Below are 137,790 nucleotides of genomic sequence, written 5' to 3'. Positions count from 1 at the left end.
GAATATGTGCTCAAAGTGCTACACAGAGTATCTGAAAGAACAGCTTCTTGCTAAGCCTACTGCAGCGCCGGCCGTGGTGGCTTCAGTGAAAAAAACCCTAGACGTCACTGTTTCTGCTAGCGAGTCGTTGTCAACTGCTACAACTACTGATCAGCCATGTGGTGCGACAAAGAATAAGTGCCAGAACGAGAGCTGCAAGAAGAAACTTAACCTGGTGGAAATGATGACGTTAAAATGCCGCTGTGGTGGGGTGTTTTGTACGAAGCATAAGTATCCTTACCACTCATGTAGTGTGAATTACAAGAAACCTGGACGAGAGCTTTTGGCCGAGCAAAACCCAATTTGCCAGGCTGACAAGTTAAAGTATAGGGTTTAGAATGAACCTTAGATAATCAAACCTGTTATAGAAAATCGATGCATGGTATTGACAAATTACGAGAGAGGATAATATGATATTGGTAACTTTAGTTATAGTGTTTGCAATCTTTTCTTCAATTGAATTTCTTCTTTCTGCAGTTGTTAATTTGCTGACGATGTGTTGATTTCTGTATTTTATCATTTGAATGTCTTTTATTCCTTATTTCAGCAAGATGAATGTCTGTAAAAAATTTCTGGCACACACTTTCCCAGATTAGATACACACATGTTTATAGACATTATAACTCAAGGAATAAGATTAGTAGAGACTAGAGACAGAGCAATTAGCAGGGGATTTAGTTCTTCGCCTTTCTGTTTTTTGATGTGTTATATTCAAAGCTGCAAAAGATCGTGGTCATTGGATTGAAGAAAACCTTCACAGATTCTCTTCAGAGGGAAATTAGGAACTCTATTTTCTGGCCATTAACAAGCAAAGATATCGATGAATACAGGGTATAATGACTGCATGGTATAAAGACTCCAGCACAATAGTGGTTCATAACCTTGTTTTTTTTTTTTTTTTTTTTTTTTTGAGAAGATCATAACCTTGTTTTCTAATACAAAAGAGTTTGAATTATTTAGCTTATAACTGTCATACGCGTTAATTAATGGCGCCAATCAACCCAAATTATATTTGAATCAAAATTATGGTATGTTCATCTAGTTAAACCAGAATTTAATTGAATCAAAATTACTACATTAACAACAAATTTACTAAATCGTCTTATAATATTTATGTGTAATTCAACCAAGTTACAACATTGAGATCTTCTTGTCCTATATCTTGGAATAACATTGACTAGTTCAATTTTATGATTTAAAATTAAAATGTATTTTATTTATTTCATTATTTATTTTGGGAGTTATTTTCATTTTGTGTTTATTACTCTATTTATGGTTTAACGGTTTTATGTTTCAAATATATGATTATTATTTGACCGTTATATGGTTAATGAGGCTATTGATGGTATGGTTAGTGTGGCCTATATAAGGGTACATGGCTAGAGTTGGAAGGCATGGTTGGAAGGCATGTGTGGTTGGACATATTGTCAGATATGAAATGTCGAGATGGTCGGATACATATGAGGGATATCATGAGAAGAAAAGACACTCCACCATCATGCAACCACTCTAGCACAACACCCTATCCACCTAAATTCCTCTTCCATATTATACATATATCTATTTTAAATATACACCGTTTTGAATGCACGGGTGATTAAGGTTCAATGGGGCTTCTTAGCTGCACGACGAAGCTCGAAGAGTTGTTGTATCTTGGGGGAAGTTCGTCATTCAACCCTGTGCAGTAGGGGACGAATCTTCTCTTAGGACAGTGCGCTTGCACGCCTCGACTTGATAAGTTTTTCCTATATAAAACCTATATATTATATTATTTTCTTACTTTATTTCATTTCCTTATCTATATATTTTTTTATTTCTCAAGATATTACCATATTATTTTGTTTTAATTTTACAGAAATTCCGTCTCATTTTTTACAACACAACAGAGGAAAAAGAAAACAGAAACCTTCTTTAGCAGATTGAGTGTCTTTCACGGTCGAAGCATATGAACCATTTCAAAACATCGTTTAAAACAATGAAGATTTTGTATCAAGAGTCATAATTTAGGGTTCCAAAAGATGAAAATTTAGTGGTAAACCCTTTTTACCGTAAGTTGTCTAGGAAGAAGTATTTATTTTACTCGTCGAAATTTCTAGGTCCGCCCTTTCTGCGGTACAATCTTATGCATGTCAAAGAAGAAGCAATAGAGTTGACAAAAAAGAAAAAGAAAAAAGAAGAAGCAATAGACGCGGGGCTTCACTATCTATATGACTATATCATATGCAAGATGCCATTAAGTTCATTACAAGCTGCATAACCTGCATTAGTTAGTCACTTAAATGCCATATGGTTCAACCTGCCATTGCCTTTTGTTTAATTTCCCTAATGCAGCAATGCTTGCATGCATTTGGAATATGTTGTTCACTTAACTAGATAGATTACACGCATTGTATGTGCAATGTGATTGCAGTTATAAATATAATTAAATAATTAAAAGCAGATAACGTGTAACTACTCATCGCTCTTGTATTACTCTTAAAAAGTACATATGCCGCGCTGTTTGAACTATAATGATGATCAATAGAAATAGTTCTCTTATTAATATAAACAAATTATGTACTGTAAAAATTCAAAACTCCCTTTTTGCATATAATCAACTGAATTTGTTTAGAGTTTTTCTATTGGAACCTCCAAATTTACTCACTTGACCTCATTACTTTTTACACCTCTTATTAAATTTTCAAATACTAAATTTACTCACTAAACCTCACTCAAGTTCCTGAAATAACCTCACTCATATAATTTGCAAACAAACTATTAATTACATACTCATTCCTTAACTAGATTACATAAATCTCTTATCCAATAAAAAAGAAAAACACAAGGTATTGGGCTTTAAAAATTAATTTTTAATAAAAAAGAATTGTTTTTTTTTTTTAACTTTTTTTTTCTCTTGTAGATGTGCAAAAAAAAATGAAGAGTAATTTTTCTTAATGTTTAATTATTTTCTCTATTTTCTGTACCTCATGATTAATTATTTAATAGTTTTTTAGATTTTCTTTTTACGGCTAGCTCTTTCTTTCTTTTTTTTTTCTTTTTTTTCAAATATAATAGATAGACTAGGATTTAGGTCATAATATGATTTCTTTTGTTATCCCTCACCAATATGCGTTCAACCTATATGATGATAGGAACTTTGATGTCACATGATCTTGATTATAGTTTTAATTCTTATTAAATATATATAAATGTGTTAATGAGTATGTAGTGAAATTGGAAAATAAAAATAGATAAGGAAAATAATAAAGAATGTAATATAATATTATTGAATTGGAAAGTATAGAGAAATTAAATATAATTTTTTTTGGTATAATTATTGTCCTTAATAGTCATTTTATAAGAGGTTATATATGTCATTTAATAATTCATAATAGAGTGAGGTCAACTGAGCAGATTTGGAGGTCCCAATAGAAACACTCATTTGTTTATGTATTCTAAAAAAAAAAACTGAAATTGTTTATGAGCTTTATAGCTCAAGTAACACAAAGTTAAGGGGTAATGTAGTATCCGCAATTTTGACCTTTTGCAAATTCCAGCTTTTGAAAAGTTTACGCAAAAAAGGAAAAGATAATTGCTCTTTCAATTTCATACTAGCATTTCTTCACACATGCAAAGCATGTGCAACTTTTTTTTTTTTTTTTCTTCAGAAAATAAAAAAGAAAAGAGTTAGTTATTGCAAAGAAAAAATAATGGGGAGAGAGAAGTGGGTTGTAGATGTTCAAGTAAATCCAGAATATGTGTCTGGCCCAAACTCTAGGTTACTTGACCTAGTTGTAATAGGGTTTTGAATTAGAGATATTATCGGAGATATTCATAGATATCCGATTAATTGTACGATTATCTTTCCTTGTACAACTCTGATTTTATGTCTTGTAATCCTCTATATAAATAGGCCACTATTATCAATGAAAGTACGACTCAATTTTCTCCCAATTTTAGTTTTTCTTAAACACGTTATCAGTACGAAGCCCTAACCCTAAAACCTAATAGCCAAAACACTAAATCCGAATACAAAACCTTGAAACCCTTTCGGCCCCCGCCACCCACCTTGAAGCTCTCGATCCCAGGAGCCCAGAACCGGCGGTGGAACCACCGGAACCGGTGGGAAAGCTACCGAATTAGTCCTAGGAATCAGAAAACAATCCCTTCCCGATTCTCCGCCTTAATGATCATCATCTACCACCAAATTTGGCCTGAAGTAGCGCCTAGATTCCATAAATCCGGAATCGGAAACAGAAGCCCAAGAACTGGGAAGAAAGATGCTGAACCGGCCGTCGGAAGCCCCTGAACCGGTTAGGTTAGCCTTGCTCCAACCCTGCGCAGCCCCCGCGCAACCTTCGCTCACCCTCTGCACATCCTGACAGCAGATCTCGCTAGCTAGCCTCGCTAGCCCTCGACAGCTTGCGCGCGGGCCTCGCAACAGGCCCTTGCCAACATCTGCTGACAGCCCCCGCAAGCACCTAGCAGGCCCTTACCGACATCTGCCGACAGCCCCCGCACAAGCCCTGCAAGCGCTGCGAGCTGCCCCACAGCAGCCCTGCAGCAGCTCCGGCCAGCGATCACCGCTGGCCAATCTCTGGCTACCAAATTCCAGCGACTTTTCCAGCACATTTCCGGCAAATTTTTGACACTTTTTGAGGTATGTTTTCAAGGCTCTTTTAGTTCCCGTTTTTGAAGTTTTTTATTGTTATTCTCTTCTTTTCTTGGGGACTTGCAAACTCCCTTCTTCTACCCCCCTTTCTTCATCATAGGGGAGACCTAATTAAGCCTAACTGTGGGGGTTCGTGCTCACTCCAAGCTTGGAACTTGTTGAGATCTCCAAACTTAGAGTTTGTAGAGAATTTATGATCGACCACTTACGTCATTGTTTCGATCTAATCCAATACCTCTTGGAATTGAATTTCTTGGAAGCGATTACGCTCAGAAATCCCTAATTTCTTGGAAGCAACTACTCTCAGAAATTCTATTGTTTTCGTGGTAGCCTTTTTCACTCCGAAACTAACCCTAATTTCTTGTTCTTTTTCAGGATGAGTAACCTGAACAAACTGGACTTTGCTCTATTGGGAACAACTGGCTCTGGATATCACAAGTGGGTTCGTGATATTCACCAGCATCTCAAGACTGATAGAATCATGGATACGATTCTCGAGCCTAACCAAGACGTGCTAACTGTTAAGCAAGCTCAAGCTTTGGAAGCAAATAAAGCAGCCTTAGAGGCAAATAAGGCAAAAGCCATCATCCTAATGACTCGTCATATGGATGATTCGCTCCAGTACGAGTATATGAATGAAGAAGACCCTAGACGGTTGTGGGTCTCACTCGAAGAAAGATTTGGCAACGTCCATGACTCCCTGCTAACTGACCTAGAAGTGAGATGGCATAGCCTCCACTTATGTGATTTCAAGACAGCTCTTGACTACAACTCATAAGCACTTCGCATTAAATCCTTGATGAAATTCTATGGAAAAGATATCACAGATGCGATGTTGATTGAGAGGACTCTCTCTACCTTCCTCGTCTCTGCTTTGATGGTTGCAAAGACCTATTAAATCGATGTTACTGCAGGACGGATCACAAGGTTTCATGAGTTCATTAGAGCTATGAATGTCGCTGAAAAGCATGACAAAATCCTTGTGAAGAATTATAATTCGAGACCCATGGGAACAGAGCATATTACGGAGTCCAATTATAGTCGCGCCCTTGAGGGAGAGAGCCAAGAGCAAAACCCTAAGTCTAGGGACAATTCTAGACGTTCTGGTCCATATTCTCACTCTAATGCGGAAGTTAACCGCCAAAATAGGCCGACACGGAACCAAAGAGGTCAATGTGGAAAGAGAAAGGGAGGCAACGCCTATGGCCATGTTGGTGGCGCCACCAACACTAAGAGCCATCCAAATGACGCTTTCAAAGTGCCTCAATCAATGGACTCTAAGCACATATATGTTTGTTCTCGATGTGGATTGTTCGGTCATTGGGCACACATTTGTAGAGCTCGTGAAAATATTGTCACCGCCTACAAAGTATATTGTGAAGCAAGAGAAGCTCACTATGTGGAACAAGAAGATCAAGAAGATGATCTAGAGTGAAGGGTTGAAGACTTCAAATCTGTTTAAGTCTTTATTTTTCCAAGAGATGTAATAGGCAATTGCCATGTATTTTGTAGTAAATGTCATTGGTTTGGTTTTTCTTCACATAGGCTCATCCAAAATGAGTATGATGTCTAGGAAGGTTTTGAGATAAGTGGTACTTAAGCGAGCTTTGCTCCACCGACATCTCTCTACTCACTTGGTCATATTTATTTTTGGAGTTACCGAAAGAAGTCAAACTACTACCTTTGTTTTGCATTAGCTAGCATTTGGATTAGATTCTCCTAATGGTTAAGAGACAATGATGTACTTCATTGGCTTATGAATAAAATTTCGAGTTCTTTTCATTATGACTCAATTTTGATTCTGAACATATTACTTTGTGACTACGTTGGTTGGGCCATCAGTATTAATTCAAGGACATGGAATAACCCAAGTTCCCCTTGCCAAATGGCACCTTGATTACTGTCACAAAAACTCTCTACGCTCCTAGGGCAAATCGCACCTATGAATAGCCAACAGATTCTATGCAAACGCGCATGTAGAGAACAGAAATGATTTCCTTTGCAATACATCTAACGATTGCGAACAAAGGCGCATCTTATAGAAGTTTATGTGTCTCTCTAGTGGACTCTATGTCACTATTCAATCTATTAAATCCAACAAAGTTATGAGAGAAGATCTCTTGGATTTAGACACATATTGGCTTTGTCACAACAGGATAGGTCATCCTAGTCATAACATGATGATCCGTCTACTAAAGACTTCACACGGACATCCATTCTCTCGAGAGAAATGAAGCATGAATCAAAAGTTGATTTCTGGACTAAGTGTGACGTCCGCCGCTGCCTCTGGCGTCAGCTCTGTCCACCATCAGCCTAGGGCTGGCACAGTCCATATCCATGATGTCATGGATGGTGTCCATCATGGTGATGGCGCCCTAGGTGATGCTGCAATCACCAACTTTGCTTCAAATAGCGTTTCAGACACTCATGTCCAACAAAAATCCTCATTGGTTGCTTCTAAAGCCTCTCGCTCGTTTTACAAAGCCTGTTCCTTAGGGAAGTTAGGACTGAGACTGTCTTATGCAAAGGATATGAAAATACTCATTCTGTTCTTACATAGAATCTATGGGGATTCTGTGGACTAGTTCAACCAACTTGCGGACGTTTAAATATCTCATAATGTTGGCTGACAAGCAAACACGCTGGTCACGTGTTGTGCCATTGTCTACTTGTAATGTAGTTTATGCTATACTCCTAGCACATATCATATGACAACGGGCTCACTCCCCGGATCATCATATTCAGTCAATTGGATTTGACGATGCTAGAGAGTTTACATCGAAGACTTTCGATGGTTATTGCAATGAGACTGATGTTGGACATCATATTCCCATGAACACACCCAAATGGTCTCTCGAAAACGACTACGATGATAGCTCGAAAATTGGTAATGCGCGCCAATCTCCTTATATCTGCTTGGGGTTATGCAATATCGCATGCAGCTATGCTAATTCGTCTACGACCCACCGCCACTCAATGTATCTCTGCGTTACAGCTAGTGACTGGGTACAAGTATTTCGTGCTTACGCACATTTGAATGAGTCATTTATGTGCCAGTTGCGCCGCCACAGCGTACTATGATGGGTCCTTACAGACGAATGAGCAACTACATTAGATTTGAGATTCCAACAATCATTTACCACTTAATGCCCTTGCTAGGCGATCTCTTTACCGCATGTCTTGTGGATTGTCACTTTGATGAAACAATCTTGCCGTCGTTAGGGGGAGATAAGAACATGAATTTTCAACAGAAAGGACAGGAATTGTCGTGGTCTGTCCCCACTATGTCTCATCTCGATCCTTGTTAAAGTGACGAGATCACACATCTGCTGCAAATATGCCTGCAAGGAAGGACGTCTCTACAAGAGGACGTAGCGCCACCCTACACGGAGGTAGGCATGGCGCCAACGCCAAAGAGAGTGGCACTCTGTCCTTATAGGCCATGGCCCCAGCTAGGATGCGTGGGAGGCCCATGGGTTCGAAGAATACTTTGGCACATTCCAATCCTTTGATCATCAAGACTCAAAATCCGTCACATGAGAATCTTCCGGATTATGGTTATCGTTGGAGGACGCCTCAACGTCAGAACCTATTCTTGAGAATATAGAGCTCTTTGAAAATTACACTAGTGTACATGAGACGTGGGATAGAAACTCCATCATAATTGATGATGTAGTTGCGCATTTCGTTGCGCATGAGTTTGTTGAGTCCAATGATATCAAACCACACTCCGTTGATGAATAAGTGCCAACGTAGAGAAATTTGGCCTAAATGGAAAGATGCGATCCAGGTTAAGTTGGATTCTCTAACGAAGATGAAGGTTTTTGAGCCAGTGATGCCAACACCTCCTGACATAAAACCTGTTGACTAATGGGTCTTTGTTAGAAAGCGTGATGAGACATATTCTCTCGCAATGGATGTCATTGCACTCCACTACCCTGTCAGTTTGGTAGTTTCCGAATAACTGACATGCAGCTTACGAATGTGATCACTACGTATCTCTATGGGATCTAGATACGGAATATACATGAAGGTTCATGGTGAACTTCATTTACCCAAGTCAAGTGGCTCTAGACCACAGAGTGCGTTTTACAAAGAGGTTGAAACGCTCACTAAAATGACTAAACGCATGGGAAGGAATATGCCCATGCGTTTCCATAACAAGTTTCGGATTCTATCGCGGTTCATGTTGGACATGATCTTCATTGGAAGCCCTTAAAGAGTTAAGGGAAACCGCTGAACATTTGAAATCCGATTTTGAGATGAAGGATTTTGGGAGAACATGATTATGTCTCGGTTTGGAACTTGAGCATCGTGTTGATAGATGCTTAGGCATTTTGACAATGTCAAGCCTTCAAGCACCCCCATGATCGTCCGTAGTCTTGATCCTGAAAAGAATCCTCTTCGTTCAAAGGATGATGACGAAGACATGCTAAAGGCAAAAGTGTCATGCTTAAGTACAATAGGCGCATTATTGTACTTAGCTCAATGTGCAAGATCGGACATCTCATTTGCAATGAACTTGTTAGCTAGATATAGTTTTGCGCCAACGCGACGCCATTGGATTGGTGTAAAAGATATCTTTCGGTACTTAAGATGTAAGATTGATATGGGCTTGTTCTATCCCTACAGAGAGATGATGGATCTCGACCCATCACACACCAGGAATGCCGCCAACATTGACCTGCGTCCATTATCCCCATCCCAAAACGACATGCATGTGTTTTGGAAGGTTTTGCTGATATTGGGTATCTCTCTGATCCACACAAAGGTCATTCCCAAATTGGTTAAGTGTTCACCATGGGTAAAGACCTTAATATCTTGGAGGTCTACAGAATAGACCCTAGTCGCTATATCTTCGAACAATGCAGAGATTATTTCTCTTCATGAAGTGGTTCGTGAATGTATATGGATTGGATCCATAGTTACACATGTTCGAACAATTGTGGTTTGAAGTCTACCACAGATGAACCTATGAGCATTTAGGATATTGCTGCTTGTTTTGAACAAATGAAGCAAGGCTACATCAAAAGCGACAACACCAAGCATAATCAGCAACAACAGACTCTCCTCAAGATCAAAGTGAACTAGGTTCGATCTGAGGACAGTGTAGCAGACTTGCTCACTAAGTCATTGCCTAAATTCCACTTTCAAGAAACATGTTGATAGCATCGTTTGCGGAAGTTATCTGAACTCCCATGACCGTGGTCATCAGGGGGAGATGCAGACATCAAAGGGAGATGTCTACATGTATGGTCTCGAAACGTAAAGGGTGTGTTGTGTTCTTTTTCCCATTCGACCGATGTTATTTTTGTCCCACTGAGTTTTTGTTACTCGGCAAGATTTTTAATGAGGCGATGAGAGGAGCACCACGTTTGGGCGACACAAGGAGGAGTGTTCAAGTAAATCCAGAATATGTGTCTGCCCCAAACTCTAGGTTATTTGACATAGTTGTAATAAGGTTTTGAATTAGAGATATTCTTGGAAATATTCATAGATATCCGATTAATTGTACGATTATCGTTCCTTGTACAACTCTGATTCCATATTTTGTAATCCTTTATATATAGAGGCCCATATTATTAATGAAAGTACGACTCAATTCTCTCCCAATTTCAGTTTTTTTTTTTAACAGCATATACTTTATTTATTTATTTTTTTAATAAAAATATATTTTGTAAATGTCTTAATTATCCTTATGATTTAATTAATTCTCAAAGTTGATTAATCTTCTAGGGTCTTTTCTGTCAAAATTCTAGATCTTGGGTATGAAAATTTAGAAACTCTCTTTTCTTAATAATAATATAGAATAGAAATGGAAATCGTTCACGGTAATGTTAAAAATTTTCATCTTAACTTAGACATGGTAAAACGGCAACTTTGGTGTCGCCGGGTGAAACACTAGCCTTCAATTATTGTAGGTAAATTGCATTTACTCGCGGTTTATGTTGTGTGGTGTTCGTTTCAGTGACTTCTAGGAAAGTGCAAAGCTACTTTTGGCCAGAGGAGCTGCTGGTGTCCATTCATACTTTGGTCTATGGTCTATCACACTGCACTGTTTGCATTCATTTACAGAAAGCGCTTCTTGAATTTGGATTCAGTTAATCAGTGATCCGTATAAACTTCCATGTAAGTGCTTCTTGGATCCAATACTTTTCATTCTGTTTCAGTTTTTATCTCTCTATGCATGATCATGAACTAAAACTAGATCAACTAATTATATTTGTGCACTATACTAGCTTGCTTGTTTCAATTTTGGATTTGTTGGGATTGAAGCGGAATCGGAACAAGGCAGGTCTGTCTGTATTGTGATCTGAGAGACTTGACGTTACAATATCGATGAACTAAGATCTCAAGTGCATTTCATAGTGACCTCTGAGAAGACTCGACTTTCATGTAACTTATGAAACGATGGTAATCAGAGTAGAGAGTGAAGCCACGCGCCTCCGCATCTCGGCATAGCTCTCTTCCTATTTGTATGAACGCCCAAAATACAATTGGGCCCAAGATTAACGTTAAAAAGTAGTGTTTTTAGTCTAGTACTACTAACCTATTCGGTAATTTCTAACCCATCTCACCACCTAAGCTAAATTCAAAGAATTTGTGTTGCACCCCTTTCAAAAAAAAAAAAAAAATCAAAGAATTTAACACTCGTTTAGCTGTATCATGATGGAACCCAAATTTTAATTTTCATGTGTTCGCTTGTTGTATTTAATTATATTTTAGCTCTAATCAGTTCTACCGTAGAGATCACACAAACGATAAATGGTAATGTGATAACAAATTCAGAGAGAAAAAGCTGTTGAAACTATAAAATAAACAACTGGCCGGAATACTATACTGGACAGGAACAAAAGACTTGTTATCTGTTTATAATCCTCACGATACTCTTGTTGTCTATCTGTTTGGTTTTTAGTACTGGCATGGCTATACAGGCCTGCCGAAAGGCAAGGGACTCAGGCTGATCAGCTTCTCACATGTTCACATGCGAGTGGTTAGTTTATATATACTCAGGTGATCATGAAGGACCTTCTGGATTTACATGATTGATCAATTGCATCAACCTATTCTATGGTATTTGCTGGGCCCAAAACACATAAAAGAAATTTTTTTTTTTTTTTTTGAAGGCGAGATAAAATAAATTTTAGATAGTTGAAATTGTTATTAAAAATAATGACGAATACATAAAAATGTCACAATAAAGCTAAGATTAAGGGCTAGATTAATCTGATGTTTCTTTTTTTGGCAATAGATTAATCTGGTGTTTGAGTGGGAATCTAAATGATGGTTAAGTTGATTCCCATTACCTAATTAGTTCAAGTGTCCCATTGGCATTGGCATTTGCAGGAGCTAGCCAAGATATGTACGTAAGATTAATAGTCAGAAGTTAGTGAAAGGATAAGCTAGTACGTATGCCCCTATTTTTTTCGAAAGATAAGGAATATAACAAATAACTCAAAGCCGACTGTGCTATCCTAGCTACTGCTCGGAGGATAACTCTGAGGTTAGTCGGATTTTAGATGATTGTAAGGATTAATTACATGTTTTTGATTGGATTAGAATTCGACATGTTTATTGTGAAGCAAATAGTGTAGCGAATAGGTTGGCACACTTTGCTAGTTTAGATCATGTTGTGGATCTTTGTTTAGATGAGGTTCTTGCTTTTATACATGATGTTCTCTATGAGGATAATTGTAACGCTACTATGCTTGCTCGGGGTTCAGGTATTACGTCCTCCCCCCGGCGGTGTAGCAAAATTTGTTCAATAATATAAATAATAGGCGTGGGGCTGAGCCAAACCCCAATTCAAAAAAAAAAATATATATATATATATATATATATATACACACACCATTTTTTTAAGAAAAAATAGAACCTAACGCTCTGCTAGGGTTGAGAGCGGCCTTCCTCGCGGTCTGCTTCTGAAACTTCCTCCATGAATATGGAGGATTTGGGTGACTCCGGTGGCGTGGTGGGGATCTGGCATAGCGGCGAATTGAAGGTTGTTTGCCCCGTTTCTTTTCCTTGCGGCGGAGTTACTACTGTGATTCTCGAAGCCATTGGAGGATCGGATGGTGGAATAGCTTTCCGATTCTGGTGGTGGATAGGGGTAGTACGGTGGACGCGGTGGTGAGCAGGTCGAGCGGTTGTCAGCCAGCAATGGAGGCAGGGAACCTCATCCCTGGTCGTGGTCATGTACGGCGGACCTGGATTTGCGTCTGGAAGGCTGATATGGGCGACATCTGGAGGCGTGCGGAAGGCGACAGATCGCCGGATGTTAAGCCGCTGGTCGGAAGCTTTTCTGGGCTGAAGACGCTGCGCGACGGCATGGTGCAGATTGGTCCAAAGATCCGGATTTGGGATCCGGGTCGGATCCAGTTTTGGAGCTGGTGCTGGGTCTGGATCTGGATCAAGGGTCGGGTCTGGATTTGGACTTGGTACTGGGCCTGGATGTGGGCTTTGAGGTTGATTTTCATTTGGATTTCATCTTTTTGTTTCATAGGTCACTTTGGTGGAAGATTGATCTCTGTTTGGTGTACTTTTTACGTGGAAGATGTTTGGATGGTCACATCATCAGGTACATTGTTAGAAGATTGCCCTTTAGTGGTCGGTCACACTATCGATAACTTAGGTGGAAGATTGTTCTCTTTTCGATGTAAGATGTACGAGGAATCTGCTTGGTCGGTCATATCACCGGTTACTTTGATAGAAGATTGCCCTTTTATGGTCGGTCATACTATTAGTAACTTTTCACATAGCACGGTTTACACCCGATGCGTCCTCAGATGCATTTTTGCATCCAATCGTATCTTTGCTAGGTTTTATGTTCATTGTTTTATTTTCGTACTTTTCATTTATGATGTAGTTTCTACATCTGTCTTTTGTAATCTTTCTTTTTATTAATGGAGTTGACATTTATTCAGTTTTTAGGTACTAATGTATAGATCATCTCTGCAAAATTTCAGCCAAATTGATGATCTTTAAGGTATCTAACTCGCTTAAACCAATGGACGAACTGAATATGTCCAACCTGAACCGTACTAGCTTTAAGGCAGTTATCAATGCCTTAACGACTATCAATTTGGCTGAAATTTTACAGAGATGATCTATACATTAGTACATAAAAACTGAACGGTCGAGATGTGGATATGCGACCGAAAAGTGACCCTAAACCTAGGGGTGGGCACTTTGTACCGAAAATGCGGTTACCGACCCGAACCGCACCGAAAAAGCGGTTCGGTAACCGCACCGAAAAAGCGGTTCGGTAACCGCACCGAACTAAAACGGTGTCGTTACATGGTCACACCGCACCGAACCGCATAAAAGCGGTTCGGTTGCGGTTTCGGGTCATAAACCGCCCGATTTAAACCGACCCGCACCGAATTTGTTTTAATTACATTTTATTTATTTATTATTGATTTATTTCTCTGTTGATGGAAATGTTGGTTTTTAATTTATAAGAAATCCATTTTTATTTAGGTTTTCAGTTTGTAATAAGTTGCTATGTTTGCTTGATTATTGATATAAATATATATATATATATATATATATATATATATATATATATATATATATATATCAATATATGGGTTTGTTAAGTGTTCAAATATGGTCTTTCTGCAAGTTGCTTGATATTTAGGTGACATTTGCAGATTTGTGTGGACTCTAAATGCATTCAAAATTTATTTATGCCTTATTGAAACTGTTAGGTAAATATAAGCATGGTTTTGACCCTCTCTTTCTAGTTGAAATTAATAAATCGGTCCAAACCGAAACCGACCCGCACCGCACCGAAAAATGGTGTAACCGAAATAATCGGTTCATCCCTTTTGTAATGCGGTTGCGGTTTGATATATAGGCCAACCGAAAAAAGCGGTTTGGTTGCGGTTTGGGCCTTAAACCGATCCGAACCGCACCGCGCCCACCCCTACCTAAACCCTAACCTCGCTCTGAAATTTCAAAGCGAGGCATCGCTCTGGATATGATCTATATATATATATATATATATAGCAAAGAACATAGAGCAAATATGGTAGATCCATATTTGTAAATCGGCTTATGGTAGATCCATCATTCTAGTTTATTCACAAATTATGAACAATTAATAACTTTTGTAAATCGGCTTATGATCTATGATAAACTAATACCAATCATAATGATCAGATATAGACCGATTAGAGCATTATATTTTTATGTGTCTTCTATTATACTAACCAGATCATTCTATATTAATGTGCATATGCTGGTTATAATACCCACCTTATTATAATAAACTGATTAGAAATTTAATTGAAAAAGAACCTACACTCTTACCCCATAATAATGATAGAACTATATAATAGTGTCCAAGATTCTCATATAACTGCTTGTAACCAAACAAACAAATGCTACAAGGCAAACAACTAATTATCTAAAAAGATTTGGACTAATTCTTTATGGGTAGAAGATCATGCATGAATTATAATAGAAGTCCCTGCTTGTTTTTCTTGGCAAATTTCTGAGGAAGCAAATCATTTACATTTATATCTATTTATTTATGATTTACAGAAAAGGGTTAGATACAAAACAAACCCTCTCAATGATCTGAAACGCAGTTCAAATTGAAAATCAACGATATGATAAAATTTCAGAAATCGAAACTGAAATCCAAAATGTGAAACGCTCCAAAAAAGAAAAATGTTTGTCTTCCTAATTGTCTAGCTAGAACTCTGCAAATTAAGCAACCCATTAATGGAATTGTTGCACTCAAACAATGCCTTAGCGGTCATCTCCCTCTCAAACCTGCAAATATAGTTCAATCCCACTAGCAGCTCAGTTATGGCAGCTTCCGTCTTGTCCTTGTTTGCAAAAAACAAAGTCTGCAAAAGCATCACATTTGTTTTGGGCACCATATTTTGTTGCTCAAAGCTCCTCTCACTTTGCCACTTTATCATATTATGCGCCAGCGGTGACAACCACCCTAGGATCCTCCCCAACGCCTCCCTCCACTCTCCGGCAAGCACCGGATCACTCGCCGAGAACCCCACCCCTCTCAACCGAGCTCGTAACGCCGACCGTACACTACTCGGCAACATTGTATATAGATCATCCCTAGCATCAACCCCAACCATTTGTGGAAACTTGATCATCTTCTCCATGACTATGATCAAATTAGCATAGTGAAGCGCCAAAGCCGCTGCGCCTAGAGTACTGGGCGGCGGCTTTAGTAACTTCGAGTTGGACTCGAAGAATCCGTTACCCGAAGAATAATCATCTTTAACAATAGTACTCTCTTCATCAAAATCTTCTAGTGGTTTTGCGCCCCGTACCAATGGGCCAGAAACGAAACGACACGCCGTACCTTGATCAGAAGGGTGGACAGTGGCCGAAGCTGAGAGGCTGCGAGGCAAAGAAGAAGGTTGTCCTATGCCGAACACCAGCTTTGTCCTTGCGAGAATAGTGAAAATGGACCTGGCCAGAATCCAAGTCACAGTCTCGAAACTTCGATTCCAGAGAGACCTGTCTTTCAGATACTTTATCTCCTGTCTCTGCCACACTATCTTCTGCTGCAGATCCAACACCTTTTGCTCTTTGCTCAGCGACGCGTCGTACTCTTCGCTTCTGAAGGCCTTCCTCAATGAACTTTCCAGTGCGGAGAGCTCGTCCATTTCTCTGTACAGCTGCGCCGTGAGGTTGACGTACCTGTCAAGCTTCTTGTTGTTCTTTGATTCCATATCTTTCGAGTTGATGACCCAGTTGTAAGGGTCCCGGCCCGAGTTGGCGAAATCGTTGAACAAGCGGTCAAAGCTTCTTAGATTGGCGTCGTTGCATTTGTGGCTGATTCTGGCGACGGACTTGGCCAGAAACCTAAGATTCTCGACGAGCTCGGAGCAGGCGAGGCTGAGGAGGAAAGCGTCGTCGTTTGAGACGATTTTGCGGACTCCTTCGAGATTTATGGACTCGTTGTGGAGGCGGATCATGTTCTTGTCGGATAACGACTGCCAGAGATGGAGGAGCTTCGACATAAGGCCGGCGATCTCGAATGCCAAAACGCCGACGTTTGTTGATTTACGTGACGGCTTTGCGGTGTTGTGGTGCGGCGTTGAGGAGGTGTGACGTACTGCATCGAAGCTGTGGGAGATGGCGGTCTTAACCCTGAGGAGCAGAGTTTCGAGTGCCATGTGAAGGAAGATTCAAGATGTTGAAGAGAGCAGTGATGAGTGAGTGGAATGATAGTTGCTAGAGAGAAGAGAGAGATATAATTGAAGTGTAGTGAGTTGCAGAGAGACAGAGGATAGAGGAATAATGGAGGGAGAAGGTGAAGATGGAGATGTGAATATGTAATTAAGCTCGTGGGGTGTTGTGAGCTTTACATATAGGTCTAATAAGAAACTAAAGAAAGAGAGTCAGACTCGAAGAGAGTGTTTTGGAGTGGAAATGTCTGACCCAGATACAGCAGCGGCGCGTGAGGATTTTCGAAAGTTATTTGGTGGTTTGTCTTTTCTGGTTGGAGACTCAAACGCTGAGTTTGATAGGATCTGAAACTGTTTGTGGTCTGTTTGGATGCTAAAAACACTTTTTTCTTACATGCTAGCTGTTTGTTTTTGAAAAAAAAATGGATGAGGGGGCCGGAGGGCCACCCAATTGTTTTGGTCTTTCGGTTTGATTGTTTAGGGGAGGAGAATTGAATTTTTCTCGTAAGGTGATTTGTTTGTTTGGGTTCAAAGTACTTTCGCCAGAGGAGGAAAGGTACGCGACAAGAGTAAAAGCTCCGATTCAAACGAAGGAAACATAAAAGGGAAACCTAAGTCATAGTTGCAATATTGTATGTCTCTTCTTAATTTCCACCTTCATATAATACAAATCGTAGTAATATTTCACATATAACAAAATTCTACTAACTTACCTTCAATGTTATAAATTGAGAGTCAATTATATGATGTAGAACTACTAGAATGTGAACTTAGAATTTAATTCTTGAATTGAGATTGACCTGAAAGGCTGAAACATGTGTGTCAACGTATCCGGATGATATATTTATTAACATATCAATACAAGACTTATTCCAAAATGCTAAACCCTACTTTCATCATGCTAGTGATACTCTTCCTCCTAATCATGTATAGTCTCCAATATATCGTCCATTATAACGTACGATTAGCTAGCTTGGCATGCGTAACTTAAAATAGTTCTTCGATTCATGACTCGACCATAAACCTAGTGATATATTCCATCATACCAAGAGCTAGGGTTGACTTGGAAGTTGGAGCTAGAGGTATTTATGTGGTGGAGATGCTGCAGTTGCATCATGAGCGCTAGCTAATCCAATAATGGGTATATAGTAGCTAGAAAGATATATTAATTCAATCAAGTTTTTGGGTGGAGGTGGGAGATGGACAATCCCTAATGGGAATATTAGCTAGAAAAGTCCCCCCACTGAGTTACTCGTTCCACATCACATGGTTAGAGGGAAGTGTGGTACTCCCTAATGGTTGCCTAGCTTATTGGGTTGGTGGATTTGACTGGATTCAATATTGAAAAAAAATTACGAGAGCGAGAGGAGGAAGAAGGGTTTTGCATACATGATGATAATATTCATATTCATTTGCATAGTGTTCAAAGGTTTGAAGGAAAGGTTGGTCACTTTTTTACTAGCTTTTGGCAAATCGGGTTAAGCTTTTGCCTAGCAATGGAAGAACAAAGACGATTTCTTGTGTTTACTTGTCGGAAAATGAATAGGCAACTCTCACCCTATCTTACATCCCCATGTCTTGATTAAAGCGCATGCCTCCCCCTCCCCTCCCTTTCTCTCCCAACACATTCAATTAAGTATCACTGCATGCACTGCTAGCTAGCTAGCTTTATTAATTATTTACTTCTTGTTCCTGTCATATATATAGAAGATTAAAAGGGCAGCAACCTAAGTCTGCCAAGTTGTGCTAGCTATTTAATTCATTCTCCTTTTTAATTGGATTCAATTACTGTATTTCAGAAATGTAGAATGAAAGAGTTGACATGCAAACTCTCCTTCTTCTTTTTTCTTCTTTTCTTTTTATCAAAATAAAATCGTAAAGACTAAATCTTCAAGTTTATGTTGTTACTAAGACGAGCTGAGGAGACATAAAGCCAATATTTCGGGGTATTACAATTACAGAAAAAATTATATGTAATATTCATGATTGAGTTAATTCAACCATTTTCTCTAGCCAAAGAAAAATATCTCTACAACTCTATTGGATAATGAGCTGAGCTATTACTTTTCTCATGCGTACTAGATCACAGCAAGATATCTAAACGCAATCTCCGTTCAAACTTGTTATTCTTTTGTTTGCGGTTTAGGGTTTTAAGATGATCAAATTGACATTGGAGTTTGGAGAACGTGTGTATACTGGTTAATTTTGAGTGATTACGTATATGCCATATATATGCACTATTATTTAAGCGTAATTCTTTTGTCGTTTGTCTAAAATCCACAAACGGGATTTGCAGCGATGAATGTTGAGATCAGCAATTGGTATCTAGCTAGCTTTTCAAGAATTGTTGGAAAAGGAAGCCTCCCACCTCCAGACCAGTCTACATATTCTAGGTTATATTTGCATGGCAGCAATGGCAGGATGAACACTTGCCACTTGGCACAACGTGAATGGCCAGTTGGTGAAATTTAGATTTGGTGCACAATTGTACTATACGTACTCAAACAGCTAGCTATGGTTTGCTAAGCTCCATATATCGTAATCCTAAATTATAACACTAATTATATAAATAATTACAATATAATTTAGTCCAAGTCAAACATTTATCGAAATTGTGTGTATTCCTAAGATTATGATTGATCAGAAAGAGAATAGACTAATGTGTAAAGAGGATTGGATCCAGGTTTTGACTAACCAACTTATAGCAAATGTCTTTTTCTTACAAATGCAATGAACCAACAATATTATTGATCCAGATTCTTCAAACCTCAATGAAGATCTTAGAATCTCTACCGACTAAGCCGAAAAATATGGCAACATGAAATTTTAATACATGATCATAATGTTTTAATTATATATGCACTTTGTGGTTTTTAATTGCTCGATCCATTGACTAGAGCATTTCTATATTTTAAAGGGGATCGAAGTGCCTTTTACTTACTTATTGCTAGCTAGCTAGCTATCTAAGAATACTCAAATGTGTTGTACTTGTAGCTAGCTAGTATCTTCTTGTTTAAAATGTACTTGGACTTTTTATATGAAAGTAACCACATATATGTGAACTAGAATAGTAGAATTTTTTGGGACAGAAATAGAGACTGCTACCATTGCATGAGACAGCCTAGTTGATACAAATTACTACAAGTTGAGTCATAAATCATTAGTAATGGTACAAATGGTATGATACGAGTCTTGATTTAGTAAACTCAGTACGTCCAGAGAGATTATCGGAATTTCAATCCGATATGAAAATAGGTTTTGATGTAACCTTCTGATGTAGAAGTGTCTAGATAGCACATAGCCTCCATGACCTTCTGACGTAACATTCTTATAATTCTTTGTAGCACCAAGAGGACTTTCATTCTATTTATGACGATGTGTACAATGAGTAGAAGCTAGGTCAAGGATTGAGATCATCAAATACCATTTAGAAGATCGAGGTTGATGATGATAGCAAGTACACACTAGCTACTCACTATGGGGAGCCAAAACGAAGCTTAAACAACTAGAAACTGAAAAGTAGAGTGTATATAGAAATGGATGATCGATCATGTGTGTTGCATCATGCGGACTAATAATCTAATTCCAAGCTGCGGCTAAAGCATGGTGGCTTTTCTGGCACGTACGCTTGCCACCCAAAAAGAAATGATGGAGGGCATGGACTTAATTGGATATGGTCAGACTAACCTAAGTGGGATGGATATATGCACTAATTCAAAGTCTTATTTATAATGCCCTAATGGGATTTGATGCCATCATCCACATAGCCGAGTGATGATAGATACCACCAAAGGGTCAATAAGCGCACTTATATATGGTTGGAGATGAGTGAAAGGGTGAGGAAATGAAATGCAGGTATATAATATCTGATTGAGAGACGATATTTAGTTATATTGTAAATTTAAGTTGATATGTAAGAACCGCTTGAACAGTTATTTTATACAGTTATTATTAACCGTGTGGCTATTTTAGATGTTCGCAAAGTCTGCTCTGAAATCGATGGATGTATTTGTGTACATAATTAGCAAAACGACATGGTAAAAGAGGATCATTGAATCCTCGATTTAAACGGGGAAGGTGAAGAGAGAAGGGAAAAGGAAAAGCTAGTTTTGATGGTGATTTGTGTCTAGAACCACTTAAGCATGGGGTGGCCGAGTTTGATTGGGAGACGAGGCGCACCATGAGTAGTAATTGGACTTGGAGTCGGACCCATTTTGCAAGCAGAAATTCAAAGCTATGGTCATTGTCATAAGCACCTCCTTCTCCTTTTTTCTTCCAAGATACTTGTTGATGGGGACCTGAGTGACTCAGTGTGCATTGCTAAGATCCCACTTCCATAGTAGCTCCCATCTAGTGCATGCCCTTTTGGAAATTAATTAAGCCCCCTCCAAAGGCCAAAATCCAAAGAGAAGCCATGGTACACTTAGAGAATGAATAAAGAAACTGTATTATTGAACAAAGATAGAGGGATAAGGGAGTTAGTATTGCGCATGGGTGAGGAGCTAGGAGACACTCCATGGCCTCTCATTCATCACAATTCGAGGGCTTGTGTTACCCTTTAGCTGGACATTTCATGAACCAAATGGTCCCATAACACCACATGATCAATACTATAATACAAGAAGAGGAAGAAGAAGAAACATCCCCTTATTTCTTAAGATGCTCTTTATCTCTCTCTATCTCTCTATTCATTCCCTTTGCCCAAAAGAGAGAGATGGAATTATGTGCACGTGAGTCATCATAATTCTATGTTCATATACATGGACTACATGAAGATGATGGAGGAGCTAAGAATTTCTCAGAGATGGACACCTACTTGATAGCTCCCCCCACCATTTTTGTTGAGGAACTCTCAGTCTCGGCTCGACAAAAACTCCCGGTAACACCGTCTGTCTGCCATTCCCAAGTAAAAAGTAAAAGATCATGGAACTCAGTCTCATAGGATCCTTACTTCATATAAGATGCTAATCTTTTCCTTTGTGCGTATTAAAAAGCTACTAATCAATGGATTGTCTCAAAATGATGAGTCTAAGGAATTCATTTAACATCCCCACCCCACCCTTTTATGGGCGGCCTAGCAGCACCACTCCGTCCTCTGCATGTAATGAGGCAACATTTCATTGTTGGCATTGCATGTGGGAGGTAGGGAGGCTGGGTTGGTAGGGAAGTGGTGCTTGATTAGAGGACATAACTTGATCAATATTGAGTGAAAAATCGAGTTTTTTACAAAAGCACTAAAAGAATGTCACGAATCAAGGATAAAATGTTCATAAGTTTCTGAGTCTCGAAAGGTTTTTTTTTTTTTTTTTTTTTTTTTCAAAAGTTAAAATCATAATAATAATAAAAAATCATTCAAGATTTTTGAGTGTCATCACGTCGAACATGTATTAAAAATCATGCCTTACAAATGGTGAAATTATGGCACAGGACAATTTGAATAAAAAGTGGTACTGGCATGGTTTGACACGTTTGGACATGTCATGCCGTGTCAAACCTTGTGAACACAATTTTTTGTTTTTTTTTGTTGTTTTGAATCCTCCCATGTCATTATCTCACTAAGTACAATATGATTTTTAAGACATGTTCTAAGTGACGAACCTGAAAAAATCCCAACCAGATTCGTCTAGATTTTGAGGTCTATCAGGTGTAGAATTGCTTAAAATCATGCATTACCAATTAGGAGATTTTGATGAGGAAAAAAAACGTGTGCATCCACAGTTTTAGGTGATAATCATGATTTTGAAAGTTCACGGATTGACTCACACAAGGTTAGAAAATCACACACATCTTTCCATGTGCATGGTCTTGCTTGCTTGCATGAGCGTGGGCATCATTAGCTTTGCTTGCATAGACATAGTTATCATCGTTAACCCCACTTGCATGAGCCTAGACATCGTAACCTCATTAGTTTGCATGGATATCATTAGCCTCGCTTGCTTCCATGGCATAGATAACCTTGCTAGTGTCACTGACTTGCATGGGCGTGGACATCGTGAACCTCACTAGTTTTGTACATGCATAGACATTATTAGCCTTGCTAGCGCCTATAACGCTGCCTTACATTTCTCAGTTTTACTATCCAACAGACACTCCAGAGGCGTATCATGCAATAATAACTTCCATTAAGATGAGATCAAAATATGTAACGCCAAATAATAGTTCCATTCTAACAACTGATCCAAAACAAGGACAAAATACAAGCAATAAGTCACAAAATGGGAGATTGAGGGAGCATTGAGTAGGGAACTAATATCCTCTCTTTTCATATCATTAACAGCTTACAATGCGACAACTGTAGTATTACAAAAAGCTTCAATCTTATCATAATGCAAAACCCCCTACTTTTTTCTCCTTCCATCCTCTTACCCATTACCTGTCCTAATTACACAATTGTATATGTGATTCTCCCCTACAAATCCAAGTGCAAGTGCTTACGAGGTCTGCAGTTTGATAAACTCCCGGCAATATCATCAAGTCTTTTCAGGTGAACGTTAGCAGAGGACAGAACTCAGCCTAAGGTTAATGACTACGATAACCTGTCCTTAAAAGGAAACAACTTACTAACACTAGCTAATATTATTAGCAAGCAGATCTCAACTGCATTACCTAGAACTAGTGACCAGTGTTCAGTAACCCAACCATTAAAAATGAGTGTAATGCCAGCTGCCAGGGATTCAGTAACACAAATATAACGGGTTCCACCCTGTAAGCTCCTTCAAATTTGCTACAATCATAAGAAGCTCGTTCCCAGAGAGAGGTCGTCCAAGTTTGAAAGAATTTGAAGGCGAGTTGTCCCTATCTGTTGAGCAATCTCAAGCTGTTCCTCCAACGGAAGCATCTCATAACTGGAAGTATAGAAATTGTAGTGCAGTTGTTAGTGTTCATTATGACTACTAATAGTGTTTGCATAACAACTAACTGATATAAGCCTCTTAATTAAATGTCTTAACTCTAACCGATATAAACACGCAGAGCAAATGATATGCAACATAACTAACAAGATCTTTTGAATGTTGAAAGACATGAAAAACGACCATTTAAGTACATTAGAGAACTCAGACATCAAAACATACTGGAATAGTAGCTCGCAGTCAACAATGCTATCAGGGCCTGGCCGATGAGCTTTTCCTTTTGAACGAAACTGGCGGAATGATCTTGGATTCAAACCAGCAACATGGGGAACAGCATCAACAAGCTTATTCTGTAATGACTGCAATCTACGAAATGTCAGCTCCTCGAGAGGCGCAATACAACCAATGCTGCCATCCAGGGTACCAAATAACAAAGCAAAGCGATTTGTTTTATCAGAGCCTGGATTTTTTCCAGTTCGATCAGATAATGTAGAAAGCATCTGTAACCGCAAGAACTTAGTCACATGGGCACCGACATGGAATTCAGCCCTTGTAAGAAGCTTCTGGCCCTTCCAACTCTCAGATATCTTTGGTGCATAGTAAAAAATCTGTTTTAGCACATAAACCACATTCAAGCAAAAGTAAACCATCCACTAAAAGCATCATTTGAGTCATGACTAATGTTGCATAAAACCTCCCCCAGAATTATAAGACAAATAAAAGAAAATTAAAAAAAGGGAAACCTGATATCGATAGTTTCATTAACCTTTTGTTCTTTTTCTTCAAAAGACAAAGGATTTCAATTATCTTAATATATATCACTTGGTAGAACCCCCTGTATGCTTAAGGGGTGGGTGGTAGGGAAGACACCTAAAAGAAGACTAACATAACTGTATGCTTAACGGGTGGGCAGTAGAAGAAGACACCTAAATAACATAAAAACTGAAACTACAAGGCACTGACCTGAATGTTCTTTTGTTCATCTGCAACTGCAAGGCTCAGAGTACTACCATCAATCAAAAACTCTGTTGCAAAACAATCAAGGTTACCAAAATCCTTGGCCAATAAACTGAGTTGAGCTCCCTGCTCCTTCCAACTGAGGAAGTAAATGCTTTTGTGAATGTCACCGAGGAGAATGAAATTCTTGACCTGAAACAATGAATTTACCCATTAACAAGGATCATGCTAAATGAATTGAGCATACTATGCACACAGATGGAGACATGTGACCATGCGCACACATGGAAACTTTTGTGTGTGAATATCAATAATAAATACATTTAATTTATCTGAGAAACTTCTAATTCCTTTTCCTTCAATTCCTTCTATTTTTAAGATGAGAAGTTATCAAACAAACAACTGAGAAGGAGGATAAAACTTAACAAGCAAATGAAAAGTTTTGACACATTTCAAATTTTCAACAGACATATCCTTAACATATCAAAGTACAAGTCTTAATCACATAGTCAAGTACTGGTAAGGGAAACAGTTAAAAGAGAAAGTTGAGTAAAGGAAGTATACTCACAATATTCAAGCTCACTACGTATAAAGGTGGAACATCAAAAAATGCAACACCAGTCAGATCACTACCAGTCCACTTGTGTAAAATAATTTTAGGACCAGAAGCTATTAGTAGATGGCCTTGAAGCGAGGCCAATGCAGATATGGCACCTTTCAATTCCTTGGAGAAAACCTCTGAAACCTGAAATCAGAAATAACTGTAATTATCTCATAGAATTGAGACTTTAGAGAGAAGCATAACAGGTAAAAGGTATCTATAAAGTTTGTACAGTAATAGATGGAGTTAAGAGAGAAAAGTTGTAAATGTTCTGAAAAAGTACCAAGTTTTGAGGATTGTCAGCATTATTTTCCGCCGAAAATAAAAGAACCCGTCCTCTACCAGCAACATCCTCCCCTTGAACATAAGCTGTCCCAATTGCTAAAAGTGTTTCGTTCTCTTTTGTTGTTGTATTCTGCAATGAAGTATATGTGACTTATTCGAGAAAAGAAATCTAATAAAATAAAGATAAGGAGATTGTCTAGAAGCATAGGACACATCAGGAGCCAGCAAACTTACAAACAGTGTAACTACGCGAACAGTCAGAGCATTTTCAGAAGTTTGCATTGGAATGGTAGCCCTAGCTTGCCAAGGGCCACCAGACTTTTCTGGCTCCATAATCCGAACCTCGAATTCATCAACAGTATAAGTCCGGTGTAGTTCTTCAGGACTCAAATTATGATTCTCAACCTGATGGCCAAATTCTTGATCAACCAAAGATGATAGAACTTGATTCAGTGGCTTCTGAACCTGAAGAACATTAATTGTTGTGTATTACTCGAAAATGGCTCATAATGTGTGTGAATAAGAAGAAGAAAAATCATATGCAGAGCTAAACAAAAGTTGATAGTGCTAAGAGAGTCAAGCTAAAAGAATTTGTGTACACGGAATAACCGAATCCCAATTAAAGAAATTGATGATTTGACAAGGTTTGTGTGGATGTGTGCATTGCATACCAAACAGGCCCTGTGACATGTGGATATGTAGTGTTTGCCTGTTTGGGTGCATGCTAGGCAACAATGTGAAAATAAAATCTTAATGTAAGACAGATATTAGGATTTCAGACCCCAAAAAAAAGACAGATATTAGAATTGAGCAAGAAAAAGAGAGGGTGCAGATATACTCACAGGTACGGAAACTATAAGTGGGTATAAATTCTTCTCGGCAAAGTAAGTGACCTGGTGGGGAGTCCCTTTCAACGGAATCTAATTAAAACACGAGAATACATTAGTAATGCATAAATATAACTAATAGATGGCAGTATGTACACAAATGTAGGATTTATTATACATTATCCTAATGGAGTACCCACCTTTTGTACAGGCCAATAATTGTCATAGCTTGTAATAGATGGCAGTTGGCAAATCTTCATAATACCCTGGAAAGCAGAGATAGGATTAGCCAAAATGAGCAATCCTAGTTTAGGAACAATTCTGAGAGAATGGAAGTATACTGTGTACAAACCTGTGATGTAACATATATGAGTCCATGATTACAGTTAACATTGTGAAGCACAGTGAAGGCAACAATTGAACCATCACAAAGCTGCCAAAGAAAATAACACAGAAACTCCATTAGTAGACGATCAAAACTTCCAATTTCTTAACTCTAACAGCTCTATTGAGTATTGAGAGCCCTATCCAACATCCTCATCGAGAAACTGTTATTTCCAATATATACATGGGACTTCCATTTGAACTCTTTGTTAAACTTATTTCCAGAAAGTACCTTTAAAATTCATCCGTCCAGCATAATCATGTAATATACCAACTACAATGCATATAAAAAACATGGGCTGCCTCAATCATTTCCCTATTTCAGAAAGAGACGTGGATTTCTCACCTGTGGATGAACACGAAGCCGCTCTCTGAATACCATGAACCAAGCTGGTCTTGAACCAGAAAGGAACAAACCCTGATTACCAGCAATGTTGTTGAAAACAGTTATTCTTTGACCGGAAATTCCATTTGATGAGTCATTCCTAGCATATGTGTCCAAGGGAACACGAACGAATCTCAAATTTCTAAGCCTGGAAGCAGTAGTATTTTGTGATGAAGCTGAATCTTCAGTTTTGGTATTGTCTGGACTTTCATATAAGTACGCATGGTAACAAAATATCATCCCATCATTCAATATTCCAAAAAGAAATGGACGACTATGCTGTCCTGACCATCTTTGCATTGTCAGCTCTACAACTCTCATATTGTGTATATTTTCTTTCCTGCTCAGGCCACTCACTTCTTCAGTGCTTTGGCCGATCATCTTTTGGGAATCAATTAGTGGGTCTCGCATAAATGTGTCAACTAGGTGTGCCTTTCCAGATACAAACTTATCCACAGAGAAAACACAATTAAAATTTGGTACGTCAAATATTTCAAGGGAGCCGCTTTCATAACAAACGACACAATATATATCACCCTGGTCATGTAATACACCATCAGCACCATCAATGGCCTCGTCAATGCCTGTAGAAAGCCAAGCATCAGTACTTGTCTTCCGGAGCCATGGCTCAGGTCCTTCATCATGATACAGTGTACAGGCAGATACTATTTTCTTTGAGCTCTCAAAGGCTGCCGGGATGCTTATAGAAACAGTGCACAAAGAAGGATCTGCAAATGAAAATCAACATGAGCTGATCCATGTTTATCCATAAAAACTCCAAGCAGAATAATTCTTGGAAAATGAAAGCAATGCATCAAAAAGATCGAAACATAAGAATACAAATTAAATACTCAGGCAATCAGCTATTATATAAACATAATGATATTAGCACAGAAAAAAAAAATCGAATTCTTTACGCAGTTTCCAACATGCATATGCATGTATAGTTCCGCAGACAGAGTTTCAATTATCAGACATGCAAATGCATGTAAAATTCCTCCATTTAGATTATATAATGAGGATTTTAGCTAAAGAATATTTACTTAAGGCTCCATGTTTTTTTTAGCATATTTAATTCTTAAGGCAATAAGTGAAACAGAGAGTTCAAAATAATGTCCACATAAATAGCAAAGCCAAGAAACGACTATGAGTGACATGACTGCACTCGAAATCATTTGTGTAAAATAGCATAAGCTTGACTAAAGATACCTCCAACAAGGAGCCGAATACCACCATCAGACATTCTCAGCAACACATACGGATCAACAATAGAAACTGATAATACTGTAGCACTCTCAGAACCTGTGCCAGATTCAGAGTTTGAGGCACCAAGGCTTAAGTCCTGAGTCATATAATAGCCTTCTAGAATTCGAGCTCCCCTTTCATAGATCTGCACAACTCGACGCCTAAAAAACAAGAAGGAATTAGTATGAACATGAAGACCGCCATTGTCCTTTACAGAGTAAATAGTTGTAGATCCAAATTGAAAGTAAATATAAGTTAAATATACAAAACACAATGTATAAGCCAACTGATGAGAACAATTTATAAAAGAGTTGAAGCATGTAATTGAAATTAAACACTCACCTTCCAAACAAATTCCCTGCCGCAATTGTTCTCCCTTGCAGAAAATAGTCAACTTTATCTGTGACTTCGCTCAGATGATCAGCTGTTTCAAGTACCTAGCCAACATTTGGTAAAGGGGTGTTAAAGATTATTTCAAATGAAAGTCTGACAGAAATTGTAAATATCAAACACTACAGAGACTAAGCTCTTCCTGGTATGTACAGAACTGTGTACGCACCATATGACTCCAAATGTTTAAAGTAGCTGATTTTTGGGATATAAGCTGGGGGGCAGTCTGTGGCTGTACTTTATTAATCTGGTCATCTATACTACCCATACAACATCTACTAGAGAGCCCCCTCCAACACCCTAACCCAAAGACCCTATTTTTCTAAAATATAAATAGGATTTACAAGTGACTTATAATTATCATTTTAAAAATGTTGCACATTTGAATGATTCATTAATCATTATGCAAAGCTGAACAACAAAAATTTATCGACCTAGAAAGAACGTGTCAGGTTTAATGTATCATAAAAGAGAAGATGACTGACCATTGTACGAGCCTCCAGACTTATAATTAAAAAAGCATGATACTCATCATCGGAAGACTCAGCATTATGACCACGTGCATTCTTATGGTAAACGGTCCAAATTCCCTTGCAACCTGGTAGTGCAACCTGTTAAATCCAAAAACAGAAAGTACGGTCATTTTCATTTGATCAACTCTTACTGTAAATGGATATTAACTAAAGTAGCAAGACATACAACGAAAATAAACTACCACCGACCTCAGTAATCATTTCTGGACGAATTGACTGACGAAGAACACAGAGCGAACCATTCTTTCCATGACCCGAACAGCACACCTAAAATTTATCCCCAAAAAAAAAAAATTACAGTTATCTATTTATAAAACAATACCAACATTCATAATGTCAAATTTCCCAATTTACAAATAACAGATAAAGACAAGTAAATTCCAAAATGGCCTAAATGTTGCCTGATTAAGGAAATAAGGAAGCAGGCATTGTAATCATTTCCAGAAGGAGCCTACCGAAACCGGTTAAGATTAAGCATATAGCCCATTATTCATATCAAGGAAAACTTGTATATAACAAGGGGGGAGTAAGTTCATCAGCTACCAGTTCATAATTGCTCTGTTTAGCAATTCCAGTAGCATTTGCATCTGCATTTATCCTTAGCCCATAGGAGAAGTCCTTCAAAGGACCAACGTTAACCAAAGAATCCCTGACCGCAAATGAGAAAGACCTCTGCATGTACCCAAAAAAAAATATAATATAAGCGACGAATCATAACATAAAGACCAAATCATAACATATTTAACTGCTAAATATGTAATAAAAAGAACATGAAAGCACGTATGCATTCAATTCAAATTTAAATGCTCTTTCTGTTTACAATATCTCGTTCTGCAATGGCAGAGATCCTCTCACTGTTTTTTCATTAAAAATTCCCCGTATGGAACAAATCAAGCAGATTAAAACATAAACAGGAAATGCATTCTTCAAAAAGTGAACAACCTGAGCTGATTCTGCATTGTTTTGAGCTGACCCATATAAAGAGAGCTCCTCACCACTAATCATATCTTGCAATGCATCAGAAGATGACATTCGCAATCGCTTAGCTGATGGGGCATCACCTTCAATATCTCCTACCTGTAACATTAAAGCATCAGGAATGTTTTTTATCCATTCAAGTACAGAAATTATTGGAAAAACAACAAGGTTTGCAATCAGTAAAGATCAAAACAAAGAAAATACTTGAAGAGATTTCGCTCAACATGAAAATTATCAAAATCTTGGAAGATTCAACTACGCATAAAAACAAAGGATGCACAAAAGTTCCACTTCAAAAGATTTCTCTTTAAAGTAGGGAGAAACAGAAACATTAAGGGTATAACAGTTAAAGACACTAAAAATGAGTAAATATCAAACAAGGGAGCTAAATTCAAATTTCATTAACAAGAAGCAGAGTAGCAGACTTCAAAATGATGATTGAAAACAGCAATTATATTAACTTTTTCACAACTAAGAGCCAAACTAATGATTTCAACACAAACCTCATCCTTCAAACCAGCTGACAACATCGAGGCCCCTACTCCACTAGTAAACTGCACAAGCAAACTGTCTCCCAACCGACTGCCCAAAAAAAATAATGAATTTCCAACTGTTGCAATTCCCTACACAAGAAACAGTGGATTCACCAAAACTACAATTAATATTACATTATATAATGATACAGAATAACTTAAGACTGGGATAGATAAAAGTAAATTAGGGCCAACAAAATAATGGCACTCACCGACGTAAGTACTGAAGCTTTAGACTTTGAAATATCAAGTCTGTGTACGACCCTGCATATAAAAATAGGATCATTGCATAGCAAGCTATTTTAGAAGAACATAAGTGTGTATAAATATATATATATATATATATATCATATATTCACATATGTATTTCCTACTACCATGCAGGTGGGAAGAGAAAAAAGTCAAGCTGCTCAAGAATCATCCAAGGTATGCCACATTCCAACAACTTGTGGCATTATCCAGATCATAAATTAATAATTGGGCAAAATTACCATGTCAGCAGAAAATAGGTTTCCATTGCTTCACCATTTCCAAATTAGCGCATAGTAAAGTGAAATAAATAAACTTCAAACCCTTCTTTCTTACTCATATATATAAGAGACTCGTAGAAGATTTCCGTACTATGTAAACACAGACTATAGTCACCCAGTGGTGGCAAAGAATAAGTAAACGAGCTCTGCTTCTTCACACAAAACAAGACTACGAAAACTAAGCAAACAAAATCATATTATAAAGTAAATACGATGACTGACCTTCCATCATAAACAAGGGTGAGCAATAAGAGCTCCCCGGTTTTTGTAGACAGCAGGACAACATCATTTGACAACCAACTAGCATTGGCAGCATCAAGCTCCACAGTGAAACTAGATCTTGGCATCTCTTGACTGAATCACGCAGAAAATATTAAATATGAGAAAAAAATATGGGCCTCATATAAGCAAAAGATTTTGGAGAGAATGAAGCCAAAGAAAAGGAGGGAGAGCAGGGTGTGTGTGTGTGTGTGTGCGCGCGGATGAGAGAGAGAGAGAGAGAGAGGAGAGACCTGCTATCAACAGAAACGGCGTAACTATTTAATGCCAATGCACATGAAGCTGACTGCATGAAATAGGAAACAAGCCCTTCAAATATGCTTCAACCATTCAACTATTAACATTCCACTCGAAGAAAGTAATTTACCTGGCTATGATAATGAACAGAGTTTGCACTAATCACAAGAACACCACCAATTGGAGATGGCACAGCAAGTAGCTTATAAGCATCATGTGGGAGGTTCTGACCAAAGAAATTGAGAAAAAAATAAGAGAATATCCAATATCACTACTTCCAACCATATACATTCTCCGTTATGAAAAAGTAAGCAAGACTTTCAACTTTCAAGAAAGATATTCCTTTACACTTCTATGTTCAGCTGATAATTTGAACAATAATATTATAGATTACAAGGATCTAAATCACATACAACAGATAAGAAATTTGGAAATTTGTCAAAAGGTCAGTTCCATAATTTTCAGAAGAGTTTAATTTTTTGTGGAACTTACAATAGCTGACCATATCAGAGGATGCTGCTTCAAAGTTGTGCTGATACTAAGTGCAGAAATCATACATGTATGGTGCTTCCATGAGACACGCCCAGCCCAAGTAAGCTCCCGCTCATGAAGGATAACCAGAACGGGCTCAATGTAACCTATAAAAATCTTATTATGTGAAGCTTTGATAGATATAAGGCCGCATGAAGGCATTTAAGTAACCTATTTGTTTTCTGTCTACTCGTGAATTCAATATAAGGCTATAAGCAAATTTGAGTATTAAAAACCAATTAACTATCACATTTTTGGAAGGAAAAAAATAACTGTGCTGAAGATAACTTTGAGTATTCAAGATAATGCAATTTTCTAATGTATTTTAAAATTCACAGTATTTCAAATAATCAAATTTCTAGAATCTCATTATACAAATTTCACTTAGATACTAGGAAATCTCTTCTTTTCTTTTCTTTTCTTTTGTGAAGAAGAGATCTGGATCCACATTTAAAAGTAACAAATAAATAAAAAAGATTATTCTACAAAAGTCATATTAATCATCAGGCCTTTCAAAGATTATTGCATGACCAAACTAACCATGTACAAATGTAAAATCCTTTATATGTTTCATGTCCAGGTCTCGTAGACTAATAATGTAAGATGACTCGACACGAGCAGAAATTGCAGCACCAGATGCAAACCCATCATCATCCCCAACCAAACCATAGCCACCCTGACAACAAAGACATCAAAGTTAAGAATAGGGGAAACTGCTTTCAAATAAAAAAGTTCATCATGTATGGTAAGGACAGTTCATGATGCCATCTAGTGTTGTGCCAGAGAACCCTTTCATCAAGGCACACCTGCAATAGACGACCTTGGAACACAATAACCAAGACAGATACTTGAGCATGCTACTAGTGAAGGCATATACTGCATAAAGGCAATACATAGACTGTTGCTAAACCAATAAGGCTACCCTTTTTTTTCCATCTGAATCCTACCAGTTTTATAGCAACAATGAAAACTAACTTCTTGTATCATATTGTTTAACATCACATGCCATGAGAGCCAACATTTAAACAGCACCTTGTTAAATATGAGAGACAGACCTAATAACGACATAGCCAAGTTGAATATGCTTTTTATAACGCATACAAGTCAAAAATTACAATTATAGCTAACCCAACAATGTTTCCTTCATTTTTCATATCCTATAATTGATAGAGCAGGAAAAAGTAAGTTTTAGTATTATATATTTTTCAGGATGTCAAGTTGTCAACCATTAAAATAAAGAAGTTAAGGAGACAGAAGAGACCTGAGCAGCTTTAAGTATTATCAGTTGCAAATCAAAAACAAGAACGCCTCCACATCTGCCTTGAGGATCAACCTTTACTGATGGGCCTCTTGCAAACGATTCTCTACCTCTTCTCAAATGAAGCCACTCTGGGCCCTCGAAGCAATGCATAGAGCTGGAAGGAAAAAGAATTCAGAATTGATGAATTTTGATCATCTTGCAAAAGACAGTTGAACAAATTACAAAAAGAAAAAACAAAAGAATAAAATTATGTTTCTTATCGTTGGAAGTATCACCTTAGACCCAGAGTGTCCTTACACATTTAGAAATTGATCATTTTGAGCCAAATTCCAATCACATTAAAGGAAGGAAATAACTTAAAATCATGGCACAGATTACAGAGTTTAAGAGACTTCAGTCGCTAAATTACGCAACCAACTTACATTCAAGTCAGTTATTCAGTTACTGTATAGAAGTCTGCTACAGGAGATCAAGTATACAGTTTGCAAATTCATAAAACACACTTTAATTCTCAAGGCATTATGGTTCACTATCATCCCCCTTGTATAGAAATTCAGGTTTCGATTGGCTTCAAGCATTAAACTTAAAATACTTACGGTCCAATGTGGAATCAAACTAAGGTTTAATCAACATAACATTGACCCAAATACCGAAATAATGCAGATAAAAGTAATGTACCTAGTGCGAAGTCCATGAATCGAATCATCGAACTCTAGTACTGAAATTTTCGCATCTTCGAAGGTTAAGATAATAGCATCTCTTCTTTTAGAACCATCACCACCTCCACTAGATAACACCGCCATTGTCATCACATTGCCGTGCAATCTGTAACGCAATTACAACCAAATAGATACGAAATCGAAACCTATCAGCAACAAATCCCAGTATAAATTCCAGCAACTGTAAAGCATTTAGTTAGGGCAAAGATACCTGTAGTGGCAGACGAGTTCGAGCGAAGCTCCGGCGACACCGTCCATGAGACCGCCGCGTTTCGATCCTCCGGAAGCTCTAGAACCTCTGGCGCCGCCGTCTTGCTCCTGAACTCTGACAACGTAGACCTCGAGGAGGTTCGCGGCGGTGACGACGAGATTGGGGACGGGGCCGATTTCGCGGCGCGCGGCGGGCCAATCGGAGTCGAGGTCGTCGGTCTGGATGGGAGGGATTCGAGGGACGAAGTCGGCTCGAGAATGCGTGATGAAGCCGGAGGCGCAATTCTCGATGCCCGTCGGCCAGTGCATCATCTTGTGCGCCGCGTAGCTCATCGTCGGAGGACGACGACGACGACGGTGGCGGAAGGCCTAGGGTTTGGAACTCGAGGGCGAGGGAGGAGAGGTTGTGGGGAATTAGGGAGGGAGATTAGGGTTTTAGAGTGGTTTTGAAGAGAACGTGAGAGTGAGGTTTGGGATAAATTCTGGGTTTGGCGGGAGGCCAGACGGTCATGGACTCATCTTCATCTAACGGAGTGAATTCATTTATACGAAATCAAAATCTTCTAGTATGAACAAACACAAATATGAGCTACTAGCACCCAAGGGTTTGGTTCATTTCAAAAAAAAAAACACCGAAGGTTTGGTCTAGTGGAAACGGGTTAGGTCTGTTAGTTTGGTGAGTGTGAGCTGCATACTTAAAAAAGGTTGTTAATTTTTCTTATGTTCAAATGACTAATATAGGAGCTACGAACGCTCTAGTACACAAAAAAAACACCTCATAGGGAGAGTATGCTAGATCAACAGATTTTAATCAATTTTTTTATGTTCGAATAACTGATATAGGAGCTACGAACTCTCCAGAATACACCATGAGGCTGGAAAAATAGTCATACTGACCATAGAGACTCCAAATTCAACAATGTGTCAACTTCGTTGGTAAAGTGACATTGGCATAATAGAGTTATGGATTTAAACCCATGAAGAATGGGTATGTGCTCGAGTCAACTCCACCTCTTATTAAATATGGCTTTAAACCCGTAAATAATGAATATGTGCTTTAGTCAACTCCGCCTCCTACTAAATAAATGCACGTGATAGTTTTGGGTGAATTATGACATCACTCATCAGCGGTGACAAAACAATTTATTGCACGTTTTCTTATAGGAGGTTTTGGGCGACAAATATTTCATCCGCAAAGTATTGCACCTTCCTATTTTATCTTCATTTTTGCATAGAAAATGTGACAGAGTTTTCTTGTTGCAAGCTTTGGTGCCCTGCAGAGCTAGTGGTGTAAGCGATTACAATATGTACATCTTTTTTATTCATAGTGCCGTGGAAGCTTTTCTGTATTACGATGTTCTTCAACCTGCAGTTTAAATTCTAACATCACTACTCACTAGTCACTACCACATAAGTTTCATTATCATGAAAAGTTGTCTTCAAGGGTACTATCAAGCAGATAATATTGGCATTATTTCATCGAATGCTTTCTGATGTTTATAACAGTCTCCTGATAAACAATGCATCATTATAAGACTTATGGTGGCCGCGCCGGAAGAACTTCTCTCTAGGTCTTTTGTTTTCCATTCTTCCAAGATCATTTGAAAAACTTTTATCCTCCAAAATGACAGACAAGCTTCTTCTTGGTCTTTAGGGATGCCGGAACTCCAAATGTTGGTAGGTGCCAGCAAGCGTCTTCGAGAAAGTAATGCAGTCATCAAAGCTAATCCCTCAGTCTTGCCTTTGTGCCATCAAAAGGTACTGATTTCAATTTGTCTTTTGGATATATACTTCAATTGTATCAGGGAATTTGTTGAAAGAGTCAAACAAAGCTTCAATGAGGACTAATGAATATCTGCATCTGAGGTGACGATGACTCGTCTTCGATCAATTTCTAGTGTTCTAGTGTTGTTAAATTTTTTTGTTCACCATTTTCTGACATATACATGCATGTGTTGCATTCTATTATTGAGCCATTGCCAGTGTCTGATTTGAATTCTTTGTCATAGGAAAATAACTTCTCTGTTTTGTTTTGCAGAGAAATTACATAGAGTGAATTCACCTGCATATAGAAGTCTCCCAATACATTCTTCCTTTCTTTTCTCTTGGAGTCTTGGTACATATATATGAACATCAAGTAAAACAAGTTATATCAACTCCGTAATTTTAAAGGGCAACTATTTACTCTCGAACATCTAATTAGGTTGCTGTCTTGCACTTATAAAACGTAGCTGTTTCACTTTCAGTAAGTCATATACTTGATGCAATGAATCCCAACTCACTGCAGCTCTTATTTGGATTGTTACACTTATAATTACAGTAAACCTTCATATACATTTCTCATACAAAATCTGTTTACCTCAAAATCGTCTCGGCCAAAATTAGAGGCCAAGGGACTTGCAGTCTAGTTGTCCTTCTGGATTGCCAACTCGCGGCCTATTGGCCAAGCGAGGTTTTGATATAATTTGCGCTTAATCTAACTTCTTCAAGTGATTATGGGCCAAGGAAGGAACTGTCTCAGCCACTAGGTTCGAACGCCTTTGTTGTAAGGACTTTTGGAGTTTTCACCGATGTTGCTTCTCTTTTTGATTTTTTGATATAGGTTGCAGAAAGTAAAGGTGTGTAAAGTAAAGGAGCAAGAAGCTAAATGCGAGAATTTAAATGCATGAAATTTAAAGAGGCTAAAGAGTAAATTGCAGGAAAGTAAACTGCGGAATGTAAAGAAAGCAATAAAAAATTAAAGTAGACTAGAGCAATAATGAAAAGAATTGCAGAGAATTTGATGCATTGTAATTGAGTTATGTTGTGTTAGTCGGGGACCACTTACAATGTGCTAAATGCCTCCTATTTATACTGTTTGGCTCCAATTTTGCTGCAGTTGGTCAACAGTCTCTTTTCTTGCGCGGGCGTGCCAGCACCGTTCGGGTGCGGTCGTCGGGGGTGTCCCTTGACCTGACTTCTATCAAGCGATTGTAGACGAGGAGAGCACCAACCTCGTCGTGGGATTCTTTCTGCCTCGTGGTGAGGACTTTGCTGAAGTTTCTTCTTGTTAACACAATCGATAGTCAATGTTGTAGATCGAGCAGAGCGACATCACCGGGAAATGTTGAGATCTTGCTAAAGCGTGACTTTAGCTTGGCTGGGTTGCTAGGGCGTTACCCTTGCTTGGCTGGTTCTGTAACCGTTGTGGTCGCGGCACTACCGTCGGCTCCCGAGGAGACTAGGACCGAAGCACGTTGACAGAGGGTTTGGTGGCACTGAAAGTCGGCTTCTGAGAATACTAGGACTAGGAGTGTGATCACCGGTAAGAGAAAGAGAAGGAGAGGAGTTGCTCTTAGAGAGGTTTGCTCTAGAGAGAACTTAGATCATCTTAGAGATGTTGTTGTTGAATGTGAATGTGTGTATTGTGTTTCAATGTAACCTCTATTTATAGGCTACCATGCCAACTACTTTGGCATTAAACAAATGAAAGTGGAGCACTAATTGGAGATAAGGGAGGTGGAGGTGTAGGTAGAGCACTAATAGGAATGATGAATTTGGGAGATAAGGGAGGTGGAGATGGAGGTGGAGCACTAATAGGAATGATGAATTTGGGAGATAAGGAAGCACTTTCGGCTCCTTTATTCCTTCATGTATATCTCCATCAGAAATTCAGATTCTGGCCATGATGTCTTCATAAAAAATGTTCCACTATGAATCTAGATCATGCTGACCAAATTTCAGAGCTTTCTTCCATGTGGTTGGGCCGGAAATGCTGCTGGACCTCTTACAGGTCCAGTTTTCCAGTTTTGCTTCTGCAGAGAATTGGACGGATTGTTTGAAGGCCTTCAACTCAAAACTAGCTCTGGGACTCTTCATAAGAAATGATCCTTGGGCTGTCTAGAATGGATCTGCAGAGTTTCAGCTCATTTAGAGTTTATTTGGTCAGGCGGCCGCTCCTTCTGTTTAGCTCGGTTTCTCCTAGCCGAAGTAGGAAAATGTGCTAAAGTTAACTTTTCATGCTTCTATGCTTCCATAGTAGGCTTTATTTAGCCTCTAAATATATATTTCGAGCTTGTCGACAATATATAGCTTGAGCCACTGACATTGGCTCAATTTCTCCAACACATGCCTTGTCAGGCCAAAATGTTCATTTTGGGTCCAAACATATACTATTACAAACATAACATTTAGGAAAGAAAATACAATTAGGCGTAATAAATTCCTTAATGTGCTAAATGCGGAATGTAAAGAAAGCGATAAAAAATTAAAGTAGACTAGAGCAATAATGAAAAGAACTGCAGAGAATTGATGCATTGTAATTGAGTTGTGTTGTGTTAGTCGGGGATATAATGTGCTAAAGCCTAAATGCCTCCTATTTATACTATTACAAACATAACATTTAGGAAAGAAAATACAATTAGGCGTAATAAATTCCTTAATCGCACCATGATTGCATCCTTCTTGCGGCGCCATTATAATTGATTTGCTCTTAAATATGCATTATGCAATATTCTCTCTAATGCCTTCAAATTCAATAAAATCTCTGCATTAAGTATTCTGAAGAATAATTATCCCTGTTAAGCCTTCTCATTTCTTCTCCAAAAGTTAATATCTAATAAAATCTCATAAATATAAATATGAATTTTTTTTTTTTTTTTGAGTAAAATGATGTCAGCCCTTTATTGAAAATGAAAGATTACAACGATACGATGCAAAAATGCATCAACCATGAAAGAAAACAACACAAAAAGAAAAGATGCAAAAATTGCATCTGAAAAACAAGGAAAAAAGGAAAAACGCAAGAGTAGCAACGTCGAAACGCCAGCTAATTTTACACTACGGATTGCAGCCGTGTAGTGAATTGAGTAGTCGGTGGTTTGACTACCCATCGAACTCCAACACACAAATTGACAAAAATCAACTTGGCGTTGGAATGAAGGCACTCTCCCACCTAAAGATCGAAGCCGGCCAAGGGTGTCAGAACATGGCCATGTTGGCAGACGATCTTTCACGAACAAATACCATAGAATTGGGTCCTGGATCCAATACCAATAAAGCACAGGAGCCCCAATCCATTCTTGCAAACAAACAGCCCACAAAAAAACATGGGTCGCAGTCCAAGTCCAACGTCCACCCGGATCCCAGATCCGAATCCATTTGCAACAACCACCCGGATCCCAGATCTGGATCCGAAACTGTGGAAGCCCAAATCCGCTTGTCCACCTATGGCTGCTTTGGCCCATGTCCAAAAACTCTTGAGCCCAGAGCCCACTAGGTCTTCGCCCCATACCCAAAGCATCTGGGCAATTGACCTTACCGCCGACGATATACCCGGTATTCGTCGCTGCCATGCCTCCAATCAAAGGGTCGTCGTCTACCTCACCACGCAGATCTCGAAGATCGCCGACTGCCCAAACAAGGTCGCCTACACCAGACCACAGCCTGCTCATCGCACCGTCAGCGCCAGAATGGAACAACCTGCGAAGACCACCGTGAGAGAGAGGGAACATATTCAACCCACTACCCGGATCCCACTCCTGCCGACAACCACCGCCGCCTTCCTTCGTCAATCCAAAATTTCTTTGGCTCGCCGGCATGACCACACCAACGCCAAAACTCTCCTCACATAACACTCCACCATCGAAAACAGCAAGAGTCAACACATAGAGGCCGAAGCCTAGAAGTATCTCCATGAATGGAGCAGATTTAGGATGCGACGGCCACGAGACGCGCCGCTCCACAAACCCTAGCAGAGAGCTAGGGGCGAAGGTACTTGTATTTGTTCTCTTTGTCTTAAAATTTTTTATAAATATGAAATTTTATTAAGTATCAACAATAAAAGCACCATATTTTCCTCATCTATCGGCCAAAGATTTAAGGACCAATTTACCAAAATCAGGTACAAACAAAACCATATCCAGTTCATCCCATGCTTTAATTTTCTCTCTCTGTATCAGAGGAGCCATTGGTGGCACATATTGATATGGTTGGGGCCAAGTGGAACTCAGTCACCAATTTGCACAATCTTATCAATCATATCCATGCATAGGCTTCACAAGTAGTCAAGACCTTTGTTTTTACACAAGTATAGAGACCTCACTTGATTTTGGAAAGCAAATGACTTGGGCATCCTCAAAGGGTTCTAGTTCAAAGACTTTGCCTATCCTAAAACCCTAGTTTTCTTGAATTTTGATTTCAACTGGAGGATTGGTATTGCTCAGAATTTTGGTTTCTTGGGACTTAGAACCAAACAATACCCCAACTTCCTCGTATTCCAAATCCCCGAGCGTGGCACATGCAACAAGCATTCCTCCATTTGATTCAGGTTCCTAATCGATCGATTCAGGAATTTCGATTAATTTGGTTGATTTCTTGCTAAGCCTGACTTGTATTTGCGAATGTAGGTTGTGATGATGTACGTGATCTGTATCATGGAACATGGATTTATGATCCAACAATTAAACCAGCTTATACAACGGCATGCCCCTTCATGTCAAGTAAGCTAAAGTGCCAGGTAAATGGGAGGCCTGACAAGGAGTACGAGAACTGGCGATGGAAGCCTTCTCAGTGTGACCTCCCACCATTTGATGCCATAAAATTTCTTGAACTGATGAGAGGGAAGACAATAGCTTTCATCGGCGATTCAATCAATCGAGGCCACATGGAATCCTTACTCTGCACTCTCCAACAGGCATTTGTCTACACTTTCTAATCTACATCCTTAATCTTATATATAATCGCATTGATCTTCTTGAACGTGCTCGATTATCAAGTGATCATTTATCATGAAAAAGACATTGTATACACTCATTATACGTATTCAACTATGAGAACTATTTGAACCTGTTGGCGACATGATAAGTTAATATGAAGAAAGATGTTGTATAGGCCAATTGTAGCTAGGTACAACTTGCAAGTTGTTTTTTAATCATGGATCATCCACTGTCATTTTAAGTCTCTCTTGTGTGACACCAAATGGTGGTGTAATGTTTGCAGGTAGAAGTTCCAGAAATGGGAAGCAACCGTAGAATGCAAACCTACACTTTCAAGTCCTCATTCGTGACAATTGTTCCAATTTGATCCTCACGGCTCATCAACGAAGCACATGGAGATTTCGGCCCGGATGGTGTGTTGAAGCTCCATCTCGGTGTCTCGGACAAACATTTCATCGATCTAATCCCACAATTTGATGTGATGGTTCTTTCTTCTGGCCACTGGTTTGAGAAACCTTCCATACAATTGTTGAACAACGAAGGCGTGCACCTCAATATCACTCAAGCATATGGGATCTCTGTCGAAACAGTTCTCACTTCAATAGTAACACATCCACATTACAACGGGATTACGATGATTTTGAATTCTTATTCGCCGAAGCATTTTGAGGGTGGGAATTGGAATGAAAGTACGTGGAACATGCTCTGGAAATGTGATGCCTATTGGTGATTAGCGGAAAATAAAGACACGAAGAGTATGCATGAAAAACAAGTAATGGGGTTTAAGAGTGCGGTTAAGAAGAAGATAAACAAGTCCAAGTTAATACTAATGGATAATGATCATCATATCACTGAAGCATTTGAGTACTGCCACCACGGGCATCCGGGTCGGTATGGCGAGCCGGACCTGAAAAAAAACAAGCACGTACAACCTGGACCGGACGGAAAGCCTCAAACGGAGGATTGCTTACATTGGTGCATGCCGGGTCCAGTTGATACATGGAACCAGTTCTTTCTTGAGATCATAAGAAGCGAATGAGGGTAGACAAGGGTGGTAGAGCGATATTATTAAGGCAGGCAATCTATTTGGTTATGATGTACACTGCAATTCAACCTAAGAGTTCATCATGTGTGCTAGTTTCTCGAGTTGATGTCAAATAACTTGAGAAGTATTGACGTGTATTGTTTTGTTGAGTTACTTAAATTGTAATTTCGTCGACTATGGTGATACAATTTTCATATCCAACTACAAAGAAAATGTCACAATCAACCTTAAAGTTTGTTATTTGTCACCAACTTTTAGATCTTTCGACTTCTCTTTTGCTACGTAAATTTGCATGCGTTGTATAATCCTACAGCTATCAGCTAATTCAAAGCTAAATCAACATCATCTTGATTCAAATCATAGAATTCTCATTTTATGCCGTCTTAACATCAATTTCTTTCATCCATTTATAAGCAAGTCAGCCATAAATGGAAAGCTTCATTGATAGACATATTGAAATAGAAAGGTTTATTCACTCAATTTCCAAATAAATGAGGGAATAACTGGTGAAAAGAAGTCGGCAATTATTTGTTGAATGTGATTGACTCTTGGTAACTACGAAAACATTTTTGTTTCTTCCTTTATTCTAGTGGGCAATCAATTTTGATTGATCTTTTTGTTTGTGTTTATCCCATGATGATCTCTTCATCTTCTGTAAACATACTGATCTCAATGCATGCTCTGCTCTTGTTGCAGCGTTGTTGTATGTGTTCTTTCTTGCTTATTGTCTCAAGACCAAGGTATTTTACTCTTGATCTTTTGTTTTTGCTTGTGGACTAGTTTGTATTTTGTGTTATTGGTAATTTTTAGAGTTTTAGTTGTTACTTTCTTTTTTCACGTTCCCTTTGATCTATAATTTTACTTGTTCTTCAAATAAATCATTTCGATGCACCAAGCCACCAAGGCATTGATACATTAATTTATAATTACCAATTCTACATAAGAAAATGGTCTACAAATCATCTACCCACCATTGCTTTAAACCAACATATACTTTAAACCAACCTATAGTCCTATACAATGGCACTGTTGAACTTTCCATCTCTTTTTATTGGCTTTAGGGTTTTCCATGTCATTTTCTTCAATCCTCTTTTGCTTTCAAATTGGTACTGTAAAAATTCATCCATCTACTATGTTATTTTCATTTTAAAAAATAAAAACAATAAAAAAATTTACATATCTATATACTATTATTAAGAGAAGAGAGTTTGTCAGCCAAAACAGAAAATTTTTACTAAAATATCCCTCAAATATTAAAAAACATTTGAACTAAAATATTTGAGAAAAACAAAACAGTCAATTTACAAATAAAAGAAAAACAAAAAAAATTTAACAAAAAAAATCAAAAATCAAAAATAAAATATGTGCAGTAATTTTCTCCACATTCTGTGGAATAACTCCCCACATAATATGCACACGGAAATCGAAGATAGAAACATCATAATAGTTGGAAATCGACTCCATTGACCACAATGACTCAATTACAATGTGGGAGAGAAAGACTATTCTCACAAAAAGAATACTTAGCACTATCGTGGGTTATCATGTTACATTACAATACTTTATTATCACTAGCCGTGTCCGTCAACGACTTTGATCTTCTCCTTTCACTGGTAGTACACTTTCATTGGGCCGGCGAATTAATTATTAATTATTATATGATCTAGAGTTATCATGTGTCAACTAATCACTAAGACGTCGACACGTGCATACGGGATATTAAAATAAAAAATTTAAGGAAAACAAAACCAATCACTATCATAGCAAGACGAAAGAATTGATCATATTATTAAGAACCACAGACATGTAATAACTCAAAACTATTGAGTAATTTCTCAAGTCGACAATCCTATTACTCTCGTGCTATCCCCCACTGTCAAAAAAGTAATTCATATGTCTAAGTATGAATGTACCTTTAGTCCCTTAGTAATTCATTTGTGTTAGTGCAAGTGCACACCAATACTTTAAATCATTCTCCTCAAAATTCAATATGAAGAGTTGAAAACGGTCCAAAAAGTCAAATCGACCTTGACTCTTCTCCTCCTCCGAACGCGTGTCAACATGTCACGTCCCCAACTACCCACGCCACACTTAAAAACCATGAGGTCGTCCTTTCGTACCCACCACCGCCCAGGGATACAACCGTAATTCCACCCCTCCCATCCTCGCTCTCTCCCTCTCCAAAACTATAAACAACTCCAAGCAACACACAAAAGGCGAAGACGGAAAGTCGCTTAATCCTAAGCGCAAACCCTTCCACACATTTATATTTTACTCTAAATCTTTCACCTTTGAATCTCTCACTATTATTATTTTAACCCCAAATTCTCAGATCCCAGATCTTCACATTCCCAGAGCCTCACTCCATTCTTCGTTTTCCTCAACTTCCACGCTCAATAATAGAAACTTTTCCGGGTCGGAAACTCTCTTTTCCGGTCGCCGTTAACTCCTCCGTCTGTGGTAGCTGCCACCGTCACGGAGATTGCTCAAGTTTCCGATCTTCGGCGATCCTGGATTCGTTGAGTGTCGATCAAGGTATTCATTCCTATAGATCTTCATACTAATTTGGAAACAGTTAGATTCGTAATTTCACTAATTTGCATTGGGATTTTGGATGTGTTTGTCATTTTGTTAATTAATTTGGGATGTAAAGGATTCGAGTCTTTAATTACATTTGTTTCCAGGGTTGCTGGAGGGAGCTGGATTTGGTTCTGTCCTGAATTGGAAAGAGAGTTCAGAGTTGGGGTTTATCGGATTTTGGCCATTTGTGTGAATGCTTTTGGGGTTTTCTGGATAGTTGGGTAATCATTAGTTACTTGATTTGGAAAGATATGACTTGGGCCTCACCCAAAGGCTCGATTTCGATGAATCAATACCCGAAAACTGTTTCCTGGATTGCGGTTTCGGTGGGAGGGTTGGCTATGTTTCTGCTTTTTGCTTCCTGGGTTTTAGTTTCGTTCCCAATTGGTTCCACGGTTCGGGGGTATTTCTATGGTGTTGATAGTTTGCAGAAACTGGAGTTTTCCAGCTCTTTAGGGAATCAGAATTTGGTTGATTCGCCGCTTCCTAACAATGTAGTTATGAGTGACAAGGATGCGGTGTCCGAGTCAAGTTCTGATAAGAATGTTGGTTCCGACTCCAATTCAGAAGTTCCCACGAGTTCAAATAGTCCATTGGTTGGGTCAGAAGCTAAAGACCTGCCAGATGAGCCGGTAGTTAATGAGAGTATTGTATCAGTGAAACCGGTTGATCAACCAGTGCCTTCTGGTTCGAGTAGTTCTTCAGTTGATGAAAATGTGGAAACAACTCCTCAGACTTTGTCCAATGATACCAACTCGCAAGTGTCCTTCAGTACAACTCACAATGAGAGTGAAGATGTAGCAAAACCTGCTCTCCGATCATCCAATGTTACTGAAATTTCTGTGGGGCCGGAACAAAATGATACTACTACCTCTTCATCTGATTCCAAATCTGGAAGCAATCCAGCTTCTTCTGATCTGTCCAATGATGCAAGTACTGGTTCAGTCGATACAGGTATCTTTTTATTTTATTAAGTTTCCATGTTTGCTGAAATATGACTTGTTTTTGTAATCTTTAGACTCTTTCATTTGTGACAGGAATTCTTACATGCTTCCATCTGCTAGAAATTTCTCTAAGAACAGATTTTCTTTTAAGTCAAAGTTCTCTAGTTAGCTTCTACTTATGAAACGAGTAGCAAATGGCTTTAGCTAGTATGTTCCTTTTTCAAGTTGCATTTGTATTAATTGTCCTTTCCTCACTGCTTCTTTCTAAGCTTCTAACTTACCCTTCATTGGTATCATGTAGGCTGTGATCTGTACCATGGAAGTTGGTTTTATGATTCATCAGGACCACAGTATACGAACAATACATGCCCTGTCCTGACACAGATGCAAAATTGCCAGGGAAATGGGAGGCCTGACAAGGAGTATGAAAACTGGCGATGGAAACCCCTTCAGTGTGACCTGCCACGCTTTGATGCCCGGAAATTTCTAGAGTTGATGAGGGGGAAGACAATAGCTTTTATTGGTGATTCTGTTGCTCGAAATCACATGGAATCATTGTTGTGCATTCTCTGGCAGGCAATTACCTACCCTTTTTTTTATATTATACTTGCATATACATTCTATTTTTCACACATGGGAGAAATACATGTTTCGGTATGGATAATCATATCCACCGTCTTCTAAGAGACATATGGTTCTTTGAGTCTGTTGACCAGTAGTTTGTTGGAGCTTTTTGCTGCATTTCCCGAAGGGACAAGATTGGTGTCATTGACTGTCTTTCCTCGATTTCTTACTTATGTTACTTTGTGTTTGTTAATATCATCTATAATACTTGATGAATCAAAAACTTCCCTTTGGTTTAAGGTCTCAAGCAGCAAAGGAAAAATTTGACCCAACCTAAATTGATCTTATAGGCCTAGTTCATAATTTGTTCTTCTCTGTTACAAACATTGTTGGCTGAACTTTTGATGATGTAAGAGTGTGACTGTGTTGTATTTGGGATATCCTTTATTTAGTAACTTATCCATGTCTTGCCCTTGCTTGGGCTTAAAATTTTGGATGGATTGATTTGTTTGTAATTGATTGCTCAACCTTGCTAGTAGTACGCTTGTCTACTGTTTGATTTTTATACAAGCTATATTAGATTGCATCTCCAGCATCTTTTTGTCATAAAATTGGGGGTAAGCTCAGGCATGTGTCTACTGTAGGCATGAGCTGGACAATGTTAGGTTTACTAATATAGTGGTGCTTACGCTGTGTGGTGTTTGCAGGTAGAAGCCCCAAAAAACCGGGGCAACAAGAAAATGCAAAGATATTATTTCAAGTCTACAAATACTTTTGTAGTACGTATTTGGTCCTCGTGGCTTGTCAAGCAGACATCCGAAGCATTTGATTTTGCCCCAGAGGGTGTGGCCAAGCTCCACCTTGATGCTCCTGATGACCGCTTGATGGATGTCATTCCGCAGTTTGATGTGATTATTTTCTCCTCTGGCCATTGGTTTGCTAAGCAGTCTGTTTATATCCTAAACAATGAGATTGTGGGAGGACAGTTGTGGTGGCCAGATAAATCGAAGCAAATGAAGATTAACAATATTGAAGCATTTGGAATATCCGTTGAGACGATTCTCACTGCTCTTGCTACACATCCAAATTATACAGGAATTGCCATTGTTCGTTCCTATTCACCTGACCATTATGAAGGCGGGGCTTGGAATACAGGTGGATCATGCACTGGGAAAGTAAGGCCTCTTGCACCTGGGCAGAGAGTGGAAAATGGTTTTACAAATATAATGCATGAAAAACAGGTTATGGGTTTTAACCGTGCAATAAAGAAATTGACAAACAAGTCGAAGCTGGAGTTGATGGATATCACCGAAGCTTTTGAGTACCGTCATGATGGACATCCAGGTCCATATAGAAGCCCTGACCCGAATAAGCAAACAAAGCGTGGCCCTGATGGAAAGCCGCCACCACAGGATTGCTTACATTGGTGCATGCCAGGTCCGGTTGATACTTGGAACGAATTTGTGCTTGAGATCATAAGGAGAGAATATGAGGGCAGCAAGAACTTATCTTCATGAGAGGTGAACCTTATTGCTGGGGTCTCCAAGTGGAAGATAACTGGTAGCCATCTGTTATATTTCCAGACTTAGAGCAAGAGCAAGAGCAAAAGCTTCCACAATAACAATTTTTTATTCTTTTAAACAGCTTATAGAGAAATTATATATTGCACTAGATCAGAGGATTAGTGGCTAATTCTGTATTTGAAGAGTAATTCTAGCTTAGTCATCAAAATGATTCTGTACCCTAGTAATGTAAGCACTTTCTTTTAGGTTGTACTACTGTCATACATTTCAATCTGGATGAAGGAAAGAAACTATTTTGATTTTCACTTTTAGCTGCATTGTGTTGTACTGTTGTACTCTATTTACTCACTACTCCTTGCCAGGCAGTATTTTCTTTCTTTGGTAATGTACTTGAGAAATTTGGAAATTGTTTGTCCAAAAAGGGAACCAGAGTAAAATTTCAAAATGTTAAAAGTCATATTTTAGTGAAGCCAGTCAGCACAATAATGATACATTTCCAGGTTGAAAAGGAAAAGGATCCAAGGCTAAAATCAATAATATAAGAAACCCTTCATATCGACTTCATAAACGAAAAATTTCATTAAAACAATAAAATTATAAAGAGAAATTACATACAACTGCTTAATGCAAATTTATTTATCATCAATAACACATAAACATTCAAATTTGGAATATTGGAGCCTAGGAGGTTACTTTTCACACTGCCTGAAAAAAAAAAAAAAAAAAAAAAAAAAAGAGTAAAGAATAACTACAAAAATGGAGAGCGTTGAGATTATGAGACCCCATATGGTTTTAAAATTAAAAACACTATGATGGATCTGAAATAAATCCCATTTTCATCCTACTCTCGCCAAATGTCCTTATCCCCTCCTTTTAACAAATCAGCAAGCAGACGGAACCAAACCTTTACTTTTTTTCCGGTGACGTGGCGAAACTCCATTGGTTGTCTCTCTCAAAGCTTCAATAAACCCACAACAGCCAATCCAAACCCTCGCCTGGAGGTGAAGGATTTGAAATTCAAATGCTGTTGGTGCTTCTTCTTTCAGAGAGAGAGAGAGAGAGAGAGAGAGAAATGATTAAATAATCAAATCCATAAAACCAGGCTCTTCTGCTCTCTCTCTCTCTCTCTCCTCAACGGTCCTCTTTCTCCTTCTTCAGGTTTCAAACGGCTACTCTCTCTCTCATTCTCTCTCTAAAAATCTCAGATTTCTTCTCTGACCTCCGTTAAATTCCAAACGCCATTTCTTTCGACCAAGAAAAGGCGCCCCCGCGCACACAAATCTCCGCCGAGCAAGAAACTCACGCCGTCAGGTTCGTCGCCGGATCCTCTTCCCTGTTCCGTTACCGCCGTTTCGGCGTTTTCCTTTTCCCATTCGCCGTTTGGTTATCCGAGAAATGAGAACGGAACTAACCGTGTCTCGTAGTTTCTGGATTTTTACCTTTCCTCCTTTTGGATTTTGAAAATTTTTCCTCAGCTTTGTTGATTTTTTTTTTTTTTGTTCTGATCTGAATTTTGTTTTGAATTTGCTTTCGTTGAGCTAGTTTGCAATGGAAATCGTTATAGAAACGAGAGGTTTTGGATTTGAAGTTAGAATTTGGGGGTGATTGTGACCTAGCCGTGGTTTTCTAATTGAAATTTGGGGCAATTTGGGCTAGAATTGGGGGTTTTGTTTTTGAATCGGTGAGAAATGTGAAAATTGGAGGTTTGTGTTGGGGTTTTGAAGAATCTAGGGTTTAGTTTTCATTTAAAGCTTTTCCATTTTTTGAATTTGATGATCAGTTTAGAGTTTGGTGATCAATTTTAATTTAAGCAATGCATAAATGGAAACTGAATCTAATGTTAAAGATGCAGATGTTGATGTGTTGGACTGTAGGTGTTTGATACAGTCTGTATGAAATGGCTGTAATTAATGGTTTTATTGTGTGCATGTAATTAGGGTTTTACTGTGGAAAGTGCTTGTGGCTGGTGAAGTTTCTTCAACATGTCTAATCTCCAAAGTGAGCAGCTTCTGCAAATGGAAACAACATGCGGGTCTCTTCTATATGAGCTTCAGGTATCTATGAATCTTTAAATAGAAAATAAAGTTGTCGAAGTTGGAATGTAGTCAATGTACTAATTCATTTCCTTTCTTGTTACTTTGAAAATGCAGATAATTTGGAATGAAGTTGGAGAGACGGACACTGATAGGGACAAGATGCTGCTCGAGCTTGAGCAGGAGTGCCTTGAAGTATACAGAAGAAAGGTTGATCAGGCTAATCGGAGTAGGGCACAGCTACGTCAGGCAATTGCTGACTCCGAAGCAGAACTTGCAGCAATCTGTTCTGCAATGGGGGAGCGACCAGTTCATATTAGGCAGGTCAGGAGCCAATGTGGCATCTGGTTTTCAATATTATAGATTATTGAACAAGCTTGATTGTGCAGTCATTATAATAACGTAGACATGAAATGTTTTACTTTGAAATTGAGAAAGAAAAGTGTGAATTAAAGAACTTGAGCCAAAATGGTATATTACAACTGAATGCACAATTAAATGATTAAGAAAGATATGAACTGTGGTGGTTTTGTAGATATAATTTTTTGGTTCTTGAAGTTTAGATGTAACTTCTATCAAAGGAGAATTATATACAATTTGGTTTATGATTGCAGTCTGATCAAAATGCTGGAAGCTTGAAGGAAGAACTCAGTAAAATAATTCCACAGCTGGAGGAAATGCAGAAGAGAAAAATTGAAAGAAAAAATCAATTTCTAGAAGTTGTGGAGGAGATAGAAATTATTTCAAGTGAAATTAATGGAAGCACAAGTTGCATTTCTTCTAAAATAGTTGTGGATGAAACTGATTTGTCTTTGAGAAGGCTTGAAGAATTGCACAGACAGCTCCATGCACTCCAAACAGAGAAGGTTGGTTGAGTGCTCTGTTTTTTGTTTACACTCGGTTTGTATTTTATATATGCTTACCACTTGTTCATTTATCTATTCTTTCTTCTTTTGCAGAGTGATAGGCTGAAGCAGATACAGGCCCATCTGGGTACATTGAACTCGCTTTGCTTAGTTCTTGGTATGGATTTCAAACAGACAATCAGTGAGGTTCATCCCAGTCTAGATAATTCTGAAGGATGTAAAGATATAAGTTTGGACTTAATTGAGCGATTGGCCACTGCAATAAAGAAATTGCGTGATGTTAAATTACAGAGAATGCAGAGGGTAAAGACTGTTCTCCATAAACTTTAGTTTCTAGTTGAAGTTATATGCCTTCTAATGATCATCGTGACTTGACCTCTGACAGCTTCAAGATCTTGCAACCACCATGTTGGAGCTGTGGAACTTGATGGATACGCCAATAGAGGAGCAACAGATGTTTCAGAATATAACATGTAACATAGCTGCTTCAGAACATGAGATAACTGAGCCGGATGCGCTCTCCGTGGACTTCATCAATTATGTGAGTTTTCTGCAGTAATTCTTTGTAGTTTTAGATGTGGGTTAATACATATCTTGTATTCATTTGGGATTTTATATATTTTGCAGGTTGAGGCAGAAGTGTCTCGGTTGGAAGAGTTGAAATCAAGTAAAATGAAAGAGCTTGTTCTTAAGAAGAGGACAGAGCTAGAAGAGATCTGTAGGAAGACTCATATGGTCATAGAGGCAGATAGTGCAATTGAATATGCCATTGAAGCTATAGAATCTGGTGTGTTTAAAATACTTGATAGCACATCATATGTAAAAGAAAACATCTAAGAATGTGTTTCTGAATGTCTGCACCATTTTTGCTTGTACAGGAGTTGTAGACCCTTCTTGCGTATTGGACCAAATTGAGGTTCAGGTTGCAAAGGTTAAAGAGGAAGCTTTTAGCAGGAAGGACATACTTGAAAGAGTTGACAAATGGTTGTTTGCTTGTGATGAGGAGTGCTGGCTTGAGGAATATAACAGGGTTAGTTTTCCATCAATTTGCATGCTGATTATTTCATCATCTTCAACTCCATTTGCTTACGTATTGTTTTTATGGCTGTTTAGGATGAAAACCGATATAATGCCGGCAGAGGAGCTCATCTTACTCTCAAGCGCGCTGAGAAAGCACGTGCTTTGGTTAACAAACTTCCAGGTACAGATTGCATTGATAGAATGCCTCCCCTCTATCACAATGTTAAACTTTCCTATATGTAACTGTCACAGAATCACTTGGAGGCTCAAGAAGCTCATTTTACTACGGAACTAGTTGATATATTCTTTGCTTCTAGAAAAAGTTATTCTTTGATGCAGTCCTGATATTATTTGTACTTGATATTTCTTCTTGGGTTGCTTTAACAAGTATCCTGGTTTTTGTACAGCAATGGTGGATGCATTGGCTTCAAAAACCATCGCATGGGAGAAGGAGAGAGGAATTGAATTTACTTATGATGGTGTAAGTACTTACCTGTTATGTTTGAAGCCTCTAAGAGGTTCATGTTTGTTCATTTGTCCATGCCATAAAGTATTGTTTCTTTTTGTATTCATATATGCACATTCTGAAACAATGTCACTTGTTGTCTACTGCTATTCAGGTTCGTCTTCTTTCCATGCTGGAGGAGTATACTATATTACGGGATGAAAAGGAACAAGAACGCCGAAGGCAGCGGGTATGGTTCTCTAGTTTACCAGAACATCTCGAAATTTTTTTTTTCTCTGGAAGATGTGTGTAATACATTTTAACAATCAAATCTCTATTTCAGGACCAGAAAAAGATTCAGGGTCAGCTGATAGCTGAACAAGAAGCACTTTATGGGTCAAAACCTAGTCCTTCAAAGCCGAGTGTAAAAAAGGGTCCCAGAATGTCAACAGGAGGTGCAAGCAATAGAAGACTTTCAATCCAAGCTCCCAAAGCTGATCCAATTCACTCCGCTAGAGTGCCTGCTACTCCTCTTTCACGTCCTAGTTCAAGGAAGAGTGATCGAGGCCACCAAAATGATCATCACGATGATGGCCTTACAGCTTTGGCCACTGGTAAAGCTCTTCTCCAATTGCTCTTCATTTGTATCCTGGCTTCAAACCATTAGCAGTATCAAAATTTAATTGCAGTAATTTCATTGGAACAAAAGTCAAATCATATCTTGATCTCTTCGATGTGTTTATGCAGGAAGGAGAACATTAAGTCGGAATAGCTCTTTTGGTTCCAACTATGAACCAGAGTCACCCATGATGCGGAAACCCTTTGCGCCAATTTCTCTTCCTACTGACAACGGCACATTTGCTACTCCTATGAAGTCCACAAATGTTCCAGAGGAAGACAACACAAAAACACCCAAGGTGATGACCTTTGTGCCCACCACACCACAAACAGTGTCGGTACCAATGCAGACTGCTGTGACCCCAGCTCCTCCACCACCTCAGCCGATTCCTTATGCCACCAAAGTAGTCGAGGAGGTTACTCCTGAAGAGATTGAATACTCTTTCGAGGAAATCAGAGCGGGTTTCGTGCTCCCCGAAGCACATACCAAGTCGATACATGTCTGATAGGATTAGTTATAGTTAACTCTTTGGTGAACTTGAACAACTCTTATTTCTTGTTTTAGACACTCTCTCTTTTCCTTCTGTAAGTCAATTCTAATTGGCTTCCCTGATGTGTATATAGTCTACGACCTTTGAACGTGGACTAAGCTATCTGAACCTGTTCCTCTCTGAATCAATGTGATCATTTTTCATTTTTCATTTTGTGATATTTTTTTTTTTGGTTGAGACAATTCATTTTGTGATACTGTTGAAGTTGGTAAATCTGATTCATGAAGGGGATGTTATTTACAGTGGCAGTAATAGTAGATAGTTGGAATTAAAGGGGTGTGTTGTTGTGTTGGAATTTAAATCTTCTAGTCAAACTTTAATTTTCTGAAAAGACAAAGGAGTTGTCAGTAGTTGGAAAATTGGTATAGCTCTCTCTACCGTTAGCTTTACAGCTTTGCTGTATATTTCTTTAATAAACTTTGAATAAATAAAAGGTAATTAAATAATAAAAAAGCCCTTTTCTTTTCTTAAACTAAACTAAACTTCATTGTGTGTTTTTATTATTCAAATTTAGTATCATTGTCCATTTATTAAATCAACTTTATTAAATTTCCAAGACGGACGTGAACCATTTTCTTAACTAAAATTCATACTTTGAATTTGCAATTAAACAATTAGTTTATTACCCAAATTTCATCAATATTTTAACTATACCATCATATTTTTATTTTTATTTTTCCAATTTAAACTTATTTATTTCTCCTCCTTTTCCTGCAAAACCCTAAATTTTACATTTCTCAGAAGTATTCCTGAAGGCTGAAATCACACCAAGAATTAGTGTTTCTAATTCCTGGTAATTATTGGGAGTTGTTTCCATTTTTTTTTTTTTACTGAATTTCAGTCGCTGCTGTTCAAGCTCTGTGCTTTCTCTACAATGGTGAAGTGAAGCTTCAGAATTGCAGGCGTTACAGTACTGGGTTCTTCAGCTTTCACCAGCCAAGCAAGGGTTTTGGGTCTTGGAGTCTTGAATTTTCAGCTGAAGTTGCTGTTGCATACTACTTTTTTCTTTAGTTTTGCAGAAAAAAGAAAAAAAAAATTCTGGGTTCTTGTTTTTTCTTCCCAAAGTTGAAGACTTTGATGGGTGGGTTGTGAAATTTCAAAGGGTTCTGTAGGGTTTAAGCTTTCTAGGGTTTTGGGGTTTTTGGTGGTCTGAAAAATGGAGGAGAAAGACAGCTTGATGGTTTCTGGAGTTGCAGTGAGCAGTGACCAATCTCAAGATATTTACAGGATTGCCCCCAGAACTGAAATCCCTCCCCAATCTGTTGTGGGTCCTACAATGGCGGCAGCTACGGCGTCGCCGATGAGCTCGGCCTTGACCACCACCGCCGGCGGGACAGATTCTCTGAAGAAGAAGAGGGGCAGACCCAGAAAGTACGGAGCCGACAAGACCTCGCCGGCGTCGGCGTTGTCTCCGATGCCGATTTCGTCTTCGGTGCCGCTCACCGGAGAGTTCTCGGCTTGGAAACGAGGCCGGGGCCGGCCCGTTGACTCGGTCAAGAAGTCTTCACACAAGTATGACGTCTTTGAGAGCTCAACAGGTACTGAAAATGACACACACCCTTTATAAATTTTTCCGCGTCTTGCAAATTTTGACTTTGAGTTTACCTCTTTTTACTGTTACATATAGATCATGATCTTGTGGTTGTTTAATCTTTGCATGCCAATTATGGTGTTGGTTTTTCTGGGATTGGATTTGGGAGTTTAGAGCTAGATTTGGAAGCAAATGTTGGGTTGGATTTAGTAGTGGACCCTTTTAGATTTATCAGATTCCATGTCAGATCTGGTACTTGTGGTGAAGAAGGGATTTGCTGATGTTATATATGGAACTTATTCTGCTGGCTACAATATTAAACTGGCCTCTGCCTTTTTGTGAGGCTAAAGCTGCTTACTAGGAAACAGAATGAGAATGATTGAAGGTACTAGTACTACTACCAGCTTGTTCAATAAGGTAAGAGTCCACTAATGGGCTGACGTGCCTGGGATTAGACTTGTCTAATTAAGTGATTATCTATCTTAATTGCGCGAGATAAGACAGAAAGAGAAAATTTTAGTGGGAGAGAACTATACAACTTGCCATGTATAGTTAGTAATGATCCATCTGGGAATACCTGGTTTATATGCTTTTGGATTATAATTGTTAATACTTTCTTAGCTAGGTCTGACTTTAATCAATATGACCGTTCCACTCTTGGAACCATTGGGTTTGAGTTGGTATGTAGTTTCAAAATGGCCCCAAGGCATAAAAATATGATCTCTTATTATAAAATTAGTGTTCGTCTACTTCTTAATGTTGCCTTCTTGAGTTAGCATCAAATTGATTTGGACTTGCCTCTTACTACTGATGATGAACTAAGCAACAATTTCCAGACTTTGTTCATATACTGACCTCTTTCTAATTATCTTTTCTAATATTGAGAAAGAAAAGAGACAAATACTTTGGCTAGCATTTTGAGTCTTAATAGTATGATTACGGGTGCCTGATTATGTGAATTTGAATTATTATTTCATTCGAGGTTCTTTAATTTTCGTTTTCCTTTTTTTTTTTCTTTTTTTTTTCTGTTTGCAGGCGAGAAACTTGCATACTCTGTTGGCGCAAATTTTACACCTCATATCCTTACTGTCAATACTGGCGAGGTATGCTGGAAAAGCCATGTGAATCAATTTTTCATGTCAATTAACAATAACTTAACTGAAAGAGGCATACTAGTTCCTTGTGTTTAGGGTTTAGATTCATCATTAATTTAGTACCAACAATGATAAGATGCATAATCGTGTTAAATTACTCTGTAAAATGAGATTGATTTGTTTTTGCTCTTTCCCCTCAACATAGAAGATCTGTAAATTGGAGCCTCAATCCAATAGGCAATTGTAATCTCTATTCTCTTAGATTGCAGGTTAATACATGAACTTGATTAATAGGGTAGGGACTTAATAGTTTGCATGGGGTTTCTTCTGTGTAAATCACCAAGACAATACCCAATGGATGATGTAAGTTATCATCTTAAAGTATGAATTCTATGGGAAATCAGTTATAACAAGCAAAAAGAAAAAGAGAATAAAAGGAATAGGAAAGTTGATTTCGGTCCCATATCTCAAGATAGTTAAATATTTAGTGTCATCTATGCTGGACGTGATTTCTGATGTGTCTTTTGGTCTATGCAGGATGTTACGATGAAGATTATGACATTCTCTCAACAAGGATCTCGTGCTATTTGCATACTTTCTGCAAATGGTACCATATCAAATGTCACACTTCGACAGCCCAGTACTTCTGGAGGTACTTTAACATACGAGGTACGGCCTTCCGTCCTTTGCGAGTGTTTGTGTAATTTTAACATTTGAAGTTCCTGCATCATGTAACTTCTTAGTTGCAAAGTATTCTCATTTCTAAATACAATAGTACTGTTGTGCATATAGTATTGTTTTTCTATTTAGATGTTCTTGTATTAGTAAATGGGAGATATCAACATTACTGTGAAAAATGGATCAACTCTGGCAAGTAGAAGATAATACATTACTGCATCTCACTGTTTTAGTAAATGACTCTTGTATTTTTATCTCAACCTGATTTTAACTTTCAAGTTTTTGACTTGGCTGACATGATTTACTTGAACTGTTATTTACAGGGCCGATTTGAGATACTTTCATTGTCTGGATCATATATGCCAACTGAGAATGCAGGAACAAAGAGCAGGTCAGGTGGCATGAGCGTCTCTTTGGCAGGTCCAGATGGTAGAGTTGTTGGAGGAGGACTGGCTGGTCTATTGATAGCTGCAGGACCTGTGCAGGTAACATGGTTTCTTAGGAACAAAAAACAAAAGAAGATAGTCATTATATTATTCTAATGAATAGTTCGACACATTAATGTTAATTTTACTGATCTTTATCAAGTAATCTAATACTGTTTGTCTCTTAAATCAGGTTGTGGTGGGAAGTTTTCTACCAGGTCACCAGCAGGAACACAACAAGCCCAAGAAGCAGAGAATCGAGTCAGGATCATCACCGATTGTCCCTATCATTGTCAACTCTGTGACTGGTGAAGAAATAAAGGGCTATAGTGGATTAAAACCCATCATGATGACTACTTCCTTCCACGGAGACAATTCGAATTCTCTGAGCCACCCGATGCATCAGAACTTTAAAAATTCAACTCCTGAGAATAACTCATTGGTAGCAGAAGAAGACTCCAAAGGCTCTGGCCAATCAAACTGTGAAGTTTCTTGTTGATCATGTTTCCGCGGTCTTTTTGTGTGATTGTTGTACCCGAATGGTTTTCTTCAGACTTGGTGACATCTAGGCTCACTCAACCTTTGTCTGACGGCTATTCGTGAAGGACAAACTAGGCTTAACCTCTTCTTGTTGTTTTAACCCGGAACATTCTTAGTAGGTATTAGTTTAGTCTCTTGATCATGAGGCTTATTATGTGGCTGGTGTTGTATTCATGTATTTCTACTGTTGTACCGTGTAGCGTTTTTAGATGTATGAAACATGTTTAGTCATTTGTATCGTCCCATCGAGTTCATGGTATCTGAAAGTTGGAATTTGAGTGGATGTTGTTTTGTTATAAACTCATGAGTGATTTAGAAGTTCCCAAATCTGATTCTGTGTCTCTCTCGCAGAAATTAAGTCAATAACAGCACTTAACGGTTGAGTTGATGGTCGAATTAACGAATGACCAAGATTACTCAAATCTTTTAAGTACTAACCTCAGGGGAGAGATGGAAAGAAAAAAGAAAAAAAACGAAAGGGAACCAATTTGTTGAAAGTGAAACAAAAATAAAAAGAGAGACTTTGGGCAAGTCACCAATTTTAGCAACACACAAAGCAGTGCATTAGTTGTTTTACACTGCTGGCTTAGAATATGCATATGCATGTGGTTCTTAAAAATTCAGCTTTCCACGCTTGATTAACCTTCTGGATAAATTCTTCTACTCTTGTCCTCAGCTCCTCATCATCAGCCTCAGTTTCATCGTTGCCATTACCATATATGATTTTGCTCACTATTATATTATCAGGAACTGCATGGTTGGCCTTTGGTGGTTGACTGACTTGCATTGAGGCATTGCTCTCCAGCCTCTCCTCACTAACTTGTTTAGCACTTGTACCTTGTTCATCTTCCTCATGCTTGCTTGTTGGTAGACCTTCTGAGGTGAATTGAGCTCTCTACATGATCGTTGGAGATGGATTTTGAGCCTAAGAGGATAATGGCTATGATCAAATTGCAGAAGCAGAAGATGATGAGAGAGTTGGAAGTAGCCTGAGTGAGCAAATCTAATGTTGTATCAAGCATTGTTGTTGATATTGAAAGAACCAAACTTTGTTAACAAAATGAGAGAGAGAGAGAGAGAGAGAGAGAGAGATGTTGATTATCACAATGAGTGTCTCTATTTAAACCCCTAGTATATATGGATCAAGGAAAAGAGTGGGTGGGAAGCTTTATGTAGCAGAAGTTAAGGAGGAGATAATGTTGTGTAGTGTGAAAGCTAATGTGAAATGCTATAAAACATTTTCTTATTAGTCCTTTGTATACATTATAAATGAAAAGCTTCTTCCCAACTGCATTAGGGGCCTCATTTTCATTAATCAAATTAAAAGTTCATTGCACCGAACAAGAAGCTCACATGGATCCTTCTCAGCCTCTCCTAGACTCTTTGCTGTCTCTTTGACTGACCCCCCTAAAAATTTAGTAGCACTTTCAAGATAATAACCGACCATTAACTATAAGGTTAGGTAATAGCTGAAAGAGACTTGGAGACTTATACTAGTCCAAATTAAAGAAGACTTGAGGGTTGACTCACCAACTAACTTCAGACAATGGCATTGACATTGACTTGGTCCTCAAATTGACAGTTCTCCTAAAAATGGTGACCTAACTGAACATTGAACACTAAGCTCTATGATCATGCAGCTTACAGGAAGATGAGAAGTGACATAAAGAGTTGAAAAATGGTCCTGAAATTAAAACGAAGATGAGGAAAGCTGAACAGCTGCAGCTTACAGGAACATGCCCTTTGTAACTTTTCAAACACCTTTTCCCTTTCTATCCATGTGAGATGAGAATCAAAACATGTTTATAATACTTGGATCATCTAAAGAGGCTTTGCTTACATTCTGTTAGTCATAAGTCCTTTATATTTAAACAAAATTACCCTCCAAAACATAAGGAGAAGGGGTCAAGAACTACACAGATGAACAATTTTTGCTAAGGATTAAAATTAGAATTTCATTAGGTAAACATAGACCACATCAGAGTTACAATTTACAAAAGTTTCAGCTTGATCATCAAAACCAAGTTGCTACAAATTCAAAATGCAGGCTTTTTATGCCTTGATCAAAGGTGAGTTTCTCAGCAATTCTGCCCTCCATCCCCTGTTAACTTTGTCGATAAATTCTTCGGCTCTTCTTCTCAGCTCATCGTCATTGTCACACTCATTACTGACAGCAATCTGCTCATCAATGCCGGCTTTTTCATCGCTTGCTAGTTCTTTCTTGGCATTTGATACTTCACTACTGATAACAACTGATGAACTGGTGATACCCATCTGCTCACAATTAGCATCATGATCAACTTGTTTATCACTTGTAATAGTGTAGGTCACCTTTGAGCGAGGAAGTTCACTTTCTTGATCAAAGTAAGACCCGGGTTTGGAGCCCACGACGATCATGACTATGATCAAATTGCAGAAGCAGAAAACGTAGAGAGAATTCGAAGCAGCCTGAGTGAGCAAGTCCAGTGTAGAAACCAACATGGTTGTAGAGATGGGAGGGAAACTTGTTAATTAAGCTGCTCTTGATGAAGAACTAGAAGAAGGAGATTGGTATGATTTTGAAAAACGAAAAGGAGCTACTTAAATAGCTTGGTGTTGAGAGAAAGTGTAGGCAAGAAGCTCCTTTTAAGGAGGCCTCGCAAGGTGTGGTGTGAAAGCTATAGAGAAAACGACATGTAGACTACTAGACTATAGTATGTGTCAGTTATCAATCAATGGCAATCGGGATGAAACTTCCAACTCACTGTATAGTATAATGGGGTCTCCCTTACTTATATTTAATTAAAAGTCCACGTACCTCCTAAACAACCTCACATGGAACTTTCCCAGCACTCAATGTCATAAATGATTGACATTACATGAGTGAATCGACACTCGGATTTCCGAGTTTGTTACCTATGAAGCTTCTATTTCATTCAATTTTGGTAAATAAGATTCAAAATAAGAAAAGGGAAGAGGAATGAGAGCTGTATGTGAATGGTTTTGCATTGGTAGAGTACATAACTCTTCCAAATAGAAACAGTGCAGCTTAAAAGGCAATTTCATTCTAGCGTCTTGCACCCTAAAGACATCGAGTAAAAAACCGACTACCTGAGATGAATACAAAATCGATGATCAGAGAATAACCGAAGGAGTAAGTAACGATTCGTATTGAAAATGATTCTAAAAACTGGCGAAATACTGAAATGATTCATTCCAAGGAGAGGAGAAATCAATGACAATCGAAGCTCAACACCAAATATTTTGTTATAATCAACAAAATGATTCAGATAAACTTTGTTTGCAAAGATAGATTTTGACGGCAATTGACTTTAGCTTCATCAGAAGGACTAGACATAAAACTTTGCAGCAGCAATAATATTACTCCATACTACTTGAGAACAATTACAACGCACCGCAGACCTTAAAAGTTCACTTGTATTAGAATCAACACTTAAAATTAATAGGCTACACAGGCAAGCCCTTACCATAAAGAGAAACAAAACCACAAAATCAGAGAATTACAAATCACATCTTCCTTTTCTTATTTTTTGAGAAACCATCTTCTTTATTGAAGCCTCTCAAATCATTGGTGGTTTCAGCGACATTTTGCTTCCTGGAACCTTTCCTCCCACCAAATCCAAACTTGGAATCCTTGATTTCTCTCTTCTTTGGCTTCTTCCCCTTTCCAGCATATTTTGCCTTCCCTCCAGACCGATCTCCGGGAGCTACACCAGGCCTCTTATTACTTGACTTTTCAAATGGTTTCCCATCTTCAAAGGCCAAATCCAACTCACTTCCTTTGTCACCCCCAGCAAACCCACTTTGCTGCCTCTGCTTCCTCCACTTCTTCACAGACTCAATAGACTCCTTTTTCTGCTTAGCTCTCTCCTTCAACTTCTGGTTCTGAATCTCTTTAGACAATTTCTTGGCCTCTCTGGCCTTCCTTCTCTCATCAGCTTCCTCCATGTTCTTCTTCTCCACCAAAAGCCGGCTCTTCACTTTCTCCATGTGGGAATCCGACTTCACCATTTCCGCATAGTAGTCCTCAGGTCTCAGAAACGGAAGCCCCATTGACTGAAGCTTCTCAAAGGCCATCCTCGTTCCATTTAGAGCCTGTGTATAAAACGCAAGCTCCCTTGTCAGGTCATCATTCACATCCACCGGTTGCTCTTGCTCAATATCCAACGTAAGCCTGTCCACCCATTTAGCATTCTCCGGCCAGCTCATATCTCCAAGCTTCTCTAACAGACCATCTCTATTGTATGTAGCATTCTGGGCAGGTTCAGCCAATCTCACATCTCCTTCCTCCTCAGATTCCTCTTCCGATTCTTGTTCCAATTCTGACTCAGACACATCGTCCCCCATATCACTATCGTCTTCCAGTTCCTCCTCGTTAACTAGCATCGATTCTTTCTTAGATACAGCCATCTCTTAAATCTATCAAAAAGAAACACAATTCCATCTCCATCAGAATCATCAACCAGCACAAGAAAAAGCACTTCCCAACAGTTCATATATTCGAAAACAAAATCTAGATAACACAGATTCAGTCAAAAAAAAAAAGTTATATTCTTTAATCTCAGCAAACAAATAAGCATTACAGAATCCAAAACATTTCAATTTTTTCTAGCTTAACTCAATCAAATCAACCATATAATATCAAACTAACACAAGACAATTAAAACCCAATTGGGATAAATCCACAAACAAAAAACAGAAACTATTATGCCTAAATTTCTGGGCTGCTAAACCAGAAAAGGAAAAAAGAAAAACGAACGAGCTAGATTACTATAGAGCTAAAGTGAACCATGATGATTATATTGAACCAAGAGAGCTTTATACTGCGATGAACAATTAAGGGATTGAGAAATTGAGAATGGGTGAGTACGAAAGACTTTACCTTTGAACTACTGCGGCCTGTTCTAAAACCTTTGATAAAACCCTGGGTTCGAATTAGGTCGAGCAAGTGAAGAAGGAAGCAACTTTAGGCTTCGGGCTCAGAATGGGTGGGCTGACCCGCACCCACCCGAAGTTTTATTTTCTTTTTTCTTTTTTTGTTAAGCTTTTACTTCTTAGTTCCATTTGTTTAGTTCAATTTTTTTCAAAAATAACATAAATAGAAAGAATAGAAACATCCTAGAAAAATACATAAATAACATTCGTGGTGAAATTATGAGTCATAACTAAGAAATTATGACACTAATTTAAAAGTTTGTGTTTTGAATTATCCTTTAAGGATCATACTGAAATAGGCCAAATTGTTTAAAACATGTTTTTCTTCAAATTAACCTGTATTATAAGCTCACTGTTCGTGGAGCATGATATTTATAAAGGGTTCCAATTGAGAAGAACTGAAATCTCGAATGAATAATTTTTTATGTATTCTATTGTTTTCTAAATTTGGAAAATCGTAGAAAATATTTGAATCGAGATTTTTAAGTCACATCAGCTCGAAAAATGTTTAATAATTATTATTTGGTGGTGGAAAAATTTAAGTGAAAAAATAAGAACATGCGTTTTAGGCTAAAAATTGTGTGCTATAGTCCCATGATTTTGGATGAGACAAGCATGGTCCCTTTCAATGGGGATGAGACATGAACAAAATCGAGAGAAAGAACATCTGTCGAGTCTTGGAATTCAGCCCATAACAAATGTATTAAAAAAAAAAAGGTTTTTATCCATTTACACCATTTTTAGAGATTTTTTTCCCACTTACCCCATTAAGTTTTTTTAATTCTCTCTTACCCAATACACTCTAAGGGAGTCTTCCCTAATACCCCATTAAGATTTTTTTTTTGTTTTTAATTTTTTTTTAATACCATTTTACCCCTCACCCCTTTGTTACTTAGAGAGAGAGATAGAGAAAATGCAAGAGAGAGAAACCATAGGAGACTTCGCCGGAGCCCGGTCACCGGCCGCCGGAATCCGGTCACCGGCCGCCGGAATCCGGTCACCAGTCGCCGGAATCCGGCCAACTTTCGCCGGATTCCGGCCAACTTTCTTCGGAATCCGGCCAACTTTCGCCGGAATCCGGTCACCGGCTGCCACCCACCGGAATTTGCTGAAAATCTCACCGGAAAGTTTTTTTGCCCCCAATAGACATCTATTGCCCCCCAATAGACGACTATCAGCCTTGTATTGCCCCCCAGTAGACCTCTATTGCCCCCCAATAGACGACTATCAGCCATGTATTGCCCCTCAATATACGTCTATTGCCCCCCAATAGATGTCTATTGTCCCCTAATAGAACTTTCGGTTGCCAGAATATGAACTAATCTCCCTAAATTTAGACAAATAAAACTTTGTTTAAGAAAAAAAACGAAGAAATTATATCAATTTAAAAACGTCTATTGCCCCCCAATAGGCGCCTATTGCTCCCCAATAGAATTCTTTTTCTTCATTTTTCTTTCTTTCCGGGCCTTCTGCCTCCATTTTGCCAAATAAAAGAAGAAGAAAAGAACATATTGTATAAAGTAAACAAGACCAAATTAGATGATGAAATTTTTTTCAAAGCTCTGCATGTGTAGAAATTGTATAAAACTTTTTCTTTTTTCTTTTTTCTTTCTGCCTACACTTTACTAAAAAAAAAAAAATTATTTGGCCACCCAAAGAAATACTCTGGGCACCATATCGGAGCAAACCGAGAAATCCTCTGCACCGGTCGGACGTTGGGTGTTGCTGAGGGATCCAAGCTCGGCCTCTGTAGCACTGTTGCAGGATAATAATGGCCTGAATCAGAGACCATGGTAGAGAGAGGCTGTGAAGGTGAGACTAGGACTGAGGTTGAAGACCACCGAAAATCGTCAGATCCCCTTCTTGATTTCCCTCTCCAACGAGCTCAGCTCCGACAAGGCCCAGTCGACGCCGACATTCTGCTCCCCACTCAATTCGCCGCCTCCGACTCCTCGCAGAGGTGTACGGCGCTTGACCCCAAGCTCAATTACCGCCCAATGATCGGTATTCTCAGCCATGCCGGTGACGGCGCCTCCGGTCGGCTCAGTAAAGTCGCGCGAAGCATCTGGATTTGGAGGCTCTCGTCGTCGCCGTCGCTATCGCCGGTGAGAACGCCGTCGACGAAGACTCCGACGAAGAAGCGAGCTGCGACTGCGACTGCGCTCTGGCCGGAGGTGGATGCGTCGGAGTAGGATGAGGGGGTAGGCGAGTAGGGGAAGCGGTCAGGCTTGCTCCGAGCATCGGAGCTGGAGTTGCAGTGGCGTCCGTGCGACGGAGTTCGTCTCATTTGATTTGGGGGGGGAGAGAGAGAGAGAGAGAAAGAGAGAGAGAGAGAGAGAGAGAGATCGGAGGAGGAGAGAGATAGAGTGGCCGTGGATGTAATTAATTAATTGATTTAAGGGCAAAATGGTCATTTGGTGTTAAATTGGGTAGGTGGGAATAAAAATCTGTTGGTGGGGTAAATGGGATAATTTTTGCTCATTTTGGGGCTATGGGTCAAGGACCCAAAAAAAAAATTATGAATTTATGATATATAAATATGCCCAAACCTTCCAATAAGGTGTCAAACGCTAGAGTCCGGCCAGTTCAAAATAACAAAGATTGTTTGGGCCAGCCCGTTCAAGATACGCCCAAATCACTACTTTTTAAATTTCTTGGGCAAAAAGGCGCACTTCGGGCTCCCCGCATATTCCTTCTCATATTCCCCTCGGCGGCCCACGTGTACGAAGCAAGCAGTCCGTGATCGGCAAGAAAGCAATCACAGCCGTTGAAAAATCACCCCTGCCTTTTTCTTTACACGTGCTTCCCACCTCCCTATATAAACACACCCCCAACCCACTCCTCCTCGTCACTTCCTCAGTCCCACAGTTAGTTTCAGACTTTGATTCAGTGAAAAAATGGCGACCACGATCAAGCTTATCAAGGCCCGTCAGATCTTCGACAGCCGTGGAAATCCCACCGTTGAAGTAACTCTCCTACCTTCTCTGTCCGCCGATTTTCGTTAAATTTTTTGTTTCCCATTTTTGCGCATGTAAAACAGTAAAAAAGTAAATATTTGAATTTGTGTGTGTGTGTGAATGTTAGGTTGATGTTACTCTCTCCGATGGAACTCTGGCCAGAGCCGCCGTGCCGAGTGGAGCTTCCACAGGTAAAAAAAAGGTTAAAATCGATATAGTGAATAGTGTTCTGATTTGAAGAATCTAAATCGATCATCCTTGCTGTGTTTATGTACTGATTGTTGTTCATGTAGTGGTGGAGAACTAGGGTTTAGGAATGGTGGTTATAGGTGTTTTTCTCTGATATTAGATTGCTTCATTCTTGAAAGGTGTGTATGAAGCACTGGAGTTGAGAGATGGCGGATCGGATTACCTTGGGAAGGGTGTCCTGAAGGTATGTTGTTATTGTACACGCTGCGATTTCTGTTTCGCTTTTTATTATTGGAGGAGAGTTGATCTCTGTGATTTGATCTGGTGATGGTTTAGGCTGTGGAGAATGTGAATGGCATCATTGGACCTGCCTTGATTGGAAAGGTACTACTGTATAATTTTTTTTGTTCTTACGCGATTATATTCCTGTTCCAACGAGGCGATTGGTTGTTGATATATCTGTTTCTTTGTTTTGTGCATTGCAGGACCCAACAGAACAGACCCAAATTGACAATTATATGGTTCAACAGCTTGATGGAACTACAAATGAATGGGGTTGGTGCAAACAGAAGGTAAGATTAATATTTGTGGTCTTGGTACTTCTTTCACTTCAGTTTATTATTGAATGCTAATTCTTTTTTTTCTTTTCTTTTTTTATGTATGTAGCTCGGAGCAAATGCTATATTAGCAGTGTCTCTTGCTGTTTGTAAAGCAGGTGCCATTGTGAAAAAGATACCCCTATACAAGGTTTGTGTTGCGAAAGAGTGGGCAACTGCCATTTCATCTAGTCAATGTCATGTATGAGGTTCAGTGTCAAACTGCCAATAATAATGCCTTTACTCTTTACATTTCAGCACATAGCCAATCTTGCTGGAAACAAGACCTTGGTTCTGCCTGTTCCTGCATTTAATGTCATCAATGGAGGTTCTCATGCTGGCAATAAACTAGCCATGCAGGTAATTTTTTTTTGTTTTCGTCATAAGTGAGAAGTTGTGCCTTTCTATTGCAATCTTAAAGTTCTTCTGTAACAGGAATTTATGATTCTCCCTGTTGGAGCATCTTCTTTTAAGGAAGCCATGAAGATGGGTGTAGAAGTATATCATCATCTGAAGGTATTAAAATTACAGCTTTTTCGTAAAAGAATGAACTCCTATATGGGCCTAATCAATTGTCAACTTATTTTCTCGACCAGGCTGTAATTAAGAAGAAGTATGGACAAGATGCCACAAATGTCGGGGATGAAGGTGGCTTTGCACCCAATATTCAGGTATACATTTAGTATATTGACAAAAAAATGAATTTTAGAGGCTTTCTTCTCTTGTAGCTTAAGATGGTTACTAAGTTGCTAAAGATGACAGTTATTTTTCTTTTTTTCCCGATATTAATCAGTTTGGTTAGACAATGGGATGCTTATAGTCTTTTGATGTATGCTTTTAGGAAAACAAAGAGGGTCTTGAACTTCTGAAGACAGCTATTGCTAAAGCTGGATATACCGGAAAGGTTAGTTCTAACTTTGGAAGTTAAGAGCTGCTATAGTGCATATGGTTGGCTGAATGGTTATTTGATTCATTCCATGTTTTTGTTGGTGGAAGGTTGTTATTGGGATGGATGTTGCTGCTTCAGAATTCTATGATGATAAGGATAAGACTTATGATTTGAATTTCAAGGAAGAGGTAAACTATATACAGCATATCTGGCTGCTATGCGTTTATCATAGTTAGATGGCTGAACAACTTATTTCTGCTGCAGAAAAATGACGGATCACAAAGAATATCAGGAGACAGTCTGAAGAATGTTTACAAGTCATTTGTTACAGAGTATCCAATTGTGTCAATTGAAGATCCCTTTGATCAGGATGACTGGGAACACTATGCTAAGATGACTGGTGAAATTGGCGAGCAAGTGCAAATTGTTGGTGATGATCTCCTTGTTACAAACCCAAAGGCAAGCATATTCTATTAATACTTTTGTATGAAATTATGTTTGTGGGAACGAATAAATAACATAGTCATTTGTGGTTGCTGCAGCGAGTGGAGAAAGCAATCAAGGAGAAGAGCTGCAATGCCCTTCTTTTGAAGGTACATTTTTTTTTTTTATTCCTTATAAATACTATCTGAAATTAGACTGTTTATAGTTCTCTGGATGGTTTGTGCTTACTGCTTAGGGATGACCCTCATCTCCCTAATTTATGTTTGTTTAGGTGAATCAAATTGGTTCAGTAACCGAAAGTATTGAAGCTGTGAAAATGTCAAAACGTGCTGGATGGGGTGTCATGGCAAGTCACCGAAGGTAATCCATTCAATTTTCATATTTATCTTCACTTATCAACCTCACAGTCTTTGGCTTACTCGGTTTCTTTGTTTACTTTTAGTGGTGAAACTGAGGATACTTTCATTGCTGACCTTTCTGTGGGGCTTGCAACGGTAAGTGTTTTTTAAACTTTAAACCAAAAGCTTGTCTACCTTGTTCTATTATGGTAGTTTCTTAAGCTAATTTGGTGTGTGTTTCCGAGCGTCTGTTGAAACAGGGCCAGATTAAGACTGGAGCTCCATGCAGATCCGAGCGTCTTGCTAAGTACAACCAGGTAAAACTTCTTACGTGCGTCTGTGATTGGTGACTTGCTTCTAACAAGTTCTCTCTTTGACGGTTTGGCGCTTTTTCTTCCTGTGCAGCTTCTTAGAATTGAAGAGGAGCTTGGGCCTGCAGCAGTCTATGCTGGATCAAAATTCAGAGTACCAGTGGAGCCATACTGATTTCAATACTGGAATCCTGAAACTGTATTTCAACAAGAAGCCTGGTAGTTTTTGGTATTTTGATACTTGTAATCTGCTCAACGAAACTTCCCTAGTATTAGGAAGGTTCAGGAACATATCAATGTTTATTTCTATTTGAAAGTTCTTTTGGTAATGCATGGTTTTCCTTTTGGTTATGCGCTTTTTATTCTAATAGTCAGAATCAATTTTGAATGATGAGTGCTCTTAGTCTTTGCGGGCATCATACATTAAGTGAGGCTGCCAAAATTGAATTGGTCTAAACATAGTGATCGACTATTGGACAAGTAATGCAGCTCAAATCTAGAATTGTTAGGTGAGTTCAGAAATTAGCAGCTCAAATTTCTTGCCATAGTCTGAAAAGGATATTTACATAGAAAAAATATTTGAGAAGATAATAGTAGTTTAATACCTGAATCTTGAAACTAGTTGCATGGAATTAAAGTATTAAACTACTATTATCTTCTCAAATATTTGTTTTATGTAAATATCCTTTTCAGACTACGGCAACTTGGCAAGAAATTTGCAAATGCATTCTCTAGGTTAAAAATAAAAGCAACATACAAGTATTTATAATGTCAAATCACTAGAATTATGGTTCAGTAATATCACCAAACTGATCTTAATCTCATCAAAATGTGCATGTCTTCAAAACTGACATCAAATGATGTTCACAGAGATAAAGCGACTAGAAACAGATACACTCGTTTTTTCCAGACTGGTCTGCCCAGCAGAAAAAAGAAACTTAAAAAGTGGAGGAATGACAGCATCTGAATCAATTAACAGCAACCAACTCGACATCAAACACAAGCCATGAGTTTGGTGGTATCGCAGGGGGAGCACCTCTCTGTCCATACCTGCATCAAAGATTGATAAGTTGGATAACAAGCTCTAAACAGATTAGGGTACATGCTCCATGGAAAAGAAACAATGATAACCGTCATACCCCATTGATGGTGGAACGGTGAGTCTTCTTTTGTCCCCAACGCGCATACCTGGAGGTAGATATGTTTTAGAAGATGCAACAACTAATACTTTGTAAAATTGCAAATCAGATATAAGTGAAGTTTTCACGTTTAGAAACTTACCTTTAACCCCAACATCCCATCCTGATATAACTTGTCCTACACCTGCACGACCAATGGAAAAGCAAGATAAACCACATATAAAAGTTGAATTTGAGTACTTAATATTTGTCAGATGACATTGGTACCTAATGTGAATTTGAACGGTGGCCCTCTAACATTTGCGTCAAATTGTTTCCCATTCTTTAGCTTCCCAATGTAGCGAACACTGACCTGTAAAACAACAACTTATCTGTCATAAGTCAATTCAATAGTAAACAAGAAGCCCCAAATCCTTGATTTGGCCAGGAAAGACTTTATACAATAGTAAACAAGAAGCCCCAAATCCTTGATTTGGCCAGGAAAGACTTTATAAAGACGCTTGAGGACTTGCCTTCTTTCCCGGATCAGCTCTTTTGCCATCTGGTCGACCCATAGCAACCTCCTCGATTACCAATCCATTTGGAAAGGTTCTCACTTTAGATGACTTGCCATTGGTTTTTTCCATATTAGCAGCAGTTTGATCAGCATTAGTTTTTTCTTCAGTCTCCTGGGATTTCTTCTTGTTCTTCTTCTTCTTTTTTTTCTCCTCTGTCTGATTCTCAGTAGGAACAGAGTCCATTTTGATGTCAGGGCTCCTGTCATGTATACAAGCATAATTATTTTGTTCAATGGAAGAGCAAAAAGCAACTCTGTGCAAGCACAACAGTATTGACAATAGCAAGTTAGCAACTAGCAAATCTTAGACATTTCAGAAGATACTATCATTCCAAACTTTTCATTTCTCTAGATACTGCTAATTTGACTTGACTTCTTAGTAAAGAAAATATAGGGTAATGCAAGATATGATTTTAATGACTAATAAAAAAAAAACAGACAGAGATCAGATCTGAGCGATTTTGGATGGAAAGGAATCATACAGCCAACTTGTAATTGTTGTGAGCCTCATCATTTAAACCCGTTGATATGCAACGCTATTTAGAACCAAATCACCATACAACAAATAAAAATGTAAAACTATAAGATGCTGAAAGAAGATGCGCAAATCTCACTTCTCATTAGATAGCAGTTGTCCATGCTCATTTTTGCTCTTCAAGACCTCAGGTTGCTTTTCCTTTTCATCAGTACTTCCATCCTTAAGTTGCTGCTTTTTCTTACTCTTCTTTTGCCTGAGATCAGTTTGGAAAGAAACTTCAATAAACCCACAAAAACTGAAACTTACTGGGGCAACAGAACAGAAACACCTCCCTCTCCCAAATATATAAGTACAAATGTACACGAGTATATAAAATTACTACAAACAAACAACTAATGAGATGGATCAACTACCCACCCTTCTTGATGATCTTGGTCAATATTTTCAACCTTCCTTTTTAATCCAGTAGCATCATCACCATCTTTTGCTTTCCTCTTCTTGGTTTTCTCAGTTACTTTATCTCTGTGTCCTGTTGGTGATTCAGGCTTCTCAATATTGGTTTTGTTTTTCGTGGATATTGGAAAGCCATCGTCATCTTCACTTTCCAAAACAGGGACACCTGCACCTTTTGTATTGTTCTCAGAGCCATTTGATTGATTGAATTCAAGTAGAGGTTTAGATTGACCCTTTCCATTAGTAGGCTTGTCATCATCCTCAATCTCCTCAATTATAACTAAGAAATAAGCCAAATACAATTTTCAGTCAAGCTCTCTACTACAGAATGATAATGACCTGACATCTATCCAAAAGTCTGGGACACTAGACAATTGAGAATCCTGAACAAAGTGCAGCTGCACCATAATGGCTTAATGTATTTACCATGTAGATGAAGGCAAGATTTCAATGGCTCACACAGTTCAGTTAGATTATCCTATCAATGGTTGGGTGTACAGTAAATATTGGGGAAGTTGGGACCTACCTGAAACTTTTAACATTTCAATAAATAAAAAATCAAACTTTCAGCAAATAAGTTTTGATCGTTTAGTGCTCATTAGATGTAGCACGCAAAATCAGACACAAAATTTATATTAAAGCTATACCAAGTCATTCAAAATGTTTTAATATCTCATAAGCTTCCAACAGAAGAATATGGCAACGTTGACAAAACAAGAAAGAAGAGAGGACTGTGATCAAATGCAACTGAAATAAAAAAAATAAAATAAAAAATAAAAAAAAAGGTATCCAACATACCTCCACTTTTGGTAGGAGGTGAAGACCGGTCCATGTCAAGATCATTATCAATTAGCTCATATTGGTCATCACTACCATAATCTGATGACTCCTCCGACCCAGACTCACCAATATCCTCCTCATACGAATCTCTGCAGATATTACAAGGGAAATACTAAATGCCTGTAAAGAAATAGAGACAGAAAATGTAACTCGGAAAAGAATCAACAATGGTAAACATGTACTTACGACTCATATCCTTCTCCAACAGCTTCGCCTTCATCATAAGTCTCAAAGTAGCCAGAGAGATGGACGCTTTGTTTGCCAATGACCGAAAAGGTCACCAACTCCTCATCCTCCTCAAATTCAAGATTCAAGGGACACGATTCGTTCTTCTTAGGTACCAAAGAACACAAAAAGATAGGACTCTTATCTCCAACGGAACACTGAACTATGCTCCTCCCCTTTGAGTCGCCGAGACCTAAAGTCGCCTGATTCATCATGCAAGGTAAACAAACAAATTGACCATTATACTACACCCAATCCAACTCCACAAAGCTCCAAACAATCAAAATGCTCCAAAACAAAACACTAGGATTTGATTTTGAGCATCTGAAGTGAAAAATATACCTGAGTAATCCTAAGCCTTGCTTCCTCATCTTCTGGAAAATCAATAGGATACTGTTTCCCTGGTTTTACTTCAATTCCTATAATTCCATTTTCACAAAACAAAAAAACAAAACTTAGTGTAACCAAAAAAAAGACCCAAAACTTATTGTCAATTCAACTTTTAACCATCAATTTCTCACAAGCCAAACAGGGTTTTTAAAAGGGTATTATCAAAATTCAATCTTTCAATCTCTGATAAATCCTAGAACCTCCATTTTTAGATTCTTGACATTTCAACATGTGAAATTGAGGAAATTGATGAAGTCAATAGATAAGAAAGTGATGAGAAAACTAACCCCAAAAGCCGCCCATTGCTATCGTCAAGTTTGGCTCCCAAAGCTCTGCTTGTGGTTCGGAGCTTTCTCTCTTAAACCCTAGACAGCGCGCCTCGCTCTCGCTTTGCCTCTTAAACCCTTCCAAGTTAGGGCACTCAAGGATATTCTATGCACCTACACGTGGCGCCTTGATGTTTTATGTGGACGGTGGTGATAGGGACACGTGTCGTTAGGAACTTGACGCGCGAAATTTGAACCCACGGGTTTAACCCAAACCCGTTAACAAGAAGAAAGGCTTTTCCCTTTCTAATGTTTTAGGTTAAAAAATGGTTACATTGACCCTAAATTTTTTATGTTTGGATTTAGCAAATTTAAATCTTTCTTCCGTTTCTCGTTTTTTCAGTTTTGGGTGGTCCTTTGCATATGAAAATAGGTAATTGAGACTTGTTTCAAAGTGGGGAATTTGTTATCTTAATTCTACTATTTAAAATAACAATCACAATGATAGTCTTATGACAAATAGAGTGATGGCAAGACTTGTTGCCCTAGATATTACATTAATAATACAAATAATTGCACATACTTAATACTTTGTACCATTTGAAATGATGAAGAACACGATTTAAATACGAGTTATCTAGACCTCTAAGGTTTGGTAAATACCTAGAGTAACTTGTACGTATTATGATTATATAAAGCTGAAAATTATGGTTGGATTCCACCTGGGACATACTACACGTGTGTTCATGTATGGGTAGAAGACATTGAGTAATAATAATAATAGTGGGAAATTATGAAAAGGTGATTCAGTAATCTGAGCAAATATAATTATTAACTTTTTCTTTAATCAAAAATACTTATTAGTTTATGACTCCTTTGCTTTCCACCGAGTCATTCATGCACATGTAAGCCCTATCTCCTGTATCACGTGCATGGTACGTTTATCCTACGTAAGAATCCCTCTAAGCGAAAATTATGTATCCATTTTGATATGGACCCAAACTATGATTGTTTTGGTTTTGATAGCTTCCTTCAACTATTCTTTTTTTTTTTTTAAAGAAGAGTAACTTGCGTTTAAATAAATACAAACTATGGGAATGACAAGCAGTGATATCTCTTTTACCCATGATCTGATTCTGTCGTTGAAAATGCAATTTTTTGATGGGTCCATTTACATATGGATAGACTAATTACATCAAATTTAAATGCTTGTTCAGATTAATCCGCATCATTTTTCAGTTCCACAGATTTCCATGTCCAAAAGGAAAAATTTGAAGTAGACCTTAGATCTTAAAGTATGTAAAGGTTTAGGTTAGACAGCACTATATGGTTTAGGTGAAAATGTCATATCCTCTTACCCAAAACATCATATATATATACTTTTTGACTTCTTTCCCATTAGTGGTACATGTACCTTCTATTTTTATGTAAAATATGACCATTTCTACTGATATTATAGGTTCTTGCTCTGAATGATTATATTCATGTCCATTTATTGGATAATGGATAATGAATGTAGTAGTGATCACATATAATTAGTTTTAGCCAAATTGTTAGTGAAACATGAAAGAACTTCACATTTTATATATTGTGAAAGTCTAGGGAGGAAGGTAATAATGTACCACAAACAAGATTATGTCCAGATCCATGTACATTAGAGTAGCCTCTTTAATCTTCCCTTGGGGCCAAAATCAACTTCAAAACCATTTATCTCGAATTTTAAGGGAATGTCTAATGTATCACTCACTCTTGATCTTGTAATGCATTGCAAAATAATGGAATAGTAACATTATTTAAAAATAAAATAAAAGATAAACTAGACACATGTAGAAGTTAGTTGAAACTTACTATATATTATCGTGAAACACCATATTCATATTTCTACATGAAGCATGTGAACGTTAGTCACTTAATCCGCAAAGTAAAATTCTAGTTCATGAACTCTTATTAGAGACCATGAAACATAATGGAATTTAAATTTTAGACTGATCGATCATGTGTTAACATTTAACAATTTCATATTATTTATGTGTTAAAATAATTTATCAACAATTTTCGTGGTTTACCAAAAGATGAATTTCAATCACAAAACTAAAAGGAGTATTATGTCAGAGTCTATTCACTATGTAACTGTACAGTTGTAGTAACATGTAAGTTTCGATTGAGATTATATCTATTATGGTTAAGATAAGACTTCCCAACTGGCAACTACTTTATTCCCAATAGCTCAGTAAAACTGTGTGGTTTACTGTATACAATATCGATCGTGACACTTTATGTGACAATACTAATTAAAAAATATTAGTGTGAATTTGGGTAAGAGGATAGGACATTAACCTTCATGGTTAATGTGAATGTGTCATCACCAATCATCATTGTGTTTGTGTACAAAATATAGCAAACAGAAATTAATTTAAAAAATGATACAAGGTTGTCAAACTACCTATCTATTCAATAGATATGGAAAAATATGCAGCGGAAACTATAGAATGGAAAAGGATATTCATAATGTATGAATCGGCATTAAAATAAGCAATTGTGCAGCATATAATCTGAATTATACATTTAAAATGTTATATTCTTTGTTTTTAAAGTAACAAGATCAAATGAGCATTTATCCTAGGAAAGTTGTTGTAAAAAGAAAATATATATTATATAACATCTTGGATGATTAATTTCATAAGATTTATTTCTAATTGTCGCGCGAGACACATTATTTTTCGAGATCGAACAAGCATTTATCTTTATTCCGGACTTACGATTTGGGTAGCCCACTCCTATAAAAGTTAATATTGTTTTTTCCTGAATCAAACGGAGAATCTATCTATACATATACATATGAGTGAGTGTCAAACAATGAAATCTGATGCAAAAGAATAACCTCAAAAAAGAAAATTCTAAAGATTTGCGTCCATTTCCAGATTCTAATTTGAATACCAACGGGAAACATTCAAAGTGGTTATGCAACATGAAGACGAAAATCTGGTGGAAAAAAAAAAAAAAAAAAATCTTCACAGAATAAGAAAGTCTTTGAGGAAAAAAGAAGGTCAGAAGAATAATGTAATGGAAATAGGAAAAAAAGGTAAAAGCTTTATGTTTTGATGATGTCAAATAAAATTCTCTCTCTTCTCTTTCTCTCTCACTCTCCTGCAGAGTCTGCAGTAGTCTCTGCACTATATCTATGTCTCCAGTTCCTCCCTCATTTCTGTTCTTCCACATTCTCCTGAGCCTAACTCAGAGAATCTAATCCACCCTTCCAAAAGCTCCAATATGTTTTTTTTTTGTTCCAACTCATGGACCTCTGCTTAAACCCAAAACCCAGCTCGCCGCCGGCGACATTCTCCCCCCAAAACCCACCACCATGATAGACCAACCCAATAATACTACCAAACCCACTCCGTTGTAACAAAGACCCATCATTTTCTTCACTCAAATTCCTCCCACTCCAATGGCCTCCACAAACTCAAACCCAAACCCAAACCCAAACCCATCGGACCCACCTCTCTCGCCGGACGACCTCGCCGCCCGAGCTCTGAACAAACGCTACGAGGGTCTGGTCACCGTTCGGACCAAGGCCATAAAGGGCAAAGGGGCTTGGTACTGGACTCATTTAGAGCCCGTCATGGTTCGCAACCCAAACACCAACGTCCCCAAAGCTGTCAAGCTCAAGTGTCTTCTCTGCGACGCCGTTTTCTCGGCCTCGAACCCCTCCCGAACCGCCTCCGAGCACCTCAAGCGCGGCACGTGTCCGAATTTCACCTCCGTGTTGAGACCCAACTCGTCGGCGTCGCTGTCGCCGCAGCCCATATCGTCTCTGCCGTCGCCGTCTTCCCACAATCACAGAAAACGAAGCTCGCAAATGGGTACTCCTCTCTCTCAAGCTCCTCCCACCTCTGCTTCCATTCAAGTACATTCTTTGGCTATGATTGAGTCGTCTCCCGGCTTTTGCGGCGGAGACCTTGGTTATCATTCGCAGGGTCCGAACCCGAACCCGAACCCGAATCCGAATCCTGTCGGGTTGAGCCACCACCAGCACCACCACCATTTGGTGTTGTCGGGTGGGAAAGACGATTTGGGTGCTTTGGCAATGTTGGAAAATAGTGTCAAAAAGCTTAAAAGCCCCAAGCCTTCTTCTGCTAATGTTTCACTTACTAAGGAGCAGGTTCATTCTGCACTTGACTTGTTGTCTGAGTGGTTCTATGAGTCTTGTGGGTCTGTCTCGTTTTCGAGCCTCGAGCACCCCAAGTTCAAGGCCTTTCTCGGCCAGGTGGGCTTGCCTGCTGTGTTGCAGCGTGAGCTTTCGGGTCCTCGGCTTGATGCTAAGTTTGCTGAGGCTAAAGCCGAGTCTGAGGCTAGGATAAGGGATGCAATGTTTTTTCAAGTGGCTTCAGATGGTTGGGAATGTAATAATTTTTGCGGTGGGGAGGAGAGTATGGTTAAGTTTATGGTTAATCTTCCCAATGGGAGCAGTGTTTTTCAGAAGGCTGTGTTTACTGGAGGGTCAGTTTCGTCGAAATATGCTGAGGAGCTAATGTGGGATGCGGTTACTGGGGTGTGTGGGAATGCTGTGCACCGTTGCGTGGGGATTGTTGCTGACAAGTATAAAGCCAAGGCATTGAGGAACTTGGAGAGTCAGAATCATTGGATGGTGAATGTTTCCTGTCAGCTACAGGGGTTTGTTTCTTTGATCAAGGATTTTAACAAAGAGCATAAGTTGTTTATGGTTGTTACTGATAATTGCGTGAAGGTTGCAAATTTTGTAAATACCACCACCGAGGTTAGGCGGATTTTTCAGAAGTACAAGATGCAGGAGCTTGGCTATGCTGGGCTGCTCCAAGTTTCTTCTTCCAAATGCGATAATTCTAAAAACTATGCGCCTGTTTATGCAATGCTGGAGGATATGTTGACCTGTTCCCGCATACTCCAAATGGTTGTCTTGGATGATTGCTATAAGGTGGCATGTGTGGAGGATCCAAGTGCTAGGGAAGTTGCAGCGATGATTCAAAGTGAAGGATTCTGGAATGAACTAGAGGCAGTTTATTCACTTATGAAGCTGATAAGAGGGATGGCTCAGGAGATTGAAGCTGAGAGGCCATTAATTGGGCAATGCCTGCCTCTTTGGGAAGAGTTGCGAACAAAAGTAAAGGATTGGTGTGCCAAGTTTAACATTGATGAAGGACCTGTTGAGAAAATAGTTGAAAAACGCTTCGCAAAGAATTACCACCCAGCATGGTCGGCTGCATTCATACTTGATCCACAATACCTGATGAAGGATGCTAGTGGAAAGTACCTTCCACCATTCAAGTGCTTGACGCACGAGCAGGAGAAGGATGTAGATAAGCTCATTACCAGATTGGTATCCAGGGAAGAAGCGCATGTTGCATTAATGGAGCTCATGAAATGGAGGACAGAAGGAATGGACCCACTTTATGCTCAGGCAGTTCAGGTTAAACAGCAAGATCCTGTTACTGGAAAAATGAAAATTGCAAACCCGCAGAGCAGTAGACTTGTGTGGGAAACTTGTCTAAGCAAGTTAAACATACTGGGGAAGGTTGCAGTGAGACTTATCTTCCTCCATGCAACCTCATTTGGATTCAAGTGTAATTGGTCTTTCATGAAATGGATTTGTGTACATAGGCACTCAAGGATAGGCCTGGAAAGGGCAGAGAAGATGATATTCATTGCAGCTCATGCAAAGCTTGAAAGAAGGGATCTCTCTAACGACGAAGAAAGGGAAGCAGAGCTGTTTGCGACTGCGAGTGTTGATGAGGACATGCTGAATGAGGTCCTTTCCGATGCACCCACAGTGTAATGTTTTTCTTTTTTACTCCTCTAGGATTCTGTAATTGTAGGGCTTATTGAATTCTTTCATCTTTCTTTTTTCTACTATTTATACTTCACATCTAGTTAAAAATTTTGCGTGATTATTGCTTGGAGGAAAGGATAATGTGAAGGAATTTCAGACATTGTATTACTGGAACTTGCATATCTTCATGATTCTACTGAAATAGTCGATCCCTTGGCAAAAAATGATTGTGGATTTTCTGGGTTTTCTGAGAAGAGTCCTTTCTTCTTTATAATCATAACAGTGGTCCAGGATAGAACATACGTTAGAGCATTTTATCAAAATCCAAACCTATCTTTAATCCTCAGTTAAGAAAGATAATTGGGAAAATGTTTAGGATATGTGCTTTGTCGGACATTTTGTTGTTGTTGATGACTTGATAATGACCGATACTAGTTATATTTTTGCTCTGTTGGTTTGATAGTAAGTATGAAATGTTAATCCTGCTTATATTATTTTAGATAATTGTATTTACAGTATTAGATGAGGTTTCTGACAAAACATGTGATTGTTAATAGTCTTTGATATAAAGATTGAACTTTTCAAGTGTTCTTGACTATTTGTGCATCAATTTGCTGAGATTAATATTAGTATTAAGACAATGTTGCAAGATGCCCAACTAAATACATGAACACAACACAAACCGGAAGTGATATGCATATATGATGGTTTCTCTGATACATAAATGGAGATAAGTGTATGGAACTTAATTAGAAAATTGAAATGGCAGCACCATAGTTAAAGTGATCGCATATACTGCAGTACTAATGTGGATTGTAGTTACGATATGAATAACTTTCTGAATCAATTGAAGAGTATAGAAACCAATTTGGCCACTTGTCTCCCATTGCATCCAGCCTTTCCTGCTCCTCAAATCTCTTTTTTGAGTATGATATACATTGTTTAACTTGGCAATGGAGTGGAGAAGTGCTCACCATGGAGCTTTCATGGATACCTCTGTTAGTTTTCTGTACTTTTACGCAAATGTGAAGGCAATGTGGCACTTGTGTATGTGCTTAATGCAGTCAAATTGTCTCTTGATTGGCCTGCCTGATCGAGTAGAGTTAGATTGTGAGAAAGATAGGTCAATGATGATTTCTAAGCTAATGTGTAAAGTATCATGTTGAACAGTATCTTATGGAAACAAGATACTATCATGGAGCTTTCATGAAGTGGTCATCATGAAACTTTCATGGATACCTCTGTACTTTTACGCAAATGTGAAGGCAATGTGCCACTTCTTGTATATGTGCATACTGCATAGGGTGTTGTATATGTGCTCATTCTGCTAGAATGCAGTCAAATTCTCTCTTGATTGGCCTGCCTGATCAGTTAGAGTTAGATTGTGAGAAAGATAGGTCAATGATGGCTTCTATGGTAATGTGTTAAGTATCATGTCGAACAATTTGATATGCTGGTAGTGCCATTTCCAGTGTCCCAAGTCTCAGAATTAGACAACTTTCAAGCGTAGACACGCAACCATATAGAGATAACAAATGTTTTCGGAATAGTACTTGCATAATTGCATGGCCTCTTTCTCCATATAAGCTAATTTCTTCCTCTGTATGGTAAAACCAATTTATTTTTTTATTTTCACAATTCTAAACTTTTGTAAGTTTATTGATTAAGTTTCACAATTTGAGTTCTCAAACCTAATCCTTTTTAGCTTGTAATAGTTCAAAGCATTCTATTTGTATTTTCTCTAACCTTAATCCTGATATATATAGCTATGCTACAAAGGTTCAGGACTTTTGCTGAATATAGTTTACACCAAATCACAGAACATCTGTAATAACCGATTATGGACATTTGTAGCACATCTTTATGTTTGGAATCAAGTGGCATTCTGTATGTAGTGTAGAGCCTGCTGTGCTTACTTGAGAAAACAAATTGCTAAAGGACACAAAAGTGGCATTTTGAAATCTTTGAAACTTCCTTTCTGCTGCAGACTAGGGTTGCTTGAATCGGTTGGGTGGATGGCAAACCAGGCTTGAGAGTCATCACATGGGTCAACCTCGTAAGAATTTGAGAGCGAATCTTTGTAGCCAAAGACCCTCCGTGATTAATCAGGCATATATGTTGGCATATCAGTTTATGTAATTGAAGAACCCCACCATGAGAAGTGGGTGTCCATCTCAGTGCTTTACTTGTCATGGTCAACGAAAAAGTTGAGGTATAAGGGCCCTTGTTTCCTATCACTCTCTTCTCTCTATCTCTCTCACAGTATGTCTCTTTCTGTGTTTTTGTTTTTCTCTCTACGTGCGTTTAGTGATATGTTTTGAATTTTTAACTCAGCTCATTACCATCATCTCTGATAAATTGTCATTTAAACATTCAAAATCTTGTACTTTTAATCTCCAACTGGGCCATGTTACAGATTACATATCTAACATTGAAGATTTAAGTTTTGCGCGGTTATCAGTTAGGCCAGCCATGATTGCTAAAAAGTCTTGAGCACAATGGAAGCAAAGATGGTTGTCTCCATGAGGAGGTGCATAAGATAACAGAAAGGGATTTTGCAACGAACTTGAACTGAATTTTCAAGCTAATTTCTGCAATTAATGTTGACTTAATAAGAGGTTGGTAGTTCTACTTGTGGTGATGTTTTTACATAAGTAATCCCCAGCTCTCTTTTGACTTTGGCTCCCAACTTTTTGAAAGTTCATATATAATGTTTTACAATAGCACTTAACCTAATGCAAAATCTCTCTTTCTACGATGGCAGGCTGGGATCTGACAATGGCTGTGAGTGTATATTTCATTCCTGATTTAAATGGTGAGAAAGAGCCTGGTTTTAGTAATAACTTTATGTTGACAGAACATTAAAGTGTGTGCAACTGTGCATATTCCACCTTGTTTTGCAGAACCCTGTATATTGGATTCAGGCAAGTCTTGACACTAGCAGGTGCTACATTCGAGTTTCATTACTCATGTTTCCAAATCATGAGAAGGAATAATTGTATACGTATTCTGATACAGAAAGAGTTGAGACATAGGAGATAAGGACATATACCAAAAAGGCATTGTGAGGTCCCTGGTTGGACATAATTTTAACACCTTAAAATAGGGAACTAGTAGTCCAGGTTGCATTGCAGTTTATGATGCTGCACCAAACTGTACCTCATTTTCTCTTGCTGTAGAAACCCAATAAAGAAGTTTGGCCAAGTATCAAACTGTGAAAATTACTAACAGGGCATTGAATGAAATAAGTTTTCACTTTCTTTCTGAGTGTAATTATTTGAGTACGTTAATTTCTGTGTTCTTTACCCTCGATTTTCTTTTGCTGCTAAATTTTGGTGGAAAAATAGCGGATCCTGTCGGCAAGGCCAGGTAATACTGACTGCTCACCAACTAGAAGAGAAAGCTCTTTTTCACTTGTATAGTATGGATTCATTGTTCACTCCACTCATGTTTTTGTTAAAGGGAAAGTAGATATAATGATTAGTAGTATAGGACAACACTCTTTTCTACAAGAATCTTCACACTTTCAATGCTCCTCCATAATTAACTTTTCTTTATATCATCTCCTCTTTTTTCTTTCCACTTAATACTCCTCTTGATTGTTTTTGAATTTGAAGACCCCCCCCTCAATATCCATGTACGTGAGGTGAGATTACATATGATATTGAAATGAATAGGTACACATTTATTATTGTGGCCCTTGTTTGCCTTCTGCGTATTTAGGAGGAAACATGAAATTTTCTTTCCAGATTTCTTTATGTTCATCAATAATTGAGAAAGTTCACACAGAAAAGTGAACTGTTCATAACAATATTATAGTGATCATTGAATATAGATTCTATGCTGAAGTACATGATTTTTTTAAATCAAGTAGAGTCTTTTGGAGTATTGAAATGTTCCAAGTTTTTGCACATGGCTTGGGTAAAAGTTAAGGTTAAATTGGCTATTGATGATGGCTCGTGGAGGGATTATATATCCCAAACCGTGTTTGTGCTTTGTATTATACAGTGTCTCTCTATCCATGATTTGAATCACATGAACTTCAACAATATGTATGATGGCTTATTATTGCAATGATCGTACCCTAATCAATTTCATTCTCGATTCTAATCTAACCACTGAGCTCTTCAATCTCTCTTGCACCTAAATTTGGGGTCCTTGAGTTTTGAGTTTAATGACTGGGGCACCTACTTTCTCCAGTCTAACTAACTAACTATAGACTTAATAATGGTGATTTGCTTAAAGCTTGAAGCTTGAAGCATGAAAAGTCAGTCTTATAGTAGCCTATCTAAGATCTTGAATTTTTGAAAAATTTGATAGACACAGAGTACCACCTAGCATTTAAACACTTCCTCTAGATAGTAATTTGAAACATTACTGTTTCTGTTGTAGTTTCCTATTATAATTTGTTCATTTGGCCGTTTTCTCCATGATCAACCCTAAACCCCTATTTTCGTCCGCATCAACTGGCCTCATTATAATTCTTGTCCTGAGTAAAAATACCACAAACAAAATTAGTGGTGTGCACCCCATCAAATCTCTCATCTAATACCAATAGTCATGATTTATGATCATTACCAAAACATTACATACCTCCCCCCCCCCCTCCAATAATTAATATTCCTCCATCCATTTTATGATTACACTTTTTTGTACGGGTCATAGTTGGCCACCCAAAACGTATTATTGTACTACAGTTTTCATTTTGGGGCAAACCAAATTTCCATTTGTCCACGTTAGTGCTAGGACTTTATAAAAGAGGATGTGATGTGGCTTTGTGGTAGAGTTAGTATGTAATTATTACCGTTGGTTAGGTTTACTTTTGCTTGCTTAACGGAGCTAAAGCCCAATCGAGAGCTCTATGTTTGGGATCTTACTATACTCTTAGACTAGACATTGGTAATTCTAGAATGCAACCCATTTGTCTAACATAATTCCATCCTTCATTTTTGTGCTTCATCATATTCCATGCCAAATTAAACATTAGCAAAAGATAATTGTGCGATTCACCGACTAATCCTGGCAAACTACACATATGCCTCTGCATCAGAGGGCCATGAATACAATTTAGACCCAAGAATCCTACTTGGGCCAGTCCGATAACCACCCCTGCAATCCATTTACTATCTGAAGCAACCTAACCATGTAACCATCTATGTTGTTTTATTTCAAAAAACAAAAACCATGTAACCAAGAAATTCCGATAAAAAAAAAACAAAACCAACTTTATTTACAGCTCTATATAATGAGAATTTACTATCTGAAGCAAGCTAACCATGTAAACAAGAAATTCCGATAAAAAAAAAAAACCAACTTTATTTACAGCTCTATATAATGAGACTGCAAAGCATCATTCACATGGTGTAAGCAAGCACGCACCATGCTCATCACAGAAGAAATGCAATTGAGAACATATCCTAATCAGCATCCTTGGTCAAAACTTGATTTTAGACAAATGGACTGCCATAACATGTCCTATATGAAGACCCTAACATATCTGTGTGGCTTTGAGTCTAGCTGAAAAGGTATTTAGATGGTAACTTTACACAAAGGGCATGGCCATATTTAGTCAACATTGAGTTTGGCACTGGACGCTTCCATGAACCCACTGCGTATCTGATCACTGATATCTCTGATGTGGCCAGGACCATGAGGTATGAAGACTGTGGTGTTCTTTGACGAGTTCCCCAGGTCTTTGATTGTATCGAAGTACTGTGTGACCATGATAAGATCCATCACCTCCTTTGATGATGTGCCTTCCACCTTGCCTGAGAAGTTCAAGATGTTCTCCCTCAAGCCATCTGTGATTGCCTGCCTTTGCCTGGCGACACCAACTCCTCCAAGGTACTTAGCCTCAGCATCAGCTTCTGCCCTTTTGACCTGAAGCACCTTCTCAGCCTCCCCTTTGTATACATTAGCAAGCTGAAGCCTTTGAGCTGCAGTACAAATGTTTATTTTTTAGTGACAAAATAAAAAGACGCCTAAGCATACAGGCTAGACTCCTAGACAGTAACATATATAAATGCCACCAAACCATTGAATGAGAAATTTGACATGTGGAGCTGACCATGGAAGGCAGAGAGTTTCTATTATTCTATAATGACAAACTTTGGAACATATACTGGAATTCAATAATTAGTATAACATATTAGTATAACACCATATAAAAAATTATAAGCCAAACATGTCATCAAGAATCACTTGTCAGATGCCTAGGCATTATACACTTCTAGAGACCACACAGGAAAAAGAAAGATACATAACTGACCAAGTATAAGAAAAAGTTTAATAGCACTATCTGAGTATTGAGCCACACACATAATTGTCAGAATGACTTGGTATTATACGCTCATGGAGTCAGAGAATAGAACACATAGGGAAAAAGAAAAATACACAAACCACAGCAAATTGTTTTCCATAATAGAGAGCATAACAGCTAGTTGCTGTTCTTTGGCAGCCTCTTATGAGTCTTATCAGAAGAAAGGGAGATTGTGATTTTCATTGAAACAACTTTTTGAGTAAGTTAGGGTGATTACTTTATATCATTAGAATAAGACCTGAGAGCTCACTACATTCCATATTATAATCTTGTCTATCTAGCAAAAAGCTTGTTCGCAACTTGTGTCACATTACAAATAGAAGAAAAGATTAAGACAATTACCTGCATTGATCTCATTCATTGCCTTGCGGACAGAGGCATCTGGTATGATGTCAACCATCAACATATGCTCAATGCTGTATCCATATTCCCTCATAACCTGACCAACAAGTTCAGCATATGATGTTATAAACACTAGAGACCACATCACATTTGTAATGCTCCAATTCAAGGAAGATAACACATGGATTAATATCCTCTGAATTCTAAAACAACCAGGTAAGAAGCAGCAATGATAACCTAATTCAAACTTACTACTCATTCAGAGCATTGTGATAATAAGGTAATCTCAATCATATAACACACAATTTGTGGAGTACAGTAATGATTTCATCTCATAATATCATATATATTGCCATTCATCGCACTTAAAGCCCTAACTCACATTAAAGAAACCTAAACAAGCAAGTCAGAAACCAAAAGCATTGAATTACCTTCTCGAGTTCCTCCAACACAGATTTAGCAACCTCACCCTTCTGTTCAAAGACTTCATCCAACGTCATTCTCGGCACCAGAGCTCTAACCACTACAAAAAAAAAAAAAAAATAGCAACCAAAACCCCATTACTCCTCTTCAAAATCACAACCCGAACACGAAAACGAAAACCTAAAAACAAAAAAAAAGGCAAGAAATGTCACTACCATCAAACACATAGGCCTGAATCTGCTCTCTCGGGTTTTGCAGCTCGTAAAAAGCATCATCGGCATTCTCCTTCACCACCCGGTACTGAATGCAGCACACCAAGTGCACAAACACATTATCCTGCCAAATTTCCACAAACCCTAATTCAACAATCCACACATTCAACCACTCCAAAATCTTTCACAAAACCCTAATCTTTCACATTTCATAAACACAAAAGCTTGGTAGTAAAGAAGAAGAAGAAGAAGAGGACCTTGGTTTTGGTCTCGATTTTGACGTCGAGGGATTGGATTCTGGTGGAGAGGATTCCGGCGACCCATTGACCGGCGCAGGGGTTGAGGAGGTGGAAGCCGGGCTCGGCCAGCCGCTGGAATCGGCCCCACTTCTCGATCATGGCGATGCTGGCTTGGTCGACGCACAAGCATAAGAAGCAGCAAGAATTTCCCATATCTTGGATTCGAGGTCTGGTTAGGCTTTCGGTGTCGTCGTGTCGATTTGTGAACTGTGAGATTGAATTCAGATCGACCACGACGACGACTATTTATACGTCACGGGTTTGAGCGGTTGGGCTTTTTGGGGAATAGTCAATCTGGGCTCAGGAGGTTTTTTTTTTAGGAGGTCCAAAACCAAAAGAAGAAGATGGGTGCTTCTGTAATCCAATATTATTAGCCCAATAAAACATTAGTTGAACTAGGTAATGAGAGGCCAGGCCAAGCAGGTCCAACCATACCATCAACCCAAGGTCAAACTGAAAACCCCAAGAGTTTTTTGTCTTCTTCTGTATCAAAAATCTATTATCAAAGAGTCTAAATGAGTTTATGGCATGGAAGAATATGAATAAAAAAAGAGAATGGCATGTTTAGACATGTTGTGGGTATAGATTTTTTATGAAATTTTTTGCTTTTTGCTTTTGGCTTTTCGATTTTTTTTTTTTTTTTTTGATAAAAAAGACTGGTGCGGCTACCCTCAAGTTTTGATTAATGAAACTGTCGAATACAAAGGGGGGGACATTGAGCCTAAACCCCTTATTACAATAGACACCTAGAGAACATCCTGACATAATATCATGACTCTCTACTAAACAATCGTATTCAATTTTTTTTTTTTAGAGATTTCAATATTATTATATTAATTCAAGCACGTTATAAACATCATGTCTTAATTGGTGAGATTAATAAACACGACAATTTGAACAGAATTAGAGTTTTACATGGTATGACACCTATTTGGTACCTCCATGTTACATGATAATTTTAGTTAGAGTCTTAGAATGATATTGATAACTAAAATGTTATCATGTAACATTGTACACCGTAAAAGTTTTCCTTTTATTTAGACACCAATAATATAATCTTCTATCAAATCCTAAGATTAGCCCTTCTAGATAGTGAATACTGAAATATATATACGTTACACTAGATGTTCTATGGTTACAAGCTTTTTAATGCCCCAAACTCTTATTTTTTTTATTCTGGACTGCGAGAGTTATTTATTTGGAAAATAATTTGTGGTCTCAATGAGGCATAAGATTTGTGGTCTCAATCTTAGGTGTCATACCATGTCACCTACACACATCATCTATTTGTCAAATCATGTATTTTTATGTTTTCTTTTCATTACACTCATGCTTAGATTTAAACAACAATTTTTTTTTTTCTTCAATCAAGAATAGAAAAGATTTTTTGATTAAAAAAATAGAAAATATTTCATGTAATCCAGTCAACAGTCAATGGATTTGCACATACGTTCAATCACAATAGATTTGCATAACACATGTATGAATTCAACTTTTGTTAGGTTCTTGTAAATTTTAAAAATATAATGTGAAAAATACATATTCATATGATTATATATAGAGAAATTTTATTAACATATCTTTAATTATCGTTGTGAATAGACTCGAATGAGGATGAAAAGACGTCTGCCTTTCTCTCTCAACCCTAGCGGCGCCGTCAGGAGGCGCTGAGCATGAAGACGGCGAATTTTGTCGCCGGCGTATGGCGCGTCGAACTAGCTTCGGCGTCGTTTTTCTCCTCCTGTATTTTGTGTGGTTGGGTCAAAGCTTAGCTCCGATTTCGATCGGCCCTCTCCGATCCCTTACGGTAGATCTGACCCTAAGGGAGAAGATCTATACTGGGGAGTGCTTGGCCTCTTGGGCGGCTAAGGATGGTGGGACAGCATATGCTGTATGGATGTGGCCTCCAGGCGGTTTGGCTCGACGGTGGAAAATAGGTGTTGGTGGATTCACTCTGTCCGTTCCTGGCTTTGCTACTGACGTGCTTGGGTTGCGAACGTCGAGTTGTGGAAATAAAGACCCAGTTGGGGTGGCAGCCTGGCTTAGGAAGAGTGATGGTGGTACAGGAGAACCCTGGCTGAGGCTGATGGCTGAGATGGACAACGATGCTGGGCTGGGCATCAACGCTGACTCTAAGTTGAGACAAGATTGGGTGCATAGAGCAATTGGGCAGCCCAATATCTGCAGGAGAACCAAGGGTGCAATTTATGGTAGGGCTATTGTGAGCTCTATCATAAAGAATGTTGCTACAATGAACCAACCTAGAGGAAGTAATACTGATTCCGACGAGAAGACTACAAATAAGAGCCGAAAGAGCGACCTGATGCCGAGGTTGTTGGCTACTGAAGAGGTTGAGAAGGATGCTGGTTCCAACCCTCCGTGGAAGGAACTAACACTTTCTTAAATCTCTATGCTATTAGACATCTGGTCACAAGCCTTTTAAAGTAGGAATAATCTCTATGCGCTTTTCTAAGATGTTTCTAGTTGTTATTTGTACCATAATTGAGTGCTGGCAAGTTAGACTAGATGAATGATTTTGCCTTAGGAAGCGAGTTTTGTTCTTGCTTGGTTAGGCTTGTTTACCAGCGAGCGTCCCTCAGAATTTAATGAGTTTAGTATTAGCTTAGATAGGTTTTCTAGCTCTGTCAGACCAGTTACTTATGTAAGTTCGGTTAGACTCTGACCTGTTTTTTATGGCTTGATTACTAATGAAATCAATCCTATTCAAAAAAAAAATACACACCCCTCAAAAAAAATTTGGTCATTTTTCCTCCTTTACCCTCCATCTCTCTTTCTCCTATTTCCTCTCTCTACGGTCTCTACTCGGCCATTTTTCTCTTTCCGCCTCTCTCTTCTATCCACCTATTGATCTCTATTACCTCTCCCTCCAAAACCCTCTTCTCTTTCTTGTACGTTCTACCACACCAGCACATAACACTACAAAGATCTAGACCGATTCTAACAAGTGGATTGATGAATATATGCTACTATATCTTCAAAAGAAAATATGATATTGCGGTGACTATAACCGTTTTAAATTGTGATGGGTTATATGTGAGAAACACCTTTTTTGAAAGAAAAAAAAAATTGAAAAAGAAAATTGCTAAAAGGACAAAAGCTTTAAGATGTGATGAAGGTATTTGTTATTGGCTTGGTAGATCCAAAATAACAGTTTGGTCGTCTTTGGGAATCTTGCGGCCGAGCAGGGTTACACTACTAAAAAAACCTCAATCGCTTCGCTTTTTTACTTCGGCATCAATTGCCGTAGCAATTGAGACCCTATTACTACGGAAAATGTTCCGTCGCAATTACGCCTTATCATTTGCGACGGCAAATGTTTATCGTAATAAGTTTTTTATCAATTGCGACTCAATCTCGTCTTGCCGCAGTAAGAATTCTTTTTCCCTCGATTTTTTCTTTTAGTTTATGTGCCTTATTTCCCACTAACATCGATCTACAACCCTAATCTACAGCCCCAATTAGGAGGTTACTTTTTAATTTAATTTATAAGTTGAGAAGAGGGTTAGAAAAGTAATTTGAAATTTTACAAAATGTGGGATGTGTGTATAAAATTACTCAACAAAAAAATACCATTAAGAGCAAGTGCACCGGTGCTCTTTTGCCCAGGCAAAGTGAGGGAATGATGATGTGTTGACCAACTATTGTCAAAAACACTCCTCCACCGGTTGTGTTTTGACCAGCCAAAAGATGGCTTTTGATGACCCAGGCCAAGGAAAAGGGCAAGGCTGTGACTTTTTTCTTGCCCAAGTCATGGAGCTGCCAGCGCTGCAGGACAGGAGAACGTGGGTGACATCAGGAAGGCTGCGAAGAGACAGACGCGGCTAAATCCAAGGGTGGAAGACACGGCTAAATCCGGTGCGGCCAGACGATTTGCTCCGCCTGGGTTGCTTCGATCTCAGCCTGGGGGCAGCTTCTGGGCGGTTTGACGCCACAGAGCGGCAGGACGAGGTGAGGGGGGGGGTCCTTGGCCGGAGGACGGAGAAAAATCCGGGTCGGGTCGGACGAAACCCGCCAGGTCTGGTGCAGCTGCGAGAGAGAGAATCGGAGGAGGGGAAAAATGAAAAATGAAAAATTTTCGTCCTTTGAAACAAAATAGATTTTTTTTTTTTGCTATTTATAGAAAATTTTCAGATTTCAAAAATTCATAATAAATTCATACGAACTCCGAATATTGCGTTCCATGTATGCACGAGATCGTATCGACGATCTCTATAACTTTCATGAAGGAAGTTTTCCCAAATTATGTATGTGTAAAAAGTCGATTTTCGAGACCCCCCTAAAATTATATAATAATGAACAATGTTGACCGGGCAAGAAAAACAACGGGTGTAAACCCATGTCCAGTGGCAGTGAATAGTAACTTGACTGGTCGAATTCTTGACTTATCGACTTTGCATTTTCTTGACTACGGGTGCACTTGCTTTAAAGCTTTTCGTTTTGTGGTGTATAGTGATAAACAAGGAAGTACTTGTATATTCATGCATGCTAGTATGCATGCATGTTATAAACACGGGTACAAAACACCAATACCACTCCATACTCTATATCCAGTCTCACGTGTATAAATTCATGCATTTACCAAACAATGAACCCTCCTCATTTCTCTAGCTCGAATACACTTACGACTACAACACGACAAGAGACATGGTAGAATGAAGGTACCCAGTACTGTAACCATGTCCCTCCATGCATGCATAACATCCAACCAAGAACCTTCACTTCGACCCACTTGTTTATTCTTGCCCTCCTCGCTTCCTATCACTGTCTCAGAGCTCCCATGCTCCTCCATTGATTTAAAATGAAGCAGTCAATTTCGTCGGACCACGCAAGTCTCAAAGCCATGCATGCATCTCTGAGTAAAGTCTCTGACGACCTCGATCGATCGAGCTTTAGCTAGCAAGGGGATGCATGAGATCGACAGATAATGGGGCATCTTTTACTGCAAGTGACAGACCACGAGACAGAGAAATTGATGCATTATGTTGCTCTGTTATGAATGCATGTGTTTGTTCTGGGAAACCATTAGATCTGAGCTGGATCTCTGTTGCTCGTTCTGGGGGCAAACATGACACCTCTTGCAGTCTTGCATTATTATATATACATCTTGAAACAATATTCAGCATATGCTAATTAATAAATTTACCATCTTAAACAATATCTAATCATGTCATCGACTCAAACAATATATATCTAATAAAGTCAAGAATACTTCTTCGTATTTACATGTGAATAGGTATAATAAACTTTAATAAAAAAGAGGTATAATAAACTATATATCTACTTTAGTCTCTTTGAGGCATTTCATCAAGTAATTAGTAGCATCTAGAAAGAAACTTGCTAACATAAATCAATTAAGAAAGAGAATTGCACCCATTGTGCGCGGTACGTACAAACATGATTTAAGTTATGTAACGCTAGCTGCTAACGCACAATTCATCATTTTGCTTGCGTAGATAATATAAAGGGTTTATACATTCATATTTCATGGATCCACCTTGTAGTGGCTGTTTGAGGAATATGATGATCTTCAAAAGGTGATTTGAGTCGAGATATCTAGCTACCTAGTCTGCACGTACAGCCCGTACACAAGAGGACTGCATGTGCACATATGCTTTGCTACATTCAAATGTTAAATATAGATTTGCAAATCGATCGATGACTATAAGTTTGTTGGTTTCTGCCTCAGATAGCACTGCTCTTCTTCCTTTATATATAATCTAAATCACCTTACTTTGTCTTTACGATCGATGTTGGACATCAACAGCTAATTCGTAGGTGATTATTTGGGTCATAGTTAGAGCCAATGGTTTTGTCAGAGGCAAATAATTAAATCAACATTAAAATAACATAACTACGATCACAGATTTGGATATTTAGTACTCGTTATATATTAAACTGCTGCCTCCTGGAAGCTCATCCGGCCAATTCAGATCTTTTTTAGGTCAGCAGTACGATTATGAATCCGATCCAATGTGATCCTATCTAATTTTTGTTCGATTTCAGTCTCCCTAATAGTGCTAGCTTGAAATACTTGTCCTATTAAAGGGATGATGAAAGCAAATCGAATTCTTATCGTGAATGTAAGGCAAAATAACCACGAAATCCTTTTGCATTACAATGACTAGTTTAGCCAATAATTTGGGCAGACAAACAAGTACAATAAGGCGCGTAATTCCTAGTTGGTACTTGGCAAATTTGTTTTATATCTTTTTCAAACATGGCCAGTTGGATTGACACAGTGCCTGAGTGCCCTTGATAAGAATCCTATCCGGGGCAAGTGCTTCTATATAGATGCTTCTATGTCTATTTCTATTCCCAAGCAAGAAGCTAAAGATTGAGTTTGAAAGAAAAAAGAGAACTACCTACATTCACATAGAAGAACAAACATGGCTTGCTGGTCTGCTGAGAATGCCACAAAAGCCTACCTCAAATCCTTGAAACTGGTTTGTATTCACATCCATTGTCCGCAAATTCATTAACCCATTTCAGATTTCTTTGTATCGATTATTTGTATTTGTTTCTTATTGTGATGTTAATGTTTATGCAGGGCCAAAAAGCAAATGAGCCAGATGTGGTTGAGTTCGTTTCAGCACTAGCCGCAGGCAACAATGCACAGCTAATGGTTGTGGCGTGTTCCGGTGCAGCTGACTACACCACACTTGCCCTGGTTGAGGCAGCACAGCAAACCGGAGGGCGTGTGGTGTGCATTCTCCGTGGCAATGAAGAACTACGAATGTCTGAGAAAGTCCTTGGCATTAAAAATGTGCGTCACATTGATTTTGTGATTGGGGAGGCCCAAAGTCTTGTGTTGAACTATTACAAGGAGGCTGATTTTGTGCTGATTGATTGTAACCTTGAGAACCATGAGGGGATTCTTAGCGCGGTGCAAATGGGGAAGAAGCAAAATGGGGCAGTTGTTGTGGGGACTAATGCCGTTTGCAAAGGGTCGTGGCGGTCCGGTGGGGCGAGGACTCAGTTGTTGCCTATAGGAGGAGGATTGTTAGTGACAAGAATCGCTGCTAGTGGTGGTTGTGGTACTATTGAGAGGAGGAAGTCCCAATGGGTTGTGAAAGTTGACAAATGTACAGGTGAAGAGCATGTTTTCAGGGTCAGGTTTCCACGAGGGAAAGGGATTCAAGCATAGGCTTAGTTGATTACTTGCATCATCAGTTGATTGTGTCTTGGAGAAGACTTGATTTTGCTTTCTGATCATAAGAAATTTATAGTATTAGATATAAGTAGTTTATGGATCTTATGATTCAGATCATGGAACTTAATTGAAATGTGTATAGCAAATGAAATGTACATGTAGTAGCTAATAGATAGTACTATAAAGTCTATATTTGATTGAATTTGTTTTGGGAGCATGTGTCTGAAATTAGGATGATCCTCTTCAATTCTTTGGGGCACTTGACGAAAATGACCCCCCTAACCTCAAATTCCCCTTATGAATTAGGGTTTTCTGGAGGAAGAGAATAAATGAACTAAAATGTCGATATTGGCCTAAGCTTGGTTTTGGAGGGGAATCAGATTGTTTCATATAGTTTTACGTCACTATACAAGTATATACAGACTTGTTGTACAGTAGAGTGGAGCTTAGAGAGGAGAAAAAAAAAACTGGTTGCTGACTTGTTCTTCCTTCAAGACAGAAATTGATGAAAAAGATTTAGCGTTATTCATAATAACCAAGTTGAGGATACTACTCTTAGCATTTCATCAATAAGCAAATTAAAGAAACTAGTGCCCAGAAAATGATAGTTGAAACAATATTTACATATACACATCCCAAAACATACAACCTAAATGGTGATAGTAGACGAGTTTTATTATAAACTTTTTGTCCATCAGTCCATCTAATCCCAATTTTGGTCTAGATAGTACTGGGATGATCAAAGATGGTCTGGGGAACTCAAGGTACATAGGGTTTGGCGGTTTGCATATCTAGCTACAATGAGTTAATTTGGCCACACTGCCAAAATTCCTTGTGGATTTCACAATAGCTCTGTTTTTCGCAGATACTCTGCGATGAAATTCAGGTTGCACAATGCTCATTTTCAGGCCCAAGAAGGGCTATGAGGATATCTAGAGCAAGGTGGTTCACCTTCTTGAGAAGAGTGTACCACTACCAAAATGGGTCAAGTTCTGATCTTGGATCGATCCCTTTTAATTCTAGCACTTGGGTGATGATGGAGTTCATAGCTTTGGACCTGATAAGCGTCACGATAATTACCCTAGCTGTTTTGGAGAGGGAGAAGCGGGCTTGGCCTATAAGAATTTGAATTGTTGGGTATGATATAGGCTGTATTCTCAATATGCTGCTACTAATTGGTCGTTACAAAGTAGTTTATCTCACTCAAGGAGATGGTTTCAACCTCTCGGATATAACATAAATGTGGACTATCGATCAAAATAAATAAATAAATGTGGACTCCTTTGATAAGGATCCGACGACCATTTCTTAACTCCCTAAGCGGAGATATAAGGAAGTTAACGTACACCTTTCCTCGAAACTGATGGCAATTCAGACATTGTAATTGGAGGAAAAAACAACAAAAATAGAGATTAAAATTACTCATATACCCTTCAAAATATGCCACATGTAAGACACTGTAACGGAGTTAAGGACTCTATGTACTTATATTGGGTCTTAATTTTCCTTTCTATCTCTTTACTGATCAGAAGATTTGATGACGGGTTTGATATAAATCCGAAGTTAATACAGTTATAAGAATTAAATCATGCAGTCTTATTCTTATATTTGAAATTGATATACACGACGAAAACTTACTTGATTTTAAGAACCAACTATAGATATGAAGTTATTGTAACAATCATTTTGAAATTTTTTGGAGAACATAATGAAATAACTCTGTCCCAACCTCTAATTTAAGGACTTAGGTATAAAATTGAGTCTCGTCTACTAAAGAAAAAGCAGAGAATTTAAATAGGGCATCTATTGAATTTTCAATGCACAAGTAATGTTAGTTAGCATGAACCACGCCGGCCCAAGACCAAGGCAGCCAAGGGGGTGGCCTTGGGCTTCAGTTTGGGAAATGCCTCATCTCAAAATGCCCTATCTATAAAATAAAATAAAATAAAGTCAGAAGAAAAAAGATGTAGAACTGTAGTCTGTAGTCTGTAGTCTGTAGTCTACAGCGAATGTTTGAAACTTTCCACTCGTACTTTTCCTCCTTGCACTCAAGCATGGCTAGCTTAAAGTTGGCAGTGATTGGTTGCTATAGGTGATGGCATGATGCTGCTACTATTTTTGAGTTTTGGCACATATATCAGTGTAGAAGACGACACCAAGGCCAATGAAATCAGACCCATGACTCAGTGAGGCTTCAAAATTAATTTCCTCTTTTTCTTTTATATTGGTATGAGTAAAACACCCCAAAATTTCCCCTTTCTTCATCACTCTGGGATTAGAAAAGACAATAACCAAAAGTTTTGCTCTCATTTTCACCAATTTGGGCAAAAATGGAACGTTGACCGTTGATTTAGGAATTTCTGATTTCCCTATGCTTCTTTCAAAGATAGATGGTAATATTTCTTTCTTTTATGTCTATTTAAGTCATTGACAAACTCTCATAAACGCACACAAGCGAAGAAGCGAAGAGCTCTTTCTCAACGGTAATTTGAATTTTTGAATTCCATTCCCTGTTGTAATTTTATAATAAAAAATGTGAAACAATTGTAACAAGCTGTCAAGGCCTCGAGTTCCATAGATAGTGGTTAATAAAATTACGTTATACTGTTCTTTATTTTTTGGGAAAGGTTGAAACATTGCATCTTCTCTTTGTTTTTGGTTGGAATTTTTAGGAATAGAGAATTTTACCTTAGGCCTCACTTTGTCACGGGACAGAACCACCATAGCGCTTATCAATTCAGAATAATTGATAACTAGTTTTTTAAAACCATTACATAGTTCCTGCTTCAACACAACAAACTGCTAATGGACATTTAATATACCAAGGATTGCCTAATATTCCATTCAGTATTGCCAAGGATGCCTTGTAAGTATGGTAAAGAATTAGAGCGGTGTTCATTAGGCTTAACTGTTGACATTGTACTGGTGAGCGAGTGCCTCAAAAGGTGCCTAGCTAAATAGAAATCTACAGCTCATAGTTTTCTAAATAATAGATCTACAGACAAACCAAGATATATATTTTTTAATCAAAAATACTACCCTTCAAAACATAGGACCAATGTTGATGAAGAGCGGAGAACATCCTGCCTTCTCAAAACAAATAAAACACCAATAGATATGGAAGAAAGACTCCCATTGCCGAAACAAATTAAGAAATCATCTAAAATGAAAAATAGGAGGAGCTGGTTTTCATAGCTATAGCAATCGATCAGATTTTCTAATTCTTCACAATACAACTACATGTATTCTACTGTGAATCCTCTTTTTGGAAAAAGGTTACTGATCGATCAGAGTACCTACGAAGTTAAAAGCATGTGAAAGGTAGAAAACCAACCTAGATATTCCATGGCAGTAGACGAATACAAAAGCTAATCTTCCGAAAATATTCATACAGTAACAATGGTCATATATCATTAACAACAAAGCCTTAGTCCTGGCATGAGATACATCATAAACTCCTTTAGTTATCCACTGAAGTTAGCAGTTGGAAGCATCAAACGTGAGTATAGGTAGCTCCATTGGTCAGGCACGAAATTAGATATTTTCTACCAAACCTAAGAATTTATAGGAGATAAAACACTAGCAAATAGCTATATAGGTTAGTGGGGGAGAACCTTAAAACTCATGGAAGCAATTAGTATAGTTGTAATCGAAATGCTTCTCTATTAATCTCTAATCCCGTCGATAATCCAAAACCTTACCTAATACAAATAATTATTAGTGCTGAAGCCATGTGGTTGGGAACATCAAAGCTCGCATGACCAGAAACAGGCAAAAAAAAAAAAAACGCATCGATTACGGCTTTGATGCATGCCTAGCTCTCTTATTAAGGCTAGGGTTAGGGTTTTCAGTTGGCATTGGGTATCGGCAAATGGGACACCAGTGATTGATCTCCAGCCAACGAACAATGCAATCTTCATGATAATAGTGCAAACATGGCATGCGAGTGATCAGGATCCCATGACGTTTATGATCAGGATCAACTACCCCCTCTCCTTCTTCTGCAGAGTAATCAAGGTCCTCCATACAAATAACACAAGATGGTGTCAGTTCAATACTAGATTTGATTTCCAAGCTATCAAGCCCTACTTTCTCCAAACCTTCAATAGATGATTTAGTTGCCGGAATAAGCTTGGGAATATATGCTCTTAAGGACTCCGTTGTAATAACCGCGTCAATGTCATCCGCTATCTGCAGAGTCACTTCCGCCACATCAACAAAAATACAAAGCTCGGGGTCCGGGGCAAGCACCTGAAATACCTTTTCAATTATAGTCGACTGGTCCTCTTCTGTGACAAGTATAGAGTCGGAGAGGAGCGTAGCAATCTGATCCCGTAGATCCGCAGTCCTATTGGATGAGGGATGGACTCTAAGTACTTCAGTACTTACATAAGTCATTCGGCTAATATAAACAGTACTAAGGTCTCGCGGAGGATCAATCTCACGTTGGTATCCGTTATACTTGAAGAAGTTGAATGTGATCGGAACGGCGCAGATCGGGTAGGGTCTGTGTTGCTGCGAATTCAACATCGAATAAAGTAAGATATCTCATGGTGGTTGTGGTGGCCGGAAAAACGGATAGATAGTGATAGTCGAAAATAATAAGGGAGACGGGTACAATTAGAAAGGGTCGAGGTCAAGGTCTTTATATATGTAGCTATAGTAGCTATCCCTATTCCACGAGGTTTTTTATTCACTCTTATAAATTATAATTAGGAAAAACATGGTTATAATTAGGAAAAACATGGTTAAATTGTTACTTTCGGTGTTCACAAATGGTATTACAAAGATTTTGATAAAGTTAACACTAATGGTTTTGTGAATTGAATAACGAATTAACGATGAGGAGGCAACAAAAAGACAAAAAAAAAGTAATAAATTCAAATTTGGGTGGAGAAGATAAAGATTAATGTTATTATCTAATGAGAACTTAAGTAATCTTTGTATTTAATTAATTACTTATGTATTTATTTTTCCTCACATATTTGGATTTTAGAAAATTAGTGTACGTACTTATTAGTCATTTTGCACTTGGATAAAAGAGTATTTCAATAATTCAAATATTTGTAGGTTGAACTAAGAAAATGGTAGGGTGGCAATAGCCGCGCCCAATAAGTAATTATCTCACTTACCCTATCAACATATTTTTATTCCCAACTACTCAATTTAACATAAAAAAACAATTTTACCCTCAGTCAAATTAATAAACTAACCATATGCCATCGATCTCTCTCTCTCTCTCTCTCACAAATTTGCAGGAGTGTTGGTGCAAGCACTGAGGCATCGGAGAGCCGATTTACACTTTATCGGCGATGAGACCGGACTCGGCTTCATAGACGATGACGACGACTACCTCCTCGACGGCTCGACGCTGCTTTCCGATTCGACATCACCGCTTCATCTGAGAAACTTGAGTAGAGGACGCCCTTACAACTGTAGCCAAGGAGAGGTTTGATCCTCTGTGATTTAGAGGCGACGAAGGAGCGAGAGTGAGGCTGGGGACGTGGCAAGCGGGGATTGATCGTAGAGGGAGGTGATAAAGGGAGGGCCGAGGTGGGGCGACCTACGGTGGCGCCGACGGGAAGAAGCCGGAGCGAGCTTCGGTGGCTCGTCTTCACGACTTCACAAAAGGGAGAAGATGTGTGGGTGCCTAGAACATTTTTTGGGTGCCTAAATCCGATTTTTTTTTATTCTTTTTTGTTTTTTGTTTTTTAAGTAATGGGGCAGAAGGAAAGAAAAAAAAAGTTTTGAATGTCTATTCGTGGGCAATACATGTCTATTGGAGGTCAATAGACGTTTTGAATTGATATAATCTCTTCATTTTTTTTCTTTAATCAAAGTTTTATTTTCTAATTTTAGGAAGATTAGTTCCTATTTCAGCGACCAAAAGTTTTATTGGAGGGCAATAGACGTCTACTGAGGGGTAATAGAGGTTTATTACCTGTCTATTGGGGTCCAATAAACGTCGATCTATTCGGGGGCAATAGACGTCTATTGGAGGCAATAAACCTTTCTAGCGACCTATGAAATCTCTAATGACCTTTTAAGGGACTCTGGCGAGATTTTCAGAAAAGTCCGGTGGGCGGCGGCCGGTGACCGGAATCTGACGAAAGTTGGCTGGAATCCAGCAACCGGTGACTGGATTCCAACAAAAGTTGGCCTGAATCCGACAGCAGGTGACCGGGCTCTGACGAAGTCTCCTATGGTTTTTTTTCTCTCTCTCTCTAAGTAACAAAGGAGTGAGGGTAAAATAGTCTAAAAAAAAAAACTTAATGGGGTATTAGGGAAGACTTAGAGTGTTTCGGATAAGGAGGAATTAAAAAAACTTAATAAGGTAAGTGAGAAAAAAATCCCTAGGAATGGGGTAAATGGATAATTTTTTTTTAATGAAAAAAATAAAAGATTATCACGATTCAATGATTCATCGATGACAAAGTGCACGACCTTAAATAATATAGCTACCAGTGTTTAAAATAGCCTGCCTCAAGGCGCGCATGAGGTGTAAAGCATGCAAGGCTTCACTAAAATGCCCCGAGGCTAACCTTGAAAAGATTATTTTATTTATTTTTTGAATTTTTTTTTTAATATGAAGATCATAGCAATTTTTCATATTTGTCATAGCAAAAACTAATCTTTAGAGGATAAGTGACACATGGATGTGATTTCATGTTAAATTCAGAATTTTGGATGATATTATCTTACATATATTAATAGTTTCTAATTAACTAATGATTATTATTTCTATTTGTTACATATACTATAACTTTTATTTTAAAAGTGTTATGTGAGAAAGGCTTACGCCTCAACGCCTTGAAAGTGACTTAAGGCGCTTTGAGGTTTAAGGATTAATCAAAACGCCTCGCCTCACGCATTCGCCTTTTAAAACATTGATAGCTATCCTGTTACAAGGAGGCTGATTTCGTGCTGATTGATTCTAACCTTGAGATCTCACGGATTACCCACGGATTTTAATCTGTGGGTAATAAGACTATCTCACACTGATTTCAGTGTGTGATAGCTTTTACACACAGTGCACGCACAGATGGGTGTTACCGTGCGGTTTGGAGGGGGGGGGTAATGCTCATCTCACACGGATTATGTTGTCCGTGCGAAATACTAACGTGGGCCCCACTATAATTCCATAAATATAAATTACCAGAATGGAACGAAATCCGTGTGAACAACTCTATTTCACACGGATTTCTGTAGCAAATGTTTACCTATCTCACACGGATTTCTGTGTCAAATATGTACTTATCTCACACGGATTATTTTATCCGTGTGAATATTAGACGTGGGGCCCACCATCTTTCCATGAATATAAATTACCGTAATGAAATGCAATCCGTGTGAATAACTTCCTATCTCACACGGATTTCTGTGGCAAATTCTTTTACCCTAACTCTCACTGATTTCTGTGTGTAAAAGTGATAGCATTTATAAAAAAAAAAGGACAGCATGTAAATATAAAATTGTATGTATGAGCTGAGATACTCACAGAGGAAGCTAGATCATCTGAAGTCAACATTTTAGCAAGACCAAAATCACCTACATTTAGACATGTATTAATACTATTACACAACTACCAAAGGCTAACTAAAAGATGTGTAAACAAACTTGTAGTATCAATTAGCATGGGGGATACCCAATGAACAATAACTTACCTAGACGTATGTCTTGATCCTTTGTCAAAAATATGTTTGAACACTGAAGCAAAAAAGAACAGTCATGGAAAATTCTGGATTTTTTGTTTTTAGCAAAGCAATTCTGAAACTTTAAACAAGTAATTCAATTAATCTCTGCTTAACACTGACCTTGACATGACGATGAAGAATATGGTTGGCATGCAAATAATCAAGCGCCATTAAGAGTTGAACTAACCATTTATCATGTTTGGATTTATAAACTTCTACAACCCAATTCAATCATCAAATCAACTGAAGAGAACCAAAAGTATAAAACCCAAAGATAATAACGAAAATTATACCTGATTCAGGGAGTACTTCGATATCGAGCCCAGGAGTACTGCCTATAAACACCCAAAAGGCGAAAACCAAATCCAAAATTCAATCCATAAGACACTCAAATTCAGAAATAGATGAAATCCAAACTAGTAACACAATTACAGAAAAGAATGATTACAAAACAGAATGACTGATTTCCACATAAATGGAAGAACAAAATGAAAACCGAATATATCGATGCTCACCTCCGTTTTCCAAGTAAGACGACGTCGGTTTGAGAAAAAGCACAGGGTCCTTCACGGGTTGTTGCCGAAAGTCAAGGAGCTGGGATATGAGAGAGAGGGAGAGCAGTGGGCGGAGGAGCAGAGAGAGGGTGGGGGAGGGGGCAGTGGGTGGAGGAGATGAGAGAGAGAGAGGGAGACATGAGAGAATTCGGAGGAGGCTTTAGATTTTGGTTAAGTGTTTTCTGGTTTTAAGCAGCATTATGCACGGAAATCTGTGTGTTTATAGTATTTCACACGGAAATCCGTGTGAAATACATTTGCATTTACTACAGATATCCGTGTGAATTTACCTCGGTAACCCAATAGCTATCATCCATTGTTATTTAAATATTTACAACAGCACCCACGCAAATCCGTGTGAAATACATTCACTTTTGCTACGGATATCCGTGTGTATGTACCTCAGAATCCACGGAAATCCGTGTGTAATACTACTAGGGGAGGGAAATTGAATTTGTTCCAAAAAAGTGAGCGGGAAAAAATTTACCACGAAAATCCGTGTGAGATACATATATATTTACCACTGATTTTCGTGTGTATTTATCTCGGTAATATATAACTGTCATGTTAATTATTGTTTACACGGAATTCTGTCTCTATTCTATTTTTTTCACACGGAATTTAGTAGCTAATTTTTCTTTTCACACAGATATCCGTGTCTACATTTCACACAGATCTTCGTGTTTTGCTCATTTCACATATAATTCTGTATTAAAAACTTATTGTAACGGAATTCTGTAGCTAATAGAGTTTTTCACACGGAATTCTGTAGCTAATGGTTCTTTTCACACGGATTTCCGTGTTAACATTTCACACAGATATCCGTGTGTGTTACTCATTTCACACAGATGTCTGTACCAAAAGCCGGTCAACCCTTTAAACGCTTCTACTTCCCTAAGGGGAGCCGACCCTTGAGGAGATAAAATTTCAGAAATTTTTACATTAGTTGATATAGCTTCTACCCATGAGAGCATGAGAGTTTACAGATCAAAAAAATAAGTTACGAGCGATCGGTTATGAGCATATTAGTTTTATGTAGTATTTAAGGTTTAGGGTTGACCTACTAGATCGAAACCCAAACGACGACGAAAATAGATGAAATTTTGAACACAACCATTTATTCTTATCATGATAACATCCTACGATCGATTTTGATAAAGTCTATTTCCTATGCATTGTTGCTTATGGAATGTATACTTTTCATTATAACTAATAAACTAGTTATACCACATTAGTAGACATATAAGAATTTTGTGCAATCCAAACAATAAAAATTGAAAATTGATAAATTTGACATTACCCATATATTTATAGCGTATTAATAGGTATAGTGTAAAAAAATTAACTCAATCCGTCGTTATTTCAATATCAAATAAATTGGTTAACGTTATATACACCTATACTTCCCTAAGGGGAGTAAAAGCACGAGGAGATAAACTTTTCAAAATTTTTACATTATTTGGTATACCTCATATTCATGAGAGTATGAGAGCTGACAGATCGAAAAAATAAGTTGCGAATGAGCGGTTATGAGCATATTAGTTTTATGTGGTATTTAGTGTTTAGGGTTGATCTAGTAGATCGAGACCTAAACGATAACAAAAATAGCAGAAATTTTGACCATAACTATTTATTCTAATCATGACAACATCCAACGGTCGATTTTGATAAAATCTATTTCCTCCACATTGTTGCTCATGGAAGGTATACTTTTCTTTACTAAAAACTTATTGTAACGGAATTCTGTAGCTAATAGAGTTTTTCACACGGAATTCTGTAGCTAATAGAGTTTTTCACACGGAATTCTTTATTCTTATCTGTAGCTAATATCCGTGTGTGTTACTCATTTCACACAGATGTCTGTACCAAAATCACCAAATGTTACTGTTGTTTATTCACACGGATTTCTGTGTGTAGTCTCATTTTCACACGGAATTCTGTAGCTCATTGTTCTTTTCACACGGATATCTGTGTCAACATTTTCACACGGACATCCGTGTGTATTACTCATTTCACACAGAAATCTGTATCAAATACTTATTGTAACGGAAATATGTCCCTCCTTAATTCACATAACAAAAAAAAATTAATTATTTCGAAATAAACTAATTTCTAATACATACAGAAATCAGTGTGAATTGATCTTCACACAGATATCCGTGTAAAAATATTTTACCGTTTACACAGACATCTGTTACTTTTGTTTATTCACACGGATTTCCGTCGATATTGTTATTGTATAAATTACTGTGAGCCTAATTATGCTCTTTTCACACGGATATCTGTGTTACTCATTTCACACGGAAATCTGTGTGTATTACTCATTTCACACAGAAATCTGTATCAAATACTTATTGTAACGGAAATCCGTTCCTCCATAATTCACATAACATAAAAAATTAATGATTTCGAAATAAACTAATTTATAATACGTACAGAAATCAGTGTGAATTGATTTTCACACAGATATCCGTGCGAAAATGTTTTAGTTTTGACACAGATATCTGTGACTATTGTCTATGCACACGGATTTCCGTTGATATTGTTATTGTATAAATTATTGTGGGCCCGATTATGCTCATTTCACACGGATTTCTGTTACTATTTCTATTTCACACGGATATCTGTGGCTTTTAACTACAGTAAATCCGTGTGTGTTGTTATTTTGCTAGTAGTGAGAACCATGCATGAAGGGATTCTTGGGGCAGTGCGAACGGCAAAGAAGCAAAACGGGAAGTTTAATTTTGTGGGGACTAATGCCTTTTGCACCGTGTCTTGGTGGTCCGGTGGGGGGAGGAGTCAGTTGTTGCATATAGGAGGATTGTCAGTGACTAGAATTGCAGCAAGTATTGGTTGTGTTACTATTGAGAGGAGAAAGTCCCAATGGGTTGTGAAAGCATGTTTTCAGGGTCAGGTTTCCACAAGGGAAAGGGATTCAAGCATAGACTTAATTGATTAGTTGCTTCATCAATTGATTGTGTCTAAAACAAGACTTGATTTTGCTTTCTAATGATGAGAAATTTATAGCATTATATATAAGTGGTTTATGGACTTTTAAGATTCATATCAATCCTATGGAGAGTCTTATTCTGGTGAACTATTTAATGTGGGGAGGTCAAGAGTTTTGTTCTGGTTCTTTTGAACAGTTTGAAAGGGGTTGATTTTTGGAAGCTCCACTAAAATTTAGCCAATCAACTTTTAATTTGTTTGAAGAATGTAAATTGTTTGGCACATATATTGTAACGCCCCGATTTGCACCTCATCAACTCGAGTACGTTACAATGCCACGTATTCTTTGAACCAAAGTTAGAATTTCCTATCTCAAGTCCTAAGAACCCGCAAGGCAAAATAAAGAGATTAAAAATACTTTAGTAAATCCATTAGGAAAACCTAAGCGCGGAAGCATTTGTTTAAGTGAGGTGAAAATTACAATCTCAAATTTTTTAATAGGGGTGGGCGCAGGTCAGGTCGGACCGGTTTTAGGCCAAAACCGCATCCGATCCGTATTCTTCTGTGGGCTGAAGTTTAGGACCGAGAACTGAATGTTAATGTACTAGGCCGAAAAATCCGGGTGACCCGAACTTTCAAGTCGGCCTGGTTCAATTTCGGTTGATCAGCGTCGTTGCTCTGACGTCGTTGGTCGTCACTCATAGTCGTTGGTAGGCGGCGCTGTGCAAAATTGCAGATCGACGGTTGAAGGGTCGGGCTCGAAGTTGTGTAGATCGAAGGTGTTGATAGGCTGAAGATCGAACTCGGCGTTGTGTAGATAGAAGGTGTTGGTAGGCGGCATTGGTTGACGACGTGGTCGTCGTTGGTCGGCGGCTGTAAGAGACTGAGAGTAGTTGGCCGAGAGAGATGAGAGGTCGAATGAGATGAAAGGAGAAATGAGAGACTGAGATAGAGTTTAGGGTTTTCTTATAAGGAGAGGAATCAGGTGCAATATGTTCGATGTGTAACCTAATTTCAGCCAATAAGAATTCAACAACCGTTAAAAATAATATTAATTTAAATAAAAACTAATATAACTGAAATAAAAATTAAATAATTAATTATTCGCCCAGTTTAGTTTTATTCCTGTCGATTCAAAGGCTGAACCCAATCCCGAACTGGAAAAAATCAAGTCCGGTTCTGAAATGACACTTTTTATGCGGTATTTAGTCCGTTTCGGTCCCCAAGCCAGTTTTCCAGGCCGGTTCGACCGATTTTGCACTTCTGGATCGGTTTATGCCCACCCCTATTTTTCAAACTTGGAAACGAGCCTTTAAAGAATAGTTGTCCGGTTCAAAGTCAAAAAAATACTATGAATTTACAAGAACTATAATTTACGACCAATCGAAACTCATCAAACAAGTTTTACGAGAAAATGAAAAATAAGGAAACCTGTCATGCGGAACAAACTCCATCGATGACATAATTTGAAATATAATGTAACTAAGCCACATCCAACGTCGTCCAGCTGTCCCTTCTTCATGCACAGTACATACATCCACAAACTGTTGTAAGGGTGAGCTTTCATCCTCGTTGCTCAATAAGACTCTACCCCAGCTAGGTGTAAAAACAATTAAATAATGGTGTCGGCAAAGTAAGTGAAAAATAATGCATATGATAAAATGTTCGAAACGACAAACTGTAGTTTGTTTATAAAAATGTAGTAGGGCCTAGAAGAATAAAACAGACCTGATGATCGATCGCTATGCCAACTACAACCTTACCACGATTAATATCGTTTACACCAGCAAGGTGTAGCGAGAGTGTCCACTTACGTCGTATCACCTAGAAGCAGTGTCACACCTCAACGAATGTCAGACACTCTTCAGTTCATATAGCCCTTCAGGAGGTTTAGGGGATCGAAGCCCAAGGAAGTCGCTATGCTCCTCTCACTCTCAGGTCATCAAACAATAGCTCATAGAAAATGAAATAAAAACCAAATTAATTCTTTTTCATGCATCATTAATTTCCATAAAATCCATGCATAAAAATTACTAACTGAGGCGAGTCTAGAATCCCCTACTTGGAATATTGCAGCTCTGAACCCATTCGCTTTCCTAGGCCAACACCACCACATTTCACATTCGAGGTAACTGGAGTCCCTAGTCCGACAATGATAGTATTCGAGTGTTAAAATCATTTTCCGATCAATAACACTTTGTAAATCTTAATCGAGTCCAATTAATTATATCCGAATCACAATGCTTTACTCACTAGTCGTAACCCATAGTCGTAACCCATAATTTGCTAAGGACACCCATTCAAATCAAGTCCACTTCAATTGTTCAATTGATCATTTTGTCATATCTGCATTCTAACTTTGGATAAATAGTTATCCATAATTCCTTTCATTCCATGCAATTCACACTTCAACAAGACCAAAATAAAATCAAAACAACTTAACTAGTTAACTTAATAGTTCTCTAACCAACCTTGAAAGAACATTAACTTCCAGGCTTACCAATTCTTCAAAGATTAATTGCACTTGTCGACATTCACAGATGTTAAGGAACCCAAATTCTTTAATTCCATGTAAATGGCATAGCTACCAATAAATTATAGAATTTACAAGCCATCACTAGCATATAGCATTCGTCAAGCAGACAAGCTCATATATACAACTAAACCTTATAATTCACCACCACCCCAAAGTATTATGTTAACAAGTCTAAAAGCACAATGTACTTCCAGTAACCTTTCATGATTACAACCACCAAGATTCTGTCTTTAACAGGCCTTGCAATTAATATACCACCCGGTGCTCCCAGACAATTAACACCAACAAAATTAACTCCCACTTTAGCTAAACAATGCTAAATAACATATCCTTTTCCACCGGATTCTAAACCATCACAATTTTGCTTCACGTTCAAATTCACAAGTCAACATACCATAAAATTCAAACATTAACAATCAAGTATAATCTCAAACTAGAATCGCTATTTGAGAGCCAATTGGCATGGACCTTTCTGACAATTAAACAAATCCATATTCACGTTCAAATCCATTCCAAACACAAATGAGATATATATATATATATATATATATATATATATATATACACCTTACAAATTGTAAAATGTAGGGATAGTTTAAAAGTCACTTAGATGTAAGGGAGGCTTTGGGTGATCTCAAATGGCATATGATGGATTCAGAAGAGGGAAGAAGAAGATGAAGAATCACAGGTTTGAGTGTTTGGTTCTGTGACCAAAGTAACGGGATTGGGTAATGGGTCAAAGAAAATTAGTTTTTAATGGTTTTGCTATTGTATCCGTTGGATTCATTCATTTAAAATCGAATGGCTATTATCGTTTTGTCCCGTTTTATCCCTTAATTGTTGTCCCGCAGGTGAGCGGCCCTGTAATTACAAAATTCAAATCTCTTTTGAGCTGCTGCCATGCCACTTCACCTTTACGACACCGAGCAGCCGTGGTTCAACATCTCCACCACCTTCACCAATTCTGTAAGTTTAACATACCCACCATCAATTTTTTGTTCCCAAATATGAAATGAAATTAGAAATGGCATAATACCTCTATGCAGAACAGCCGGAACAAACCAAATTCCATTCATCCTCGTTCCAATTTCGACAAAAGTCCAATGGTCTCTAACTAGCTTACCACCAATGATGATATGAAAAGCCAGAAAAAGCCGCCGTGGCCGGTAATCTTGGGAAAAGATCGACGAATCCCAAAACATCAATTCCTCAAAGCTCAACCGAAATCGAAAAATAGTTATACCAGAACGTAGAGCTCAACAAGAAGAGTAATTTCCTTACCTTGCATGTCGTCATCGGCTACCGGAGTTGTCGGAAAACACAAGAAAACCGTCGGAACCAAAGAAACTTCTCGTCTTCGAATTGACTTCGTCGGAGCCCGTCGGTGGAAACCCAGGCCACAGGCTTGGTCGCGACGTCGAGGAGGCCCTAATGCTAGTGGTGCGCTGTTACGATCGCCAGGATCGTAGCCATGGAACGACATTGCAAAGGAAAGGAACTAAGAGAAAGCTAAAGAAAATAAGTACATAAAAACTGATTTTTCATTGATATCCAAATATGGCAATCATTACAATACTTAAAGGCTAAAGCAGATAGCTGGAGGATAAACTCGTCTCATGGTGGTTGTGGTGGCCTGATTTACTTACCTTAGTAAGTATGGTAAAGAATTAGAGCTATGTTATTAGGCTTACCTGTTGACATTGTACCGGTGAGCGAGAACCTCAAAAGGTGCCTAAACACATCCACACTTTTACGTAAAAGCAGGTGTGATGCGAAAAGAATACATGATGCTCTATATTGTAAGGTTTAAGTCTCTAGCTGAGATCACTATCATGCCAGACTTGCCTTGTTGCAGATCTTATTCTGCATTTGGTGTATATAGATTGGCAGCTACTTCAAGTCTAAAACTAAAACCTGCCAGAGCTCCTGGTTTCCAATAGAAATATATTTTGAACTTATGGTTATGATTAACTGTGGCCAACAACAATATGGTATCATCAACCATCATTCGAATTCATAATAAATCTAGCTTTGATCCACGTTCCTGCAACTCTCTTAAAAACCAAGTAAAATTATCGGTACTTATTTGTTTGACTAGCCCAGTTGGTTTGTTACGGATAATATATAATTCTTACTATATATTTACTGTTTCTTTCTTTCTCTTGCAAATTTATCAATTATCTGCACCTTTTGCTTTAGTTGATCTCATTCATGCTCAAATTACTCGATTGGTATTTGCTTCCTATGAGCACCTATGCGTAAAATCTATTTGTATATATGACCGTGGCCACAGAGGGCTCTGCTAAGACTGTGGTTTGTCTTTAAAATCATGGTAAATCAGATCTAGCATGAGTTGCATCTTTCACAAGGGATGATTCTAATCAAAATTGACTCAGCATGGGCTTTACTTCATAAATCCTTTCTTTTTCTTCCTACTTGGGTTGCATTCTAGCTAAGACGTCGTGGGATGTCAATGGTAGCTCAATGCAACATTCTGTCATTATAGACTGTCAGACAAGGTTACCAAAGGAATCCTTACTCGCTGGTCAAATCAGCACCTTTTCAGCTGAAATGTTTTCGTGAAGAAGAGCAGGTTTGTTTGGCTTGTATCCATGTAAATAAGACAGACCTGCGCAAAGACAGTGGAACTCAGCACAGAGAAATCAGGAACTCACTCTAAAAGAGTCACCTCCATTCGTGAAATCTCTGTTTATTTTTCCTTTTCTTTTATTTACAGCTATACATATGTATCTCTGAAAAACATAAATCAAGACTGAACCAGGAAACTTAAACAAGTACATAAGCTATAGCAAGTAAACCTGTACGAAATAACTCGGCCAGATAATACTAATTCTATGAGTAATGTGACAAGTACATTCTATTATTTCTAGTATGGAAAGAGTCAATCACCCACTTTCTAGCATGCACTAATGCAAGCTAACTTTTCATTTGACAAGAGGAAACATGAACATGTCCAAAGAGTCATTTAACCTACCATTTAAGATTATCATTGCAGCAAACATGAACCAAATCCTCAAATTAGGTGATTGCATCACCAAATTTAGAGGGGTAAAGATATGATCACAGTAGTACATAGAAATAGATTAGGTTGTAGAAGGGAGGAAAATCACCTCTTTAACACAATAAACATTCAATGGCTACCATACATGAGAGAATCTTCCCAAAACATCCCATGCATTGCTAATAGACTACATTAACAATGGCCTACAACATTCACAAATCACAACAAAGCTTAGTCCTCAAGAAAAAGGACACATAAATTACATCATGAAGTCCTTGAACTATCCACCGAAGTTAGCAGTTAATTTATCCGGCTAACTATTAGCCCATTACCTATTACTGAGGTAATGGATGAAAATTTCTGCCGAGGAATCAGAGACAGCTGCTGCAATTACTTAACTCTTGAACAACTTCTCCCATAGATGGTCTCTCAATTGGAGAATCATGGGTGCAAAGCAAAGCAGTCTTTGCAAGCTTGGACGCTTCATACTCAAAGAACCTACCATTGAGGTTTTGGTCAATATAGTCTTTGAATCTGCCCGACTCAGCACCAAGACGCATGGAGTTGGTCACTTTCCGTTTCCCCGATAGAATTTGGAAAACAAGCACCCCAAATGCATAAACATCACTTTTCTCTGTAAATCGTCCGGTAGTGGTGTACTCTGGAGCTAGGTATCCCATAGCAGCGCTGGCCTTGAGTGCTGAGAAGACAACATCATTGGTAAGAAGCTTGTGCAGTCCGGAATCTGAGAGCAAGGGGTTGAATCGCTGGTCAATCAGCACCTTTTCAGCTGAAATGTTTTGGTGAACAAGAGCAGGTTTGTTTGGCTTATATCCATGTAAATAAGATAGACCTGCACATAGACAGCGGAACTCAGCACAGAGAAAACAGGATTTCACAGCTACAGATGCATCTCTGAAAACATAAGCATTCAAGATTGAACCAGGAAACTTATACAAGTATATAACCTGTACAAAATAACTCTGCCAGATAATAGTAATTCTATGAATGTATTTTATTGTTATGAAGCTTCAAAATAAATGAGCTAAAAACTGACCTTTAGCAATGCCCTTCACAATAGAAACTCTAGTTGACCATTCAAGAACATTGCTGTCGCCCTCCTTGATGTCCAGATATCGCAGCAAACTTCCATTCGGAACAAATTCATAAATGAGAAAGCACTCTCCGCGGCCCCTTGAGCAACAAAATCCCCTCAATTTCACTAAATTTTCATGCCTCAATGAGGTTAACATGTTCAACCCCTTCAAGAACTCTGCTTCCTCAGTCTTGCAGCAAGTTTTTCCAATGCTCTTAACAGCCACAACAGTCCCATCTCGTAATATTCCTTTATAGGTTGCAGAGAAGTTACTCTTTCCCAATAGATTCACCTCGGAGAAATACTGAGTAGCAGTCTCCACCTCTTCCAAATTGAATTTAAAGCTATGGAACACGTCTTGGGCAAATGCACTTAAATTCCTCCCATCAGCTAAAGGATCCCACCCGTGAGAATACTCGAGGCTCATAAGGGGAGAGCCATATTTCCTGTGAGCTACACCCTTCGCCTTGGCCTCATCAACACTAAGGCGGGCATCAGAAACATCAAATGAGGACCCAAGCTTCTGTTTCTGGCGACGATGCTGTGTGAAGAGTAGAATTCCTGTAGCCGATAATGCAATTGTTAGTACAACAATACCAACAACAACAGCAACAGATGCTTGATGGGATTTTGACATATTCGAGCACCGAGATTGGTTGCAAGGCAACTGCACATTTGCAGTCTCCGGGATAGCTCGTGTTGGCCCAGTTGATCCAAAGGGTTCAGGTCTACTTGCATTTAGATGACTTGAAGTGTTGCAGGCTGTTAAGGACATAAATCCAGCTCCACACAATCCCAGATTGTTTTCATAAGAGAATCCATCATTTAGTCTCTTCAGAGCTGCATTAAATATAGTAGAAGATGAGTAAAAACTTTCACAATTAAGTGATTTAAAGATGAAATGAGGTCATACAATATTCTTACCAAGAGGTACATTGCCAGAAAGGGTATTATTCCGAATGTCTAGAACTTCAAGCAAAGGTGCATCAGCTACTTTCATGGGAATAGAACCAAAGAGGTTGTTGTAGCTCAAATCCAGTCTCATTAGCATTTCCAAGTTTCCTAAACTTGCTGGAATTGCACCAGTTAACTGGTTGGACTGCAGAGCAAGAACACTAAGGTTCTTCAAAGACCCCAGCTGCGTTGGTATGCTTCCAGTTAGCTGATTATAGCAAAGCTGCAAAACTGAAAAGCAAACACAAAACCCAGATCAGGAAGCATATAGAATTAAAACTGTGATAGAAAAACATGTAAGAAAATGGAAAAAAAAAACACATAAATCAGACAACAAATTGAGTGTTCTTTACTCCATGCATTCAATTTGCTATCTAGCATTTGGATACCAAATAAACCACATTGAATGAAAAAAAAAATATATTGCTAATAAAGTATTGTTTCATTGATGAAAAATAAAGCAAATAAATTTAAAATCTTCTGCATCCAAAAACCAAAAGCAAATAGTACTGGTAGAAATTGTTTTACTATTGTTAGTACTGGAAACAAAACCATAAGGTTGCAGAGAGTAAAAACAAATTGTTCACACACATGACACATACACCAAGAAGTCCAAATCTTTCACCACCCAGACTATTAAACTGAACAAAATAGTCCTATTGTTCAAACAAAGCAAACCCATTTATTCTGAACCGGTCCAATAATCTCTCTTTTTATGAAACAAACAAAGTTCAAATCTTTTCACAAAAAAAGCTTACAAAGCTACACAAAAATCTTATAAAGTGGGTCTACACAATCAAAAACTAAATAATCACAGGCTTAAAGAAAATCAAAATGAAAAACTTGCTGAAAAATTTAGAGCTAACCTTCTAAGCTGCCCATGTTTCCGATCTCAGGAGGAATCTCTCCACTTAGATTATTGACATTCAAATACAAGTCACTGAGCTTAGTCAAGTTGGCAATCTCTCTGGGTATCTCTCCCTTCAAAGAGTTATAATGCATGTACATCCCAGTCAAATCCTTGAGCTCTCCAATGGCAGGAGACAGCTTCCCAGATAGCCCTTTTCCTTGCAATGAAATATTGGCAACCCGACCCGCTTTGCTGCACCCGATACCTTCAAACGACCCGTCACACGGGTCTCCATGGACAGTCCATGAAGAAAGGTACAGACTCTGCGGGTCCAAAAGGGCCTTGATGTCCATGAGTGCTCTCAGCTCTGTGTTTCCATAAACATGCGGTGGGTGTGTGAAGAAAAATAGCAAGGTGAAAAGGAAAACTGTGATGGCCATTTTTTTGGGTGAGCTTGGATTTTCTTTCTTTCTTCTTCTAATCTGTTTTTGCAGAGAGAGAGAGAGAGAGAGAGAGAGAGAAGCTTGTTCTGTCTTGAGCTAAGAGAAGGTGGTGAGGACGAGGACAAGGACAAGGTGTTTAGCTTTCTTGAGTGGAAATGTGCAAGTGAATATCAGAAAAGAAGGGGAATTGGGTTTTGGGTTTGGACCGTTTGATTGATTGACTTGGGATTTGAGTGAGTACAAGACCATGTGTAGGGGCAGTTGCATGCTAGTATATTTGGAGTTCAGTCAAAGACTAGTCATTCAGAACTTGAGGTACTCAACTTTCCCTGTTTGGACAGTAACCAGAACCCAGAGAGATAACTATATCTCCAAGTGTTCTGGCTTTTTTGGTCTCATGAGGAAGATTCCAACATTAAGTTTTGCAGATATATCAGAGTATCAGACCACAGAGAAAATGTGGAAGAAAATTTGCTTCATTACATCACTATTTGATTTTGAAATTTGAAATAAGGAAAATAGGATTCATTTTTTTACTTGTAAGTTGTAACCAAGTGCTTAATAATTCAAGGGTTTAGTAATTACTACAAACAAATGTTTCGGACTGAAGGAAGCAATGCCAGAGCTCTGGAACTCATCCTCAATACGGTACAGCAGAAAGTGACAAGTAGCATGAATGATCAATTACTAGCCCCATACACTGATGGTGAGATTCGCGCAGCTCTATTTCACATGCACCCATCAAAAGCACCAGGACCGGATGGAATGTCCCCATTTTTCTTCCAAAAATACTGGAACACAGTAGGGCAGGATGTATGCATGGCAGTGCGACACTTCCTTTCTTCTGGAGAAATACTAAGGGAGGTAAATTTTACACATATTACACTCATACCTAAGGTCAAAAATCCGAAACACATGACGGATCTTCGACCTATAGCTTTGTGCAATGTCTTATACAGAATCTGCTCAAAAGTTTTGGCAAATAGACTAAAGAAAATTCTAGCAGATGTTATATCACCTTTGCAAAGTGCCTTTGTCCCAGATCGTTTAATTTCAGACAATATTCTGATAGCAACGGAAGTAGCACATCATCTACACAATAACCGAAGGGGAGGAGATGGACAATTTTCCTTGAAACTGGATATTAGCAAAGCCTACGATAGACTTGAATGGCCTTTCTTACAAGCTATACTTCTGAAACTAGGCTTTGCAGCAGAATGGGTGGATTTGGTTATGGCCAGCATCAAAACAGTCAGCTACTCTTTTTTAGTGAATGGAGAAGTCAGAGGCTATGTAAAACCATCTCGAGGTATAAGACAAGGGGACCCTATATCCCCATACCTATTCATATTATGCGCAGAAGGCTTATCAGCCTTAATTGAGCACTTTGCACAACAACAATGGATCCAGGGTATTGTTCTTGCACCAACTGCACCACGCCTGCACCACCTACTCTTTGCTGATGACAGTTTCTTGTTTGGCACGGCCAACACAGAAGAATGCCAACAGTTCCGAAATATCCTGCACACATATGAAATTGCTTCGGGGCAAAAGATCAACCTCCAGAAAAGTGAAGTAGCATTCAGCAAGAATATTGATAGTACTGTGCAGCATCAATTAGCCAATTTGTTGGGGGTCCAAAGGGTTGACAAGCATGAAAGATATCTTGGATTGCCAACCTATGTGGGACGCACAAAAACAGCGGCTTTTAGCTACCTCAAAGAAAAACTAACTAACAAGGTCGTTAGTTGGCGAGCAAAATTACTGAGTGGAGCTGGCAAGGAGATATTAATCAAAGCGGTGGCACAAACAGTACCAAACTATGTAATGAACTGCTATAAACTGCCAATAGGTTTATGTGAAGACCTACAACAACTGTGTGCAGGTTTTTGGTGGGGAGACTCAGAGGACAAGCAACATATACATTGGAGATCTTGGGATAGATTGTGTGTACCAAAAAAAGAAGGTGGAATGGGATTCAAAAATTTACACTGGTTTAATCTAGGAATGTTGGCAAAACAAGGTTGGCGCATTGTGAGAAATCCGAACTCCCTGGTAGCAAGACTCTACAAAGCTATCTACCATCCAAACAGTGATTTCCTACATGCAGAACTAGGGGATCAACCTTCGTTCCCCTGGAGAAGCATCTGGGAAGGCAGAGCAGTACTCAAACAAGGTTTACGATGGCAGGTGGGCAATGGGCAAAATATTGATATATGGCGGGACTCTTGGCTACCAGACTCCTACCCTCGCAGTCCGACTACTCCGCAACCCAGAGACGCACCGAAAAAGGTATGTGAACTAATCTGTCCACATACAAAGAATTGGAATATACAGAAACTAGAGCAGTGGTTTGCTCCAGTGGATATAGAGCTGATCCTAAAAATACCTCTAAGCAAACGAGCTCCCCGAGACAGGCTAGTTTGGCATTTCAATACCAAGGGCCTATTCACTACAAAAAGCGCTTACTATGTGGCAAGGGACCAAGCGTTGGGGCTGGTTTTAGCTCCCCCACGAATTCCGGATGCATATGACAAGCTATGGCAAGCTATATGGACTGCAAAGGTCCCAAACAAAGTTGCTTTGCAGGTCTGGAGGACATGCGTCAATATTCTACCAAATAGAAGCTGCTTGAGTACAAAAGGATATACAGGAGAATTAACATGCCCATTGTGTGAAAATGGAATGGAAGAAAACATCCACGTATTCACAACTTGCGATTATGCTAAAGAAATCTGGGCAGCAGCGACAATAGCTCGGCCACAGGGTGACTTCGCAGATATAAAAGAATGGCTCCTACGTTCGGTATCCGTGACAAGCAAGGAAGGGTTTGCAAAAATAATGATGCTGATATGGGGAATCTGGAAAAATCGAAACACCCAGGTGTGGGAAGGAAAAAAACAACATCCTCGTGATGTTGTATTGATGACTATGAGCTGGCTAGAGGACTTCCTGAAAGCAAATAACAATGAACATCCTCATAGGGACAGAACCAAACGTTGGGAGAAGCCCCCTGAGACCTGGTTGAAATGCAATGTAGATGGTGCCTTTATAGCACAGGTGGGACTAAGTGGAGCTGGCATGGTATTCAGAGACGATAGAGGCCAGTTTCGAGCAGCAGCTATGAGACCTTTATCAGCAATTACCACACCTTTCCATGCCGAACTGCAGGCCATGCATGAAGCCGCTCAAATGGCAGCTGGAATGAACTACCAAAAAGTCATTTTTGAGACTGACTGTTCTACGCTGGCAGCTGCACTAAATCAAGAAGAACGAGATTGCTCTTTGCATGGTTTCCTGATAGACGATGTCAAAGATTTCATGCACCAACATGGGGAGTATATAATCATCTACGCTCCACGTGAGACCAACAAGATAGCCCACAACTTAGCTAGTAAAGCTTGTAATAGTAATAGCCAAAACTGGTTTGGCACTGCTCCCGTATTTATAAGGGATGCCATTCTAAACGAGTGTTCTCGTTGATCTGCTTTAATAAAATTCTTTTCAAAAAAAAAAAGTGCTTAATAATTCAAGTCGGACTAATGCCAATTTTTTTCTTAATTGTGTTACGTTTTTGCTAATTTTTAGCATATTTTTGCTTATTAACTTAAAATTCATGTTGTAACCCGATCACAAAAAAAAAAAAAAAAAAAACTTAAAATTCATGTTGTGTTGTAGTCTTGTAGAATGTAGATGATCTTTACCCGAAACAAAGACGACGTGAATGTTTCTTTTCTACAAAAAAAAAACAAACAGAAAAGTTTGAAATTCATTTCTCTTGTTAAAAAATAAAACATAAAAACGTTGCAAGAAGTTGCACATGGTAAACAGGAAATGGTGAGACACGGTAGCTGTTGTCATCGTAACGGAGATTCGCTCTTATTTCGAATTCAAATTCTACTCATCTGGTGTACTCAGTCTCACAGTAAGCCTCATTCAGCTCCTCATATAATTGGTCAAAACTTGACAAACCTCTCCAGCACGACCACGTGTCCGGTTCTCCGTAGATCTGACCGTTCTTATTCCGCAAAATTCAAAATGGAAAAACTTATTTATGAGATTGGTTTGGGATTGGGTGGGAGGCTGTGTTTATTGGTGGTCTTGTCAATCTCTGTGCCAAGGCAGAGAGACTCTGACACTACTTCACTCCATTGTCCATTTGTCATTGTCCTAGTCCCACTACTCTATAATTCTATATTCATTTGTTGTTTTCTCATTTTGTTTCAAACTCCAATTTTGTCCCTAGGTTTTTGAAAAGATTTTTGATTTAATTGGGTAGATGGGGAATTGAATTTGGTCCCTAAGAGCAAGTCCACCGGTATGACTTTGTCCGGGCAAAATGAGAGAATGATGATGTGGTGACCGGGCATGGAGAGAAACAACCTTCCACCGGCAAACTCTTGACCAGCCAAACTTTGGCTTTGCATGACTGAGGTCAAAAAAAGGGGCAAGCCCATGACTAAACTCTTGCCCGAAGTCATCCGGCTGCCAGCTCGGCCAACCACAGAACGTGGCTGACCTCACAGGGGCTGCGGAGAGAGAAGAGAAACAGACGCCACAAAATTGCTTCGATCTCGGCCTGGGGGCAGCGTCTGGGCCGGCTGACGCCACGGAGTGGCCGGATGAGGTGAGGCGACCTCGGGTTGCTTCGATCTCGGCCTGGGGGCAGCGTCCGGGCCGGCTGACGCCACGGAGTGGCCGGACTAGGTGAGGCGACCTCGGGGGAGCCGGGTCCGTGGACGGAGGACCCCGGAGGAGGGAGAAACAGGCGGGTCGGGTCAGACGAGCAAAGTAAACAGTAAAATAGCAGAAAAGTAAACAATAAAAAAGCAGAAAAAACAGAAAGTGAACAGTAAAAATGAGCAGTAAAAAGTGAACAGTGTTGCCCAGGCAAGAAAAAAACGGGTGCAAACCTATGTCCAGTGGCAGTGAATAGTAACTTGACTGGTCGAATTTTTGACTTCTCGACTTTGCCTTTTCTTGACTACGGGTGCACTTGCTCTAAGTACAGGGGGTGTTGGAAGTGTCTCATTTGGGATTTGATTGAGTGATAATGGAGGTTTCTCCCTATAGAAATGGTATTGCCAACCCCATGCACTAGTGTTGTGGTTTTGGAAGGGAGGGGTGGTCCAGGTGGACCATTTTGATTGGTAAGGATCACATGCATTCATTCATTCATGTCCAAATTATTGAGGAGTCCTTGTTATTCCATGACCACCTCCTTTTTAGGTTTTATAAAATACTAGGTAATAATTCAACCGAAAGACCTAACTCGAACTAAGTTGAGAAGTAATAGAGAAAAAAAATTGGAGGCAATGAGTCAACTCAGTGGTAGCAGGAAGTTGTTTTCTATAGATTTGGGTGTTTTAGCAAAGCATATAAGGTAATTAGTTTAATATTAGGATAAAGCTTCCAGCATAAGCTGTTTTTGAGCTTTTTGGAGAAGCTCAAATTAGAGATTATCTAAAAAGTTGTCTTTCAGCTTCTGGGAAAATCAAAAATCACTTCTTTCTGGGGTTTCAGTCAATGGGCTTCACATAAAATTGCTTTTCTTCTAATAAAAAAGCAGTTTTCTGAGGGTGGAAAAAGTTGCACTAACTAGGCACTAAGACTTGTTTAATGCCAAAACCTACTGTCATTTGGTGGTTGCAAACTTGCATTACAACATAATAACAAAACCTGGAAACCAAGCTAACAAAAAAGATTGGGACTTTTGGTGGAAATTTTTTTTTTGCTATTACTTGTCATGATTTGAATTTGTGAATTACCTGACACAAACAAACAATGCAGAAATGTGTATATATAATTCTCCTTACTCCTTAGCTTGTAAATTTCCTGAAAGCAACTGATCAGTGGGTGTTGGGTGAAAGCAGGACCACACTGGCTTTAGCATAGAACACATAAGAATGTGAGAATCTCACAGAGGACCTTTGATACATACAAAGAAGTGATCTTGAGATTGGAATATTGATCTGGGGCTGCACAAGAAGCATGCATGGTTGTGATCCACAATGTGCATTAAGTAAAAAGCCCTTGTTTAACTTTACCATTTTATCTGTTTAAACTAAACAAGTTACCACAGTAACCAAAAAAAGAAGGTTGGTCTGTCACAGCATTTTCTATTCAATGTGATGCTTTTGAGGTATGGACATGGTAGTGGTGTGGTGTTGGGGCTGTGGAAGATACTGTTGACCATGGTAAAAAGAATGCATCATGGAATGAAGGATTGATTAATGAATATTTACTTGTTAATTCTGATGTGCTCTGGAAGATAGATTGATTCTCTGTCTATATTCCCCCTCTATGAAACTTTACCAGTTCCTTTGTGGAGGGATAATGCATCTCTTAATATTTATGAGTCACTTTGCCATGCACACTTTATTCTCTTGAGCTTTTTTATATATTGGATTGAGACACTGACCATATTCTCATCCTTAAATTGTCTCAGCTGGGAATCTGGTTCTGTTTGACATTAAGAAGCCTACGTACCTTCTTTTGTTCATACAATCATCATTACTTTATTCTCGCTAAGGCAATTTATCAAACATTTAGTTCATATCTAAATATCTTTGTAGCGTTTTAACACACATTTTCCACCACATTGTTAAGGAGAATGCAAAGACTTGAAGATGTTAAGCATTTTAATGGTTAAACTGAAATTTGGGTGGGAGCGATTTCCTTCAGTCATACTTCTTCTAATTAAATCCGCAGTTTTGGACAGCGCATGTTATGTTCAAATTGTAGTAAAGCTTCAAGCTAGGAAACTGTTCTTTGGTTTTTCGATGCATTTTATTGATTTGTAGCAATTGTCCAGTATTCCTGCACGCCATCTCCCTTGGATTATTTGTTGGTGCATTTGGATTCAGTAAACAAGTAGTTACTAATGGATTATGAAACAATGAAAACTGATTATCCCTAAGCCAATGCAATCTTCTGTCTGGTCTAGAACAGACAAGTTCTCTTGGAAGCAAATTCATGTAGCATCATTGGCCTCAAAACAAACATAAAGATTATAGGGTTGTGTGCTTTCCCTCCAAAACATAGGGCTTATTCTTCTTATGGCCAGGAATAGTAAAGTATTGCAGCTTATCTATCCCAGTTCCTTTTTATTTCTCATCAAACGAATGGCATAACTGAACTTAGCATTATATGTTTGCTGGGTTTCAAGCTTTCATTGTGTGGATGTTAGCTAAGGAAATCATAGCTCTTTTCAGTGTCAATATCAAAATGATGAGCATATCTTTTTTCATAGGACATGAAACCCTGAGTTGCTCACATGCACTTTCAGAAACCTTAATTGAAACTCTGCTTGAATTTGAAGGCTATACAGAACAAGTTTTATTAATAACGAGTTCACGACTCATGATTCAATCTTCATAAGTATACACATTCTTAAAACTTTTCTTATTTTGCAGCATTACTTTTCTAATTAGTCAGCGCTGCAATGATGTAATACAAGGAAAATGATGGCATAACAGCGTACATCTGTCCCAAACACAACCAACAAAACATGGAAATTTGAATCACCCAAATGATCATTTTACAAGAGTTTCTCGTACACAAATTAAGTTTGGGGTATGGGAGTGGTTTTTTGGTTCCACCATAATTGGCCTTTAGCTTTGCTTTTGGAATCCTTTTATGGAACAATGTACGATCGAATACCTTTACGTCTGTTAATGGACCCTTCTCAAGAAAAATATTCACTTTGCCTGATGCTGGTCCATGCCAAGTAGATGCTCAAACCATTTTCGAGTTTCGTTCAAGTAAATTGTAATTCACATTCGGTGCTATTTTGACTATCACAATTTCAAAGTTCTCCTTCTATTTCACTAAGATGATGATGATTTGTCTATATCCGCAGGAACTATCCCAATTTTTGGTTTCATGAAACAATGTCGACCAAAATAATGAGTAAAAATAAAAAATCTGGATTTGCAATTTGGAGTTTGGTTTGCAAAAGAGTAGTGAATCTCATTTGGGCCTTTTTTGCTTGTGCATCCTGACCCAACACCACAAGATGAGATTTAAATCCAAGTCAGGGATCGAGTTGGTTGGGTTTACTCTGTCCAACCCAATTCCAACTCCTACATAAGAACAAGTGAATATTTACAGTAGTAATTACTTCAACCACACTAACCTACTTCAAAGTGATTACAGAACAAATCTAATTAAGAAAGATAACCTCTTGCCGTGGCCATGGCCGAGGCCGATCGTTAACGGAGCCGCCGTCTCCACCGCCATGGTTGAGACCGAAACGATTCGTTTTGGGTTAGAGAGAGTGAGGGACAAAAACAAAATGCATTCGGGATTTTGACATTTTTGAAACACGATTGTACGGCTCTGCTTTAAGTTAGGGTTTCAACGGTGATGATGGATGAGAGTTGTGATCCAGTGTATCGCGGGTGAAATGGTGCTTCAAGGTTAGACTACATAGACCAAATACTATAGACACTTGCTTGTGTCATATTGAGCGAGACTTTATAGCACTCGATGAAACGTTTATATTGAGAGTTATGGAGGACATGTGGTCGTTGCGCGTAATACTCTAAATCGTTCGTCATGAGGAATGAGATCATATGCTAATGATATGTTAATCTTGGGATTATGATTCCCATTTTTGACTATTTGCTCTTAAACTATAACAGAAAACCGTCTAGAACCAGTAATAAGCCAAGGAACCCTAAACCCTAAACCTTGAAATTAACTTCGAGTGTAGGGATAAATCACGTCTATATGTACCTACAAGCTTAATTAGTCCCTAAGCAACGAGCTTATATAGCGATTTAACTGCTAGCTAGCTTCTTTTTTTAAGGGAAAGATTGAAAGTTCATTCAATCAATCGAAAAGCAAACATTGGGGGGGGGCGGGGACATAGACCAAAACCCTAAGAAACCGCGGTTACATATACCATCAGGCCAATGGGCCCAAACTCTAACCACAATGCACCTCCTACCAAGGCTACTTTGAACAGATGACCCCGAATGTCTCAGTAGTACCTCGTAGTCGACAGCAAAATAATTGCGTCCTCTTCAACACCATGTCCAAAAAGTATCAGACCACGTGTAAAGAATCGCTCGTCAGCAGATCGACCACCACAGTAAACCAAATTTGAACCAAATCGTCCTTGGGAATGACACCAAAGTGCTTGGATGAATCAAGTAATCAAAATAAACAAGTGCTTTTCTTGTGGATCGATCACTTGCGTATATGAAGTGCATTTCATATCAGGGGACAATGCCAAAATTGATGGCAAGGTGAACTATGGTGGCAAAAGTTCCACAAGGGACAAAGTACACTTGACCTTACCTGATGGAAGCCATGTACTCTGAAAGATATCCAGATTTCCAATCTCACTTTGGTTTATTGTCCATCATGGATTATCCACTCTGTTTACAGCAGGTAATATAATTCTCTAGCTCTGCTAATGCATTGCTTTATTTTTATGCCTCATGCTGTAAGAACTTGTTAAGCCAACATGCATGCATGAAACAAATGCTCTAAACTCATATAGTTTGATTCTTTTGGAATCCAATATTTATTTTACCTAACAAAAGAAGATGAAAATGGAGAAACTGAGAAACATTCTTGTTACAATCCTTGCGCGCACCAGTGAAACACAGTAAGCAAGAGCATATATACTAATTTCTTGCTCATCTGCACAAAAATCTAAAGCAAACTTGAATATCAAAAGTAGTATATATATACTCCTCGATCAATTGCTAATCAAACCATGTCTTCAATGGTATTGCACAACTACTTATAATAATGTTCTTGTTTTCTATTGTGTACTCTTGCACAAATACTCGAAATGAGGACTGCTACATTGTCTTTGGGTATGATTGTATAGCTGTAAAGAGTGGTTGGGATGAATATGGTATTGCTTTTGGCATGGGGATTCCAACCAAATCTTTTAGCATGGTTAGGGTTGGTTTGATTGGTTTTGGTCTATAATCCTAGGTCATTTTGGGTTGGTTGGTCTATTCTAGTGAACTTTTGGATCATGATTGATTATTGATTTACCACATTGGTATGCTGAAAATTGTGAATTTTCTATACTTAACGAGCTATAGAAACTAATAATTGATGTTGCCATTTCTGTAAAGACCTGTTGGAAGCTTGTATAGAATATTAGAATTGTTGCATACTCTCAGTTAACTCGTATGCCTTGAGGTATGAAATGTTTTGTTTTCAGTCATATCGTTCATGTTTCTGTGTATATGGTCAGGTTATTCTTCTGCTGGGTGAGAGCGCAGAAGCTGTTGGAGTAGGAGTTGGAGCTGAACAAGGAACCAGGGGTAACAGGATGCCGACTCTAGATGAATATATAATCAATGTGACTAGTCTGAACTCTTGTATTCTTTGTCATGTTTCTGTATATGTTTCGAATTCAAGTTGTCAATGTGATTGAAGCCTTGTCCTGTTTGTTTAGTATTTAGCATGTACAGACGCTCTAATTTGGTCATATCAAGTACTTGCACCCAATTTACGTTTCTTCTATAATTTTTTTTTTTTTTTTAAAGTACTAGCTAGGAGTTGGAATAAGCAAAATAATGAATACAGCCAATTTCCTCTAGACAATGTTTATAGAAAATGATGTTCTTTACCAACAGATGCATTACATATTATCTGCAAGAGTGCAAGTTCAACTAGGGTCAAACTATTAAATACTATACAAGGTTTCAATTTATACAGGATCTCTTTGCAAGGAAGTAATCTATACATAAGTTCTATAGAAGGAACTGATACACAATTTCTATTTCCATGGAATTGATCCACAACAAGAGTTCCATTTTATAGAGGAGATCAGAGTATACAGGATTTCTATTCAAGGATTGAGCTTGTAGTCAATCTAGTCTTGAATACCAATTAAACATGAACATGTCCCATCCACCTGCCCTCTTTGGTTCCCCCATAATAAGATGTATCCAGCAAGCCATGGTCAGTTAAAATAAAGAGATGCTAGATAAAACTCCAGAATTTCTGACATCTGGAATTTTTCCCCAACATGGCAGTTAGACATATCGGAAACAGGAACATTAGTTTGGAAACCTTCTCTGCTGAATTATTAAGCTCACAGGAGGTCTCTACCTTCAATTTTGGGCAGCAACAATCAGAAGAAGAAAACTTTTACAAAAGGAAAAATCATTTGCCATTTAGTAGAATCAAGGCCTGGGAAGAAAGCAATCCATTGACAGGATCATTGATTCATTTGATGCCTAAGGAGCTGGTATCATCCATTTTGGTTCCAAATGCACAAACCTCAATCCTCTTCAAGCCTGCATATATATAGATATATGCACAAAGCTCAATTAGGAGAATTATATTTGTTCTTTTAATGATTCACCTGAAAACCAAAACATATTAGGTCAGTCACATGCTCGAAATCCCAGAATTTGGAGAAGCAAATGCTAGAAACTAAAGGTCTTTTTCGAGCCGATCCATTTGCTTTGCCTCCAAGGTCACCCGCGCTTCAATTCCCTTGCCACATTGTGCTTCCAATAAGAATCCCGTGAAATTCCTAAACGCAGGCCCGACTTTCCCCATGAGCCCTACCCAGAACGGCTTCCCCCATCCAAAATCCAATTTGTTAAACATGCTAGTCCAATTGATGAATAAATAAACTTCTGGTGGTGATTTTGAGGAAAACAGGACTTCTAGTTGATTAAAGTAGTTTGGCTCCAAATCCCTCCTCCCTGAAGAGACTTATGAAATCCTTTGACAGATTCATTAAACAGTTGCACCCAGTCACATAACTCATGAGCTTCTCCTAGCTTAGATGAGTCGGTGACTGTTGTCGCGCACCAAAACAAATGTCCGAGGATATTAGTCGACGACATTTGTGGCTTCATCCGTGATCTCATGTTCATTGCATGCGCTACTACAGAAGTTCTTGGGGAAGTACCTAGATGAGAATGCCGAAGAAGAAACATGAATATATGATGATATTTATATGAATGAAATTACCAAAGATTCCGTTGAAAATGTTGTAATATTGACAGTTGATACTAAAATGTTCAATGAGGTACCATACTAAAGCAGCAAACTTGAAATGTGTACAAGAGGGCATGAGCTGAAATTTTCCCATATCAAGTTTTACATCCACTCTGACTTCTTAACAATCACTAAACTGAAAGTCGAAACTAACTCATGAGTCATTATCCCTATCATCTGCATCATCAGTCATCTTCAAGATGATCCTAACCGCCCTTCTCCTCCTCGCCTTCTGGCCTGAAGATGACTTGCCCAGTAACACCAGATGCATCTTCAACTTCAGCCCTACCCTTCTCTTTCTAACATTAGGGTCAGGCGGCCTGAAGAGCTTGTAGCCTGAAGATGATGGTGTTTGAGACTCCTTAGTTGCTGGACCTCTCTTCTTGACTGCCACAAGGGGAATAGCAGCTGCTGCCATAAGAAAATAGAATGAAAAATTATGAGATACATATAAAGTGCCTGAGATGAATTCAAATCAAGCATTTCTTCATTGTCGTCATCATATGACAAAACTATCAGATCATGACTCGAACCTTCTGCTGCACCTCTCCGTTTCACTACCTTAGGAGCTTTCCCTGAAAAAACAGGCAGATGATCTTGGTCTAGTGAGTCCATAATCCAAACATTGAAATATAAAATAAATATCTATTGTTTATGTAGCACGCTTACCCATTTCCATTGCAGAACTGGAAGATGTTTCCCTACTGTCTGCAATAGCTTCTACTGGAGCATTCTTGACTTGCTTGTTTCTTGATTTCCTTTTTGCCTCATCTGCCAGAGCCTCACTTTTGCCCGGCTCCTGATATAAACATAGTATATCAGACACAAAGGTTACAAATAAAGTAAACAAAAAATAGTGAAATATGGATGGTTTAATATGCATACCTCAAGTTCCATTTCAAGAGCATCGAGATCCTTCAACCACGATGACTTTGGAGTTGAACCTCTCAAATCAATAACCTGTTCATTGACCTTATTCCTATCAGCCTTCAGAGCTTCAACCCTCTCAGTAGTCAAGGTTCCAGTTGACATGGATATTAGATACTCATAATCGCTGATTCGCACTCCATTACCAATGAAAGGCTCTGAGTTCTCTTCTGTTTCTTCTGTATCTTCAGTTGCCCCAGCAACCTCTGGCTCCACAGCCTTTGTTTTCTTTGGAAAAGGAGTGAAACCTTTCTGTTGGAGCTCAAGGAATAGATCAGCTCTCTTCCTATTACTCACAATAATTTCTTCATTCACCACACCAAGTATGAATCTAACCTTGTTTTCCAATTTCAACAATTCCAACTCAAGGTTATCCAACAACACTTTCTGCATACATGATCTAAAATCAGTTAAGTTGTATCATCACAAAATCAGTTGTCTTACATTTGCCTGACAACAAATAATCTAACCTTTCTTTTCTCATAGAATTCAAGTCTTAGGTGAAAGAATTCCTCAAGAACTGCAGAAAGAAAACAAAAACAAAGTCTAGTTATATAAATGTACCACTAAGCATTAATCAAACCACACCAAATCATGTTAACACATACTTTGTTCTGGAGTGTCATATTTCTTAATCACACCCTTTGGATCAAATAGGTGCATGTTAGTTGTGCCTATGAGAGTGGTCAGTCTAAATTTCTTATGCAAACCCTCTTTTCTGGCTGCTATCATGTTCTCCTCAGGCAAGTGGACTAGAATTTCTACAGTACTGTGATCACTATGCTAAACCCTGCAGAATGAATAATTTTGATTACAAACTCAGGAAGACCTGAAACAAAGTTTGATGTATATTGCAGATGTTAAGTACTTAAGTCGACTATACCTTTATGAAAGGATCCTTGGCCTCGTCATTCCCTTGAGAGATAGACTCCAGAAATTCCTTATAATCTTGAGTCCACCTACGGATTGGTAGCTCTGAAATTCTGAGTGTTGTCTCATTGACTTCCTCAATAATCCCATATACTGTGTAGCTCGTACCAGATTCCTTGACAGTTTTCTCAGTAAATCCAGTAAAGCCTCTATACCAAGGATCCATTGGCACAAGTTCATCACCATTGAGCAACCGCCTAATGTTTGCAACGATGTCTCTTGGATTATAATTAGGGATGTAAGAGCTCCAGCCCGTCCCAATTCCTTCACTACCATTCACAAGAACCATTGGGATAACTGGCACATACCTATACAACAAAACAGTCATTCAGCTATACTCATCCACCCATGTGTTAAAATTATATGCAATAATCCTTTGATACCAAAACAATACCAGGTTGGCTCAATAGATTGCCCATCTTCATTCAAGTAGTCAAGAAGTCTATCATCATCCTTTGGAAAAAGGAACCTTGTAATAGGAGAAAGCCGAGTATATATATAACGAGCACTTGCATGGTCTTTGCCTCCCTATGTCAAGCAATATATAAATGTAAGTAAAACACCTCTGAAAAAGATTACACTACCAGATGAAATCTTCTTAAATAACTGATATGTTGAACGAGCTTAATGGTTCTTACCAAGTTACGAGTCCCAAATTGACCATTTGGTTGAAGGAGATTAATGTTGTTACTGCCCACATAATCTTGTGCCATTCCAATGATAGTACTGGCAAGACTTGCCTCACCATGGTGGTAGGCAGAATGCTCAGACACATAACCAGAAAACTGGGCAACGTTTGCTTCCCTGATAAAGTTCCTCTTAAAAGAGCAGAATAGTATCTTCCTTTGACCTGGTTTCAACCCATCAACCATTGAAGGTATCGACCTTTGCAGATCCGCCATTGAAAACTGTATAAGCTCCTTGTGAACAAAATCACTGTACCTTACAAGCTTCTCCTTCTGATCAAGATGAGTACCAGGCTGCAAACATAAAATGTCAATAATTTACCATACAAGCATAATTTCAGAAGAAAGAGTCACTTGGAAAATACAATTAGAGAAATGTATATTTAATCCAAAATTTCCCACCTCAAACTGCCGAAGCCAATTCTTCCTCTCTTCTATTTTCTCCCGACTAAAAGCAAGTTCAATTGCCTGCCCATCAAGGTCATCTATCCAAACTAAGTGTTTCTTGTGCATATCTAGATTCTGAAAGTAGTCCCTACCTTCCTTTGAAGTACTTGTTCCCAACCCCTATAATGGAAGGAAAGTAAGTATAAGAATCATAATGCTACTGACAATATAAATATAATACAATCAGGCTTATTTGCAAAAGTATATAATGCAAACCTTGTAGTATTTAATGGTCCAGCCACTTGCATTACCCCTCGAGCTTTCCCTCCAAGCTTCATACTCGGGCATTGAATAGAATGAAAGTTCTTTCCCATTCTTCTGAGTTGCCTGTGCAGAGCACATTGCAAGTTATAAATATTCTTCAAGAAAATGTTCCACTTAAAATAAAGGTTAACTCAACCAGAACCAACCTTAACGATAGGCGTTTTAAACTCGACCAAAAATGATGGAACTTTTAGCAGAGAGGGCCAGAAGCAATGAATGAAATTGATCAGCAGCCCTTTTATGTGGGAGCCATCGTGATCCTATAAAAAAGATAAGCTGTTACTATTTCAACTAGAATCTCAAACTAGAAATAAAACTAAAAACAACGAATCATGAAATTTAACCTGATCAGTCATGATCATCAGATGCCCATATCTTAAAGATTTGGTGTTGGTATATTCTTTATCTTGCTGCAGACCAAGAATCTTCTCAATATTCTTGATTTCCTCATTATCCCTGAATTGAGTCGTGCTGGCTTTTCTTACATTGAGCAATTTACCTCTCAATGGAAAAACACCATAATGGTCCCGACCAACAACAGCAAGCCCAGCCATCTGATGTAGATCAGAATATGTTATTATAGAAAGGATATAAACAAATTAAATGATTGCTGAAGGTACCAAAATGACAACTTACTGCAAGAGCCTTAGCTGAATCTCCTTGTGTTAAAATCAAGGTACACTTTTCAGAGTCCCTTCCTCCTGCTAGGTTAGCATCCTCCAGCTTGTTGATGTTAAGAAGACTCTCCGTTTTTGTTCCATCACTTGCCAAATAGAGAAGACTTTCCACAATCCCAGACTTTGCAACTGCAAAACAATCAGTATATGAGAACCAACTTTAAGCATTTTGAGGGTAGCCTTCCAGAAGAACAAAACTAGTGTAAGCATACCTTCCCTTAGCAAGTCTTGTGGTAGTTCACATTTAGACCCAAAACTGCTTGGGCAAATCGTCAAGTTTTCCTTTGTTTGGGAATCAAAGGCAGGGTTGTCAATAAGAGCATTGACAAAGACCCAAAGATAACTCTTCACGTGCTCAGGCTTGATTTTGGTATTTTTGTTCTTCTCATTTACAACATTCATCAGATGAGCAGTAATCTGGTCTGTGACGTAATCAACATGAGTTCCCCCCTTGATTGTAGCAATGCCATTCACAAAGCTGACCTGGTAAAAATATATCCAGCAACATGAGACACACAATTCCAAGTGCAAACTTTGTAATTAAAAATTCAAAAAGGTTTGAAGAAACCTGTTGAAACACCCCGTCACTGAAACTGACACAAATCTCCCACCTATCATTGACTTTAGCAGTCATCCTGACAAGTGAACAGATATAGTTAGCAAGTTCTCCTAAGTGACCTAGAAGATTGAGAACAAACAGTTTCATAACAAGCACCTTGGAAGTTTAGCGTTTCTAGATTTTCCGGCAGATTGCAAGTAGAGATCAACATAATCAAGAAACGACTTTACAGGGACCCTGTTTCCATTCAGGTCGACCTTCACAGTCTTTCCAAGGCATCCAGCTGTTGGGATTGTTAACAGAGTACGCAGCAATATAGCAAATAAAGAGCAACAAAGAGACACCAAATTTAACGTGGAAACCCTTCAAGGTGAAGGGAAAAAACCACGGGACAAACTCCGAAAAACTTCCACTATGAAAATGGGATTACAATCACCAATCTCTCTAGAACACTAGAGGAAAAACTCTCAAGAGAAACACTCTTGGATACACTCTCACAAGGATATTGTAAAAGCAGGACTTTCTTTCTCTCCTTTTACAACTCTCTGTCTCTAGCTCTCTCTATCTTTTCTCTCTCTCTATTCTGCCGAATTTGAGAATGATAGGAACTTCTTGGTTTCTCTTTCTCCAGCTCCTTATGAAGGATTGTGAAAGGAATCACAAGGTGCCGGCAGCACACCTTCTTTTCTGCCATGAAGCTTGCTTTCTTTTGTTCTTTTCTGCCGCATGCTTGCTTTTCTCTTTCCTTTCTCTCAGACAACATGTCTGTTTCTTCTTTTTCTTTTCTCTAAAGTCCAACCCATAATGAGCATATGTCCAACATAATTAAATGCCTAGCATGATTACATCTAATAATTATATCTATTATAGCATGAGGAGGGAATCGGCCAACAATCTCCCCCTTCCTGACTCATGCTTAAGATCGCAGACCTGCAAAGAATGTGCAGGTCTCATGCTTGCCCTTTGGAAGAGACTTTGTTAACATATCGGCTCTGTTCTCATTGGTATGGACCTTTTCTATCATCAGCAGCTTTGTTTCAAATTTCTCTCGAATCCAATGGTACCGCATATCTATATGCTTGGACTTCGAATGAAAACTAGGATTCTTGCTGAGATGAATGGCACTCTGATTATCACAGTAGATAACAAACTCACTTTGGTGTAGACCAAGCTCTTGGAAATATCTCTTCATCCATAGCATTTCCTTGCAGCATTCAACAATGGCAATGTACTCTGATTCAGTAGTAGATAAAGCCACACACTTTTGCAATTTTGACTGCCAAGAAACAGCTCCCCCTGCAAAAGTGAATAAATATCCAGATGTGGACCTCATTGTGTCTACATCTCCAGCTAAATCTGCATCAGTAAAGCCTTGAAGAATAGGCCTTTCATTGCCAAAACATAAACACAATTTAGATGTACCTCTAAGGTACCTCATAATCCATTTAACTGCTATCCAGTGTTCTCTACCTGGATTTGCAAGGAATCTGCTCACAACACCTACTGCATAACCAATATCCGGTCTAGTACAGACCATAGCATGCATTAAACATCCTACTGCTGAAGCATAGGGAACTTTCTCCATTTCTTCCTTCTCTTTTGCATTTGAAGGACTTTGTTTCTTACTCAATTTGAAATGAGTAGCAAGAGGAACACTTACAGATTTTGCTTTGTCCATGTTGAATCTCTCAAGCACCTTTTCAATGTAACTTTCTTGTGATAGCCACAACTGACCTTTCTTTCTATCACGAGTGATCTGCATGCCGAGAATTTTCTTTGAAGGCCCCAAATCTTTCATATCAAAGGATTCATTCAACCTTTCCTTCAACTCCTCAATTTTCCTTGAGTTTGGACCTACAATCAACATGTCATCAACATACAACAATAACATGATGAAGTCTTTTTCAGATGCTCTTTGAATGAACACACAGTGATCTGAGATTGTCCTTTTGAATCCATTGTCTATCATGAATGACTCAAATTTCTTGTACCATTGGCGAGGAGCTTGTTTGAGTCCATAGAGGCTCTTCTTCAGCTTACAGACCATATGCTCCTTGCCCTCAACTTCAAATCCCTCTGGTTGTTCCATGAAAATGTCTTCTTCTAAGTCACCATGAAGAAAGGCTGTTTTGACGTCTAGTTGCTCTATCTCCAGGTTCATACTTGCTGCCAATCCCAACACGACACGAATGGAATTCATCTTCACCACTGGAGAAAATATCTCATCAAAATCAATACCTTTCTTTTGAGCAAAGCCTTTAACAACCAACCTCGCTTTATATCTTGGTTGTGAATTTTCAGATGTCTTAAGCTTGAAAATCCACTTATTCTTGAGGACTCGTCTTCCTTTTGGCCTTTCCACCAATTCATATGTTTGATTCTTGTGTAAAGAATCCATCTCCTCTTGCATAGCTTTCAGCCATTTGTCTTTGTCAGCATCATCTTGGACATCCTGAAAGCATTCAGGTTCACCTTCATCTAAGAGAAGAACATACTCATTAGATGGATATTTTGTGGAAGGCTTGTGTGTTCTGGTGCTTTTCCTCAACTGTGCAGCTTGTTCAATAACCGGTGGCTGCTCTTGTTGGTTTTCTTGTGGAACTTCTTGGTTGTTTTCAGCATCATCTCTTTGATCACCATCAGGAACTTCTTCGGGGTCTTGCTCAGCTTCATGACCAACTTCTTCAACTGTAGGAGGAATAATACGGTCTAGATCAATGAGATTATCGCCATATGTTTCTGCTGCCTCTACATGTTCACTCTTCTCAATGTCTTTAATTGTTTGGTCTTCAAAGAACACTACATCCCGGCTGCGAACCACCTTCTTGTTAAGAGGATCCCACAATCGGTAGCCAAATTTTTCATCAGCATACCCAAGGAATACACACTGCTTGGTTTTGTCTTCAAGCTTCCATCTTTCTTCCTTTGGAACATGCACAAAAGCTCTACAGCCAAAAGTCTTCAAGTGCCCATAAGAAACATCTTTTGAGGACCACACGTGATCGGGAACATCACCATTTAAAGGAGCCGATGGTGACAAATTGATCAAATAACAAGCTGTTCTCATTGCTTCTCCCCAAAAACTTCTTGACAATTTGGAATGAGACAACATGCATCTAATTCTTTCCACAATGGTGCGATTCATTCTCTCTGCAACGCCATTATGTTGTGGAGTTCTCGGAACTGATTGCTCATGTCTAATACCATGGCTCTTACAATATTCATCAAAAGATCCAATATACTCACCACCATTATCTGTGCGAATGCATTTTAATTTTCTGCCAGTCTCCCTTTCTACCATCGTATGAAAGACTTTAAACACAGACAACACTTGATCTTTTGTCTTTAAAGCATATGCCCACACTTTTCTTGAATAATCGTCTATGAAAGTAGCAAAATACGAGGCACCACCCAATGTTTTAACTTTCATAGGACCGCAGACATCAGAATAAACCAAGTCCAACACATTTTGTTTCCTATTCTGATTTCTATGAAAGGAAACTCTATGTTGCTTGCCAACTAGACAATGAGTACATTTGTCTAAATGTGTACCTTTAATTCCAGGAAGCAACTCCTTTTTAGCGAGAATTTGTAGACCTTTCTCACTCATATGGCCAAGTCGTTTATGCCATAATTCTGCGGAACTTTCAGTCTCTGCGGTATTTAGCTCCCCCTTGAACAACTGAGCTTGCATTTTGTAAAGTGTGCAGCATTTGCTTCCTCGTGCTATCACCATGGAGCCTTTTGTGAGTTTCCATTTTCCATTGCCATGTAAGTTCATGTAGCCATCATCATCTAACTTCCCTACTGAAATTAAATTCAAGCGGAGATCAGGTACATGTCTTACGTCCTTGAGAACAAGTTTGCAGCCTACATTTGTTCGCAGGATCACATCACCAATTCCCGTTATTTTCGAGATGCCTTTATTTCCCATTCTCACTACACCAAGATCACCAGCTTTATAGGTTGAGAAAAGTTCCTTTCGAGGACTAGCATGGAAGGAAGCTCCACTATCAACAACCCATGTAGTTTCTTCTTTTGAAAGGCTCAGACATGCTTTTTCACATTCGGAAACTAATTCTTCACACTCTAAAAACTCTGACAATACTATGATATCACCTTCCGAAGAAATTGCAGCAGTGTCTGTCTCATCTTCCTTCACATCCTTCTTCTTTTCTCTCTTAAATTGCCTGCATTCTCTTCTATAATGACCTTTTTCATTGCAGTGGTAACATGTGACATCCTTCCTTGATCTGGATTTGCTTCTTGATCTCCCATGACCATGAGAATAATGATATGGCTTCCGGCTTCTAGCTCTTCCCCTTCTTTCTACAATCACAGCTTCAGAATATGAAGAGTCTGAAGATTTTCTTCTCACCTCTTCATTCAGCAAGTTGCTAGTCACTTGACTTAGTGACACAACACCTTCAGGAGCAGAGTTGCTAACTGAAACCACCAATGTTTCCCAACTGTCTGGGAGTGAACTAAGAAGGAGCAAGGCTTGCAATTCGTCATCGAGAACCATATTCATTGAGGAAAGCTGATTGACAACACTCTGCATCTCATTCAAATGTTCGTTGATTGAGATGTCTCCCTTGTATTTGAGGTTGACAAGCTTCCTAATCAAAAAAGCTTTGTTTGCTGCCGTCTTTCTTTCATATAGACTTTCAAGCTTTCTCCACAGTGCAAGTGCTGTAGTCTCCTTTGAAACATGATGAAAGACGTTGTCATCCAGCCATTGCCGAATAACTCCAATAGCTTTTCTATTCAGCTTCTTCCATTCATCATCAGACATTGTCTCTGGCTTCTCACCTTCAATTGGAGAATACAAATCTTTGCAGTAGAGTATGTCCTCCATCTTCGATTTCCAGATCATGTAATTCCTCCCATTTAAGCTGACCATCCGGCTTGTGTTGACATCCATAATGCTAACCAACAGCTCTGATACCACTCTGTTGGGATTGTTAACAGAGTACGCAGCAATATAGCAAATAAAGAGCAACAAAGAGACACCAAATTTAACGTGGAAACCCTTCAAGGTGAAGGGAAAAAACCACGGGACAAACTCCGAAAAACTTCCACTATGAAAATGGGATTACAATCACCAATCTCTCTAGAACACTAGAGGAAAAACTCTCAAGAGAAACACTCTTGGATACACTCTCACAAGGATATTGTAAAAGCAGGACTTTCTTTCTCTCCTTTTACAACTCTCTGTCTCTAGCTCTCTCTATCTTTTCTCTCTCTCTATTCTGCCGAATTTGAGAATGATAGGAACTTCTTGGTTTCTCTTTCTCCAGCTCCTTATGAAGGATTGTGAAAGGAATCACAAGGTGCCGGCAGCACACCTTCTTTTCTGCCATGAAGCTTGCTTTCTTTTGTTCTTTTCTGCCGCATGCTTGCTTTTCTCTTTCCTTTCTCTCAGACAACATGTCTGTTTCTTCTTTTTCTTTTCTCTAAAGTCCAACCCATAATGAGCATATGTCCAACATAATTAAATGCCTAGCATGATTACATCTAATAATTATATCTATTATAGCATGAGGAGGGAATCGGCCAACACCAGCCATGTCAATCACTTGCTTTTTCATCAATGCTACCACATCATCTTCAAGATGTGTCATGTTAAATTTTGCCAAGTCGGGCTGATATGTCACCCGGGTCCAGTTCTCACTCTCTTTGCATTTAGTGATGAATGGTTCAGATATCCTCCCCATGTTGTCTTTGAACACCTGAAATCAACAAGAATGACATTATTCATCTCTGACACAAATGTTTACCAGATGCTAACTTTTATTTCTTGAAAAACATTCAGAAAATACAGAGAAATGAAAGTATTGAATCTATGTCTCCCTTGGAAAACCCAGAACAAATGAAGTCACAACATTGTGCTATTCTTTAAGGGGGGATAAATCACCAATCGAAAACAGAGAAGAACATCAGAAATCACCAATCGAAAACCAGTCCATCAATCAATTCCACGAACAAACCCTGATACAAACATGGCCCCCTCAAAACAAAAAACATCAGAAATCACCAATCAAAAACCAATTTATCAATCAATTCCACGAACAAATCTTAATACAAACATGGCTTCATCAAAATAAAACATGGAAGAACATCAGAATCACCAATCGAAAAACCACTTTATCAATCAATTCCCTAATACAAACATAGATATCAAAATTCACAAATCAAACACATCAGTTGGTAATTCAAAAATTGCAACTAACTCTGTGAAACCCTAAAATATGAACACAGATCGATACCTGCTTGTACTTCTTCTGTCGCTTGCCGTCGGCGGTTTCGATGACGAATTTGGTCGAGAAAATGTTGGTGAGCTTGGCGCCGCAGCCGTTGCGTCCACCGGTGGTCTTCTTCACCGTGTCATCGTAGTCGCTACTGCTCAAGAGGTGCCCGAACATCAACTCCGGCACATACACCTTCGCCCGCTGGCGAATCTCGACGGGAATCCCGTCCCCGTTGTTGTAGACACTGATGTAGTTCTTCTCAACGTCGATGGTGACCTTGAGAGAGTCCATTGACGGATTCCTCCGTTTATTGTCGGCGGCGTTCACCAGAATCTCATCGAAGATCTTGCAAAGGCCGGGGACGTAGGAGACGGAGCGATGGACCATCTCGTCGTTCTCGAAGACCCACCGCCTCTGCGTGAGCCTCGCCGTCGATCCGATAAAGGTATCGGGTCGGTGCAAGATGTGCTCCACCTGGCTCTTCTTCAGGTACATTTCCTCGATCGTCTTCTCCACCACCACCATGGTTTGACACCGAAACGGTTCGTTTTGATTTGAGAGAGAGAGAGAGAGAGAGAGAGAGAGAGGGAGGGAGGGTACGAAATTTAAAAGAATGGGGCTATAAAGTGAAGACAAAGGAGCTAAAAGTGAAACGGGTACTAGCGGATTTGAAATTTTAAATGCATTGGGGTTTTGAAACACGATCCTACGGCTGTGCTTTGAGTTACGGCTTCAACGGATATGATGGAGGAGAGTACTCATCCCCTGCGTCGCGCCTAAAATATTGAGATGCATTTTTCATTTTGAGTTGCAAAACAAAAGAGCTGTCTATCCCAAAAAACAAGAAAACAAAGAATTGTGATCCACAAACTTTCTTACCAAACTTGTAGATCCTCACCGTTGTATATCCAACGGTTTATGAGTAATTTATGAATATTAACTGTAAAAAAATTATTCTTCACATTTTTTTTTGAAGGAAAGGACGACCGGCCAATTGTATTAACCAATCAATGGGTATAATGAGAAGCTACAAAGCTTCTAATATCCGGAGAGACATGCCCACTCCATGATAGATCTTTTGATCTATGTAAAGCAAGTTTAGCTAAATGGTGAGCAGCCGTATTGGCCTCACGATACACATGACTCAAATAAGAACCACCTAGCACCTCTAAGAAAGAGTTAATATCCTCAATAATTTGACCCAAAGGGGAGGTCTCCTCACCTCCAACCTCAACAGCAGAAGCGCTGACAATCAATCTCAAAATTGAATAATGGGAGAAAGATGGAACTGCACTGCCAAGGAACACGCAACTCTACAGGCCATAGCCTATACAGATTGGAGATGCAACATAACTAACTTTCATGCACACTCCTCCAACAACATCACCCAAAACATCTCAAACAATTACCCCTATCCCACCCGATTTGGAGGATAGATCAAAAGCACCATCACAATTGGCCTTAAGCCATCCTGAAGAAGGTGGGGACTAGCCCAGCCTACTTCTCACGGTAGTACTGCTAGTAGAAATCACAGTAGATTGATGCATAAACATATTGAAATACCCCATAAATTGGTAATTGTTTTTCGAGGATTTTTCGGAATTAATTCAGTGGTTGTTGGTACGAGTACG

At 38.6% G+C, this 137,790-nt stretch overlaps 14 protein-coding genes, 1 long non-coding RNA gene and 1 pseudogene across 26 annotated transcripts; 7 read left to right on the top strand and 9 right to left on the bottom strand.

Moving 5' to 3' along the window:
* Positions 1 to 15,285: 15,285 nt before the first annotated feature.
* LOC133715575 (protein PSK SIMULATOR 3) lies at positions 15,286 to 17,056 on the bottom strand. Its single transcript, XM_062142112.1, has one exon. The coding sequence runs from the start codon at positions 16,849 to 16,851 to the stop codon at positions 15,388 to 15,390; it is 1,464 nt and encodes a 487-aa protein (XP_061998096.1). The 5' UTR covers positions 16,852 to 17,056; the 3' UTR covers positions 15,286 to 15,387.
* Positions 17,057 to 23,097: 6,041 nt separating this feature from the next.
* On the bottom strand, positions 23,098 to 35,174 carry LOC133714605 (cleavage and polyadenylation specificity factor subunit 1). Of its 2 annotated transcripts, none has more exons than XM_062140757.1 (26): positions 34,601 to 35,174; positions 34,349 to 34,495; positions 33,671 to 33,824; positions 32,950 to 33,085; positions 32,371 to 32,516; positions 32,009 to 32,104; positions 31,875 to 31,927; positions 31,585 to 31,716; positions 31,045 to 31,096; positions 30,803 to 30,922; positions 30,264 to 30,398; positions 29,865 to 29,993; positions 29,511 to 29,588; positions 29,274 to 29,399; positions 28,741 to 28,835; positions 28,363 to 28,559; positions 27,115 to 27,881; positions 26,737 to 26,817; positions 26,585 to 26,650; positions 26,400 to 26,477; positions 25,792 to 26,022; positions 25,556 to 25,687; positions 25,240 to 25,416; positions 24,678 to 24,863; positions 23,937 to 24,301; positions 23,098 to 23,708 (listed from the first exon to the last, which is right to left on the bottom strand). In XM_062140757.1, exons 1-26 carry the CDS (start codon positions 34,930 to 34,932, stop codon positions 23,594 to 23,596), a joined length of 4,326 nt encoding a protein of 1,441 aa, XP_061996741.1. In that variant the 5' UTR covers positions 34,933 to 35,174; the 3' UTR covers positions 23,098 to 23,593. The 2 variants fall into 2 exon arrangements, with proteins under 2 accessions (XP_061996741.1, XP_061996739.1); XM_062140755.1 differs by having other exon boundaries at positions 23,937 to 24,322; positions 34,601 to 35,173.
* Positions 35,175 to 39,686: 4,512 nt separating this feature from the next.
* On the top strand, positions 39,687 to 42,333 carry LOC133716949 (protein trichome birefringence-like 18; annotated as a pseudogene).
* A 2,212-nt stretch (positions 42,334 to 44,545) lies between these two features.
* On the top strand, positions 44,546 to 48,261 carry LOC133714992 (protein YLS7-like). 2 transcript variants are annotated; one of them, XM_062141291.1, is made up of 5 exons: positions 44,546 to 44,874; positions 45,024 to 45,782; positions 45,849 to 45,873; positions 46,165 to 46,439; positions 47,135 to 48,261. In XM_062141291.1, the coding sequence occupies exons 2-5, from the start codon at positions 45,171 to 45,173 to the stop codon at positions 47,942 to 47,944; spliced, it is 1,722 nt and encodes a 573-aa protein (XP_061997275.1). In that variant the 5' UTR covers positions 44,546 to 44,874; positions 45,024 to 45,170; the 3' UTR covers positions 47,945 to 48,261. The 2 variants fall into 2 exon arrangements, with proteins under 2 accessions (XP_061997275.1, XP_061997274.1); XM_062141290.1 differs by having other exon boundaries at positions 45,024 to 45,873.
* A 731-nt stretch (positions 48,262 to 48,992) lies between these two features.
* On the top strand, positions 48,993 to 53,633 carry LOC133717149 (65-kDa microtubule-associated protein 3). Its single transcript, XM_062143808.1, has 13 exons — positions 48,993 to 49,261; positions 49,888 to 50,004; positions 50,101 to 50,307; positions 50,598 to 50,849; positions 50,943 to 51,152; positions 51,235 to 51,390; positions 51,477 to 51,636; positions 51,728 to 51,879; positions 51,963 to 52,050; positions 52,277 to 52,350; positions 52,490 to 52,564; positions 52,658 to 52,928; positions 53,062 to 53,633. Exons 2-13 carry the CDS (start codon positions 49,933 to 49,935, stop codon positions 53,436 to 53,438), a joined length of 2,094 nt encoding a protein of 697 aa, XP_061999792.1. The 5' UTR covers positions 48,993 to 49,261; positions 49,888 to 49,932; the 3' UTR covers positions 53,439 to 53,633.
* A 466-nt stretch (positions 53,634 to 54,099) lies between these two features.
* LOC133714924 (AT-hook motif nuclear-localized protein 7) lies at positions 54,100 to 57,994 on the top strand. Its single transcript, XM_062141205.1, has 5 exons — positions 54,100 to 55,021; positions 56,050 to 56,117; positions 56,646 to 56,777; positions 57,110 to 57,271; positions 57,405 to 57,994. Exons 1-5 carry the CDS (start codon positions 54,640 to 54,642, stop codon positions 57,708 to 57,710), a joined length of 1,050 nt encoding a protein of 349 aa, XP_061997189.1. The 5' UTR covers positions 54,100 to 54,639; the 3' UTR covers positions 57,711 to 57,994.
* A 215-nt stretch (positions 57,995 to 58,209) lies between these two features.
* On the bottom strand, positions 58,210 to 60,862 carry LOC133716948 (uncharacterized). Its single transcript, XM_062143579.1, has 2 exons — positions 59,810 to 60,862; positions 58,210 to 58,646 (listed from the first exon to the last, which is right to left on the bottom strand). The coding sequence occupies exons 1-2, from the start codon at positions 60,230 to 60,232 to the stop codon at positions 58,338 to 58,340; spliced, it is 732 nt and encodes a 243-aa protein (XP_061999563.1). The 5' UTR covers positions 60,233 to 60,862; the 3' UTR covers positions 58,210 to 58,337.
* Positions 60,863 to 61,083: 221 nt separating this feature from the next.
* On the bottom strand, positions 61,084 to 62,758 carry LOC133714925 (probable rRNA-processing protein EBP2 homolog). Its single transcript, XM_062141207.1, has 2 exons — positions 62,634 to 62,758; positions 61,084 to 62,170 (listed from the first exon to the last, which is right to left on the bottom strand). The coding sequence occupies exon 2, from the start codon at positions 62,159 to 62,161 to the stop codon at positions 61,259 to 61,261; it is 903 nt and encodes a 300-aa protein (XP_061997191.1). The 5' UTR covers positions 62,162 to 62,170; positions 62,634 to 62,758; the 3' UTR covers positions 61,084 to 61,258.
* Positions 62,759 to 65,506: 2,748 nt separating this feature from the next.
* On the top strand, positions 65,507 to 68,761 carry LOC133714850 (enolase). The gene is made up of 17 exons (XM_062141112.1): positions 65,507 to 65,652; positions 65,771 to 65,834; positions 66,012 to 66,076; positions 66,169 to 66,216; positions 66,318 to 66,404; positions 66,499 to 66,579; positions 66,687 to 66,788; positions 66,864 to 66,944; positions 67,025 to 67,099; positions 67,270 to 67,332; positions 67,425 to 67,505; positions 67,582 to 67,776; positions 67,860 to 67,910; positions 68,033 to 68,121; positions 68,204 to 68,255; positions 68,360 to 68,416; positions 68,505 to 68,761. The coding sequence occupies exons 1-17, from the start codon at positions 65,584 to 65,586 to the stop codon at positions 68,583 to 68,585; spliced, it is 1,341 nt and encodes a 446-aa protein (XP_061997096.1). The 5' UTR covers positions 65,507 to 65,583; the 3' UTR covers positions 68,586 to 68,761.
* Positions 68,762 to 69,146: 385 nt separating this feature from the next.
* LOC133714982 (peptidyl-prolyl cis-trans isomerase FKBP53) lies at positions 69,147 to 72,930 on the bottom strand. Of its 2 annotated transcripts, none has more exons than XM_062141275.1 (11): positions 72,779 to 72,930; positions 72,444 to 72,520; positions 72,063 to 72,304; positions 71,835 to 71,965; positions 71,001 to 71,316; positions 70,720 to 70,836; positions 70,062 to 70,305; positions 69,817 to 69,901; positions 69,692 to 69,733; positions 69,550 to 69,598; positions 69,147 to 69,460 (listed from the first exon to the last, which is right to left on the bottom strand). In XM_062141275.1, exons 1-11 carry the CDS (start codon positions 72,792 to 72,794, stop codon positions 69,379 to 69,381), a joined length of 1,401 nt encoding a protein of 466 aa, XP_061997259.1. In that variant the 5' UTR covers positions 72,795 to 72,930; the 3' UTR covers positions 69,147 to 69,378. The 2 variants fall into 2 exon arrangements, with proteins under 2 accessions (XP_061997259.1, XP_061997260.1); XM_062141276.1 differs by having other exon boundaries at positions 71,001 to 71,202.
* A 2,939-nt stretch (positions 72,931 to 75,869) lies between these two features.
* On the top strand, positions 75,870 to 81,836 carry LOC133715696 (uncharacterized). Of its 7 annotated transcripts, XR_009849182.1 has the most exons (4): positions 75,870 to 78,565; positions 80,551 to 81,181; positions 81,328 to 81,378; positions 81,467 to 81,836. XR_009849182.1 is itself a non-coding variant. In XM_062142304.1 (1 exon), exon 1 carries the CDS (start codon positions 76,206 to 76,208, stop codon positions 78,567 to 78,569), a length of 2,364 nt encoding a protein of 787 aa, XP_061998288.1. In that variant the 5' UTR covers positions 75,871 to 76,205; the 3' UTR covers positions 78,570 to 78,765. The 7 variants fall into 7 exon arrangements, 1 of the variants encoding a protein (XP_061998288.1); XR_009849183.1 differs by having other exon boundaries at positions 80,551 to 80,775; positions 81,025 to 81,836; XR_009849181.1 differs by having other exon boundaries at positions 80,551 to 80,775; positions 80,980 to 81,836.
* A 2,023-nt stretch (positions 81,837 to 83,859) lies between these two features.
* LOC133714852 (hypersensitive-induced response protein 4) lies at positions 83,860 to 86,370 on the bottom strand. The gene is made up of 5 exons (XM_062141114.1): positions 86,117 to 86,370; positions 85,863 to 85,983; positions 85,656 to 85,747; positions 85,225 to 85,321; positions 83,860 to 84,499 (listed from the first exon to the last, which is right to left on the bottom strand). The coding sequence occupies exons 1-5, from the start codon at positions 86,309 to 86,311 to the stop codon at positions 84,129 to 84,131; spliced, it is 876 nt and encodes a 291-aa protein (XP_061997098.1). The 5' UTR covers positions 86,312 to 86,370; the 3' UTR covers positions 83,860 to 84,128.
* A 6,126-nt stretch (positions 86,371 to 92,496) lies between these two features.
* Positions 92,497 to 93,535, top strand: LOC133718530 (uncharacterized). Its single transcript, XM_062145387.1, has 2 exons — positions 92,497 to 92,622; positions 92,727 to 93,535. Exons 1-2 carry the CDS (start codon positions 92,566 to 92,568, stop codon positions 93,321 to 93,323), a joined length of 654 nt encoding a protein of 217 aa, XP_062001371.1. The 5' UTR covers positions 92,497 to 92,565; the 3' UTR covers positions 93,324 to 93,535.
* A 7,290-nt stretch (positions 93,536 to 100,825) lies between these two features.
* On the bottom strand, positions 100,826 to 101,748 carry LOC133714127 (uncharacterized). 3 transcript variants are annotated; one of them, XR_009848467.1, is made up of 5 exons: positions 101,539 to 101,748; positions 101,317 to 101,358; positions 101,144 to 101,238; positions 100,994 to 101,036; positions 100,826 to 100,877 (listed from the first exon to the last, which is right to left on the bottom strand). It is a non-coding gene; the product is annotated as an uncharacterized LOC133714127 (long non-coding RNA). The 3 variants fall into 3 exon arrangements; XR_009848468.1 differs by having other exon boundaries at positions 101,144 to 101,358; XR_009848469.1 differs by lacking the exon at positions 101,539 to 101,748 and having other exon boundaries at positions 101,144 to 101,456.
* An 8,492-nt stretch (positions 101,749 to 110,240) lies between these two features.
* Positions 110,241 to 113,749, bottom strand: LOC133717409 (LRR receptor-like serine/threonine-protein kinase GSO1). Its single transcript, XM_062144118.1, has 4 exons — positions 113,001 to 113,749; positions 112,105 to 112,365; positions 111,142 to 112,020; positions 110,241 to 110,937 (listed from the first exon to the last, which is right to left on the bottom strand). Exons 1-4 carry the CDS (start codon positions 113,422 to 113,424, stop codon positions 110,456 to 110,458), a joined length of 2,046 nt encoding a protein of 681 aa, XP_062000102.1. The 5' UTR covers positions 113,425 to 113,749; the 3' UTR covers positions 110,241 to 110,455.
* An 11,747-nt stretch (positions 113,750 to 125,496) lies between these two features.
* LOC133718845 (DNA topoisomerase 2-like) lies at positions 125,497 to 136,718 on the bottom strand. Its single transcript, XM_062145719.1, has 19 exons — positions 136,178 to 136,718; positions 135,472 to 135,640; positions 130,065 to 130,191; positions 129,918 to 129,984; positions 129,562 to 129,832; positions 129,309 to 129,478; positions 129,017 to 129,226; positions 128,819 to 128,932; positions 128,625 to 128,735; positions 128,364 to 128,528; positions 127,914 to 128,255; positions 127,670 to 127,803; positions 127,229 to 127,583; positions 126,954 to 127,128; positions 126,816 to 126,865; positions 126,304 to 126,732; positions 126,088 to 126,217; positions 125,952 to 125,993; positions 125,497 to 125,829 (listed from the first exon to the last, which is right to left on the bottom strand). The coding sequence occupies exons 1-19, from the start codon at positions 136,682 to 136,684 to the stop codon at positions 125,573 to 125,575; spliced, it is 3,825 nt and encodes a 1,274-aa protein (XP_062001703.1). The 5' UTR covers positions 136,685 to 136,718; the 3' UTR covers positions 125,497 to 125,572.
* Positions 136,719 to 137,790: the final 1,072 nt, after the last annotated feature.

This window comes from Rosa rugosa, chromosome 6 (genome assembly GCF_958449725.1).
Source record: "Rosa rugosa chromosome 6, drRosRugo1.1, whole genome shotgun sequence".
Lineage (NCBI taxonomy): Eukaryota > Viridiplantae > Streptophyta > Magnoliopsida > Rosales > Rosaceae > Rosa > Rosa rugosa.
Note: the sequence above shows the minus strand (reverse complement) of the source record. Positions and strands in the feature narration are given on the sequence as shown.

Bases quoted from the DNA above. Each gene is read 5' to 3' on its own strand.
- LOC133715575 (XM_062142112.1), bottom strand. From the start codon at position 16,851: ATGGCACTCGAAACTCTGCTCCTCAGGGTTAAGACCGCCATCTCCCAC.
- LOC133714605 (XM_062140755.1), bottom strand. From the start codon at position 34,932: ATGAGCTACGCGGCGCACAAGATGATGCACTGGCCGACGGGCATCGAG. The intron at 28,560-28,740 runs GTGAGTGTTTAA...CTTGTTTTTTAG, and splicing joins GCAGGGAATTTGTTTGGAAG to GCGTCGAGTTGTGCAGATCT. The intron at 27,882-28,362 runs GTATCTTTAGTC...TTTCATTTGCAG, and splicing joins TATTCGGCTCCTTGTTGGAG to ATCCTTCTTTGTGCACTGTT.
- LOC133714992 (XM_062141290.1), top strand. From the start codon at position 45,171: ATGACTTGGGCCTCACCCAAAGGCTCGATTTCGATGAATCAATACCCG. The intron at 45,874-46,164 runs GTATCTTTTTAT...GGTATCATGTAG, and splicing joins TACTGGTTCAGTCGATACAG to GCTGTGATCTGTACCATGGA. The intron at 46,440-47,134 runs GCAATTACCTAC...TGGTGTTTGCAG, and splicing joins TGTTGTGCATTCTCTGGCAG to GTAGAAGCCCCAAAAAACCG.
- LOC133717149 (XM_062143808.1), top strand. From the start codon at position 49,933: ATGTCTAATCTCCAAAGTGAGCAGCTTCTGCAAATGGAAACAACATGC. The intron at 50,308-50,597 runs GTCAGGAGCCAA...TTATGATTGCAG, and splicing joins GACCAGTTCATATTAGGCAG to TCTGATCAAAATGCTGGAAG. The intron at 51,153-51,234 runs GTAAAGACTGTT...GACCTCTGACAG, and splicing joins AATTACAGAGAATGCAGAGG to CTTCAAGATCTTGCAACCAC.
- LOC133714924 (XM_062141205.1), top strand. From the start codon at position 54,640: ATGGAGGAGAAAGACAGCTTGATGGTTTCTGGAGTTGCAGTGAGCAGT. The intron at 55,022-56,049 runs GTACTGAAAATG...TTCTGTTTGCAG, and splicing joins CGTCTTTGAGAGCTCAACAG to GCGAGAAACTTGCATACTCT. The intron at 56,778-57,109 runs GTACGGCCTTCC...TGTTATTTACAG, and splicing joins GAGGTACTTTAACATACGAG to GGCCGATTTGAGATACTTTC.
- LOC133716948 (XM_062143579.1), bottom strand. From the start codon at position 60,232: ATGTTGGTTTCTACACTGGACTTGCTCACTCAGGCTGCTTCGAATTCT. The intron at 58,647-59,809 runs GCATAAAAAGCC...ACGATCATGTAG, and splicing joins GAAACTCACCTTTGATCAAG to AGAGCTCAATTCACCTCAGA.
- LOC133714925 (XM_062141207.1), bottom strand. From the start codon at position 62,161: ATGGCTGTATCTAAGAAAGAATCGATGCTAGTTAACGAGGAGGAACTG.
- LOC133714850 (XM_062141112.1), top strand. From the start codon at position 65,584: ATGGCGACCACGATCAAGCTTATCAAGGCCCGTCAGATCTTCGACAGC. The intron at 66,405-66,498 runs GTAAGATTAATA...TTATGTATGTAG, and splicing joins GGGGTTGGTGCAAACAGAAG to CTCGGAGCAAATGCTATATT. The intron at 68,122-68,203 runs GTAATCCATTCA...GTTTACTTTTAG, and splicing joins GTCATGGCAAGTCACCGAAG to TGGTGAAACTGAGGATACTT.
- LOC133714982 (XM_062141275.1), bottom strand. The intron at 69,902-70,061 runs GCAAGTCCTCAA...GTTGTTTTACAG, and splicing joins GAGCTGATCCGGGAAAGAAG to GTCAGTGTTCGCTACATTGG. The intron at 69,734-69,816 runs GTACCAATGTCA...TTGGTCGTGCAG, and splicing joins ACCGTTCAAATTCACATTAG to GTGTAGGACAAGTTATATCA.
- LOC133715696 (XM_062142304.1), top strand. From the start codon at position 76,206: ATGGCCTCCACAAACTCAAACCCAAACCCAAACCCAAACCCATCGGAC.
- LOC133714852 (XM_062141114.1), bottom strand. From the start codon at position 86,311: ATGGGAAATTCTTGCTGCTTCTTATGCTTGTGCGTCGACCAAGCCAGC. The intron at 85,322-85,655 runs GTAATTCAATGC...CTTGTTGGTCAG, and splicing joins TGTTGGAGGAACTCGAGAAG to GTTATGAGGGAATATGGATA. The intron at 84,500-85,224 runs GTAATTGTCTTA...TTTGTACTGCAG, and splicing joins AATGAATGAGATCAATGCAG to CTCAAAGGCTTCAGCTTGCT.
- LOC133718530 (XM_062145387.1), top strand. From the start codon at position 92,566: ATGGCTTGCTGGTCTGCTGAGAATGCCACAAAAGCCTACCTCAAATCC. The intron at 92,623-92,726 runs GTTTGTATTCAC...ATGTTTATGCAG, and splicing joins ACCTCAAATCCTTGAAACTG to GGCCAAAAAGCAAATGAGCC.
- LOC133717409 (XM_062144118.1), bottom strand. From the start codon at position 113,424: ATGGCCATCACAGTTTTCCTTTTCACCTTGCTATTTTTCTTCACACAC. The intron at 112,366-113,000 runs GTTAGCTCTAAA...TTTGCTTTTCAG, and splicing joins AAACATGGGCAGCTTAGAAG to TTTTGCAGCTTTGCTATAAT. The intron at 112,021-112,104 runs GTAAGAATATTG...TATTTAATGCAG, and splicing joins TTCTGGCAATGTACCTCTTG to CTCTGAAGAGACTAAATGAT.
- LOC133718845 (XM_062145719.1), bottom strand. From the start codon at position 136,684: ATGGTGGTGGTGGAGAAGACGATCGAGGAAATGTACCTGAAGAAGAGC. The intron at 128,933-129,016 runs GTTAAATTTCAT...TCTTTTTTATAG, and splicing joins TGATGATCATGACTGATCAG to GATCACGATGGCTCCCACAT. The intron at 125,994-126,087 runs GTAAGCGTGCTA...CTGTTTTTTCAG, and splicing joins CAGTTCTGCAATGGAAATGG to GGAAAGCTCCTAAGGTAGTG.